Source organism: Chaetodon auriga, chromosome 9 (assembly GCF_051107435.1).
Source record: "Chaetodon auriga isolate fChaAug3 chromosome 9, fChaAug3.hap1, whole genome shotgun sequence".
NCBI classification, from domain to species: Eukaryota; Metazoa; Chordata; class Actinopteri; order Chaetodontiformes; family Chaetodontidae; genus Chaetodon; species Chaetodon auriga.
Genome location: NC_135082.1, coordinates 10,024,447 through 10,168,625, shown reverse-complemented (window position 1 = coordinate 10,168,625; position 144,179 = coordinate 10,024,447). Strand labels below are relative to the sequence as shown.

The 144,179-nt window shown below is 41.9% G+C and overlaps 4 protein-coding genes across 5 annotated transcripts; 2 read left to right on the top strand and 2 right to left on the bottom strand.

The window, feature by feature from the left end:
* Positions 1 to 33,277: 33,277 nt before the first annotated feature.
* On the top strand, positions 33,278 to 100,209 carry gria1a (glutamate receptor, ionotropic, AMPA 1a). Its single transcript, XM_076739543.1, is given in 20 exon segments — positions 33,278 to 33,598; positions 33,749 to 33,883; positions 49,767 to 50,006; positions 53,828 to 54,012; positions 57,491 to 57,544; positions 60,433 to 60,591; positions 61,152 to 61,319; positions 62,319 to 62,423; positions 63,220 to 63,330; positions 67,480 to 67,686; positions 67,906 to 68,351; positions 84,390 to 84,588; positions 85,145 to 85,392; positions 89,265 to 89,379; positions 95,318 to 95,452; positions 97,443 to 97,496; positions 97,498 to 97,534; positions 97,537 to 97,604; positions 97,606 to 97,686; positions 97,688 to 100,209. Coding segments are annotated over 20 exon segments (2,907 nt in total). The 5' UTR covers positions 33,278 to 33,510; the 3' UTR covers positions 97,760 to 100,209.
* An 18,294-nt stretch (positions 100,210 to 118,503) lies between these two features.
* Positions 118,504 to 130,890, bottom strand: lonrf4 (LON peptidase N-terminal domain and ring finger 4). Its single transcript, XM_076738974.1, has 12 exons — positions 130,051 to 130,890; positions 128,295 to 128,413; positions 127,525 to 127,647; positions 126,576 to 126,764; positions 126,330 to 126,447; positions 126,076 to 126,151; positions 125,717 to 125,831; positions 125,084 to 125,205; positions 124,804 to 124,962; positions 123,696 to 123,858; positions 123,412 to 123,561; positions 118,504 to 121,785 (listed from the first exon to the last, which is right to left on the bottom strand). The coding sequence occupies exons 1-12, from the start codon at positions 130,346 to 130,348 to the stop codon at positions 121,636 to 121,638; spliced, it is 1,782 nt and encodes a 593-aa protein (XP_076595089.1). The 5' UTR covers positions 130,349 to 130,890; the 3' UTR covers positions 118,504 to 121,635.
* Positions 130,891 to 132,082: 1,192 nt separating this feature from the next.
* On the bottom strand, positions 132,083 to 134,385 carry med7 (mediator complex subunit 7). Its single transcript, XM_076739597.1, has 2 exons — positions 134,244 to 134,385; positions 132,083 to 133,136 (listed from the first exon to the last, which is right to left on the bottom strand). Exon 2 carries the CDS (start codon positions 133,125 to 133,127, stop codon positions 132,363 to 132,365), a length of 765 nt encoding a protein of 254 aa, XP_076595712.1. The 5' UTR covers positions 133,128 to 133,136; positions 134,244 to 134,385; the 3' UTR covers positions 132,083 to 132,362.
* Positions 134,386 to 134,400: 15 nt separating this feature from the next.
* On the top strand, positions 134,401 to 143,496 carry itk (IL2 inducible T cell kinase). 2 transcript variants are annotated; one of them, XM_076739595.1, is made up of 18 exons: positions 134,577 to 134,590; positions 136,691 to 136,850; positions 136,988 to 137,092; positions 137,194 to 137,275; positions 137,394 to 137,519; positions 137,729 to 137,766; positions 138,649 to 138,800; positions 138,930 to 138,995; positions 139,113 to 139,167; positions 139,632 to 139,711; positions 139,937 to 140,079; positions 140,249 to 140,323; positions 140,648 to 140,816; positions 140,901 to 141,117; positions 141,198 to 141,262; positions 141,386 to 141,504; positions 142,352 to 142,509; positions 142,609 to 143,496. In XM_076739595.1, exons 2-18 carry the CDS (start codon positions 136,713 to 136,715, stop codon positions 142,672 to 142,674), a joined length of 1,854 nt encoding a protein of 617 aa, XP_076595710.1. In that variant the 5' UTR covers positions 134,577 to 134,590; positions 136,691 to 136,712; the 3' UTR covers positions 142,675 to 143,496. The 2 variants fall into 2 exon arrangements, with proteins under 2 accessions (XP_076595711.1, XP_076595710.1); XM_076739596.1 differs by lacking the exon at positions 136,691 to 136,850 and having other exon boundaries at positions 134,401 to 134,590.
* The last annotated feature ends 683 nt before the right edge of the window (positions 143,497 to 144,179 follow it).

The following is a 144,179-nucleotide window of genomic DNA, read 5'->3' as shown; positions in this document are numbered from 1 at the left end:
TGTATCTGTGTGCTGGAGGAGCCCTGGCTGATCCAACAGACCCCGGGGCCAACAGAAGTGTCCCCAGATGGGTTGCCTGGGGCTGGGAATGGAAAGAGACACAGCCTTGGCCAGGCTCACGCTTATCAACATGATAAGTGTGGCAAAGTGACAACGCCCCCGCCCCCCCTCCCAAAAAAGGGAAAAAAGTCACAGAGGGGTGACTCTATTCAGCAACATAAGTTGCTGTTTTATTAGTCACTGGTTGCTTCTCTGGGAGTAAATCTTATATAGATGAATGTTCACATATTTTATTTTGGCCACTGTATTCAGCAGGAGTGGGGAGCAGAAGTCACATTGCTCAATGATGCAAATACCTGAAAGTCTTGAGTTTTATGTATTTGAACAGAAAGGTAACCTTCGATGTAAATCTTACGCAGGTTAGTGTGTGTTCAAAAGCATGTTGAGGCAAAGGGAAATGTGAGAGAGGAGATAGTTATGAAGCATATGAAGGGGATATTAAAGAGAGATATGATGACAGAAATCAATCAGATGCAGACATGATTTATTTTAAGTAATGCTAAATAACAGATAATTAGTCACATCTATATTAAAGGTATAAGGCTATAGAGAGGAAGATAGATATGAAAAGAGAGGAAGACTAAAAATACTGACTAAACAACAGGACATCACAATAAAAGCAGAATCAGCAGGCTGAAATTGCCCGTCAAGAGGCAACAGTGTGATAATATTAAGATGGGGGCATCTTTCACTCCCTTAGCACCCTAAGTTATGGGATAAATCATGTTAATGCATGCCATCAGTATTCACTCAAGTTAAACAGGCCTCTAGTGAGGAGGCTTATTCCATGGTGGAATTGTATTAATATTCATACAAGTGCACTTCTCTGGATAGAGCCATATGTTTATACGTGTGGGGAGAAGCGCAGAGCATCTGCTGACACTCTGGCTCGCCAGATAAGATGCTACCCAGGAAATGAGCTTTTGTTAAAAAATCTGTGAAGTTTCGAACTGAGAAAAACTTGGGAAAGAAAGACAAATGAAAACATGTCTTGCGCACGTATGACGTTAGATCGTTTTGTTGTTTGATTGTGTTTTCAGTCAAATTACTTGAAAAATGTAATCTGTTACTCATTCAGAAAGTCACTGTATTGCTTTCATTAATCAACAGAGCTTTGTCCAAGGTGTTCCCACTGAAGTCACATATTCTGTACTTAATAAGTGTAAAAATAGGCGGTAGTTTAACATTTTAGAGATATTCACTGACCATCAACAGCTCCCTTAATGCTAAATTAGTCCCAGTGACTCCACATTCCAAAGTCCTTTCATCACAGAGAAGCTGAGGGGTTCACACACTATCCAACTAAACCAGCTAAATGTTGAGTTCAGGTTTGCTAGTAGATAATATTAGCAATCTATTGTAATCATGCTCAGCTACACTTCAGTATAACTGGCTGGTTCAGCCAACCCCCCACCTCTGCTTTGTGTTTGCTATGATGAGCGGGAGGCTTGTTTCTCTGTTCAAGCTGCTGTTTATTATCTGAATAGGACCAGAATATGTACTGGACAGTCATAGAGTTGGCTCGCTGCTGGCAGCCCACACACTGCACACTACAAATGAACAGTAAGCTATTTTAGCACAAAGGCTGGCTGGCTAGCTAGCTTAGACAATACACTGTGTCGTTATTTGAGCATTTCACCCCCTAAAAAGTACAGCAACCCACCCAAAACTCTCCACATTAACATTTCCATAGATCACAGTACATGTATGTTCAAATAGCGGATAGACATTAATGCATAATATTTGTACACAGACTTCTCAAATTTAACAGGTTCTAAAAAAGTTGTTAGATGGGCATGTGTACCCATGCTACCTTTTTCTTTTAACAACACAGTAAGCATGCAGAATGTGGCTTGACCTTGTCCTGCTGAAATAAGAAGGGACATTGCTGAAAAAGACATCGTCTGGATGGCAGCATGTGTTGCTCCAAAACCTGTGTGTACCTTTCAACTTCAGTGGTGCCAGGTGTGAAAGGTTCTTTTGCTCTGGGCACTGACACACCTCCATACCATCACAGACACTGGCTTTTGAACTTTGTAACACTGACTCTGGTAACAGTCTGGATGGTCTTTTTTTCTCTCTCTCGACCACAGGACACTTTTCCAATTTGATTCAGTCCATCTCAGATGAGCCCAGAAGAGTCAGATGAGCCTGGAAAAGTCAGCAGCATTTCTGGATGTTGTTGATGTGTGACTTTCACTTTGCATGGTAGAGACTTGACTTGCATTTGTAGATCCAGTGACGAACATATCATAACGTAGAAATACAAGAACTTCCCGGAGTCACGTTTGTCATTTTTTGACAGAGGCTAGCTGAGCTAACATTTACCTGACCAGCTTGTCACACAGAGATAATAAACTGTTATTAACAATTTATCAGAATTCTTCTAAGAGATTGAACAAGCCGACTCTCACTGTTAAAGTACCAGAACTTAACGGGGATCAATCACAGGAAAGTTACCACTGAATTTCAAACTTGACTCCCTTAAGCTTCATTTATACATATGCATTGAAGAGTTAGGTTGTACCTATGGCAGCTACTTGTATAGGCTCTGAAGCTGCGCTGTAGGCTACATGATAACATACGGTTAGTACAGAGTTACCATGTATAGACTGCAAAACCTGTGACTGACTGCTTTCCCTTCAAGTCTTTGATGCTGATAGTGAAGACGACATTAACAAAGTTGAAGAAAGACTCACTGCAAACCTTCTGTTCACTACAATCTCCACTCTCAAAGTGAATTGAATAAAATAAACAGAGATTGTGCTGCAGTAGGGTCCTAATTAACCCCCATCAATCTATGTGACAAAGTAAAGGCAAACTGTGGGGAATATAGAATATAATGAAAGCAATATGGCCTGATCACGTGTGATACATCCATCTAATGTTGTGTGGATGCAGTCATTTCCTGTAACTATAAATCAAAACCTACGCTGTACGTATCCACTAAGGGACCTACATTATGCATTACTCATTACACACAAAAAAGTAATCACATTACTGTACACATTACTAAGTGATTCATCAGTACTCAACACTGATTGCTTTTCAGTTTTTTTGTTTTTTTTTTTTGATTTCATCATCTACATTCCTATGTGGAAAATTGGGTATTTTTATCTCTCTGTCCTTGCCTTTCACTGCCCTTCTCTCCTGGTATTCTTTGTTCTGCCATTTCTATCTCATGGTGTTTGCTATTTTTCTCCTGTAATCAGACACACAGATCCATCTCTGTCGCCCTCAGACACCACCTAAATCAATTTCCCAGCACTCTCCCATCTTGGAGGGCCGCTGTCAGGGTTGGCACCTTGCAACTTGGGACACACCTATACGCGTACGCGCACACACTTTCTCTTTCATTCACCCACACAGTCACTAAAGCACACAGACAGGCACATATAAAACACACACAGGCTCACATATACACACACACATACCGGTGATTCACCACATCACTGTTCTCTAATGTCTTACTTGCTTCATCTTTGCAACATCCATTTGTCACTGCTGACAGGTCCTGGCAGCAGCATCTATCCATCCTACCTTTATCCTCACTCCGTCAGCCCACACTCTGTTTCCCTCAACCCCGACCTCCTCCCCCCAGCTCAGTCTCTTTCTAGGAGGAAGGGAGGAAGGTACACAAATGGAAGCTATATTGATGCAGGGGCATGTCTTCATGTGGTGCTCAGCTTTGATGCCGGCGTGTTCAATCCCAACATGGGGCTTTGGGTTGAGCAGTCAGCCAACCAGCCAGTAAGCTGTCATCGGTGGTGTCGAGGGTGCACGTGATGCATTCGCAAGGAGGACTTAGCTCAGGCTGGCATCTGGTGGAGAATCCTTTAGACATGGTGCCATGGCTTGGGTGTGTGCGTGTGTGTGTTTGTGTGTAGCTGAAATGTGGCTGTTGCAGACGTTACTTTTATAAAGAGAAAACTTGTAAAAAGTACTCGTAGTACTAGTACTAAACTCTCTGTATAGTGCAAATGTTAGCATGCTAACACACTAAACTCAAATAGTGAATTTGGAAAAATGTGCAACATTTTCATTCTGCAGGCTGATGTTAGCCCCAGTGGTGCTTTGAGCTATATGCTAAGTGCAGTCTCACACACGTTATCCGAGTGGTATTTCTGTTTGTGTGCTTGTGGTCACGGTTTTGTGTGTGCTAACTGAAACAAACGCAATACTTACGAGTAGAGAACCCCCCTCCTGTGCTGACCACACTATCTATTTTTGTAGCACCTTGGTGAATAAATATGCATTTTAATGAGTATCAAATGATTTTCTTGAAATTACTTTCAGTGCTTGACAACACAGAATTTAAGTTAATATAGCAAATGTATTCTGTGAAGTCATGAAATAATTTATTAATTAATGCATTGTATCGCTTAATGAATGACCTTATTAGTATGGCTGGCTCGGTGCAATATATCATGTTGATCATATCCATGCATTAGCTGGTTCAGTGCTCCTTGTTAAGTGTGTTTACAGGAGGTGCTTGGTGCTGGAGTAAATACTCAGAAAATACACAGGGAATCTGTAAAAGGGTCACTTTAAGGGAAAGAAATACAAAAACAGTGGATAATGAAAGAGTTAGCTACAGTCCTGACCTCAAGAGTAGTCCTGCTCTGCCAGCTCATCCATCTCTTCATGTTCCTACACTGTTTGCCCGACTCTGCCGCACGCTGTGTGTGTGTGTGTGTGTGTGTGTGTGTGTGTGTGTGTGTGTGTGTGTGTGTGTGAAAATCATTGAATTTTATGATGTAAACAAGGGTAAATGTTAGAGTAAGGTTTGGTTTAGGCAAGTAGTAGTTGTAGTTATGGTTAGGGTTAGTCTCCAGAATGAATGTATGTCTGTGTGTGTGTGTGTGTGTGTGTGTGTGTGTGTGTGTGTGTGTGTTTGTTTGTTTCTGTGTCCAATGATACAGCTGCCTTCTCCAAATCAAATAGTGATCTACAGATCAAAGAGAGGGATAATCAGACACAGCTCTAAATTCATAAGCAACATCACGGGCAAATAATTGTTTACAGGCTTTTGTTTGCATTCTTATTTTTATGCCGACCAGGAATGCCTCCAAGTCTTAATTCCATGTCCAGGTTCACTGTGTCTTATTGCCCTCTGGGTCTTTTCTTATCTAAAGCCTTTTGCAAAGCTGATGGCAGCTGTTTCGGCGAGTACCATGCCAAGGTCCTTCGAAGATAATGAATACATGCAGGCAGTGTTGTATTTATGTTTGCTGTTGCTTTGAACTGTTTCGGGTGTGTGGCATCAGAAGCCACTTCACCGAGGCTGTGAGTCATCAGTGTGTGCTGAATGAAATCTGTCTACTTGGCTTTTCAATTCTGCTCACGGTCATAATACTTGTCAACACTGAGGCATTTAACAAAGGAGCCTTGCCTCTTCTTGACAGTAGGAGCAACAACAGGATAGCGTCTAGTCTTTCACAACACACTGCTGGCTCACTATACAAATTAAATATATCACTTTTTTGGGGTGGATGCGGCTGTTTTTGAAACATATAACCTGAGTTTAAATGAATCAAATTCTATACCGCGAAGAAAACCGAACATAGATTTGACCTGAGGTGGGAGAAGCCACATGCAATGCAAAGCCATGGCCAGTAATTGTGCTGACAGTGATTAATAGTGATGTGTTGAGGCAAAAACAATCATAAATCACATGTGACAGCAGTCATGGAGCGTGGCTAGAAAACATGCAAGCATGAAGGCATCTTACGACGTGAGATTTTGTTGTTGGACAATGCTTTGTTGGTTACCTTTCTTTTTAATGAAGTAATTTTTTTTGCTAAATTGATTTTTTGCAAGATTTTTTTTCTTTTCATTAGACCGAAAAATGATCTCGCCATTCCACCCAGCTTTATGAATTGGGTAAAGTCAAAGGAAAGTTTTTGAAGTCTGTCAATGCAACACTCATATGGTCATGTGACCACTGTGAGAAATCGGGAGACAAGGTCTGTAGGCCTTGTTCTGTGCTAAAAATTAATTTTAATTTCATTCGTAGCTAAAGGCTGTAGCAGTCTGATGAAGCCAAACTGGGGGTGTATTTTCCAAAGCTGCAGGCTTTATAATGTAAAATTACCTCGAGTACCAGGTTTGTTGCCAGCCTTGTGTCAAAATCTGTTTCCCCTGCTAAAAATATGTCAGTGTGCCTCCATGGTTGGGGTTAGGTTATGGTTATGTTTCACATGCAGTATGTCATTTGAAGTGAGGTTATCACTTGATGTTATTTTAAGAATCACGAATAACACTAAGGTTGGATTTAGGTGAAGGTATGGGGAAACACTATTCAATGAGGAAACAGATTCTAACAACATCATGACAAAACAACAGCTTTAAATCTACCTGACGACTAAAATCAAGTCTAACATTACCTTCAGTTGAACTTTGCGTAGGCAAGAACTGTGGACTGTGTTCCCCATTTTTTGCAGTGCACCTGCTTCACAAAGTTAGTGCTCCACAGCCAAGAGGAATGATTACAATGACCCGAAACTTTTTCAGCATGCATATGTCATGACAGTCTTCTATTCAAAACTTGAAAAAAAATCAAACTGAAACTGGTGATTTGAGAAGAAAAAAAGTCAAACTGTAGACTTGGAGACTGGAGAATTCTGTCTCCATGATAGAAATGTATCTGTACTGTGTGTCAGCCCTGCTCTGTGAAGCAAAGTGATTCTAGTATCTCTACACTTGGCTTGCTTCTCTGGCAAAGTGATGGAAAATTCAAGTAAGCATATATTTGTCCTTGTTGTTTATGTTTACAAGCCTAAGATGGTTGGCAGATATTTCTCTCTCTCTGTGTGTGTGTGTGTGTGTGTGTGTGTGTGTGTGTGTGTGTGTGTAGGGTCTCTTGTGTGGGAGAAGGATACACTTTTATCCTTCGTCTTAATGTAGCAACACGATTATGGAAGAGCATTTTACAGTCTATCGCCCCACATATGCCTTTAAGACAAAAACCCTAACCAAACTCCATTCTGGCTCGCGATCCTCTCATCCCCTGTAAAGCTGGGCTCTGGAACAGTGATCAAGATAAGTTTGGCAATTATACACAGCAACACACTGGCAGAGACACAGCGAATGCATTTGTACATGTGGTTCAGGCAATGCTCTCCAAGGATTGAAGGCTGTGGAAATAAAGACATCAGTAAAAGCAGAGTTTTATGAAAAACTCTTCATTCATTATCAGGAGTGCTGGTCTAAGCAGTTTTATGTAAGTTCGTCAACTCTTGTAGTTTTACACCCAGGAAAAGGACACAGTGGAGGGACATGAAGTTACACTGGATTTATTGGCACTGTAAAGACATAAAAACTCACAGTCAGCTTTTGTGGTGTGACTAGCAACTTTTGGAGCTTATTATAAATGTCTAGAGGTGACCTTAATGTAAGACTGATGGTTACGTGTTGTGACCAGCGTCTTTTAAAAGGCCACAAAAGTTTTTACTGCCTTCACCTGCAACTGACTCCTGAGACCTCTCTCTTCAAAACCGGATGATGTGGAAAAGCTGCCTCTTTATTCTCAGCTTCTCTTTTCACGGAATGGGTCTTGTGTGCCTCATTGTATTGCGGGGCAATAGACGTTCATGGGTAATTTCACACACTCATAAAAATGTTAATCTGCAATGATAATACTGCAAATGGGGTTCAATAATTTGATCTGGCATGGTAAAACATCTTTGTATGCTCAGGCTTCCCGTCCCTCAGTCTGTCTCCACTCTGTTGCTGCTCCTGTCTTTCTCTTGCCTTTTCACATGTGGCAGCTAGTAGCTGCAGAGACCACTGTCGTGCATGAAATTGCATTAGACATAGCTTTGCCTTCCTGGCTGCCGCCATGCTTCATAGACATCTAATGGAGGCTTTTAGGTAGGGTAACTTTCAGATGGCCCGTTCAGGTCATGGGGTCTGTTGGACTGACTGTAGAGTGAAGCCCCTCTCTCCAATCAGAGCCACTACAAGCCACTGCCTCGGAGCCACCCAGCATCCACCACCAATATGTTCTCTTAGGCTGGGTTGTATGCAGGTTAGCCAGGGTTTAACAAGGTGGAAGACTATAAGGCCATCATACAAATGCTGAGCACAAGGGCAATTGCCCTGCCCCACACTTTTGAGTTCTTTTAGCAGTGTTTTAGCAGCTCCTAGCGGTGGTTTTGCTTGAACAGAAAGTAACCTGTCCGTACAGGAAGTAGCTCATATATAACCTGAAAGCAGCCTTTTCTCCACAGGACTCTATTAACTTGGTATTTCACCCGGCATATCTCTATAACTGTTTGAGAGACTGTTGTGATATTCTATAGGATAAAAAGACATTCATGGTTTCCAGACAATGAGTGATGTGGTGCCCCCACAAGGTTCACATTTGTGGCTCTTAGAGAAATAAGTCAAAACTGTGGGTTGAATTGCCATAAAATTTAGTTCACACATTTGTGCTCCCCACATTTGTGCTTAACAAATGGCATCCCCATCAGCCTCAGCTCTACGTTTGTTGTTGTTGTTGTTGTTGTTGTTGTTGTTGTTTTTGGTAATTAGGCAGCATTAGGCTCTTGCTCACATACTAAACCAGAATCTGGTTTTGTGCTAAGCATGCCATTCAGGTTTATAGTTAAGTTATCTTCACATATTAAACTGGAAAAGAAATTTTCCCATGGATTTCTCTGTTATTTTTAACTGGTATGTGGTGTTTTATCATATGGTGATTTATGCCCACAGTTTACATTTGTTGAACTTTGAGCCCAAGATGCTGTGACCTTTGTGAGTGCTAGTGGCTGTTGGCTGCTGCTATTTCTGTGGTTTGAAATGTTGCTTATGTCTCTAGTGATCTAACTACTGCTACTGCTTTGTGTGTGAGAATTTGCACTGTTTTGACTAATAATGACATCACTGTATTAGGCATTGGAGGTAACAGGATTTGGTCAAAATATATGGTATAATTATGAATGACTGGTTCCTGTACTGAGCTGATTAATTTTAAGTATCAGGCAAAGGCATCTAAGTGACTAAACTGAACAGCTCCTGTATTGATTTACTTCCACAGGACAGCTTGACAAGACCGAGTTATTTAAGAGAATCAGTCTTCCCACAGCTCGGTACTAGAGAGCACATTGGTTTATGTTTAGCACAAGAACAAGGCAGCAGCACATGATGTTTCCTCATAGTCACTGAACTGGATCACCAGCCACACTAATTATCAGCCCTGTGTGTGTGTGTGTGTGTGTGTGTGTGTGTGTGTGTGTGTGTGTGTGTGTGGATGTGTATTACTCACACATAAATCATTACATTTTTGGGTGAAGACTAGGGTTAAGGTTAGGGTTAGAGGTAGGCAAGTAGTGGTTATGGTAAGTCCCCAATAAATTAATATAAGTCTATGTAATGTTCCCAAAAGTGATACAAGCATGAAATCAGGTTGTGTGTGTGTGTGTGTAGGGGGGTCAACGAAACACACAAAGTGCTGGAGGGAGGGAGAATAGAGGAAGATGTCCACACAGAACACCCAATTAATATCACATTGTTTCTACTCGCTGAACAAGAGAGGTAAATAGTGTTTCTTTGGGTAGCACAGAGAGCATTAAACTCAGCTTTCCTCTGAATTCAGATTTATATTATATTTCTTAGTTTAATTTCTTCAGTGATGAGCAGAGATTCATTCTGATGACATCTCTACCACAGTCAGCTGTTCACTTGAACATTGCTCCATGGTCCATACATGATAAATGAGCACACAAACGTAGTGTACATTCAGAGCTACCCTCGAGATAAAAAGGAAAGGATGCATCATGGGTGGTTTTGACTGGTGCATTAGATCATTGATTCATGCTCAGCTTGAGGAATGGTTGCAAGTCAAATGCATTATCTCACTGATATGTTACGAGCTCTATATGTCCAATAATAAAATGCCTAAAGCAGAAAGAACAATGTTGATCAGAGAGAAAAGAAAAGGATCATGTCACTATTATGGTTTCCTAATGTGGGACATTTGTTAGCCGGTTGACTAACCTTGAACTCTTGCTAAACGTGCTTTTTCACTAGAAACAAAGATGGGAGACAGTTCGGTTGTAAATTCGACTCAAGCTACAGTTAAAGGTATTTCAAATAAGACTCAGTGCTGCACTATCAGGCTTTATAGATTTGCTATTCTTAGATCACAGATAGCAAGAAACAGACATGGAAGAAACACATGGAGGTGTCTGTCAATGACGACCTTTGGGCAAGACGATTTCGTTGGACAAAAGGTCAGGGAATCACCAAAATCAGAATTCATCCTGTTGGGTCCATTGCTCTCAATACCAGACTTCATTGTGGCCCCTAAGGCCCCACCACAAAAAGATGGCAGACAGGCAGCATGCAGCTTTTCATAGTTCTCTGTTTTACTGTCGGTGAGCCCTCATGTCTGAGAGGGACTGAATTGAAACTTTGTTGACTGTCCAAATACTGTATGACAGACGTAGATTGGCTATGAGTCACCAAGCTGTCTTTCTTCCTCAGAGGTTGCTTGTGGTCGCTTAATGAAAGCTTCTCCAGACCTCCGGTGGTTTGAGCACCAGCATGACTTTGACTTGTGGGAGTGAGACACGGCAGTGTACAATGGAGTACACCTGCCTAATAACTTTGGCCTTCAAATGGAAATAATTCAGTCTTATTCTGTTAATGCAAACCAGGATGAGAATGAACAGGAAAGCACTGGAAATGTTATGACTGATATGATTGATGAGGGGCCGGATGATGGCAGGTGAGGACAGAAAATATGAATTTTACCTCCTACAACTAAATGCCAGCAGCTTGCAGACGAGTAGTGGAGCTGCAGGGTTAAAGAGGTGAGAAGTGTCCCAGCGTGACAGGAGTGCGGCCATTATCACGCAACAGCCATGGGTATTAAATTGAGTTATTTCAGCAATGTCCAGCTGCCAGCTGGAGATAAGCGCCGTTTGGCTGAACCTGTGAACTTACCAGCATCTCTTGGAACCTGTCCTCACCACGTTAATTGATGCATGCACCTTCAGCACTATTGCCTCATATTAACGCAGCAAAAATACTGTAGCTGGGATAAGTGGATTGGCAGAATTTGATTTCAAGTCAAAATGAATCATTGTACTGCCATTGTGCTTCCGAGCCCCTTGTGCACATGTTGTTTTTTATTGCCATTAAAATTCAAGATAATTGAGAGTTGTTGTTTTTTTTATGACATTGAGAAAATACACAACATGTATATTTACTCAGGCATAAATATGACAGGTCCCAGGTGGGAGGACTGTGTACAGTTTGTGTACCTGCAGAAATAGCATAACTAAAGAAGATGAAAAGGGAATCTGAGTTTGTAGGTGTTGGGCATGTGTTTAGGGATTTTACCTGATCTCAAGCAGATAAAACATAATCTGATAATGTGAATAATTTACTGTAAAATTACACTCACATGACATTCACATTTACTTCTCAGTTAATATATGCCAATGAAAAATGAGTGTTCACCATATAAAACACTGAAACCATGTCAGATTGACAAAGACCAAAAGTCAGATGTTAGAGGACAGATAAACTGAATCTCATAAAGTTTTTAATCAAGAATGGAAGTGTGAAGGCAGAGCAACAGTTAAATAGAGGACTCTTTGAATGTAATTTAAAAAAATAAATAAAATCACCCTCCACCACCAATGTCATAATAAAGCAATGAAGCAAAGCCAATACAGCAGTTACAAAAGACTGACCATCTCCAAATCTTGCTGGCTTCAACCTTGATAGCTCTGCTAGCATCAGCGCACTCTTGTTTTTTATCAATGCCAAATTAATCAGATTCTCACATCTTTTCAGAGCAGACATTTTGACTGGTTATAGCAGAAAAGCTACTACACCTGTGTTTGATGAGTACAAATGTCTAAATGTCTGCTGTGAAAATGGTCCATCCAGCTTTAGTTTCACTGTACATTGTGCCCTCGTGTCATGTGTGGCCCCTTTTTAGTCATTCTGACACCATCAACTTAAAGGTGAGTCTAACAAGCTGAAAGCATTAAAGGTGTACAACTCCAAGCCACTTTCAAGAAGATAAACCTTTTTGATAACAGTAACAACATCGCCTTTTCTCTGACACCAATCCCAGACGTCAACATTAAGGATGAAACAGTTGTCCCATCAAACAATCTCTGTTTTCCGGTGAGTAACGAGCCTTACAGCTCCCTTCACCTGGATCTATTAAGTACAGTCTATGCAGTGCGGCCTTCCTTTAATTTTTGTCATCGTGTTGTGTAACTGTCAGTCATGCTTCCAATCCTCATGGCCAGTGACCCATGGCAAGCAATTTGGACTGACTCAACCCTGACACTTTACAGATCCTCTGTAGACTCACCACACTTAGGCCATGCTAGTATCCAGGGTTGCTGCTGATGCAGAGGACACAGCCTCAGGCTACTAATTGAAAGCTGGGGATATACAGTGGAGTCATTAAGTAGTAGTTATTAAGCATGTAGCTGAGAGTATTAATTAGAATGACGACAGCAGTGATGATGATAATGATGATAATAATGATCATTTTATTGACGCCTATAACATAGAAATCATCATGTGACACAGTAAAAGCATTGTATTTTTAAAATCACCCCAGACTCAGACTTCCAGCTGAACAAAATACTTTATTTCTTATGCTGTTGTGCTGTTTTTTTTTTTTTTTTTTTTTAAATGTAATGAGACATTTATGCCTTTTATCCTGATTGGTGTTATATTTTCCATGTTGCACTTGATTTTTAAAGAGCCTCTTGTTAAAAGACTGCACTCATTGGGCTTTAACCTTCACTCCCTGTTGTCAGGCTTAGAAGACAGACATCAAAGAAACAGTTTTGCTTTTAATTTCCATTACATTAACCACCGTGTTGATTGGCTCTGTAAAACCAGCAATTACAGCCATGGTTTCGTACCATTAACTGTTTCATGCTCAGCTCAACCACATGGACTGGGAGGTAGTAAATACACTTGGTAAGTCAAATGATTGGAGTCTCACACTGGCGTTGTGTGTTTGTCTGCATTTGAACTGTTTTCCACTACAAGATGGAGAAAGGAAGAATGTTTCTTTTGATGTCTTAAGCCCAGGCCAAGGCTAAGCCATGGGATAGGCTCTTGTAAAAACAGACGAAGCCAAGCCAAGGTTGAGGATTTGCTTGGGAGCAGGCATAGCTACAAGGTTAGCTAGCGAGGTCAGTCCGCTCTAGAATGGGGATTAGGAGCTAAAGATTAGACTCTAATGATCCTCAGGTCTGTGTGGAGCTTCGGTGCAAGGAACATTAAATTTACTCATGGCCTGTCATCAAAAACAGTAAAGGGCTTAATAAGCTTCACCAGGGAATTCTAGCCCACAGGCTTGTTTCCTTGTCTTCCTCTGCACTCGGATAATATGCCGATAAAATGCTGTAAGTGTTGCAAAGCACTCTCTTGACCTTGATACGGCAACCAGCCATGATGAGGGGTTGGGAGGAATTTATACATCAGCTTATCTAAACAGCTGACTGCTGGCGGTTGACACACAGAGAAAGGAAGCAAAGAGGGGAAGGAAGACAAAGAGAGGAGGGAAGACAAAGAGAAAGAAAGAAAGAAAGAAAGAAAGAAAGAAAGAAAGAAAGAAAGAAAGAAAGAAAGAAAGCACATTTCTGTGTTGGAAAACATGTTCAGTAAATAAACCTGTATCTTTGAAAGAGGTTCTCTTCCCCTCAACAAATACTACATTCCTGTATGCTGGACGCGAGTACATAAAAAATAAGTGCCTCTGAGGAATGCACACATTTTAATTTCCCCAAGTGGAACACATTTAGAGGGCAGTATCAGTCTTTTGAAAACAACCACACCACAGACATTGATCAGAATAAACAGGATGCACAACTGACCTTTCCCGAGGAGAAACTGCAAGAACAAGAATACAGAACCAACAGAGTAGTCTACTGGAACCACTTGTCTCTCCTTGCATCACTTGTGGAATCCCAACCAGTTTGTCCTTCAAATTGTGGGCATCACCCACTTACCTTGAAGAGGTTGTACCTTGGCTCTTCAAGTAAAAAAAACTTTACTCTTCATGATCCAAGCCTTGAAAAACTGTTCAGTCTGGGTACTGTACCATTGCTCTGTGACAACACTGCTGAATCTTTGCAACGTACCTTGCGTAACGTGCTGCTGAGAACAATGGCACGCGGGACCACTAGTTGTTACCAGGACAACACTTTCTCCTGTCAGACTTTCTCCAGGGATTTGGACATAAGATCAAGAGGAGGAAAAGGCATAGAGCAAATATTCAAACATGTCTACGCCCAGTGCTGGAGTAGCACAGGAAGCAACAGTTGAAAATGCCTATTCTGCTTTGAGCTGAAAGGATCCAGCTACACTTATCTGTACAAATTCAATCTGCAATGTCAGGGGATGTTCTTTTGATGTGGGCCGCAAAGATGCACTTCCATCGGGGAGGTGTCAACGAATGCAAACAGGTTTTGCTGCCACCAAGATTTGGCGGTTCCCCCAAGTAGCCAGTGTTGCTAATCTATAAAATATCAAGCAGCACCACAGGATAAGCTTCCAACATCAGTTTGCAAGGACGAATGACAGTCAGAGAAGTTACTGAGTTGTACCCAAATCCTCAGCCTGTAAGTTTATTGAACTTGGCTCGTTCTTTTAACCTAGCCATGATAAAGAGGGCACCTAGGTGGAGGAGGACAGGTATTACCTAGCTTGGTTTGGCTTGAGCACTGTGTCCATGCACTTTGGTGAAATCAACAGGGAGTAGCCAGATAGAAAATTGCTTTACTCCTTGAAACCTCAAGATGAAGAAACCTGCTGTGCCTGCGTTCCACTGATACATGATGAAAGTTTCTTTCAAGTGTATCTCTGTAAAGCAGTCAGCCAGTGGTGGAATATTTGTGAAAAGCATCCATCCTGTGGATCAAATCGAAGTATCCCCATCTTCTGTTTTCTTGGATGCGAGAAAATGAGTAGAATAATGCTGCAGTGCTCTTATTCAAGTTAATTAATTACATAATCATCATCTTATCTTCCAGAGAAACATTGCATCAGCATGGAAACTAGGAATTCCTGTCATTCAGTCTACTATGGGGAGATGAGTCGAGAAAGCCCTCATATTTCCTCCATTATAATCAGTCCCAGTGGCTTAGTTCAGCACAAGGGGCAATGGAAATACTGTAAATGAAGTGCTCTTGTACAGCAACCAATGACCCTCTCAGTCTAGAGTGGCCAACAGGAGGGAGGGCTGCAAGAATGAGGGATTACCTTCTGCTTCTGTGATGCTCGTCTTGAAGGCATGTACGTAGGGCTGTAGAGGAAGAGAACACTATGGGGGAGAGAGGAAGCCCCTATGGCTTTTCTTTTTCAAGTCACAACATGCACTGTTCAGAATCTGGTGGCTTATCTACACAAGGACGGAACAGTCAACTGATTTACCTTCAGGCACTGCTATCACTAAAAGTTGTTGCATTTGACTGACACTTGGTGGTTGACACAACTCAAAGTACTAATGCAGCAAAAAAAAACAGTGACATGAATCCCATTAAGAAATTCATAATGCAGCTAAGTATCAGCCTCATTACTCTCTGTTAACCAACAAATGATTTAGAGAGTCATCCATAATTCATAGGGTGGGAATCTTAAGCCAGTAGAGCTACAGAAGCAGGATACAGATACAATCACTGTTTACTCAAAAACCCACCAAGGATCTTCTTCACCTCTCTTTCGACCATAACCTATTAGATGGCCATAAGCCCTTGTTGGAAATCTTACAGATCGAGACAAACAGAAAAGCTATGCCCATTACATACCTTTAACAAAATATTGTGCTATTGTATAGAAAATGAACTGAATACATTTGGTAATGAGTCTCCAATGCTGTGTATTACAGCAATTTGCCTACCACCCTGAAGTTTTACACCCCACTAGGCATATTCATTTGAAAAAAAAAAAAAAAAAACTTCAGTGCTTCGGGGGGGAATATCGCAATTAAACTGCATTACTCACTATGAATTTGTCACTTCTGAAGATGAACGAGGGTAAGAGTGTACTGTATATGGCTTACGGAAATAAGCAGAAGAAATATTTGACATTCTTGCACCAAAGCAAGAAACAAAACTCTGAGGCATTGTGAAGTAAAACAAAATGTGGAGCATAAATGCTTCTTTGTGTTTTCTTCTCCTAAAAGGAAGCATGTTTTTTTTTTTTTTTTTTTTTCATCAATCATGTCCAAATTACCAGTAAACAGTCATCCATCACTTCAGGGGGAGGCTGCATAACCACAAATGCTTATGGTAAGAGAATGAAAGAAACACATAAAAGAATGGGCTTACAGAGAGGCGAAGGCACAACAATCTACATCATCTGCCCCAACAAACGCACTAAAATAGCACCTCATGACTATTATCACATAACATGCAATGAGGCAAACAGTTTTATTGCAGTGGTAGTGTCATTTTGTGGCTTCAAGATACAACCAATGTATGTTATTGTGCTGTGTGCCAGCAGCTGAATATTTTAGCCAATCAGTGGGGCTGGCTGTTGTGCCTTGTGTGTGTTCATCATATATATGCTTGCAGTATGTTTGTCCGCATGCAAAGTCACTCTTTTTTAATTTGCTGTTGTCTCATGTGACAACAAGTTAGGCATAAAATATTTCCACATGATGCCTTTATCCCACTCTCTGTTCTCATATCGTCTCCAGGTTTGTGATGCCTGTCCTCTGAGGCCCAGTGAGCTTATCCCTCTGTCGTGTAGAGTATTCATCCACACCATACATGTAGCAGTGGCACCAACCCCCAAGAGAAAAGGTGATGAAACATCCCCCCTCAGCAGCTTAGAAGAGAACTGCAGTTTCCATAGGAACAGATCTAAAAGCAATTAGATATGACGCGCAGAATGAAGCTTGATGAGCCATCGTTCAGGAATGGCCCTCGAAATTCCATCTGAGAGATGCCGAATCCTCTCCACAACTCCCCTTTTTCATTTCTTTCTTTCAATGCTTGTGTTTCCCTTGTTTCTCCCATCCTCTCCACACTAGATGCTAGTTTAAAGCACACTTTCTGCAATGAATTTCATCTTTACATCATGAGGGCCTATTCATCTTCTGATCAGCCACATTGTCTGAAGTGGAGATCGATGACACAGGCTCGCTTTCTGAAAAGGAGGATGGGGTGTTGAGGATGGGTCTGTGACGCAAACACACGGATGAGTTTAGAGGATATTAGGAAGCAAGCAAAGGCATTATGGAGAAAATTAAAAAGAAGAAGGGGAAGAAAAGGACACAGACAAATTGGACGATGACGAGGACAGAGAAAGAGGGCGGGTGGATGGGGAGAAGAAGAGGAGGAAGAGGGAGACGCCATAGTCGGTGACCCTGCTTTGGGGCTAGTCAACGATCCATTAAGACTCATCTGCATAATGTTCTGCGTGGCCTCATTAAAGATGAGCAGAGGTACTGCCAACATTCTGCCAGGTAACACATGTGATAGAATCTCCCCTTCCTTTCCCTCATTGTGCCCCCTCCCCTTATTCCATCACCGCCTTCCATCTTCGCTCCTCAATCCCTCCCACCCTCCCCCCATCCGACCTTCCCTCACTCTGCGTATCAAAAACGCATAAGAGAGATAAAGGGAACATCTGACAGTCTGCAACCCTCTCCACCTCTCATCCATCATACATAAATGCTTCCCTCCCCTCCCTTTCATCGCTGAGCTGCCACCACCCCTACTCATTTGTTGGTATATGTTCTACCTCCCTTTCTCTCCCCTCCGGCATATCTCTGCTTGCCCTGGGCTAAAGCATGACTGCACGTCAGCTGCAGTTTAGCGAAGTACACATCTTTCCAGGAAGAAATGAATGGATTTCATCTTTATTTGTGCCTTGCTCTCCTCCTTCTTTCTATTACACTTAACTGACAGGGACAATGGCTGTGGTGCTGTTGGTGCCATGGTGTTAAAGGCCACTGGTAAATGCATGTGGAACATGTGGAAAGATGTATGCTGTTCTCCTGTAAAACTGAATATTAACCACCACATGTTAACACCAACCAATACAAACTAACGGCCCCAAGGAGGAGAAATTCAAAATCACATCAAATGCCATTCATCACATCCCCCTCCTTTACTTGCTTTAGTCTCTTGACTTAGAGAATAATGCCTGCTGTGGCAATCAATAGATTTCCTCACAACTAATGTCACTCCCTGTTCTGCTCTCTCCCACACACCTCCTCACTTGTTGAGAGGCTAGATGGCACAGCTCAGATTTTTTCTCATTTTCTGCTCACACACTCCATTTGTTTTTACATCTTTGTACTTCTATCCAGCTCTGGTCCCTTTTTGCTCTCTCGTCTTCTGTTGCCACCCCCCAGTCTCTCTCTCCCTCTCTCTCTCTCTCTCTCTCTCTCTCTCTCTGCCTCCCTCTCTATCTCTGACAGCTGTTGTTGCTTTGCTGTGTTTGCAGCCTACGCCTTATCTGGGCATGAATTCATTTAGCTGCCATTAGATGCCTCTCCACAGACCCTGCCCAGAGCTCTTCTAAAGGAGGGGACCCATTTAAACGCATAATTCATAACACAGAGAACTGCAGTACAGATGGAGGAGTAATGTGCTTTAATGCTGTCAACTGTGAGCAGACAAATAGCTGGTCATTAACATCCATATCAACGCATGGCTAAAAAAGTAGATGCTCCAGTGTTGTTATCATTTACATAGAATATGTTACAGTAAGCGCTGCATTTTTGACATCAAAGTATTCCCTCAGCAAAACTACACATTCCATGGGATTTATGCTGAAATGTAGGGTCTTATTTTGCTCCCACTGCCTACGTATGCAAATTCTGCTCAACTTTTAAACCTTTTATCCAACTTCCCTGGATTCTCTGGCTCTCATGCTTTCCATCAGCATATTTCAGCAGTCACCTATCCAGCTTTGTGTACCATATGTCCTGAGACCATATGAGCGTGCCTGCTTTTAGACACAATCCCTCCTTCTCTTCCATCCTTTCTTGCCCTTCTCTTACTGTTCCTCCTTTCCCAAAACACCAGATTAGACAGAGCTGGTTTGAATTCTGTTTGAAAGACAGGGACATCTTTTTGTGGATCAGTTATTGCACATAAAAATGATACAGTGTAGTTCCTCAAAGCTCCATTCCTGGGCCTCTTCTGTTCAACATCTACATGCTCCCACTAGCTCAGATAATGGAAAACAACAAAATATTTTACCTTAATTATGCAGGTTACACAGATTTCTATCGTAATATCAGTGTATAGTCCCATGCAAGCACTGATGAAGTGCACTGAACCCTTACAGTGTACTGGATGTCGCAGCATTTTCTCCAGTTACACAAAGAATAACAATTAAAAGTTAGGTTCAGTTAGTTTGTTACTAATATTAAAGACCCCAAACTAACTTGGTGTAGTCATTGGCTGATACCCAAATTACAATAGCCATATTAAGACAATTACAAAATCCACCCGGTGTCACCTTAAGAATTAGAATTTAAGGACTTATGTCTCAGCAGGATTTAGATGAACTTGTCCATCCGTTTATCTTCAGTAGGCTCGGCTGCTGTAGCCTTGTCTTGACAGGTCTTTATAAAAAAGCCGATCAGATAGTGGCAGCAGATTCAAAACGCTGCTGCCAGACCAGGAAGACTCACTAAGATCGGGAACGTGGATCCCATCCCTACAGCTCTCAGATCTTTTACTACCTCCCTGTTTGTCCAAGGACTGACTATAAAATACTACTGTTGGTTTATAAAGCACTTTATGGTTTATGGCTAAAATACATTTCTGATCTTCTGCTATCATTAGGAACCACTAGACCTCTTTCTTTCATTTTACTAATTTTTAGATCCTATTTGTATATGTATTTGTATACTGCCTTATGTTTCTTCTATGTCTTAATGTCTTACATAAAGCACTTTGAATTCTCTTGTCTTTCACAGGTGCTATTCAAATAAACTTGCCATTGTCCATGCTCTGCTGTTTCAATGGTGAGACCATTAATAGTGTGGTCACTTCCTCTTTAAGCCAAGTCATCAGATAGCTTTGTCACCTCCGCTCAGCTCCGATAATGTGTCTTCACATCATCTCTCTCATACAGGTCTACTCATACATATTAATTGGAAATCAAATTGTAAAAGCCCGTCCATCTTCCAATCACTTCTGCAGAGCTATTAATGGAAGCCATTAACCTGTTAATGACCAGCACACTGTAACAGTCAATTAACTGGCATTATACATGTATTTATTCGGTTTGCGTTGCAGAGTTCAAACATCAGAGTAAAACACAGAATTAGAGGCCTCAAACATGCATGTTAATGGTGCTTATAGTCTATTGTTTTTCAGACCTTAACCGAGTGTGTCTGTACTCGAGAGTGTGTGATGTACTGTATTTGTCTAGTGCTTCCCCAAACCAAACACTACACTTTTCCTTCCTGCAGGGAGGAAGAAAATGAAGCCACTCTCCACTGAGATTTGTCCCTTGTTGCTGTTGTCATCGCTTCAAACTGCTGGGTCATTACTGCACCACAAGCAGCTTGGCTTAATGTCTTTTGACTTAACACTAATGACTGACTCTGCATCTGTCCCTGAGGGGAGGAGAGCGGACGAGAGCGCAATGAAAAGTCACGCTAACTCTTATTTGCAACAATTAAGGAGGCGATTCTCATTTCATCAGTTTTCTTAAAGTACTTCGACGAGCATGTTTTGGGTTTTCATATGGCCCTTGACAAAGATATTATGATCCATTAGAGGAGAGGAGAGGATGGGGAAAGAGAAGAGAGGATGGGGAAGGAGAGGAGTGGAGAGGAGATGAGAGGAGTGGAGAGGGATGAAAGCAATGGAAAGAGGAGGAGAGGAGAGAAAAGGGGCAGGGAGAGGACAGCAGAGGAGACAGGATTTCCTGATCTCTTCTCTCCTTTTCCTTCTTTTCTCTCCTCCACCTCCCTTGCCACCCTTCCATCTTTATCGCTCCTCTCCCTTCCTCTTTCACCCTTTTTTCCCCACTCTATGCAGTGTTGGATAACCCATGCATATTTAACATAGCTGCATCTTCAAAGCTATGAACTTATTCATTAGCATTTAGAGTGCTAATGAAAGCACACAGAGTGCTAGCACCCTCGCTGTTTCCCTACACCTCCTCTCGACTCAACTCGTCCAGCCCCACATCACCCGCTGCATATTACACAATCTACAACACCTCTTCCCCAACCTGTCCAAGCCCCCTCTGTCTTTCTATCACTTTCCCTTTTGAGCACAGAATTCAATTACAGAATTTAAAACAGAGAAATGTGTGGGAGAGATAGCAGAGCCCCACAGGGTTTTCTTTCACCACTACTTTCACCCAAGGATGCTCTATTCTTATTTCACCCTTCTCTTTCTTTCTTTAATCATTTTTTCCTTCCTCTCTCCTTGTTCTAGCCTGGTTAGGGGGGCATGTGACGAGTCCCCAGGGGTCATGAAGGTGTGTTGTTCATTCCTTCACATGCCCTCATTCTCCCTCTGTCTCTGCCTTGCTGTAAACACTCTCTCTTAGCCTCTTGATACATGCTCATAGAACAGACAGGAAGCGGCTGGATGCCCAGCTGATTGGACAGGAAACAATGTTCTTCTCTCCCATTCACTTCCATTCAGTAAATGAAGTGAAAAGTGGTCGCCTTTTCTCGCAGAGGAACAAACACAGTGGAGGGCTTCATCTTCTCTCAGCCTGGGGCCTCTGTTTTGGTCTGTCCCCTCGCTGTCTCTCTTATGTTGCCCCTTTCTGAAGAGAGGAGCTTTTGAAGCCAGGGATACACACTTAAAATGGGGGTGGATCTCTACACCGCCTCCACGGCTACAGATTCTTCGCTCTCCCACACAAACACACAGGAGTCCATGCAGGTAGCCTGATTGACAGAGAGACAGAGAGTATGCGGAAGCAATAAGGGAGAATTTGGAGGGAGCGATGAGGGAGGAGAAAGACAGACGCTGGAGATAGTGGGTGTTTTGGAGAAGAGAAGGGTCTGGAATGAGAGAGTTAATCTGCAGAGGAACAGATTGGCTTCCCATCCCTCCTTCCCTGTCCTTCAAAGCAAAGCACAAATTCAGCACTCTGAGACTCTCTCTCTCTCTCTCTCTCTCTCTCTCTCTCTCTCTCTCTCTCTCTCTCTCTCTCACGTGCACGTGCACACACACACACACACACACACACACACACACACACACGGACATCTGCATGCAAAAGAAAAAAATCCACATGGCGAACATTCATGCACGCAGCTCATTCTGTGAATGTGCACACACGCAAATTGTACATAGACTGTAGCAAAAGAAGGGAAACCAATTCCTTCACATACATGAACAGGAACGGATGTATAGGCTACACACTGCTCCATCTCAAACAGCGGTCCACTGCCGCTCTCCATTTTTGGCACTACGACACTTCGGGTGACCAGAGAATGGGGTTGGCGACTCAAAAGATATGGGTCAATAAAACACAAGGGACGTTTTAGTTCAAAAGGAAATTGATTTCTCAGCAGCCAGAATGTGCTGTGACCTTCACAAACCTTCGCAGATCCTTTTCTTGCGACTTTATGAGGATTGAGCTACATTTTGTCCGTTGTTTGTTCCAAACAAGTCCCACAGCTGGCCCCTCAGCATTTCACAGTATATCAGTCAATATTCTGGAGTCATCAGCTCAATTGTCTCTACTACAGTTTAAAGCGTGGTGTGAGCAGCCACAGATATTCAGGCTCGGTTACTTTATTTTTTCCCATATCACAACAGTAACGATTGAATTGCAAAGTGATACCTCCGTACCGTAAATCCATGATTATTTAGGTATCAAAAATTTTGCAGATAAAGTGTTATTTTAACAGAGTATCTTTAGGGCGTATTCATTTTCTTGTTAAGAATTAGACGAAAACCTCAATTCCACTTTAATATCTGTCCATCTAAGCTTTAATACAGAAGATTTTCATGAACTCAAACCCCAGTTTTGATACTATTTACCATCTGCATCAGGAATTGCCATTTAATGCATTTACATTCAACAATGGCCTCTCCATATAGTTGTGTTCAGTGGAGTCCGCTGCTCCTGCGCTGGATTCAGATTGCCTTCACACTCACGAGGGATTCACAGGAAACGATGCAGCATAAATTACTCCAAATGCAAAGTGAGCATTCTGCTGCTGCTTCACTCAGATGCATTTATTGTGAAGCAGTTGCAGGAAACTCTATGTCAAGACACAGCGTCAACACAAGATACTGCGTTTTTTTTCCCATCAGTGGATCATTTTTAATCTGTTGCAATGGAACAGTAGAACAAGAAGGAGCAGCCATGTTTTTAGCTTCTTTATCAAACAGATATCAGTTTGTTCAGCTGCACTGTAAATAGACATACTCGTGGCTCCTCCATTGTGTTTCTGATGAAGCAACTGCTCATGGAGTGTTTGCTGTAGTATTAAACCACACTTGCCAACAGTAGCTACAGGTCTTAAGGATTATAATTTTAAATATGAAGCTGGAGCCAGCAGGCGGTTATCTTAGCATAGCATAAAGACTGGGAAGTGGTGGAAACAGCTAGTCTGGCTCTGTTGAAAGGTAACAAAATACAAGTAGTGGAACTTTGGAGAAGATGTTTTCTTTCTTTTTTTTGGTCTATTTTCATGTATTTTCTTGCAATTGCAGTGTGTTAGGCTCTAGTTAAAGACAGATAGAAAATAAAGGAAATGCAATTAACACGCTACAGTAACATGTATTGCGTAGTTGTGACCAGAAAGCGGACATTCCAGCGTGTTTGTTGTGTGTGTGACCCTATTTGCTGACCCAGTAGCGGTGTTCACCTGTATTACTCACAGTTGCTCTGCACAGCTCAAGCAGCCCAACTGCAGACCGCTATCTATCAAGCTCACGACTGAATCATAACTCCAACCAAACCACAGGACACCTGGAGGGGGGAACGCTGTTTGAGTGTTGCTGTAAACAGTTTTGCCATGTGATCAAAGCAGAGAGGTGTGCGCTGCAGAAGAGAAGCTCCAGTGTTCAACAGGCGACCAGCAAGTGTGATTTTTCCATATGGTTTCACTGGGAGTCATGTTTCAGGGAATGATGAAGTGTTAGCTCTGCTTGCTAGCGATTTTTGTTGTGAATGAGCTCGAGCGCTGAGAGTGTGTGAGAGAGTTTAGACTCCCTACCTGCTGAAATGTCTCAAATTCTGCTGTTTTTATTGAGAACGCTCACTCGTCCTTTGTCTCTCCTCCTTCTCACTGACCTTTGCACCTCTCTGTGCGTCAGTCAGTCAGACTGCATCAGATGACGATTGAGATCATCAGATCTGCTGATTTAATGAGCTCATAGCACCCTGTGCCGCTGTAGCAGTAAAGGTTTGCGCTGCTGACAAACACACACACACGCACAAACATTCAAATTGATTGGACCAGTGCTGATTTCCCTGGGCAAATGTATGTGATGCATGGTTGCTTTCATGGAAGGAGCTGTCAGCTCCATCGCCTGCAACGTATACGGCAACACATGAGCCATGATATTGGACCCTGTATATGTGTGTGTGTGTGTGTGTGTGTGTGTGTAATAGAGAGAGGAATAAAGAGGAAGAGAGTGGTTATTCAAACCAGCCTCAAAGGTTTCAGAGGGATTTCATGATTAGAAAATTAATTACTTTGCATCCAAATTTTTCTTATATTTCTTTAATGAAGGATTGAAGGGCATGAGTGCACGCTTCTCCTTCTTCACTCTCACACCACGGACACAAGCTGGGTGTAATAATTAGAGTGCACTGTCTGAAATAGTAATGTCAACATTTTCAAAATTCTGTATTTTTTTCTGCCTCCGGCTAAATGGCCAAGACAACTATTATCACAGTGCAGCCACCTCCACTTTCAGACTCAAACAGTTCTAATGAAAGCAGTTCATTTGCAAACACTGGCCAGTAAGAGTGACAGCTTGAGGTCCCGTTAATCATTTATTTTCCTTTGGCCATCCCTGTAAGCATGTCTGATCTCATTTGGGCTGACCCTGTTAGCCGCACAGGACGTTAATTTGTTTTGATTGATCCTAAATGCTTGTTAGCAGAGGCAGAACATTCATACAGATACGGCAGGCTTGATATTCAGAATGAGTCGATAGTGAGACAGCGAGGTAACATATCAATTTATACCCCTCCACTTTACTGATGAAGCTCATTCATCTGAAATGCATCCCTGCCAACGTTAAGATGCAATAAACAAATCTAAAGAAACAGATACTGTACTTAAGCAAACAACATGATTTTCCCCAATTGTTTATTGCATGTTCCTTGCGATAGCAGATGGCGGAGGGACTAAAAGGTTTTATGTAAATAACAAGACGTGTTTATCCTCCTCAGTAAAGCAATTAAGAAACAACAAGCAGTCTCATTTGTTTATTCTAATTAAAACAAGGTGTCATAATTAATTTGACCATCATATATTCAGATGCTCGAAACAGCTACGCACAGGACATGCAGTGGTTGTCATACATAGTCTGATATAGGTGTCAGCACACCAGCAACAGTAGGCAATGTGTCTGTGACGTGCAGGCTCAGCGAAGTTACTGTTTGGTGTTTTTCACAGGAGAGTTTTGAACGTGTCCCAGTAGGGAAAGCACAGGTGTAAATAAAGATAGTAGTTCGGTGCCTCAGTTTCAGGGCTCTGCTTTTGTTCAGGGCGGCTCACTGCTGCTCTGTCATGGTTTACTGGAACACTTGAATAGAGCAGAACCTTTGTTAATGTTTTTAGTAACACCTGTGCTTTTCATACTATGACAAGTCTGAATATTTGCTGTGGAAATGCTTTTTTCCTTAAAGCAGCTTTCTTGGTGTTAGTGCTCTAACTTAATTTTGAGGCCTCTGTATGTGTGATTTTCGGGTGATCAACAACAAGAAGGAACTGAAATCTAAACTTGTACTCAGAGATAGAACATTAGAAAAAAAAACAAGATTTATTCAAGTGCTTATTTTGAGATACTTGTATTTTACTTGTGTGTCTCCTTTTAATACGCTCATGAAATATGATTACATAAATATATACAGTTGAAGATATTAGCCTTGCAAACCACATATAGACACACTACTAATAAGGTCTCACTTTGAAGTGTGCAGTTTTTCTCTGTAAGCGTTCATTTTTCTGTTTGGTAGCATGTTAGTGAAAGTGCTTTGGCACTTTTATTTCAGTTCATCTGAACTACAGGGATATTTTTACATCCTGGCTTTGTAAATTTTACATGAATATTTTACCCCCACTGTTAATGTAAAATAAATGTTTCATCACTGCAATACTTTAATAATTAACTATACATAGACTCAGTTACAGGTCCCTTCCTCCTTACAGGTGTTTTAACAAAACATTACTGTCTCTCTGTCTTTTTCTGTCATTATTTGATGCAATTGACTGAATAAGGTTAGTTTAACATGTGTCTACAACAGCTTGACAATGATTTATAGATACAAAGTTATTGCTTATTGCTAATTTAGACTATAGATGCTCAATATCTTTTTCTTAGAAGATGGTTTCAAAGTGTTGCACATGCTTCCCAGTGTTTTGAGTTATTACTATAAAAATAGAAATGCATGTAACGACCTCTATTTCTCATTTTAGCTTCTTTACCAGTAAACAAACCAGCAATAATTAGATGAAGAAGACACCAAGTATATGGGTTTTTAAAGCTTGATGCATTCATCCATGCTCTCTGAATGCACGATAAACATCAGGCCAGTGAACCATAATAACAGTAAATCATCAGGCTGGAAAGTGACAGATTACAGGTTACAGATACCTTTAACATAATCTCCGTCTTTACACTGAATTACTGGCAACCACATGCCTATTCTACCGCAGTGAGTTCCTCCTAATCAGGCAGAGGATATTTAGTTATTACTAAGGATTTGGATACTGATGAATTCCCAATCATGTCACAAAAGATCTACATTTGAAATTTAGCTGATTTATCGGTTCCTCCCCTGTCATGCATTGTTAGGCAGCCCTTGCTAGATTATGAATTTCCTCTTCAGCATCCTTTGCTTGTCTCTGTGCAGCGAAACAATGGACATAAAAGTCCCCTGAGCCTTGTCCTACTGTGCAGCTCTATGTCCTCTATGAGTTTATAGGTATTCACAATATTTCCATTTCCCCAAAGGGGATTAATCAGGCCATTATAATTTGTTCCCTGAAATTTGTCATGTCTGTGTGTGGCGATGCTCGATGTTCTGGAACCGCACAAGTATCGACTCCATCAATCAGTATTACCACGGTAACGTTGGGAGAGCTGCACTTCCCCCGCGGCCAGTGGAGGGGAAAGGCAATTATGCAGGTAGCACATGAGAGCGAGGGAGCTAGAGACAGAGCCAGAGAAAGAGAGAGTCAAAGAACAGCCGAATAACAATAAAAGGATAGACACGAAGAGAGTGTGTTTATTTCCCACACCACTTAATGTTTTTCCTCTTTGTGCCGTATGCCTGTTTGATCATTGCCATTATCTGATTGACTGAGCTCTCTGTGCATAAACAGCCTCTGTGGGTATATGAGCCTGATTGATTCAAATATTAAGTGTGACCATCTGCAATGCTGTTCCGTAATTTGGTTAGTGAAAACTGCCCTCAGGTAGAGTGCCTTAAAGGACTATGCCACTGTTTTTTTTAATAATGTAGCTCACTGACTATAATACAGTTCTGCTGCTGTGCATTTTGGGATGTTTTCCTCTACCTGCAGACATTGATTGATTTCCACTCAATCCATGATGGTGTATCAAACAAGAGGGAAAAGCGATCGGTCTCTCCGGTTCTTTTTCCTTTTTCTTTGGAGGATGAAAATCAAGTTGGAGATACTTGAAATTTGCAGTAAACCATAGTAAACATAATGTTTGCTTTTATTTTTCTAAAGTTATGTTATGGTTGTGTAGAAATGCATTTTAGGCATCAGTTTGATCAATCAGCAATCCTGCTGCTGGAAAAACTCACTAATCTGTGGCTGAAAACAGACCCTGTCAAATACACTGTTGACTCTCATTAACTGTATATACCCTTTAAAGAATCCCCTGCTGTTTCAGGAGACCTTTTTTTTTAATGAAAGTATTTCAGAAAGCCTTGAGGAATGGTCTGAGACATTGATGGTTTTGGTCTTTCCGTGGAATTTGTCAAGAGTAAGAAAACGGATAATCACCACGCTTATTCTTCAGTAAAAAGAATAAGATATGTGTATGTCACATGGGGAAATATGACATTCAATGAGTGAAATGCTCAAAAACATCTCTCTAAATGAAGTGATTAACTACATGGCGACCAGGTAAATTCACACGACGGTCATGTAAAACATTATGATATGATCCAGAGCGTTGTGAAAATGAACTGCCCTTCAAGGACTAAAACAAATGGCATGTGAATTCTCACATTTGTAAGATTGGCAGTATTTTCAAAAGTCCTGATCCTCACCTGCTTCCAAAAGGCAAGCTGCCTCTCTGAGCAGACCTGCTAAATCAATTATGGGGGCATCTAATTAAGCCACATGTCAATAACTCATCCCAATTAAGGTGCAGAGCAGAAATCAAGCATGCACTGAGTCCAGGCTGGTCTGCTTCCTATCGATTCTGGGATAATGCCAGGCATTTGTCCAAAGCTTCTGTACTTCCACATTGTCTGTCAATCACTCAACAAGTGCTGTAATCAAGTGTGAAGACAAAGCGAGTAACAAGCCAAAAGCATCAGAATCCATTACTGACTTCCCTGTGACATGAAGATTGATCATTGCTCCACAACTGAGAGATCACATTGACAGAGATGGGAGGACAATTCTCACTATCGCTTTATGAATTGTGTTATGCTGTGCCTCTTTTCTGTTGTTAATAAAGGATAGGAAACAATAGCATGCTCAATTGATCTATTCTGCCTTTTTTGGTACAGTTTAAAGGCAAATGGACTGGAAAATCTCACAGGATTGGTGAAATTTCTAATAAAAATCTGGGAGGCTCTCGCTTTAAATTTCATTCTTTTTGCTTTCTTTACTTAGAGATCAAAAGGCCCACCAGAATAACAAACTCAGTTTTATTTTGTTGTGCTTACAAAGATGAATATGTCACACTTTGTACAGCTGAAACATTTATAGTAAGCTACATATTGCAAGCCATTGTTACTTCAGATCAAGTCCTCACAATGACTCAGCCAAACAGGGTTAGGGTTAGTGGTTCGTACTGTTAGTGGTTGAAGACACAAAGGTCTTATCTTTTAAAAGGATAATCTAAAACCTAATTTATTTTTTGACTTTTGGAGTTTGGCCTATTTTCCTATGAAGCCAAGAAAAATAAGAAATACATAATACATTCATCGATTGGCTGATTTGCCTGAAGAATATGACAAAGATTCACAGACCTTCTTTAGTATAAAAGTTTAAATTTTTTTCATTTTTTTCAGTGAACAACTGAAATTACACTGATTTTCTTTGTCATAGCCTGTAAATGAATTAAAGGTGGGTTGGGTCATACTGGAGACAGATTGTTGATATTTGCTAAATGCCTCCTCCCAATTGGCTAACAAGCTGTTCCGTGTGTGCGCTTAAAAAAAAAAAAAAAAAACTCGGACCAAGCCACATGACACTATTCCAATCAGCAACGGGTGGCGTTCATACACAGGACAAAGGGGGTGGGAGATGATAAATCTGGCATGCTAATCACAATGTGAAGAAGGAGTGAAGGCATTATCAACAATCTTTCTCCAGAGTGACTCGCCCCACTTTTATGGCTTCGATTAGCCACTAGGAGGCGTGTGAATACACCGCCATACTCCTTGCTTATGAAAGGTTACTGTGGCTAATGTGTTAGCAAAGAGTTGACAGCTTCCACATCAAGCAGACACAAAACAACTTTCATTTGGAGTCACGTCTGTGTCCACCTGACAAATATAAGTCCAGTATTAAGTGACCTTTTAGCTCTTTAGCGAGCTAAAACTTTGACTGTGGTCACAGCTAGCCAGTTGCTTACTTTGCTTCCTGTTTGGTGCTCGGGCTGATTGCAATGAGCTTCAGGTGTGTGATCAGGTGAGTGGACTGGTGGGCGTGGCTGAGTGTGGAAGCCTACTGGCAGAGCAGGTGAGCAGATGAGACGATAATGGCAGCAGGTAAGGGACCGAGTTAATGTGACATCTAGCTGGTTAATCGGAACTTGGTTGTTGTGAATAACTGCTGCTTGTGGATGATGAAAGCAGTGAGGTCTTAGATGAATTCGGGTGCAGCAGTAGTTAATGTGTTCCACCACATCTGGATAAATTGTGGTAACATGAAATTTTGGCAGCCATTTTCAACACCATCTCTGCCAGCATGTTCCTGTTGTCAATGGTATCTGTGGTCCTGGGAGCTGTCTATGGCAGCATGACATTATTTTGCTATTCTACATCCACTCCTCGGCCTGTTTGACATATTTTGTTCCTTTGTCACCTCTGCAGCAACATACTTTTTATAGTTTTGCCTCCAGCAGCATGACGTACACAAGTACTTGACAGCACAAGTGCAGTGGCTCAATTACAGGAATAACACGCTGGGGAGTTTTTCTTTTTTCTCCTTTTCTTTTTCCCCCCTCTTCAGTCAAACTGAAGTGGAACCAGCAGATTTTGACGGATTAGCCTCATTATGCTCTTCATATTGACTTCTATTAAAAACTCCCTGACAGACACATTATGATCTATGATGAAGACATCTTTAGGAACATGGGCACATCTTTCTGTTAAATATCTGTCTGATGGTGATGATATTTTTACAACAAGTTCTACTTAGCGCCATAGACTATTTTAGCCATCTTTACTAACGCTATTCTAAGATGTGTTTGCCTGTGTAAGTTTAAAAAGGACTGCATGGCACTCATTACACATGGGGCACTGTGGGCAAACAGACAACACGGTGCACACTTAAACACTGTCATAAACACTGAAACAGGATGGGGAAATGTACATTGATCCAATGTCTTTTTGCACACAGAGAATAAAATGCCAAAGGATGTGAGGAAAAAAGTGAACTTTTGTAATGATAGCCTAGCCATTTATGTTTGAGCTAAACCCTCATCATTTTGAACAAAGGCGAGGAAAATTGACCGTTCTCCCTGTATTTATGGGACATCCATCATTCATAAATTAGATAACCTTTTACTTCCTGCGTTTCTATTGCTTGAGTGTGTAAAGCGCTGTGGCCAGAGTCATAGTTTTTATCAGAAATGTTTCTGCCTAATTGGAAACACTGGAAATCTAATTCAGCATAAGCTTCTAATCTTCTAAATTTCATTGTATGGGAGAAACAATAAGTGGGGAAAGTGATTTTAACTAAAAAATAAAGTACCCTGCCTTAGTCCGATAAGTGAGCTCATCCCTAATCCTAATTGTGTCAAAGGCAGGATTTACCACTTCATTTTCTAAACAAGCACCGGGGCGTTGCACCGTATTGTGGTTTGCAATCAATCTCGTGAATATCGCAAGTGTTGGTTAATTTTGCCCTGTGCACAAAAGCATAGGGGCATGCACCTTTTCTTCAGGAATAATTGGCTGTAGCTCTCTGTAAATACATGGTTTAAATCATAACCCTGCTTATCAGCAGCTCGCCAGTTGTGCACTGTGAGAAGGAGGGGGAGCACGCAAAGCAAAAGCCCTCTTTCACGTTCAGAATTCAAAAATTTTATTTTAAACCAAACCAGTTTAAAGCATAAATCCTGGCAATATTAAGCCCATTTCCCAGCGTGTACTTTCCCGGTCTGACACTTCTAAAACTCTGAAAATATTACTTGCATTTCAAACGGACATGCTGCTCCCAGTGGCATCAAAAACACGTTTCCCAGGTGGCAAACAAAGAGCAATAATCCCTGGTGCAGATATTTTCATTCATGTATTGTTTCTGTTTTCTAATCCTGTATGGCCGACCAAGCGAAGGCAAAAATGAACCATTCTGACTCCAGACCTCTAACTGTTCTCTCAACCATGACCAAGATTTTAAATACAGGAAAATTAAATTTAGCCTACCACTGACTACATCTGCATTGTAAGAGTTATAATGGTGTAAACTAACCCGTCAATCAATGATGAGAACACTGAGATAAGGTTCTGGTAGAGCTACTAATATGTTCCTATAAGTTTTCATGATGCCACCACAGCTTTAGGCCCATTCGGATGTAAATACTTACATTAACGTTCCTGCTAGAAAAACCACATCAAAGCCGTCCTTTTGAAAATTAAACATACAACAATGTTATGGACATTTAAATCACAAAACCATTTGTATTAAATTGCAATGGGAGATGAAATTGAGGTTCAGAGTTCTCTCTTGATTTTGGAAACCATGAGAAAACAGCTTCACCAGAAGGTCCACGTAGCAGCTGTGCTGAAGCTTTAGTGATCTTCATCACCAGATAGAGTTTGGCCAGTTGTTCAAATTTCCATTGTTTGAGGGACTACATCAAATAAAGATGCACTTTAAACACATCCCATTAGAAGACCTTTTTACACTTTACAGAGAGCGTCCTCTGAGGGGTTTTAAACGTGTTTGAATTGTGTCCATATAATTGAATCACATCTGGATGATTGTGATACTCTTACAAGAAATTCAAGATGTTAAATATAGGAAAGATTTGGGACCCGTTTCTCTCTCTTCTATCGTTTTGAAAGATGCAATCAGTGTTTACTCCAAAATAAAAGCATGTTCTATGCATGGCGTGGATAGTAACGAGGATACTTTTTGCAGTGCATGGAAGTGAATGGACATCCATGACATCCCGTGCGTCTCCCGAGGGACCTGTGGGTGCGCACTAAGGCTGCACACTGCAAAAAATATTCTCCCCGCAAGCCATTTATTCAAGTAGCTTATTGAGTGTGAATTGTTCTCTTTGTTATGTTGAGGTGAAGACATCATTCCGTGAGGTGAGATAATACCACTTGTTTTCTGTGCAAAGCACATCTTTTTCTTTTTCTTTTTTAGGTTTGTCATTTGTCGATGTGTTATTTCCTCTGAGGTGAGCGATCTGTTCTATCATACCTTGTTGCAGTGACAATTGATTTGCGGACATTTCTTGAAAGAATCGAAATTTCCCTGCAAACAAGAAGCAAGAGAAATCATCTCCTCGTATTGTGGAGAAAAAAAATCAGCTGCTTTTAAGAGGAAAATTAAATAAATCGACATCGAGACTCAACAGCTTCTGAAGACGGGCATATTTTTTGCAGTGCGGCTAATGCTGAAGTCATTCTCCGTGTCTCATACAACAGCAGCCAAGGACACCAGAGCATCAGCAGAGAGAGGGAAAAGAGGAGAGAGGAAGGTGCCTCCTCTCGCCATTGCAATAACTGTCTCGCTGTTGTCTCGATGTTGGTGTAAATGCTGCTCTAACAGGAGGCGGCAGGGAGCGGAGGAGAAGCGGAGGATTTAACTTCACATACGGACAAACCTATGTTTGGATTTCGGCTCTTTTTCCCTTCGCCAATGCAAAAGGAAATATGCAGCGAAGCTTCACCATCCTCTACACCAGTTTACTGGGGATGTGCTTGGGTTCAAGCTCAAGTTTTCCAAGTAACATCAATATAGGTGAGAATGGCGCACACGCGTCAGACCTTTTGTTTCAGCGTTAAAACCTCTATTTTAACTTTGCTTCGTGTCTCTTTACTATGTGCGTCTTTTCCACCTTGCTTGTCCAGTGTGTCCAACATTAACTCCTGATTCTTTGCCGCTCAACAGGAGGATTGTTCCCAACCGAATCGCACGAATATGAGGTGTTTCGTTTCGCCCTCTCTCACCACCAGGACATCCCCAAACTGGTGCCGCAGGTGGATATGGTCAAGATGGGGAATAGCTTCTCCATGACATATGCCTGTAAGTATTATGTGACTGGAAGCAGATTACATTTGCTGACATTTGCCGTATTGTGTTTGTTCAGACCGTTCTTCCATCCCCTCAATGTGTTTATCCACTTCGTAAAGAGCTAAGAACTCCGTGAGTGTCAGACGTGCGCAGGCTATCATCGCATTTATCGTAGGCCTACTGCAAAGACTCGCCTCTGGTCGGTTGTCTTAACTGTTGCGTGGGACCGCGAAAGACTTCTTTTCTCTGTTTTCCACGGCATGATTGCAGCCTGATTTTGCGCTGCGGGGAAGCCTCGAGGATTTCAAATCAACCTCTGCAGCGGTATCAGAGACCCTACATATAATATTCGCTTCATATAACATCGGTCTTACAGCTATATGCATTTTAAAACGGCTCCCACTGATCTCTGTGCATCCTTCCTTGGCGACGCGAAGAAAGAGGAAAAACGGCTCTACATGCATGTGTAATTAGCCACGGATCACAATCCGATCATCTTTTCCTGGCAGAACACACACTATCAACCCCCTCTCTCTAAAACATTTACAAAGACATGCGCACACGCACGCACGCACAGCGCATATTTCAACTTTCAGGACTTAAAGATTACCTGCCTGAGCTTTCTGATCTGATCTTTATGGGTTTTGAACAGACAGAGCTGATAGTGCCTTTCATTCATTCACGTGAATGATTGTGGCATTGGAACTTAAAATAATGGGCATGTTGGCAGGCGGATGTTAAGGTCAACAAGGAAGTTTAAAAATCATTATTCTGAGTCCTTGGTCAGAGCAGTGGGGACACCGTTCTCCTGTGGGTGATAATGTGTGACATTGTGCCAGCCAAACAATTACTCCATGTCTGAGCTGTATAAAAGAAATGGCAGTATAATTTGTTTCTTCTTTGTTAGCCCTGCATTTATCCCTCCTTTGTATTCTGGCAACATTTTGTCGCCCTTGAGACTTTTCTGATGTGTTTTTCTCATTACACCCTCGACTCCTCCGTATGCGCCTGTGGCTCACTCACATTCACTGTCGTGAAGTCGTACACTTCCAGGTGATACCCTTTGACAACTATGCCTTCCCGTCTCTCTGCCGGGTGTGTGTCATTGCCTCAGTGACAGACATTTGATTACTTCTTTCAGACACCGAATGTTGCATTTCCAGTTTGAAACCTGTCTGGAATTTTAAAAACTGGTCTTTATTCCATTTTCACGGGCTCAGAGGCAGTCACTGATATCACTTATACCTCACGGAATAAGCAAGGAAATGAAAAATAAAGTGATACAGTTTAATAAATACACTAAAATACACGCATAATGGCATCCTGACTCAGATCTTAGGGACTGACTCTCTGTAACCTTTAAATGTTCTGGTTTGTTATGCTGAATAGCCACAGACGACTCATCAGGAACGAGGCTTTAAATTGTTTTTTGAGATATTTATTGAATATTGTCAACACACTCCACTAGCCTATTTGTTGATTAGTGTATGGTTCGATGCAAAGGAATAGATAAGCAATGCTATAAAGCAAGTATAATTAGCCTACAGTAAATAAACCTGAATAACAAGCAAATTTCTGTATCTACACGATGGTTAGATAAACCTAATCAGTGGAAAATCAATTGACTTAAAATTTTCACTTAAAAATTCGACAGCTTCTACACTCATACATACACTATAGCACTGCACTATGGCTGTATAATGTATAGTCTGCTTGCCGCCTGAAGGGGATCTTTGGTTTGGTATCTGCTGACATCAGGTGAAGTGGAGCTTGGAACCTGCAAAGTGACACTACAGAAGGTAGGTTGCTTGAGTTCCTCTTCAACAGCAGCAGGGAAGGATATAGGCACCCCTGACCACTTGCCTGTTGGGTGCTAGAGAAAGTGAGGCCCATGTGACCACCAACTTGGTGTTGACAGGACAAGTCTCTTGTTTCAAGTGGGGTTGTTCTCTCTGTCCAAGCATCGCCAGTCCTCATGATTCATCAGCTTATGGATTTCAGCCACGTGGGTGCCAACAAACACCTGATAGTAGCATGACTCTGACAGAAGCCAAGTTAAGACAGTGGTGGAGTCATGCCACAGCTTAACCTGGTGGATGGGAAGACTGAGCCCTGGCTTCAGTAGCTGAGCTAATTGGGTGCCAGCTGAAATGGCACACGAGCCATGTGTGCCTTCTAGCCATGGAATTAACTGCTACTGTTTTGGTGCAACCCTGCTTGCTGCACCCTCAATCCTTCCATCAGGACTGTCTTCGATAGGGTAAGCAACTAATGGGCTGCCAAAGACATGAGTGTCTCTCTTGTTCTCTGACATGTTTGGTCTTACTCTCATGCTCTCTTCCTGTATGACAGGCAATGGATCAAGACCTTAGCTTAGGTGGTTAAGAGGACAGTATACATTAAGGGGTCATACTGGCTTGTTGAAATCTTGTAGATACTCTGCATGATGACCATGGTGACATCATTGGGGTCCTGCTTGTAAGATAACATGTCCGTTGGACAATGCCAGCGCAAGCCGAATGTGGATTCATTGGTGTCTGGTTTGTCCACGATTCATACAAAGGTTACTGCTGGAAGTTCTGGCATCTGCAGGAAAGTATTTGAGGACAGATGAGTTTTTTGTTGCCAGTCAAAGCCTCCAGTGGTCCAGGGATTGCAAGGATTCGCCACCACCCACTACCCTAAACCAAAACTGTAGAGACAGTTGTCCACACAAAAGGATTAAAGAAGCGCTTCATGCAGGGAGGTTCCTTTCCCGGTGCTTGAATCAGCAGTTGAATACTTCCCTTCTTGTTATTGTGTTGCACCACATGGTGCCATATATACCAGGCTTCCATGGACTGCTCCACCTCTTCAAGGTGCAATTTAATGATATAACCAGAGTCTTACAGCTTCTGAATCTCTGTCCTGTATGCCTAAGCTTGGATTTGACTTATGTCCTCTCCACACTCTGAAGAAGTGGCAGAATTGTGTTCGTAGGGGCTTGTAAGGGAACAGTACCACCAACTCGCAGGAGCGGTGTGCTGTAACGGGATACTCCATCAACGTCCGCGCATAGTTGTGTGGCATAGTCCAATAATGTCTCTCATTTTTGTACCTTTACAAGTCATCTCTGTTGCTAGTCAACTGTTGGCTTAATGATGACAATTCTCTCGGCTTAGAGTAATTTTCTCATTGAACTTCTTCAGTGGAATCTTACTGATCCACCACTGTCCAGCATAGAGAGCTCGAATGCAGGTTGATGGGTGTATTGGAAACTCAGTGGTCCTCATTATCTGATTCAGTAGCTTTATGATGGGGAGTGCTGAACTGGTGGAGGACAAACATCTTCATTCTCCCTCTCTGAGGTCATAGTCTTTTAAGTTACCGGGTCTATGAATATTGTGTCTTGGACAGACTGTAGGCTCCCCTTTAGGCTCATCTTGATTACACTGATTACTAGAAAACATCTTCGCTATGGCTATACTCAATATTCAGCTCGAAGAACCAGTTGAAATAAAGTATTATGGACTGACTGTGTAACCTTTACCTCTTCTGGTTGAGTATCTTGAATAGACACAAATGTCTGGTAAGGGAGGAGGCATTAAATTGTTTTCCAGGATATTTATTGAATACTGTTTTCACACCAGTCAACACACACTTGTCCACTTGTTAAGTAGTGTATATTTCTATAGAAAACAGTGAAGAAAAGCTGTATATCAAGCAGATACAGCCTATAGTAAATAAACAAATATGAAGCAATTCTCCATATCTACTACAGAGGTTAAATGTAATGTGGTTGTAGCAGTTCTTATGAGATTCAGTTACAAGCTTAGAATTGGATTTGGAATAAAGCATTATGTGCAACCACACTTTGCAGATTTATAGACATTCAGTGCTGGCTCCTGCCGAATGTTGAACACTATCACTTTACTCTAGAATAGCACAGATATCCTTACATGTTCCTATTATTTTGTATAATTCTCCTACTCGTCCCTAAAAACCCCGACTTTATCCTGTCCAGAGTTGTGTTTATAGTGTGTAGAATTTTTCAAAATACAATAAGAGCTGCAGAAAATATTTGGAAACCTGAACAATCACCAGGCGACACAACAACCCTCCCCCCGTCCCCCAACCGTAAGCCAGGCAGCCAGGCAGAGCTGTGTAATGAAATGTAAACACACCCAAGATGCCCTCATTAATGAGATGGTCCTATGCTCAGAAGGGAATGTGATGTGAATATGAGGGTCAGGCTGCTGCTGAACATTTCCCAAGTCAAACATTGGGCCTATAGCAGATGAGATGGACTCAGAGGGGGGGTTGCTATAATAATGTCTTTGTAGTGTAGAGAGAGCACCATATAGCTTACATGCCATTACAAAAACAAAACAAAAAAGTAGGTGAAAGTATAAAAGCAGATCTTTTGCAAACGGAATACTTAACTTCACTGATTGCCACTAAGATCAAAAATCCTGGTTTGAAAGATTGTCAGTAAGCTGCTTGAAACTAACTAGACTCAGTCACTGTCAGCACGACAGGATATGTATGTATTTTCCCTCCATCCAGTCTCCCCTCTCAGTGTTCCGCGCGGTGCCATCAAATATGACGTCTTTTCTTCTTTGTGTCATGCATATCGCTGCAGTTCATAGGTATGATGGTGGGCTGTGGTACAAGCATGTCAGAAAGATTCACGGCAGAAGGAGACGGCATAAATGAAAATGACACCTCTTCCTGCTGTGTGTCACTCGGTCTAAAAGAGTATTTGGATGTGAAGGCTATAGAGACATGTTTGTAAGGAGAAAGAAGGGCTCCAGGGCCTGTTTACAATGAGTCAGATGAGAAAAGCGGCCTATTCCTGGGTTTCAATTTAATATGCCTATGTGGAGGAGTGTGTGTGTGTGTTTGTGCATGCATCTGGGTGCACATTCTTGCATCTGTGTAGGATGTCTTGAGTGAGTGACAGTTCACCTCTGTAAGTGTGTGCGAGTGTGGGAACGTGCCCGGGGCCCTTGGGGACTAAAAGTGTGAAAAGCAGTGGGTGAATGGACCCTTGTGCACGGGGATGAATGGAGCTCCGGATGAGGTTGATACTAGTCAGCTGGCTCTTATGACTGCCGACTTCCTCCACAAGCAAGCCATCTTACCCCACACACATAAAACACACATGCTCACACACACACACTCACTGGCACCTGCCTAAAGAGCAGGAGGAGAGGCGTGGGAGGTCGGGCAGTTGGGTGGACTAGGGCAAAGTTGAAAGAGAAAGCAAAGAGGAGGAGGAAGAAAAAAAATGGAATAGCAACATTGAATGTTGATGGCAAAGCGATTCCCGCCTGGGGAGTCATCAGGATGGTAATGACAATGGCAACACTGTCGGCATAATGTGAGACAATGGAGCTAATTTGCATCTCTGTCTTCATTCTTACTTCCCATACACATACCAAACCATAAAGTGATACACCTGTATTGTTGGCACTTTTTATTATGGATCATGGCTCTTTTTCTATAAGTACCTTTGTTTTCACATTTTCAGTGAAAGCACTTGCTTGACTGACTCATTTTACATGTTTCCAGTGGTTAAAAATAACTGCCAGGGATGCTGTGTGTACATGGAGAACATTAGTCACAGTTCCCCTCAGTTAGATATCACATTACCATAATCTGCTATTGACTTGGTTTATAATAAGGACGTCACTGAATCGCTAGCTTCATGTCAAATCCCCTGCAGGCTCACGCCTATATTATCTACTTTTCTCTTTGATATCCTGCATGTGTGTGGTGAGATTTAGGCTAAGCTTTGGCTATTTTTGGTTAAAAATCTGTCTTGAAGATATTGCACCTAGCAACAAAATGTAACATTTCCAACTGGAATCTTGAATTAGACATACATGTAGGTTTGTGAGTCACTACTTGCGTTTGATTTTGTGTCCAGTTCAGCCATCCTGATAATAAACCTTTCATCAAGACTAATTAGTGTTCATGGGAAAGACAATTTGGGTTGTCACTGCAATATAGGCAGCACTATTTCCCTTGGTCTCTGAAGGTCGGTTAAAGAGGACTAGAAGAGGATCTATGAGGTAGCCATGATCAATGAACTGAGTACAGAGGCCTGCCCAACGGATCAATATGGCAGAGATGAGAGGGGGAGGGTTGTTTCCCTCTGTGCAGACCTAGAAGATAGATATGAATTATCATTGGCTGATGGGATATATGTAGGTCTATGTCACAGTGAGAGTGTACAGGTAGAGGTCAAGTCCACAGGTGGACAAATGTTGGTGGTAAATCAAAGTCCTGCAGTGTTGGAAACAGGCTGTAATATCAGTGATGCCAGTGATATGCACTGTCAATAATGAACAACATTATAGTTATGACTATATTTTTATGGTGTCTGATGTATGAAGCTATTGATCAAAGAGGATGGTGTAGGGCTGTAAGTTTTATTTCCACAAGACAAATTGCCCAACTCAAAGAAATAGGATGTGATGTCACAGGTGTGATGTAGATAATCAGGAAATAGTCAGAAAAAACAGTGCTGCAGCTTTTAGTTTGATAGTGTAATGCTGTATACAACTATGGACACCAGTAGGATTGATCCTCCTCAAAAAGAAACATCAGGACATTCAGCTTTCTCTCTGCTTGACTTCATTTTAGCAATGTAGCGTCATTCTAGATCTCAGCGATTGCTTCAGTAAGTTGAGAAAGATGTTATCGCAACCAAAAAGATGGCCAAAACTGTAAAAAGAAGTCCCAAATAAACCAAACTATTCTTTAACATGCATGAAAAAAAAACAGCTGTCCCCACATTATGCTTTCTGATGTGTCTCTCGTCTGCTGCATTCACCTGTCTTGAGTTTTCCTCATCAGAGCAGTTTCTTGCTCCGACTGCTAAATAGAAAAGTGTTCGGGCATGTGAGACTCTGTGGTCACACACTTGCACACACGCACAATAGCTAACAAGAGGCAGAGCTCGAGCAGATGCATTTAATGTATTATTCAATGCAACACATCCAAAGCTATCACTCCATGGAGTTATAAGCATAAATATGTAATAATAACCATGTAGAGAAAAAAAAGCAATTCAACTGACTCTCTTAAGCACTGCTTAAAAATACTCAGCTCAGTATACGATCTGCTTGGAGGAGCTAAAAAAGAAACATGTCTCTCAGACACCTTTATTTCTGTATTTCTTATATAGACCCCCTTTACGCCACCATTCCGTACATCCCAGCTGAGACAGGATACAGTTTGTGTTAAGAAGAAGAGGGTGGGGGTGGATGTTAAGCTACAATCCCGGACCCATTGGCTTGTGTCAGTGAGGCTCTGGGGTTTTGTATTTTATTGTGTAGCGACTGTGTCAGTCATTGAGGTACAGCTGTGGTGACTGACTTCCACAGTGCATGCATGTTCAGACGGATTGCAGAGTGTTCAGTGTGTTATTGAAAAAGGCGGACAAAAAACAGATCACCCCTCCCTCCTGACTCTTTGGGACATGACAGTTATTTGTTGAGGAGAAAACAAAGAGAATGGCGGAGAAAAAAAAAAAAAAAAACAAGAAAAGAAACTGACGTTTGTTCTCTTGGGCTGTAGTCTGGCAGGTGCTGGTTTGATGAATGAGAAGGCTTGGATTTTTTTTGCTCCAGAGCGCCAGGGATAGAGAATGGCCCATAGCAATCAATGTAGATCAGCCAAAACTGCTCCCCAAGCAGCGGAGTGATAGAGTGAGGAGCAGAAGGGGGATAGATATTGTTTCTGTGCGTTGTGTGTGCCTGTGTTGCTTTCCAAAAGGAAAAAAAAAAGAAAAGAAAAGAAAAAAGGAAGAGGGGACGTGCACATGGGGCAGGGGTGAAGGAAGAGACAAATGGTCGGGAAGGAGGAAATAAGCAACCTGTGATTTAATCTCATCACTTTCTGACCATTTTCTGAGAAGCGCTTGCCACATAAAGGTAATCCCAATCGCCATCCAGCCCCTTGAGGTTTGAGAATCCTGCGTTGACAAGAAACCAGTCTTTATCACACAGACGCTTCTCATCCACCATACAAACACACACACACATCACTAATGGTGGCGTCCACTCTGTTTCTATTTGTTCTCCTCATTGTCTTTCTAAGCCTGCTCCGAATCCTTCTCTGCATTCATGCAAGCTCACCAAGTATTTAAAACAAATCTGTCGTCTCTGGAGGTAATGGCAGCTGGGACGTGGAGGTCTGAGCTGAGACATGTGGGGCTGGCAATTAGAAAACAATGTGTTAGGGGATGAGGACCAGGATTTGTGCTGCGGGGTGGAGGGACGAGCGCCGGATGATGGCAGCTGTCATGGTTTTGCAGCAAAGACAGAAGCCCTCTTTTGTCATGCAGCACATCTCAGGAGCTTCTGTGTACTTTAATGAGGAACAAAGCCTACAAGCGTATTAACAGTGTGACATAGTGTAACTGCTCTTACATTGACGGCACAAAACTGCTGCTGTCATCTGCACTGCCGGGCAGATGCTAAATCACTGCCTTGCCATGACACCAGACCTGCAACAGTTGCTGAAAGTTGAAGAGGTAAACAAAACAAAAACACACACAAATAGTAATAATTAATAATTAGTAATTATGGGTGGACAATAAGACAGTATACATTAACTATCAATATGGCATTATTCACTTTATAATGATTTGCCTTATTCTACTTTATTTTTACCTATATTTTAATATTTTATTGTGTGGTTTTATGGAGTGTCTTTATTCTTATCTCAGTGTTATTTTATATAATTTTTTTTATCTGTTTTTAGGTCCATTCTGTTTTGTTTTCCTGTGCGCTCACTCGGTGCCTGTGGTTTCTTTCTTGTAAAGCATTTTGAGCTGCAATTCCTCTATGAATGGTGCTTAACAAATAAAGTTTGTTATATTATTATTAGTATTGTAATGATAACAGTTGCAGATTTACAACTTTGAATGCAAATTTTTGAATCAAAGGATTTTTGACTTGAGGCGAATGTGACTGTGGAAAAAGCTGGTTTCTAAATACTATCTGGTGATGTCGTTGATGTGGCATGCTTCTTGGCTTTGGAAGTAACCCTACATTATGTTATTAGGTAGTTAGCCAGTTAGCCATACATGCATTTAATACATGCAAAAAACATTCTGTTTAATTTCTTATACTTTGTGCTCTTGGTTTTGGAAAAGCTGGAAAAAGAGAACACCCTCCAAATGATTTAGATACTGCTCTTAAGATAGGCCCCATGCATATCACTTCAACACAGACAGAAATACAAAGATCGACAGGGCTGGTTATGTTATGCTATGACTGTGCATTTGATTTTGGGGTGAACATGTTTAGCAAAGGATGGAATGAGGTTATTTTATCAAGGAAATTACAACAAGGGCTCAGGAAAAATGTTGTCAGTAAATGCAGTTTGTTTGGAAATGAATGTGTTCTGTTTTTATTTATGTTTTACTCAATGTCCTGGCTTTTTTGCAGGGACAGGGTTATATACTGTTTATTTGGAATTGGGGGTTGTATGTTATCCATAATCAATTATTCATTTAAATCAATGTTCAAGCAGTGGTGCCAAATGTTAGCCTCTCAAATGAAGAAATTGTTGCTTTTATTTGAAGATGTCACTGTGGGGGATCAGGAATTATTGGTAATTTTTCAGTATTGCAATACTCTGGATAGATTTTTGGATTGACAGATGAATCACGCAAATAATCAACAGATTATCCGCAGTAACAGTAATCGTTACTTGCACCTCTAGTTGGTCGTTGGTCGAAAATAAAGGTTCTGCTCAGGGCTATAATGAACACTTCCTTTCCTTTCCCAGTGGCTCGGCTGGAATTTGTCAAAGACAATTGCTTATTTATACAATACTTCCTAATGAATTAGCATGCAGGTTGTGTGCTCGCCTCTTCGTGCTCCACATATCCACCTCCATCACTTCTTCTGGAAGGGAAATGAAAGTGTGTGAGCAGGACTGTCCCTCTGCACCTGTCGACACTGATACGCAGATGGGGAGATAATTGCGAAGGGATGATTGTTAAGGAGATAATTGGAGTTTCCATACCCCCTGACAGGAGTGGGTCTGGGTTGGGTTTCTGACCCGCTGCCCAGGTAAGCATTTATTCAGCAGGCGGCAGGGCTCCACAGCAAACCAGATTGGAAATGTGGCGAGAAACAGCGAGGAGGAGAGACAATGGCCTAGCGTGAAAGGGTTAGAGGGTGAGGCGCAGGAAGGGGGAGATATGTTCGGAGCTGAGGGGAGTGCTCTCACACCCTCGATTACCCATTTAATGAGGCGATGCGGTGCCATTGTTTTATTACTTTGAGAAAATAGGAGAAATCTAGATTTCGCCGTGTGGTCCCTGTGTTTCCCACTGCTAGGCTGGCATCTGTTCTCTTTGTTCGCAGCAGTCTCCCTATCATCTCCTCTCACAGACACTAATGCTTCTGTTTCTTCTCCTCTCCAGCAACCAGCTTTGCCTTCTGTCCGCCCTCACCTACATTTTCAAGACACACTTGCTTTTTGGCTCATCCTTATTAACCTTCAATTACCCCTGTTTCAACTAATGTAATCTCTCAAGAGTATCCAGCACTCCCCGACATTAATCTAAGATCTGTTTGGCTGGTCAGCTGCTCTGATCACTGCTGTCCCTGGCGGTGGAAGCTCAAGAGAATAGTATCTTCCTGTCTGGCTTCTTTCGCTGTTTTCTCCTTTCTACCTTATACCCCAACTTTTGCATCGACTCCCTGTCTTTCTTTTTCTCCCTTTTCTCTATTATTGTCTCTCTTTCTTGCCACACACACCACTAACAGCACTGACATAAACACAGTTTTATTGCTTTTGCACAGGTAGTAAATCTCCCTTAAGCTTGAGGAGCTAAAGCTCAGTGCAACACTCCATGGGGCATGTGGGTACTCTAGAGAGGTAGAAAGGCAGTGAGGCAAAGCCAACCCCCACCTAAAAACCTCTAAAACCTGTTTTGCGTATCTTGACTCAGTATTACACAGTAAGCTTGGATGAAATTATCTCTTGCACTACTTTGATGCATTATCACTGAATGAATAATCTCCTCCAGGATAGATTTCAAGTCGTTTGCAGGAGATCACAGAGAAAACTGTTCTCACAGTAAAACCCTCCTACTCAGTCATGTCTGGAGACATTCATGCAGATCCACGTTGTGCTGCGTTTCGGTCCCCTGGGTCCCTGTCCTCTGAATGGTAGGGGATTGATTGCACTGTGTGAGTCATGCTGTGTTGGAGGGCTCATGTAGTAGGCCACCCCCACCCGTCACCTGAGGGATTGTTCACAAGCACAAGCTGTCTGCAAGATGCTGTCTTGTCAAAACCAGTGAGACATTTTTTTTTATTGAGATGGGTTATTGAGGGGGCTGCTTGGAGTGTGCCCACCCTTAGAAAGTTCTGAATGTGCCCATGTATGAATCAGACTTCTTTTCCTCTGCCTCTCATTAACAAAGCTGATTAGCTCTCTGGAAGATGGATGGGACCAGAGGGACCACAACATGCTCTCTGTTTTTTATTACACACATCATCTGACAGTTATTAGCCATGGGTGGCTGAGTGGAGGATGATTGTGTGCGTCTTCCAGTGTCTGGTGTCAGATGTGTTTATCTCCCCTCAAAGGGCTCTGTGGTTGATTGAGTGACCCCTCACCCTTGTGGAGGTGGTGTATATTACTGCCTGATGTGACAGGAACCTTCCTGCTCTTGTCATCCCTCTCATCTTTCAAAAGGATACCTTAAAGTCCATATGGGAAAACTACTATAGCATACCTTGTGAATATGAGCCAGCTCAATAAAGAAACTGTATGCCGGCCAAAATTTAAAGCCTGCTTTCATAAATGCTCTAGTTTTTTTCACTTCTATATAATTACTTTGAAGGAACATGTTATGCCTTTATTAGAAAGCTGACAGTAGAGAGATAACAGTAAATGAGGGGAGAGAGAGAGAGATGGGCAAAGACATACCTTTAGAAAACAGATTTCTTTAGAGTTTCACAGTAAAAATACACAGAGAACTGCGTATAATTGACCAGTGGATAAGATGAGTACCTTAATCGGATGTCTTATTTTGCGTCACCTGACATGTCATTCCTCAGTAGTTTGGCTCTATTAAAAAAGGACCTTTATGGATGGCTGAACAAGAACCCTCCAATCAGTACACTCCCTGCAGCTGAACCCGGCTTCCTGCTGTTGTGAAACTCCCTCTGTAATGCTGACCTTAATGTTGCACAAGATAATGGCATGCAAGTCCCAGGGGAGGAAAATAGTAGAAACTCGGTGTTCCTTCCGTGTGTGTGTTTGTGGAGGCATTTAATGTATATAACATCCCTGTCAGAGTTTGTGGTTTGCACGCCGTCACAGTAAACCCATGAGTCCAGACTACCTGTGTTTACTGAGCCAACACTCCCAAAATACTGTCCTTAGATTGATTCTTGGAAACCTGGTTATGGTTTGGCTTTCCCAAAAATGCATGAAAAAATTGTTTTGTGACTCTATTCGATACAATTCAGTTCAGCTGTATTGATTTTTATTTTAGTTTTATTGTATTTATTTATTTATTGTTTGACATATCAAGTAATGCAGAGCAATTGAAAAAAGAATCACACACACCCGCACGAAGGAGCTGCTCTGTACCACAGGCCTGTACACGGGTTAGTGAGCAGCTCCAGTGGAGCAGCTGAGAGGCAGGTACCAGGCACAAGGGCACCTTGACTGATGCAGTTGGCCAATACATCTAGCAAAAATTGACCTGTATTTACATACTGGCCAGTCAAATGGTCTCATTTTAATATCAGGATATTCTTCCTTGTGCACAAGTGAAAAACACGGTCTATATTTTATGGATTCTGTTCATTTTGATTCATAACTCGTGTCAAATAAGGTGCAGACTGAAAACTAATCTTTTAAAATCCATCATTGTTATAACTGTAGGGCTGCTGGTGTGTTATTCTCTACAGCTTCATTATGAATGTATTCATCAAGTCAAACTCAGGCTTTATTTGTAAGCATGAACCAGTGATGTTACATTGGCACTGTGTGGTTTTGTACTGGGCTCCAAACATTCATGGCCAGTATGAAGGATGCAGCATTGCCCACCGACCCCGAGCAGCCCTCCCATCATCCACAACTTCAGATGCAGGAGCAACTGTCAAAAACACGCCCTCTTTGTGCAGCCGGCACAGACACGTCTGTCATTTGATATTTGGCTCATGCTAAGCAGAGGAACAGCTGCAAGGCACAGGAAACAGAGAACAGGGAAGACAGTAGCTGCATGAGTTGTTTCTGACAGCTCCTCCTGTTGTGCGAGTATCAGTCCCTTTAGGATTTGAGTTTTCCTCTTTTCCTGTGGCCCACAATTCTGGCCACGCCAAATGCAAATCAAGTTGTTGTTCATTCATAGGAAAAGTTTCAAAAGAGTGCAAATATAAAGTCAAGAGACAGTGAGCGTTCGCGCATCATCTGTATGCATACACTGAAGAATTGTGTTGACGTTTGGAAATGATTAAGGTTTGTTTTGAGTGTAAATAAAATGCAGCGCAGTGGAAATGTCCTGCAAATCGTCCATTATTTCAGACATTGTCTAAGGATTTTGCGGAGCCAAGTCAGTTTTACAAATTTGCTAATTCCTTGAGGGGAAACCTAATTATGACAAAATGTCCAAACACTCACAATTCCCACTTCGTCTTCCAAAAGTCCTTTCGCAGCTCTGAGCTACTGTAATCCCTGCCAGAGAAGCAGACCGTTGCCCAGGCAACCTCAGTCCTGCCACCATGGCAGCTGTAACTGTGGCGAGGAGACACGGAGTGCCAGGGTGGACAGGTGTTGCTGGGTCTTTAAGATCACTTTAGGTCTCTCAACCCTACCTCAAATGTCGTTACACATGTGGAGCAGCGCTAACAAGCCGCTCACACACACAAACACACTCAGTATGCCGCTCCTCCATACCGCTATCCAAACGAGACCTGAGACCGCTGAGTTGCACTAATGTTCTGTGTCATGCTCGTGTCGAATTAGACGAGCACATGGTTCTCTTTGCCAGCTCGGAGCAGGAGGTCCGTGCCACATGGCTGCATTTGTCAGACAGACATACTGTAGGTATGAGAAATGACTCATATTCAGTGAAACATGGTAACCTGCTGCAGGGCAGAGTAATGGGACGCTGCACAAAAAGTCAAACAAGCTCTCATTACCTTTTATCCAGGCAGAACAGGGAGGCCGACGCCGAAATTGGTCCTAGAAAATTGTAACGGGAAATATAATGTGTGCGAAAGGAAAGCAATAGCTGAGAGAGTGTCGATTTAATAGCAAGAGCGTGTGCAGACCATGAAGGAAAGATAGTTCTGTTACTGAGTCAGTGTGGCGAGGCTCAAAATGTCTATTTCAGGGCTTGCTTTAAGTAGGGTGAGTCACCAGGCTTTTGGAGCACTAGAGGCTGCATATGTGTGTGTGCATTCATGTGTGTGCACATGTATTTTTATGTGATACCGCTGAATTTCTCTCTCTCTCTCCCTTTCACACTCTCCCTCTATCTCCGTCACACACACGCAAACACACACACGTGCCTGCCCGGAGGGTGCAGGTCTGTGACAGGTTAGGCGTTTTGGGTGCGGGCCATCCTCTCTCTGTCTTTCCCTCAGCTCCTAGCAGTGAGTTGGCCCTCGCGCGGGGACAGGCAGCGGCTTCAATCTGTTTGGTAAATACTGAGATAAGTAAGGCCCACCCATTGCCACAGCAGAAAATAGCCCAGGCCAGACTTGCGAGTGCAAAGATAGCATGCTATGCTGAAAGCACGGAGAGGATACGCCTTCCAAAGAGAAGACCGTAGACGTAAATGAGCTATTTTAAGATATTAGAGAGTGTGAAGGAAGTCAGAGTGATGGACAGACAATGGAAGAATGGGGAGACCGAGGGAGAAAGCAAATGAGAGATGGAAACCGCCTCCTGCTGCCAGTAAAATGTCAATGGAACCCCGGGGATGCATTGATTAACCTCTTTACTCCTAATCTGCCTTCACCTCCTCCTCAGACACAGACTGGTTGTACACAGATGGACAAACTGACCAGCTTTGCATAAACATGCCACAGAGTAGCAGAATGGACAAAGGCTATTTGAGCTGTTTCTAACTGAAAATTCAAAAGCACCGTGCGATGACTCAGTTTTTAATGAGAGGGTTAAGAAACTGTGATTAATGTTGCTTTCATCAGAGACAGCTTCTCTTTATACATTTGCGTGTTTGGGTGATAGACAGCAATAGAAATGAAAGCATAATGAAAACTTTAACTTTATCTAGAATTCAATTTCACTCAGTTCAGTTCAATTTAATTCAATATGGGGCTGCAGCTTATGACTTTTTCCACGATCAATTCATCTGATTCATTGATCCAGATTCATTAATTTCACTATTTCATCAAAAATAGTGAAACTGAACATCATTAGCCCAGGGGCCCTGTCCTCTAATAGCTTATTATGAATAAATAGCTAAATATTCAATTTAATATAATACAAGGTGGGTACAGGCAGCAGATCTTCACATTGGAGAGGCTGGAGTTGACGGATTATTTGACTAATCATTTTAGTTTTAATTCAATACATCTTTGTCTCACCTACATGAGCAAGTCTATAACAGATAGTAGATCATTACAATCCTTTTTAGAGTGTAGAAGACGTGTTATTACATTGTACAAAGTGAACTGTTTTTTGCAGTTATTGTATGAAGCTTACGTTTTCCAGTGCTTAAAATCCAACAGTTGTTACTTAATTTTACTTATTTTTTTTGCGAATTTTACGAATTTTACTTTACTTACAACAGGAGTTTTTCCTCAGTTGAACAGAAATATTCCATTATCCTCTAATTAGTTCAGAGTCTAACTGTCTTCATGTGCCCTCTCCCTGTGTTCTCTTTTCTGTCTGGCAGTTTGCTCCCAGTTCTCCAAGGGCGTGTACGCCATCATTGGCCTGTATGACCGGAAGACAGTCAACATGCTCATGTCCTTCTGTGGAGCGCTGCACGTCTGCTTCGTCACCCCGTCCTTCCCCATAGAGACGGCCAACCAGTTTGTCATCCAGCTGAGGCCTGAGCTCCAGGACGCTCTGGTGGGAGTGATCGACCACTATGGATGGACCAAGTTTGTCTACATGTACAGTTCTGACTCAGGTAGGAAACGTACTCACCCTTTATTTAATTTCACGTCACACTGTATATCAGACATCATCATCTTTAGTGTGTGATAAACACATGCCATAGGAGCATATGTGTAGGTTTTTCTCAATTTTCAACTGATTATTCTTCATAAAAGATATCTTAGAGGCATTATCAGCCTCATTCACCTTTGAATATCAACATTTAGAGTTTCATAAATTAAAATGTCTTTACGGGAAACAGCAGTTCCTCTGCACTGCATGGACATGATGACGGTTAGAGGCAGAACCAGTTGTTAAACCAACCACCATTAGCCGTCCTCATATTGCCATGGCGACAGCAACAGGGTCAATCTTACCCATTGTGCAGCAATGAGCAGTCAGAGCATTTATTTTGGACCGCCGTCTTTGTGCAGACAGAGAACACAGAAAAGAAACACTGACCTGCACTGACTAGCAGATAAATCACACAATAGAACAAAAGATTAAGCTTTTCATTGAGTCGTCCTCAGCAGTAACCCGTGTTGCAACTGTCTCTTTTGGCTGTGGCATGCCAACAATGGGGGGGGGGGGGGGCAGACACAAAAAGTGATGTAGCATTCAATTTAAACATTTTAATAAGAGTCCCACAGAGGCAGGCAGAAAGAAAGCTGCATACCTGTCAGCTTCCTGCTTCCTTCTCTCCCTCTTCTCTTCCTCTCCTCTGTAGCCAGTCAACTATACCATTCCCATAATGCCATGCCATCTGGCCCAGGTGTGGTGGGTTTTGGAGCATGACCATGAAGGGTATAGTTTGTGTGTGTGTTCCCAAAAGCATGCACACTTAATTCATGTGTGCCCTCTTTGCACATGCAACTTTTGCAGGCATGCAGTATGAAAGCTGACTGCAATTTTTATCTGCTCATGTTTTTGACTTGCGTGAGAGACGCAAACAGGCTTAAGTCAGCTTTAAAAGACAGATGCCATCATGTCACTCTGCAAAGCTCACTATTGAGCGGTGACAGGGGAGATTTCACAGCAGTCTCTGGCCCAGTTGATGCGTGATGGCCATAGCGCCACACGTCTCACAGATTTTTTTTATCTTCTTTGATCCCTTCATTAGCCACTCAGACTTTTGGGTGCGTGTGTGCACATGTGTGTGTGCAGGGTCAGCCCTGTGTGATTGAGGGGTGGGAAATAGCCAGTGGAATATTTATCAGGAATCCTCTGTTGTCCAGATACTCTGCTATATCAACCTTCCTACAGGGTTATTTTAAGCCTGTAAAAATCGTAAAAATTTTCCTGGTGTGTGTGTGTGTGTGTGTGTGTGTGTGTGTATACTTCATTCAAATATATTGTTATTCTTCTTTGTTATTCTTATTCTAAGATTATTATCTTTTAAAACACTTTGACATATTATTGGCTATGAAAAGTTCAAAAGTTCTGATATATTTGTCTTTGGCATATATTTATATTTCAGTTTTTTTTTTTTTTTTCAAAAGTGTCTTAATCCATTATCTGAAGTGGACAAGGACATACAAATATACCGTATGCATTGTCACTCTCTTAGCATCTCACGAATTTCTAGATTACTTCTATCAACATTGTGTCTTGCTGTCTTGCCATGTGCCCCTCATTTTTATTTTCTAAAACCAAGAAAAGGAAAACAAATTTGATAGCCCATTAAACCCATCATAAACAATATTCAGGAAATGGTTTCCTCAAAGTGTCATTTTCTCTCCTCTCGATTGCCTCATGCCCAGGTCTCCATGTATTGCCTCTGGCCAGAAGGGTGTTTATGACAGCCAGATTCCATTATGATGTTACTCTCTTCCAGGATGCCTTTGGAAGACCATTTTTACCTTGGCCAGTCTCACGAGCCTCCCTGTCAGGCCGGCTCTGATTTATAGCGGTGCATCAGCCACACAGTTAAAAAAAGCGAAAGGATATTCAATGTAAACAGAGTGAGACAAAAAAAAAGATGGAAGAAAGCAGGGAAGGAATGAAGAACAGATGCCATATTTGAAAAGATAAGAAATGTTATAGTTCAGCCACACTGATAGCATTGAGGGGAAACTCCAGATCTCTCTTTAATACATTACAGGACAGAACGTTCTCTACACTAAGTGTTAATGGGATTCAAGCACTAATTTTAGCCCCTGTTGACTGCTGCCCAGCTGTATGCTGAAATGCTGGAACATAATGTACATAACACAGAATTAACAAATAAATATACAAGCACATGATGAAGTGAGGAAAGATGTAAGATATTTAAAAAAGATCGAAAGAACTGCACAGCCTGAGTGAGACGCAGCGTCCTTTTCAGACTGCTGGACCAGATTGCGCTGCATGCTGCTGTCCATGGTGCTGAAACCTCTGCTGACACCGGGACTCGACTCCATGCACAGACAGTTGTCCGTTCTCCTCAGGACCACTGGCCTTACTCGCGGCCATGATTAACCGCCTCCTGTGTTCCCATGCCTATCATCAGTCTCACAGCCTCTATTAAATCTGTCAACACCAAGGACTACAATTATTCACTCATGAGCAGCAGAGAATGGAAAGGACATGGACACCATGAAAGGCGCCAACGTCCCCATCTACCTTTCCAGTGATGCCTTTACCACCTTGCCATTTTTGTCTGTGTCTAATTTATTTACATATACTGTATTGTGGTCAGATGTGGAGGTGAGACACCATCCATCTTTTTATTTCCTGATGACCTGATGTCAAATAGGCAGCATGAATTGCCTGGAGAGCAGCTGGTGTGCGTTGTAATAGGGCCAGGCAATCATCCATCAGAGGCTGTCACTGCATTTCTCATCCTTCTTTTGACAGGCTCTGTGTTGTTCTTGCAGATAAGCCATTTGTACATTTGCTCAGTGTGCATGAAATATGTGAACATGAAAACACATCATGTGCAGGCACACAGTGGCTTTAACAGTGTTTGTCATCTTTAGTGGAAGAAAAACAAATGCAGCTACATCATGTATTAGTTTACATTTCTAAGTTCTGTAATTGCTATAATTCATTTGGGTAATGGCTGCCAGTCTGCTGCGGGTGAAATTGCTTTATTTACTCTGTGGAACCACTGTGGCTGCCAGCTCAAGAGGAATCTGATTGGTCTACGGCCAGCAGCAAATGAGTACAACAGTGAGTCAGATTGTAAATCAGAGCTCAAGATCAATGTGTTCTTTAATCGCCTTTTATTTCCTGTCTTAGCATGAGCCTTTAGCACACTGGCTGTTCTACCTTCTTCCTCCATGATGCTCAAGTGTCTCAGCAGCATATCGGTGACAGCGTAATTGAGTAGCGCCACCTGTAATTGGCGCTCAGAGGACGTAAAGCTGGCTGTGAGCGTGTCATCCGCGATGATGCACGGCCTGATTATTTGTTAGCGTGAAAGTGGTGATTATTTAGCCTGGCGCTGTACGAGCTGGAAAAGCACACCTGTACGCGTCAGTGTGCTTAATGAACTGTCCCGCTCATTGTGCTTTATCACTGAAGATACAGGGGAGATTCTGATGGATACGCTTGTGAAGAGCAGCTTGGTTTGCTGCATGGCTTTTGTTTTGTTCTCAAGTTGTTTCAATTTATCTTTCAGCTCATAATGTAACTACACTCAGTATAAGATTAACCTGCACACAATTTGTCTCATGTTGCCTGATAAAATATAGACACTTAAGGATCGCTCGCAGTGGTCTACCAACTAATCATTTATTACTTCATTCATCTTAAACTTCTTTGTGGAACTTTTTAAATGTCCACACATTTAGCTCTCAGAGTTTCTCTTTTCTTACTTTCTGCAATTCCCCCCAAAAAAACCTGAGTTTTACCTTTCTCCACACTTCTGCCCAGGCCTGTCAGTGCTGCAGAAGGTTCTGGACACGGCGGCGGAGAGGAACTGGCTGGTGACATCAGTCAATGTGGAGACCATGACGGAGGCCTCTTTCTTGAAAGTGTTCCAGGATTTGGACAAGAGGAAGGAGGGCCAGATTATCATCGATTGTGAGACTGAGAGGCTCACTGGCATCCTTAAAAAGGTAAAGAGCTTTTCACTGTTTTTGCAGTGATAGAGGATTATGTAATGATTTTGTGCAATTTCAGCTTTAAGACTGCAACCTCACAACAGAATACAACCACACTGTCTGTCGCACATTGGCACCAAATTTTACAAGTTAATCAGTGAATTTACCCTCATTAATATCAAACTCATTGTGAAATTAGCCGGCATATTAAGTTTAAAGGACTTCTCCTGAGAAATATGTTATAAAAACACACACTTCAGAACAAGGTTGTGCATGTTTTAGACAGATGAACAAAGGAGAGAGGCGGAAAGAGAAAGGAGGGGATTTGAGTGGAAAGTGGGGGTTGATTGGTGATCTGTGTTTTGACTCCTGGGGCATCAAGGACAGCAGAGATAAATAACGCGCCATTAACATTCGGAGTCGGAAGTTCTTCTGTGATAGGATCATCGCTTACTCACCTCTGTGCTGCTGAAAGGAAAAGGATGTGGCATTGTAATTGACTGTTCGCTACACCAAACAGAGGTCATCCAATCATTGCTTAGCAACCTTAACCAAGCATGGAAGGTCAAGCTTTGGATTTTACTGTGCACTGAAGCGCTGTATGTGGAGCTTTAGTGTTTGTCTGCTCTGACGTCAGCTGCAATCATTAAAATGTTGGGGGGTTTTTTTATTTTTTGGTCTCGCCTCGGGACCCAAACTTACAAAAATACCTCATGATTTACCATCTACAACTATAAACTACTGATGAAGAATACAACAAACCATGAATTCAAAATGTATTGGACACAGAGGATAATATCATTAAACCTCACCACGTGAGACATTTGTCATTACTGACTCTTCCACTGTCAAAACAAAGTCGAATAAATTCACTTTGCTCCCTAATCCACATCAGTCGGGGACGGATTGTCACAATGTCAATCGCGGCTGGCAAGATAACGTCAGCAATCATGACGAGCACTGACAAGAAATGTTAGATAGCGACACACGAGTCACCAACCCAGTGTCAAAATTCGTTTGACTTGCTTGCTTTGTCACTGGTCGCTGTCGCTGGTATTAAAGACCCTTTTCACAGCAGGTATTTTGGGACGTCTAAGCAGGAAAAGCACAGGTGTTACTAATAGCATTAAAGCTGAGTGCGTTCCATTTAGATGAGCCAGTTTCAGCATCCAGGTGCTCACTGGTTTACAGGGACACTTCATAGAATTTGGCCATCATTAACAACATTTATTTCACCTGTGCTTTCCCTGCTATGACAAGTCAACATGTCTGCCACGAAAGTTGCATATGTGCAACCATAACTAACGGGGGGGGGTCAGTTAACGACGCACGTATACACACCTGGAACCAGTTTAGTCCTTCGAGCAGTTTTATCTCCAGAACTATCCACACATTTGTATTGTTTTCCTTCTTGATGTCACTTGTGTGATTTATTGGTTTTCTGTCAGATTTTTTTCTTTTCTAGGATGCTGTTTATAAGAAAACACACACACACACACACACACACACACACTTTAATGATGTTAACACACACACACACACACACACAGTCCCCATCTGTATGTGTAGGCCGTGGCTGCTCTGTGTGAATGTTATTGATGGCCCTGTGTCTTCACTTAAGGTTATTGCATCAGTTCTCACCAGTTTACAGGAGCTGAGCCTGAGAAGTTCTCCATGCAGACGGCCACCATCAATCACCCACATCTGCTCCCTGCCTCCACACTGCCATGCCTGTGCACCCAAACAATGGCAAACACACACACACACACACACACACGCACCTCTTTTGCCCTTTAAACTCGCTCCTGTGTTCATCTCACTCATCTGATACAGTACACAGATTTTCTCAGGATAATGTCACTGACAGTATGCTGAGGGTGACTTCTCATATAAGCTGAGCGTCGATGCGGTTTCCTCAGAGCACATTCATCGTGACAGACGAGCTACCTCAGAAACGGTTCAGAGTGTGTTTTCCAACAGAGACACAAAAACTGACCTGTTCTCTTGGGGCTGAACTCTGAATGACTCTTCAGATTTGCATGTATAATTAAAAAGCTACTCACATCCAAAACATTTCCATTTGACGGCCCACTGTGGCAGTAATGTGTGTTTTCCCCCATGTCGGGTGTATTGGTGTCAGCGCCAGTGTGCGTCTCTCCTCCTTCCCTCTAGTTTTTCCTTGCCCGCGGCTCGGCTACAGGGCCCGCCTTGTGCTGGGGTCACCATTAATAACAAATGCCACCTTCTGTCATGACCTACAGCGTCTCCAGACACACACACATAACACATGAACAAATGAGTACACTCTCCGAAGTATATAGGAGGGAAAAAGCTCACCAAGAGGTAGAGGAGTGTAAAATGTGTGAGGGCATGCTTAGGGCCTGAACAGACTCTTATCCGCTGTGCAAAGGCCATTAATTGGATGCATGGCTTTGAATATGAGCATCCCACTCAGCCTTTTTTTATGTGACTGCACAGTATGCTGTGATGACACATATACACACACATATTTGTTGTACAGTGCAGCAGGCTCTTTATTTAGGCATAAACTAGGCAGTTTGCCTTGAGTGCCATCGGCGTGACCGGGATTTTTCTTGTCATCCTACAATACATTCAAATGTCAGTTAAAGAGGTGTCCAGTTTGCCCATTTCTTTTATAAATAAACCAGTTCTGGCACTGCACTACACCTCTCACCATGATGTTCAAACTGTCCTGGCCCTCGGTGGTCCAATGACCTGCGACACCTGCAGTTAGAAGAGACATAGAGTTTGGGCGAGGGACAGGGGCTCGTGGCACAGCTCAGCGCTGACAGACTTCGTTATTTGATTTGATATTGTTCGACCATGTTGGAGTTCCAGAGAACCAGATCATTGTTTTATAAGTTATTTAAATATTTGATCAAAGATCAAACCAGAGCTCTTGAGGGAACAGAGGACAGAGGAGGAGGAGGGAAGCAAGTATAGTACAGTATGGAGTAATGTATGTGCAAATAGATGGCTGAATGCAATATTCATGACAGATCAAAGTCATTTTTGATTTTGTAATAATACATTTCTTGCATTTTTAAGTGAATTCATCAATTTCGCTGCTGCTCTTTAACATATGAATAATATCAGTGGTGGGCTTGTGTGTGATAGACAGTATGTGGTTGTTTTCATGGGAGTGGGTGTCTAGCCAGCCCTGAAGTACATAATGTCTGCCACAGTAATACCATTCATCACTGGGGATGCAGGGCAGGAAAGGAAAGGATATGTGGAGTAGGTTATCTGTTTCTATGTTGTCTTTCTACTCATGTATTAAATGATCTTTGTGAAGACGCTCACGTTGTGTTATATTGAATGTTCAGTGTTCAGTCACCTTTCTCCGATTCTGTCTGTTCTGCACAAGGTCAAGTACTGTATTCTGTACCAGGTATACTGCTGAGACACTGTCAAAACCTTTCCCTCTCTCAGGTGTGCACACACATATCTCCCCTCTGACCTTGTCTTCCAGATTGTTGAACAAGGCAAGAATGCAAAGAGCTACCACTACATTCTGGCTAACCTGGTAAGGTCTCATCATTACATCATAGCATTTTCATCTTTTTAGATTTCATTGAGAAGTTTCCACATACTTGCCTACATACTTTCATACCTCATTCATATTGCATTACTGTCAAATGTGGCTTTTAACAGGATTCCAGGCTTTCATGACTTTATTGCCAGTTTAATAGACTTGCATGTGTTGAACATTTTTGCCTAAAACTATCTGGTTTCATGTCTTTTATGTTCTCTCATCCCATTTTCCTCTTCAGCCGCTTCATATATTTGTTCTCTGAATTGTCAAACCCACAGACACAGAGCAGCACAGTAGTAGACTAACAGTAAAGCACGAGCAGGAAACTTGTGACAGTCAGAAAAGGAAATCTTTGCAGACTCACAGAGACCGAAAAAGGTCAAGCAGCCAATGTGTGCAAGCTTACATCCATTAGATCTCCTTGTCTGCTGCCATTTTCTTAGCGCAAACGGTATGTAGACCCTACAGCGCTGTTCGACTCACTAAATGCAACCAAATGAAGAGAAAATTGACATCAGCAGAAGCCGTAGTAATAACAGCATTAATATGCAGCTGCTGGCTTGAACAATTTCTCACTGCTAGACTTTTAGATTGGCTCAATCTCCCTTGTCTGGCCCGTTTGCCAGATTTAATTTTAAATGATAAGGCTTGGACATTAATAACAGCTGATATGCAAAGTGGCCACAGTAATTTATAATTGGTCCATCAAAAGGTTTACCCAAAAATTGGCTTTTTTTTCTTTGTCCTTGCACCTTTTCTGAAATGTCCCTGATATATTACTTTTGTGTACATCTGCAGCTGTGTGTGTGAATCTGAAAAAGGGAGCATGGTGCGATACAGAAAAGAAAAGAGAATTTGAGTTAATACTTAATACTTCTGTCAGAAATACCCCCCTCCATGTCCACGGCTAGTTTCTATAGTAACCTCCTCAGCTCACTGCACTGCATTAGCTCATACATGGAGCAGAAAAAAGACACAACTCGGCCTGTTCAGCTGAGAAATACGGCCATTTGTCTTTATGAAGATCAGAGAGAGTAAACCAGTGAGAGTTTGAGAGCAACATATGGCCAAGAGAGGAGAGAGCCGCAGCTTCAAATGACATGAAACAAACATCAGAGCAGAGACGAAAGGAAAGGTGTACGCTGTCAGACAGATGCCTGGCGAACAGAAGACAATCCAGAGGGCACCTTTCAAAAGTTTGCTTGTAAATCACAGACAAATCTGCTCTCCCTGTCTCCTGCTCTGTCTCTGCTTCCACCCATTCCCACTTGTCTGCCTCTTCTTCTCCCCACGCTGACAGGCAGCCTGCGGAGGGACCGAATCTGCCTCTCCTACTCTCTGCCTTTCTCCCTCTCTGACAAAAAAAGCCGTCTCCACAAAATAGTTCTGGGAAAAAAAAAAATACAAGTAGGAGATACCATTACAGTAAATCGCTTCTTTCTCCATTCTACTCTGCCTGAGGCATCCCTTGAATTGTTCACAGTAGCCAATAAGGTTTTGATCCTGCCATTGTTAACAGTAGCCTATGAGGACTCAGTCTATCAGAGATTAGCTCTGGACTGCTCCTGCCATGAAATGAGTTTTCTTTTTTTTTCTTTCTTTCTCGTCATTCTTGCCCCTCAGGAAAGACAGAGATGAATTCTGCTCAATGGGATAACCTCTCTAAGTGAAAAAGAAGGATTTGTTATTTTCATTATGCTATTAACCCTTTCACTTTTGATGATAGAGTTAAAAATAGTCACTACAATGCAGTGGATTCTGCAGATTTAACCTCTAATGCCAGGTGCCAACTAGACCCCAGCTTGTGGCTTCCTGAAACTCGTCGCCGTTTAGCACTAATTCAACCAAAAAAAAAAAAGGTGTTTTCTTTCTTTAATATGAATCATTTTTAGTGTAAAATGATTTTTCAATTTGCAATCAGAGAAAGAAAGAACTCACAGATCTAGAAGCTTTTTGCAGGGAAGAACGGGTGAAAATCCCCCAAACAAGAATTCAAAGACTCGTAGCTAAAAAGTGTTTACAAGCTGTGATACTTGCCAAAGGGGCTGTTACTAAGCAGGGTGCCTGAACTTTTGCTTCTGGCCCTTTTCCTTTTTTGCTATTATGAAACTGCAAAGGACAGAAATAAAAAAATATGCTTGCATGAAATATTAAAGGAATATGTCATCTTTCACTTTATGCTCTTTGGAAATCAGGTCATCTGTTACTCGCTTTGCTGTTCACAGTAGCACGTTTTGACCAAGGATACCCAAACGCACATGCCATTGTATATATGATTTATATATAATGAACCACTGCTCACAGCTGAAGTCCACTCTGAGGAGTCACCTGTGACAAGGGGTTTCAAGCATTCATTGATTTGTTTAAAGGGGTCAAAGACCAGAAAGATGTGGAACCACTGATCCCTCAGATTTGTCTTGTGATGCCTGCACTGCACTAGACAACCGAACTGCCTGTCACAAATGAGTTTTCATGCCAACAGGGTCTTTGTGTAGCCTCACTGGGACCGTCTCCCATGCTCATGACCTTATTCTGAATCACTGTCATTATCATTGATATTTTCAATGGTGGGTTTATAGTGTGAGCAGTCGAAGAAGTGGGATTGTAACTCTGGTTAACATCACGATAGAAATCATGGTAATACAAGACTTGCTCCGTTTCTCTCTCTTTTCTTTTTCTCTTTGTGGCAAATCTGGTACAATGTCCACTGCAAGGAATGTCTGTGAAGTCCCCTCAGGACTCTGGTTTGCATGCAGTCTGTGTAATCATGCACTGTGCACGTGAATTAAATCCTAACTTTATTCCTGCCTATGTACATATATCTCTTTCCTACCTGTATTTCTCAGTTCACCTCTGTCTCTGTCCACTTCCTGTCTCAGGGTTTCCTGGACATTGACCTGACAGACCTGAGGAAAGGAGGGGCGAACATCACCGGTTTCCAGCTCGTCAACAACTCTGAGCCCAGCGTCAGCCGTGTCGTCCAGCAGTGGATGGAGTTTGACAACAAAGACTCCAAAATGCCAAAGAGTGGACTCAAAGTACTGCTGCTTTGCTGTCTGATCTGTCCTGTTTCTCTTCCTCTTCTTTTCCTTCATCTGTCTAAGCATTAATACAGGAGGTCATACAGTTTCTCTGTCATGTTTAAAGTAACATGAACTAAATCATGATTTCTGGTGAAGTTGTGATGACAGATTATCTGTTTCAGGTTATGGATACCAACCAAGAGGGTTGTTATTTCCCATGTCAGTTAGATTGTTTGTGACTGTCAGCAGCATACTGCGAAAAGTTATGAAAGGTTTTGTATTAAATTCGGTGGACAGATACCCCTTGATCCTACCTGAGACTGGTGATTTAAATCTAGGATTTCTACCGTTAAATGATTATTGATTTTTCGCCATAACAATTGTTCAACCAGCTGAGATGGAGACTTATTTCAAATCCAAACATTTCTGTGCTTTAGAGGGCCAAGAAATTATTTGGTTTCTAGACATTATGTCATTGGGTGTAATTTTTTTTTCGTTGCTCTCCTCAGTCAAGACCTTTTCAGTTTTCATTACTGTGTTTGCTTCTGTTTGAATTGTCTGCTCTCTCATTACAGTACACCGGCGCGCTAACATATGACGGGGTGAAAGTCATGTCGACCGCCTTCCAGAATTTAAGGAGACAGAGGATAGACATCTCTCGCAGGGGCAACGCTGGAGAGTGTCTTGCCAACCCACCAGCTCCCTGGGGACAGGGCATAGACATCCAGAGAGCCTTGCAGCAGGTCTGCGTGCAGCATATTTAGCAACACGCTAATGTGTGCGCACGCATGCACGTCCATAGACCCGCACACACACTTGCACAAATTCTTGAGTGGCACATTGGCTAACAGCTCCTGATTTGGGGCTGGCTGAACAGATTAGGTCTCATTCTGTCGTGTAAAGTTCACATTAAGTCGTAGGAGAGCGCTCCAGTATCAAATGTGACATCATGGCTAGTAAACAAAACCTGCAGGCAATAGCACTCAGCCGTGATCATCATGGAATATGACATCAGCAATTGAGTCTAGAAATGTAATATTTGGCAATGGAAAGAGAAATGTTGGACTGACCGTGAGACTTGCGGAGACAAACAGACACTCGGAAATGCGTGTATGTCGAGGAACAAGGACAATTACTGTCTTATATTTAGAATTATGTTTGCATAAATACAGCTAATCAAAACAATCAATGTGTCAAATATCAGAGTCAAATACGTTATTTATTTATGCTGGAATTTACATATATATGCATATGGATATATGGAGGTACAATAAATACACTGTACTCTATTTGTGAGGACATACATGTAATTGCGTGTGTGTGTGTAGTGTGTGTGTGCAGCCTGAGGCTCTGTCTGCAGAGTGGCTGTGCAGAGGCCTGCTCAGAGTCAATCTAGCCATCTGCCTGCGGATAGACTGGAGATTGAAGCCGTGTTCGCTCAATTAACTCCATCGCACAGCCAAGACAAACACACTGTACACATACACGCACACCGTCTGTCATTCACTTCTGTAGGAACCCAGGCACAGTGGACATTCACAAATGAGCACTATACAAACACGTGCAACCTATGCTTAACATGCACCGCATGTAAACCTGACATGCAAGTGCCTGCTGCCATCACAGACGTGAAGAAAATGGACTGTGTGAATAACATGCCTCATAGCAGCCATTATTTATCCATCTGCCGAGCAAGTCGATGGCTGTGAGTTACTAATTCAATATCTGTGACTCCATTACAGGTCCGTATAGATGGATTGACTGGTCACATTCAATTCAATGAGAAGGGCCGCAGAACCAACTACACAGTTAGCGTCATGGAACTGGCGCCCTCTGGACCGAAGAAGGTAAGCCCACAGCCTGAGGCACCAATTTAAGATATTTATTCTTGCTCAAATACCCTGTTGAGAAAGTGTGCTTGCCAGCTTATTATTGGAATATTCCTGTGAAAGGTCTGCGCCTGTGAGTTACATTGAAGAATGCGCTAAACAAACAATTTGGGAGTAAAAAAAGTTCTTCGTCGTGTTTGTGTGAAATCCTGAATATCTCTGGTTGTCTCAACTTAACATGTGAAATGAACAGCAATGTGATATTTTTATGATATACTGTGTCGGTATACAAGTCTGAATGAAGGAAACTGTCTGACACAGAAACAAATAGAAAAACTGGTGCTGGTAGACGAGACACTGAAGAGAAATCTTATAGTAAGAAGAATTTAGTACCATATTGTGTTGTTTGCACTCCTGATTAAAGAAAAACATCCTATCACATGTTAAACTCAACGCAAATAGTGGTTAAAATTACTCTATTCTGAATTATATGTACAGTACAGTCTTGCTTCAGGTAACATTCATCACGTCCGATGATATTTTCTACAGTCACTCCCAAACATGTCTCATATATATATATATATATATATATATACACACATATATATATATACACACACATATATATATACACATATATATACATATACATACATATGGGCGGTTGTGGCTCAGGTGGTAGAGCGCTCGTATGAATGTGTGTGCAAATGGGTGAATGCAGACTTGTGTTGTAAAAGCACTTTGAGTGATCACCAGACTAGAAAAGTTCTGTAAACACAGTCCATTTACCATTCACATATCCTCCACGTCTTAGGTTGGCTATTGGAATGAAGATGAAAAGTACGTCACGACCGCCAGCTTCATGAGAGGCAGCAACGAGACTTACGGCCTGCAGAACAGAACTTACATCGTCACCACTATCTTGGTAAGCCAGTGTAAAATAGAGAGGTTGAGGGATTTGTGGTCCTGGTGAGATGGGAGAGACAGAGAAAGGTTGGGTAACATTTTTCATTTTCTTTTATGATAGAGTTGCTAAAAGTTCAGGCCCCAGAAAAAAAAATTCAGCAGACATCTGTGATTCTATCTCCCTCCCGTCCCTCACTTCCCAACTCTATTCTGCTAACTTCTGTCTGTCTGACTAGTGCCTGCCCAGAATCAGAATCACTGTGTTAGTGCAATACAAGTGCAGAATTTTGTCTTGAGGACACTGAATGGCAGCCTTCCAATGTACATATTCATCATATGTAGAAAAGGTAGCTCAAGGACGGCACAACCCCATGTGCAATGTGACATTAACAAAAGTCTTGAAGTGTTACATGGAACCAAATAGCACTGGAGACCACTAATTTCTGTGAAGTGTCAGTGTGTCCTTCCTTTCTCTGTCCTCCCATACTCTTTATTTGGCTCAGATGTCAAGGTCCTGGTATTCAACGCGACTTGGCCAGGTTGTTATTGAGTGTCCTGTCCTACATAACAGACACAGAGCTGCCGGACTCTGTGAAGATTGAAGAATATGGCAGCAAAGATTCAGTCTGTTCAGCTCACACGGCAGCTAGGTTATCATGACATTTTCTCAAAAGAAAGGACCATGGCTGGTAATACCTGCCTGACATACAGCAGAGGGTAATAAAGATGGTAGTTTATCTTTGCAGGTACAGGATGTTCTCACCGTCTGAATCTTGTTGAAAATTTAATATCAGAGCATACTGGGATGTCTGTAGATGCCTGGAGCCCAACACTGGTTCCTTTTGTACTCATGGTATATTTTTTCAAGTGGGAATGTATTTTACCTCAGGGAATTACTGCCACGTTGTAATTTTGTTGGACTTGTCGCTGATATAGCTATCCAATATATAGATGAAATGTGTTTAAAAAAAAAAAGATAAACTAGCTGAGGTCTCAGGTCTAGCAGGGCAGTGTGTGCTGTTGAGCTCCACTTTGAGGGGTAATGGGGTAAAAGATCTCAACCATGTATTAAGAGAAACTTACCATTCACCAGATAAAGGCTTGGGTCGAGGGGATGGAGCTGAGAGACAGTGCAGAATAGTAAAAAAAAAAAAAAGCATTGGCACTCTAAAATCTGTGCGATCTTTTTAAGCTTTCAGTCAGGGACCTTGAAGCATCAGCAAGAAACAGCTAAACAATATATATGATATGATATGATATGACCAATGTGAATCATCAGGTAACACTGCCTTCATGCCATGCAGACCGTAAATACAAACACCCGAGTGTGAAAAGCCATTCACATTAGCCTTCGTCTTAGTTGTAATTAAGATATGGGGAATTTCTGATGGCGACTGCATTATCCACCTGGGTGAAAGAATTGCTTAAGTGTAAACAAATTGGTGCTAAAATGAAGCAATAGTGAGTGGTTCAATCTAGAAAAACCCCACCATTAGAGCTCATACAATCGATTCAGCTAATTATAAAGGGGCTATGCAGTTTACGCGGCTGTTTATACCTGATTTAACTCAATAACGGAGGGTTAAAAAAAATGTCCTCCAATAAAACTGACTAACTTAGGCTCCTTCTGCCTTTATCCTGTGTGTTTACAGGGCTAACAGTGTGAGTAACCTGGTTTGATTAATGCATTAATGCATGCAAATAATTAGGTAAATGTAGTGGATAAATGGTTGAAATAGCTAAAAAGTAAGGGATGAATGGCAGCTGCTGTCAGTCAAAGTGGTACATTTGCAAACTAATCTTAACACTGGCAGTTCGATTGTGTGAAAAAAAAATTGTTTGTAACAATATCTGCTTTCATATAATAAGAACACACAGGATATAGCTATTTATGCAATAATCAAAAAACATCGAGTTTAAAATGAATCAACATGAATTCAAATGAACACATTGTACAGAACGACAGGTGGTGCTGATAAAGGGCTACTTCACAGGACGTGCAGGCACATTAGACAAAAAAGGTTGGGAGCTATGAGTACACTATAGAAAACTTAATGTGTAGTCTATTGGCATCTAATTAAATTTGAAAAAAAAAAAAAGTGAAAATCCTCATTTAAACCCGAAGGTTGGAGCCTCCCAAGAGTGTGGACCTAAAATAACTCTCTCTGACATAATCTCCTATCAGTGTCCCCTTTTCTTGGAAGATAAATTGGTTCTCTGTCTTGGAACCTAAGAGAAGAGATAAGGTGTGAACAGTTATTGGGCTCTGGGCTAGAAGTAGAGTTTTTACACCTTATAACTTCTGTGCTCACTGATTCGTTGCTCGAGGGAGCGTGTTGTTTTGCCAACACAAAGGTATCACTTGGTGCTCTCCTACAATCCCTGCTGTCCCAACCTGTGCATGCAGACCAGGCCTGGGTTAACAGGAGATCCGGAGGAGTGAGGCAGAACATGTTTAATGAAGCGCTCGGGCTCGCTGTCTTCACCATTATGGCTTTACACTAAAACCAGGCCATGACTGGAATTTTAAGATTTAGTTTTACCATGCTAGCTGCTGTGTGCAACTATTAAAATAAGTACAGATATTTTAAGAGGCTTTCAGCAAGAAACGTAGAGCTTGTTATGTAATTGTCAAAATTTCCGTGAGGTCCGTTAAATTGGTCTTACTGGAATGAAATAAATGGTAAAACTACTCAAACATACTAATTCGCATACATTGTTTTATTTTGCATGTTTATGTGTGTGTTTGCATTCGTGCACATGTGTTTGAAATGTGTCGCTGCCCGTGTGTTTGTGTGTGTCTGTATTATATTTAACATGGCTGAGTGACAGCGGATCTCAGCGGAACTGTTCGAGGTCAATGAGACCGGAGTCCTGGAGGACGTTCTGTATGCCATGCCATGTCTCTGTGTGCACGCCTCTGCCTGTGTTCAAGTGTGTCTGTGTGTGAGGGCGCACGTGCATACTCGCACGTGTGTGTGTGTATCCGTCTTTGACTGTGACTGCAAGTGCAACCCTGCCAAAGCGCAGCACACCAGACCTCTCTCTGCTGTTTCCCTGGGGTGCCGTCTCTCTACCAGTGGGCCTCGGGGTTCCATGTGTAACAATGATTACCTTCACCTCAACCATAAAGAGCAGGAGAACCCAGATAACTGTAACACACAGAGGAAACCCCCAACCCCCCCATCTGTAGACCCTGTTGAAATATGATGGCAGGATTTGCTCAGCTCAGCACAGCCTTAGCTAAAAGCAGGCACACATAACAACTTGTGGGAATTGAGGCCCTCCAAGTGCTGGTGGACAATTCAGACTGAGTGGACTGGAATTCTGTATGAAAACATTTTTCTCAAAGTGTAGCGGGAGCACAGGTGTCATGTCAGTTGTAATTTCTCAGGACACCCAATCAATGTGCGATGTACAAATGTCTGTATGATATAACAAGAAGAACAGCCTGGCCCTGGAGCAGAGGTCAGCAATGTCTGCTTCCTCATCCGAACATAGACACACACACACACACACACACACACACACACACACACACGGATACCTCTTCATCTCAAATTCGATGTCTTCTCAGCTCTAATAATGTTATCAGTGCTCCTTTCAGTATGACAATGCTGTCATAATGATCATACTTAGGAACCTTTTGTGTTTGAATTACACAGCACACCTTCATGGAACAAAGGCAAAATAATACCTTGTAATTTCACGTAATTATCTTTTCTTCAAAACCTTTCATGGCAACAATTGTATTTTTCCTTTGTTTTGTTTTTTTTGTTCCCGAGGCCTCAGCTATGAACTCGAGGTTAAAATATATGTGATGAATTGCATGGAATCATAAAAGGCATCCATAACACCCCTTCCCAAACTTAAATAGTACTATAAAACTTAACTACATGCTAAAGCTTTATTATCTGCCATAATGCTGTCTTTGACTTAATGAGCTTAACAAACTGTCCTGCTCTAAATATAATGCTACTTACATTCACAACAGCTTTCATCAAGAAATGATGCATATCAGTGATACATTTTGCTTGCGAAGCAGTAAAATCTGTAATTACTTAATAAACTGAAATAAACTTATTTCTGACACCTGATGTAACTGAAATAAGACTGATGATTGCAGAAGAAAATCTGTTTTTACTCATGGTTGCCCTACACCTAACAGGAGTCTCCATATGTGATGCTGAAGAAGAACCACGAGCAGCTTGTGGGAAATGATAAATATGAGGGCTACATCGTCGAGCTGGCTGCAGAGATAGCCAAACACGTGGGCTACCAGTACAAACTCAAGATTGTTTCAGACGGCAAATATGGAGCCAGAGACCCTGAAACCAAGATGTGGAACGGCATGGTGGGAGAGCTGGTGTACGGGGTGAGTGGGCAAAGTCATGATTATTCCCTGTTTAAAGTTGGATATATATATAAACAGACATTAACTACTTAAAGTCGAATTCAAATGCTGTTAATACTGCTGTCTTAGTGTGCTGATGGGCACTTTTCTCCATTAATAAACTTGCTGTAGATCATAAATGATAGATTAACAACCCTGTGCACGTCTGTTTACATGCCTGCCTGCCTCTGCGCCCCTCAGAAAGCGGATGTGGCCGTGGCTCCTCTGACCATCACCCTGGTCCGTGAAGAAGTGATCGACTTCTCTAAGCCCTTCATGTCTCTCGGTATCTCCATTATGATCAAGAAACCCACCAAATCCAAACCAGGCGTGTTTTCATTCCTGGACCCGCTGGCTTACGAGATCTGGATGTGCATCGTGTTTGCCTACATTGGCGTCAGCGTCGTCCTGTTCCTCGTCAGTCGATTCAGCCCATACGAGTGGCACGCTGAGGACTACGAGGAGGGAGGTGAGCCACAGACTCCGACTCAAGCGTCCGCCTCCAATGGGGTGCAGCAGGGCCAGACGCCGGCGCAGCAGAACCCCAACCAGCAGAGTCCTGAGCAGACCAATGAGTTTGGCATCTTCAACTCCCTTTGGTTCTCACTGGGCGCCTTCATGCAGCAGGGCTGTGACATCTCACCACGGTAAGAGATTTGAAGCGTGGCATCCACAGTGCTTTGAGTCTATGCTTTTTGTTTGTTGGTACACAAAGAGCCACTAAGCGCCACCTACGTACAATATATTTCTGTCTGCCACACCAACGCCTCAACATGCTGTGTTGCTTTCTTGTTTAACTCAGTTGGGCTTTTGTTTATTGAGATTTTGTTCTTTGCCAGTCACTTGTCATACAGAGCAACGATAAAAGTTTGATGAAGAGCAGCAGGGGGAGTTTATGATGTGGTCATGTTGCAGAGTGTTGCATTCTCATTCTCCCGTCTCCAGATACTTGCTGTGGTGGTATAAACATGCACCAAACTCGAAGGACTATAAAAAAGTGTTGTTAGTAGTTTCCTCCAATGTTTTTAAAATTTCAAATCTGTCCCATAAGTCTGTCGATCAGTGTCCATGTCGATCAATCTGTGGGTAAAGATAAATACAGGACCCTAGGCAGACTGTTAAGAGGGATCCTGGTGTGAGTATGGAGTGGTACATGTTGTCTCCCCTCGAGTGCTCTCATGAGCTGTGGCATGAAACCATTCTCAAAAGGTCACCAATTAAAAATCTCATTAAGTGTCTGAAATTAGAGACACCGAGGTCGACTTTCTGAGCTTTCCAGAGGGACTAGCAGGAGGAGATGAGAAGATAATGTCAGTATTACCACTGTAAGAGCTGAACCAGCAGATACAGGTTAGGTCATGGACAGACATAGAGCTTTCTTGTTTCCTTAAACATTAAGCTACCTATCCATTATGTATGGGTGCAGTGTGGTGGTGCATGTATGCATAATGAATCCATACTGCAGTCACCATACTGTGAGGATGCAGAGACTGATGCTGTCACTTCAGGGAATATTTGTGAGCAGGTTTGGATGAGAAACTGAAAAGTTGCTTGTGTCACCATTCCCTCGTAAATACAGACATGCACCCAAACATACCATTTAAAGAACTTGCTGGAAGTTAGATGAGAAGATTGATACCACTGTCAGGACTGTGTGGTAAATATTAAAAACACAGACAGAAAACACTCACTAGCACTTCTAAAGCTCACTAATAAACCCATTACATCCTATCTAAATCAAAGCATGAAAACAGCAAGTTGTGGTTTTTTTTTTCCATTTTTTACAGATTAAAAGATGCAGCTAAACAGTATCTAGGGATAATGTCGCAGAGATGATTCACTAAAAATACAAAAAAGGAAGAAAGAAAGAAAAGCAAGACAGCCTTTCTCACTTATCTCGGTTTTGATTCACCAAGGTTTTGAGATATCATCCACCCCAGCACAATGGAAATACATTTTGTGTCTGGTGCTCACATGATTAAAGGTGATAATTAAAAATCTGTTTCCAGAAACAATATCTGGGTATTCTGGATAATCAAATAGACTCTAAAGTGTTTTTCACGAGGATCATAACTATTACTTCATATCCGGAGTATTTGGGACATTGTGTTATGTGACTGTTGAATTTTTTAATGGAACTTTTCAGTGCTGAGAGCACCACAAATCAAGTGTCACTTAGCTCCGTTGTACAGCGGAATATCTCAGACATGGATCCCTCAAAGCCTTAGATACCACGAGAGGTAGGTTAGAAAACATTTTTCCCAGTAATTTGGGCGAACAAACCCCAGCGTCCTCCACAGTAAGCCGATCAGAGACCAACAATAGGAGACATGTTGTGCTGCAGAGCTCCCAGGTCTGAATGTGATTATTTGTTTCGAGAGGTGTTACTGAGAAATAGCGGCAGTGCTCAGTCAGCCTTCCCTGATTGAGTTGCTGAAGGTTAAAGAAATTATTGTGATGCGCGACATTCCATTTTTATCTTGGGTTCCATCTTGTGACATTTACAAAATGTATTTTCATTTTGCTGTTACCTCGTACAAATATCAGAAGGGAGAAAATCTCTGCACCTACAAGCCTGCGTGCTCCACGTAGACGCTCGGCAGTACATGATGTAGGTACTGGATCCTTACTCCCACGGGCCTTCACCTGACATTTACCATTTTCTGCCTGGAGACTCCGCTGTGCTTCATGCAGGATGAAGCCCATTGTCCCGAGTGGTCTTCTTTTACAGCCAGCAAATACATCTGCAATAACTATTGATTTCCTTTTTACGCCTTACAGAGACCGAGAGAATGTCACCATGAATCCGCATATTGTTCATTCCCTGTGGTGAATCTTTGTGTGCCTGTGTGTATGGATTTATGTGTATGTCTCTGCATGAGGGCTTGACCACACATGGGTTCAAGCGTATTTGCACAGTATTTGCATTTGTTTTGCCTGGGGTAAAGCAGCCTCTGCTGATGTAAGACCTTTCAGTGACAGATTAAGAGGACAAAACAGATTGTCCCTGTACTTGCAGAGGTTCTGTTCATATCACCTTTGAGTACAAAGCAGTCAGTTGTAAGATGTATTTTATTTCATCATCAGTTGTAAAAACTGTAACAATTCTACTGGCCTGAAGTTCCATTTATCTACAGATAAAACGTACGTAAAATGTGACATAGTAGCAATAAAATAGGGTTTTATTCGCCTGGTAACAAGAACAATTTTCTCCTCAGGCATTTTGGGATACGTAACCCACATTGAAGTGCACACAGACATGTGTTGGTGCTTTAGTATGTTCTCATTTAAATTGGTTTCAGGTAGAACAGCTGATTTCCTTAGTGTCATCGCTGAGGGTGGCAGCTTTAAGGGCTCATATCCTCCAAGGGCCTGAGTTAAATATCTTGCAATGTCCCTCCAAGGTGACTCTCGATGTCTCCTTTTGTGTCACTGGTGAAATGCTGTTTGGGGTCAGTATGGCAGCCTTCAAAATCCACCATAAGTCGGTCGGCGTGTGCAGCAGTCCACGGGGCAGCGATCAGCATGGTTGATTCTGCTTGGTGTCTTGAAAACCAACACAGTGAATGTTTCACCCCACTGAATGCTGCCCTGAAGGAAACATCTTCCCCTTGAAAATTTGGGTGACCTAGTTGCTGTAGTTAGCACAGCATGTATTAACACACGGAGGTGCATGTTGATGTATCTCCTAAAGCGTTTCGAGTTCCTCTGCTGGATTTAAAAGATGTAACAATGCTGCTTGTGTTTTGTCAGATGCAGGCAATAATCCTCGTAACCTCACATATTCTGTTGTTGGGCTTTCTTATGAAGCAGCGTATCATTTCATTTTGACTACTTGGATTTAAACAAATGGTTTTTTTTTTTTGTTTTTTATCCAGAAAGGCTTTTGTGAGAACATTCTTGTTCTTGAATGCATGTGAGCGTGGGCTCATTTCGTCAGGTTTTTTTGGCCTAAGCTCATTTACAGCTTGTATTTATCCTCATTCTCTTAACCAATTTCCAAGTGTGTAATTACACCTTTTTAGAATTTAGTGTCATGCTATCATTTAGTTGTAATATCACAACAGTTTTCAGAAAATGAATATTAAGCACCATCAGGGAAGTATAATCAAATCAACATAAGTTGTCTCAGGTGAGTGTTTATAAAGTAGGATACTATGTAAAACTGAAATACATGAAAGTACACCATAACACATGGTGGCCGACAAAGGCAAACGCACTGCAAAAGCCCAAAACATTTTCACAGGGAGAAATGTGCTGCAGTTTCAGAAACAATGCCAATTCCTAAAAGTGAAAATCCAAAATGAACACGACATTAAAAGCAAAGAGTTTGTGTGTTTTCCACATCGCATCATTTCTGTATTTGCAGTGTGGTTGCTTTTAATGTGTTGGTTTTAGCTTTCTGCAGTATGTTGTATGGTTTTTTTTTTTGGTTTTTTTTTTTTTCATTTGCAGCACGTTTCAGTTGTTGTATTTGTTTCTGGGCTCTTGCAGTACGTTTGTCCTTGTCGGCCATCGTATGAACAGCCTTCAAATAAATATTCTTGAGTGAAAGGTCCAACATTTCCCTCTGAAATGTAACATACTGAATACAAGTACTTCAGAAGTGTATGTAAGTTTAGCATTTGGTTAAATATTATTGGTGCAATCAAATCAAAGGTTGGTTTCTGTGTTTTTCAAATAAAACGTCTCCATAAAAAAGAGCAGATGTCTAAAAATTATGAATTAAAAAAGTCTGTATTGGAACAAAATTAAACCCAAATAAAACGTATTATTATTATTATTATTAAAATGAGAAGCATTTCTGAAACTATTTCACAAATTCTTGATTCATTTATACATTTTACACACATCAGGCACGTGATTGTTTCATATATTCTTAGTTTTTCATTCACATTTTTCAAGCAGCTGCTTCTAAACCAATCATTGCTGTGCCTTCATAGCTAACAGGTGAGAACAGAATGTTCTGGAGGTGCGTTCAGTGCAGTGGTAGGCAGCTCAAAGCGCTCTTTATGCTTCTTCATTTAATCAGACACAAAAAGCCAAGGAGCAGCGCTGACGATCCGCTCTGTCCTGGATTAATCAGTAGGCGTGTTTAATTTCCCTGTCTGCCTGTATGCGTTATAGACTGATTCTATTAAAAGCAAGCACTTATTGCCATTTTCTGTCTTCTGCCTAACAGTATCTCTGCGTCAAGGGTGACAGGCAGCTCTGTGTGTGCGTGGGTGTGCGCGGGTGCATGTGTTCATATAGTGTGTGTATGCATGTATAGTCGGCATGTATTCATATGTTGATGTGATGCATTAATGTGTACAGTCAGTGTGTGTGTGTGTGTGTGTGTCTGTACGTGCATGCATGTGTGTGTATTAGCCACCCTGCTCCCCCTGCTATTTATTCTCTGTGAAACCTTGTTTACTGTGCTCTTTCTAAATGTCAGCACTGTCAGTCAGGCCCTCCCATAAGCCCCCAATTCGTGCTGTTGGGCCCTCCCTGTGTTTATCTCTGCAGACAGGTGGACTCTCAGAGTCATCCTCCCCCATCCCCAGACTTCTCCGTCCATCCATCCATCCATCCATCCATCCATCCATCCATCCATCCATTGACTTCCTCTCAATTCTCCTCCTTTCAGTCTTTCTCTTTTCTCATCTGCTCTGTTCTCCGTCCTTCTCTCTGCATCTTCTGGTGGTTTTGTTTGATAAAGAATTTATCCTGTGTGGCATGTCCCCTCTCATCTCATGGCTTCTCATGCTTCCTGTTTCACCTGGCACACCTATCTGTACCAAACAGCTGCACACACAAAAACACACTCTGCGGGAGTGTGATTTTATCCTTTTTCACAGTGATAACAATATGTGCTTTTGCTTCGGTATGTTGTACAGTAGTGGCTGCATGCAGCTTCTGGGATCAAAATCAAAAATGCTGATCACATCCAGACAGATTTTAAGGCATGTTCTGAAGCCTTGAGCTTGGATTTGAAGAGCTTGTGCAATATTTAAAGATGTTTTTGTCCCAATTAACGAGGGACTTGTGGTGCAAGGAACCTACTGTATTTGTAGAGATTATTACTTTTCTGCAGCTACCTTTTCAATGCAATTTTGCAAGGCTTTGGGGTGCTCAAAAGTCATAAAAATTGGAACACACTTCATAGCTGGCAAAAAAGTTGAGCAGTGATTGGGCCGTGATTGGGCTCCAACGTGGCCAGCAGGCTCCACAGCTCCGCAAACGCACCGAGGCTTGTGCTTTGATGTTCATGAGATTTGGTGGGATCATTGCTGTCATCATTTAGAACCTATTCACTTTCTTTTAAAAGAGTTTTCCCAACAGGAAGTCAGCCATTTTGGATTTCCTGCATTCCCAGCTAGCACTAAAGGTTCCAATAATATTCCGGGAACATTTCTTACAGGGGTAATTTTAACAACGTTCCCCTGAGATTCCCTTCTCGTAGCCTTTTTTTGCTCTTTGCTCTCTTTTTGCTTTTGTTATTTCAGTTGTTAGGAAAGTTAGAGCACACATTGGAACTTGTTAATATTGCAACAACATACAGCGACTGGGTTCATGCATGTTTAGCGAGCTCTGTAGCCCCCCCCCCCATGTGTGGCAGGCTTTAGTCAGGCACAGAAGTGGCTCTGCTATTCACCAAGTTTGGTACAGAAATTGCCCTTATCATTTCAGACATACTGTATTTCACATTGGCTTTCATTAACTCCTCCCTATCGGATGTCAGCAATTTTGAATTTTGTGCATTTCCTGTATTTTATGCAACTTTCTTGTAACTCCTTCTAGAGGATTCAACAGATTATCTTCAAGTTGGGTTGGTTTAACATTAAGACATATGTGATGCTACATGTTGAAGCTTGAATTTTCATGGATCTCTATTGCCCTGGCGGATAATTTGCATGTTTCGCTGTGAAACAGGAAGCCCTTTTTGATGGGCAAAGGCTGCTCTAAAACTCCTGAAATTTAACAAACACATCAGGAGTGCTGAATTTTTTTTTTTTATCTGATGTTGGTCTCGGGCTTGGATGTGGCAATATGGCTCAAAAACACCCCCTGCAAACTTTTAACATAGTAGCCCTCATGGCACATTTCACCTGGATGTGCAAATATTGTGAGGCACATGCCCAAACCTACAAAAACATCTGTTGGTGCCATACTCTACTCCCAACAAAATCTACTGAGTTTTCATGCAATCTCCATAGTGACGGTGTAAATTTGCATGCTTTCCCCATAAAACAGCAAGTTGTTGCAACTTGGGTGTACATTGTCCAATATGCAGCAAACTTGACATTAATAGACGTTGTCTGGTTTACACTTCATATACAGCAACATCTGTTGATTTTCGAATGGGGTGACCAATGCAAATGTATGATGTAATGGCAAAGAGAAAGTGGGAAGTAATCATTGATTTACTTGAATTTTACATTGTGTGGTCTTCACTTTAGACATGACACCATTATGTATAGTTAGCAAAACTAATGGGACCATCGCGAGTGCAGGCACCAGTGGAATACTTTTACTGTGAGGCAGCTGCAGGGCGAAAAGCACTGAAATCCAGGTTTTAATGTTTGCAACACATTGCAAGTGAGGAATTCAGCTTCCTTGCCAGTGGTCAACCAATACTGTTTTTTTCAATGGTCAATGCCATTATGTTATTTGAATAATTAGAGGGCAGGATGTGATATATAATACCGATGTCGTGCTGTTGTTTTTTTTGCATCTAATAAAATAAAACAAATTAATGTTGCTTGCTCTGCTGCTTTAGATCTGCACTCTGCAGAAAAAACAAATGGAAGACAAATGAAATAAAGTTTTAGAGCACTTAACAACAGCATTTATCTTACAGCATCTAACATACATAAATAAAAAAAAAAAAAAACTTAACAGTAATGTATCATTCACTTGAACACAGAAAAATATTTGAAAATAAAAAATGTGCATTGTCTCTGACTTTCGAGCTCAGGCATCGGCCGATACAGATTGTTTCGAAATGCCGGATATCGGCCCAGTTAATTGGCCGACCCGCAAAGGGGAGCAAATCAGAAAACCGGCTCCTGTCTGACAGCTGAAGGTAGAAAGCATGAAAGTACAGGAAAAGCAGCAGCATCAACATTGAGCAGCACCTGTATCAATCGTGACCTTGTGGATTTGAACTTGTCTCTCAATTTCGATATTGCCTGAGTAAAGAGGTGTGGGTTCGTGATGTTCCTCCAGTGAAAGTCTTGAGATTTTTATGTCTGTGTCTGATGTCTGTATGTAGGCGTGCTTTGGTGTGTATGTGTGTGTGTGTCCGATGGCCCCATGGAGTTGTCTCCTCTCCGCAGCGCTTGTGTTGCTCCTGTTACATGATTGTAGCCTGAAATAAATCAGTTCTGCCACTCACACTCTGCCTGCCACAACAGCAATTTCTCAGCCTGGCGGTCAGAATCATTCAATAATGGATGGAGTGTGTGGTGTATTATGGTAACCCGGGGAGGGTCAGTATTTCTCAAACTGAGTTTTTTGTCATAAAGTGATGCTTGTTTTCCTCTCTGAAACTCTAAACAGGAAAGGGCAAAATGCAGGCCTGTCACGCTTTGGATTTTTCCACATTTCGAAGCGGTTTGTCGGAACCCTGTATGTTCTCCAAATGTTTGCGTGTCTGGCGAACTAGCTTAACTTAAGCATTAACTTAAAAGGTTTTAGTTTGGGGTTAAAGATTATGTTAAAAATAATAAATAAGGCCCTTTTCATATAATTAGCCCATCCGCCATGCAGTATTTCTCAAATGTGTTCTATCAGAATGTTAGTTGCTCTGTCAACCTCTTTATTGGATTTAGGGAAGTTTAGACTCCAGTAACTCCAGCCAATGTTACTATAGCATTGCTAGACACATCATAATTATTAAACGGTCAATTAACAGACAAAGATACAGTATGAAATTGTTTAATAGAACTTAAAGGACCATATCAGTGTGTTGCAATAGTACTGGTGACAATTATATTTTTCTAAATTTCATTTTTATACTGATATTTCACCATCTTTTGTCAAAGTTACAATATTGGCTTGTAGTAATACTGTTCTGAACATTCTGTTTCAAAAACTGAGATATTTTAGATGTCTGAGTGTCCTTGAACACCATGTAGAGCTTACAAAACGGTCCCTGTTTGCAGCTGCATTAGCCCTGGGTGATAATGGAACTTTGAGAAATACAGAAAGACAACAAAATGTTCGCTGTTGGAGAGTATCTACCTCAGCCAAGTTTTCACTTCTCTTCAACTTGATATTCATGGTGTACTCAGTGGGAATAGACACCAGTGGCAGTCTGAAGAGTATCAAATTTGAAACTTGTTACAGTCAAACGTACACAATATGTAGCTAAGATATGCAAAATCATGCACGTCTGGTCAGACTTAAATTGGCACTGCCATAGCTGGTACTATTTTGATTAATTTTATTTCTTCAGGTTTCTCTTGTTGGTGTCGGATGTGTGTTTGTGTTTATTTTAAGACGCTCACCTTATTGCGCGGGAGATGTTTTTCTTCCTTTTACCCACATTTTACACAGCACACTGTTCTTTACATATCTCTGGAAAATGCTCCCATACCTGCGTCTGTAGTGCAGCCAAGCCCTGCATTACAAACCTAATGAAATCAAAGTGGGATGCTGTATGGTATGTTGTATGATTTAATGTAAGTGGTTGTTCTGTTGCTAATCAAGCCCTTAGGGACGAGCCAAGTGTTTTTGTGATCAAGGGAGTTATTGATCTTGCAAAGGGATCAATTACGTATCTCTTTGCGTTATTGTTGTCGTTATTATCATTAACAACAAGAAATTAAATTGTGTTACACACCACTGAGTTACATAATTGTGGTGTTAGTGAGTTACTGTCAAAGCAGTTGGGGAAGACTTGGTAGGAAAGAATAATTTATTCATAAAGAGACGGTTCAGTTTAGTTCACAGCAGTGCTTATGTTTTATTTATCTGGAAATTGCATGGAAGCAACTTTTGATCATACATGCACGCTCGCTCGCAGAAGCTAATGTGACACACACACCCCTGGAGGATCTCACTGGGGTATCACACTTTGTACACAGGCAAAGACACCATCCCCTCAGAGGCGTATGCTCTGTCAAATCTGCATATAAAACACAGTCACACAGAGGCACACATATGTCTCCAGCAGCAGAGAGGAGTTTTGCTGTAATCAAGCTGTGACAGTATGTGAATGTCTTTCCAGTAACTATGAATTATACACCAGGCTGGAAGCCACATGGGAAATCTACCTGGACCAAAGTAAACATTGCCAATAGTTTGACTGGAACAATGTGCGGCATGAAAAATTGAATTGATGCTTAGAGGCTTATCAGTCAGGCCCGCCTGTGCTAGCCAGGATGCTAAAAGAAGCCTTAATGAGAGCTTTAACTCTGTAATGGCAATTCTATCCTACTATAGGGGTGGTTGCCCTTATAGAGCGAAAGATGGAGAGGAGGAGGAGGAGTGAGATGACTAAAGTCTCTCTCAGCTCAGCTGTACTGTTTGGAGTGCAGTGTGCTACCATGGCAACCGTAAAGAGACACAGATTTTTCTATCAGAGAAATGCAGCTTCACATCACAAGTGTCTGTGGTCTGTGAAACTGCATGTGAGTGCACATGCATGTCATCTCCTTGTATTATCATACAGCCAGGATTAACGCACTTTAAGTGGGTTTGTATGTGTGCCGATGGTATCGATTTTTAGACAACAGCTGTGATGTATCTGTGATTGGATTGCTGTTTTGGAGCTGGAGTGACTAAGAGGCTGTGCGTACGTGTGTGGGCGCGTAGCGAGCGCTCTCACAGCTCGCCAGCACTGACTTATCTTAGGTTACATGAGGCAAAGACAGCACCCGTGATACCATTCACTCAAACTTGTGTACAGCCGCTCCCGGAACAACAGGGTGCTAAATTTTTGTGTTTTCATGCAGCATCACTCAAACGAGCCATATGTCGCACAGCAGCCGCTTAATGAAGCAAACATGCATTAAACAATTTCACAGCATTTTGAATCATAATGCTTTTTGTCAAATTTTCCATAGCGTACTTGAATGAGTGTAATAACCCGCTTTTGTGTGGTTGCTGCAGGCTGGTAACAACATTATCATAATGTTCTCTTTTCAATTCAATGGCATGTTAATACTGACCTTTAGTGGGAAAGAGAGGGGGAGAGAGAGATGCTTTAATAAATCATTATTTCTTGCTCCCTGCATTAAGCTTGCATGTTATTTTGGCCTTGAAGATGAAAGCGCTCTGGAAATATACAATCTAACAATTGTGAGCCTATCAAAACAAAAGCACAAGCAAACAGAATCAGATGTAAACCCACCACTTTGCAACAATATTGGCCATAACAGATTCTCATCCCCCAGAGCCTCATTTAGTAATATCGAGTCAGAGAGAGACAAAATGAAGTGGTGGAAAGCTACAAACACACTCTAAGCATCAGATAAGTGCAGTGTCAAAAAGTGTTGTTTTCAGTGGCCAGGTGTGCACTAAAAGCTTTGTGTGTTGCATATCAAACCAATTTGGCGCGTGTGCTCCGAGCTTAGTTCAGTTTGTCGAAGCCACAGCGGAGGACCAAAAGTGCCCTTTTGCGTGTGGTTTAAGGAACCACACTGACCTATATGGCGGCTGAATTACATAAAAAGGTAATCACGTTTATGAATACTTTATCCTGGTTAATTATCCTGACATGGCCACATTGTTATGCATGTTTGAAACAGCCTTGTTTTTCGCTGAGGAGGCTGTGGGGAATCGAGAGCTTAATAAAACTTTTATCAACTCGTAACATTTAGCTAAGGCATAGCTGAGGAAACAGTAATTAACAGAAGCCCGGTGATATAAGCTGTTAAACCGGTGGAACACAGCTGAGATGTATGGGCAAAATACGAGTACGGTAATTAAGGTTTTGTTGATACACATGAGAAGAGAATAAATAATGAAAGATTTCTGCTGTAATTTCATCCAAACATGCTGAAGCAGCAGTAACACATTAAATTAGATCATTCAAAGGGTCCGCCTCAATCATCGCAGCCCGTTTTCTGTCCTTTGGATACTCTTATAATAAGTACAGACACTGTTTACACACACAGCCACTATAGAGCTGTGTATGGTGTGTCCTACCAGACATAATGAATGGAGCAGTAGCCTTTGACTCGGTTGTTATTATATTTTTTCGAAAATTACTTTTGGAGAAGTAACTAATGCGCCCAGCAATACAGAATATGTTTTTCCTTTCATAGCTATGTGATCATTTTCAGATGTAGCGCGCTGTGGTTGCTCAGGATGTTTCCTGCCGTTCACCGTAGCAGCGGCCAATTAGTCAGCACATACTCACTAACACGTAAGACTCTGTTATTACACCGAGTTTCTAGGTGCGTGTGCGCGTGTGTGCCTCTTTGTCTGCTGTATCTGGAGGTCGTCCTGCTTCTACGCATGCCTTCTTGCTTGCAGGCTCCGCTTTGCCAGCCTCTGCCTCTCTCATGTTGTCTTTTGTACTGACTTGCACGAAACAAGTCTTGTTCTTCCAGACGTATCGGGAGTGGCTTTGCCCAGTCACAAAGAACGTACAGCAGTCTCGCCCATTTTTAAGAAGCAAAAAAAGCAGTGTAGCAGAAAACTCCTTTTCCATCCCTGATTTGTCTTAGAATCACACCATAATTAGAGACCATTTTCTTTCTCATTTAAACCTCTGTAATTCCTAATCCATTGTAATGTGGCCATTACTGGCTCATTTTTTACACTTGCTAAAGTCATTAGTCATTGCTAATTACCATATCGAATAGAGGAGGCCAGCCAGGGGAATTCTAATGAGAGTTTAGTGCTACAGCAGATTCTCAGGGAGCTGTGGGTGGAGATCATATAGCAACAGATGAAGGTGTGGATCTGACAGAGATGAGAGAGAGAGATGGGCCAATTCATCATCCTGTCCATCATAACTACCCGCCAAACAGACGCACCTGAAGGAGCGTCGGCCTCTGTTTTGTGTGAGCACACAAGCGCGCACTGCTTATAATGGTTGTAAACTACTGTACATACAGTGTACGACGTGATGCACTTTTTGCCGGGGTTGACTCTTTAGCGATTGGGTTCAGTCTTTCTTTTCTCAGCAGTGGCTGTCTTCTTTCATAGCGCTCCTTTCGATGAGTCACTGTTGGATACGCCCCCTCATCTCGAGAGCCCGGGTCACACAAATAACCTAAAGTTTTCAGCAAAACAACAACCCACCGTGCGCTTCCTGCCCTACACCAAACAGCTGACAGACAGCGTCAGTGACCAGCAGGTGAACATAGTGGAGCATTTAGCAGCTAAAGAGCCAGATTTTTCCCTCAGGAAGGAGCACGAGGATAAAACACAGATGGACGGGGAGTGAAACTTCCATTCAGGGTGGCTCCATTGCTTCCTATTTGCTTGATGTGTAAATAAGCTAACTCTTGCACCATATCATCGTCATGACGTGACGATATGTCAGCACAGCTTGTTTCTCTGCCCCTAAATGTCCAAAAAGTAAATGAATGCAGGTTCAAGGACTGAGGTTTCCATCTCTCTCTTTCCTATTACCAAAGATCGATGTTCAATATTTCTTAGATTGTCACTATTTGAGATCCACATCTTAAATATGTAGTTATTTCTAACGAAATGAACCTAAATGGATTCAGTGAGCGATTTGAAAGCTCTCACCCTTTGATAAGCAGATTTGCTCCTGAATTCAAATTTGACAAAATGCTATCAAGCCCAATCCACGACTATAAACTTCTTTTTCATAATCCATTAAACAACAGATGCTCTAACATTACTATTCCTTTCCTTCGTAATGCATTGAAAGAGGCAGAGTGAATAATTGATTAATCATTGCCTTAACAAGACTATGAAATTACACTGCTACTTGGACGATTTCCCTTACTGTAATAAGACAGCTTAGTTAATGTTTTACCGAGGCACCGAGGTTGGCTGCTGTGCAATAATGTATGAGGAGCGGAAAGGAGGCTCAAAGGAAGCGAGTTCAAAAGGAAACAAACAGAGACAAACAGGTCTGTGTTTGCCAGTCGCTCTGCTCATCTAGGGAGGAGGACTGCTGTAGGAGAACCAACACACACCCACACACCCGTACAAACATCTCTCTCTCACACACACAGCGAATGGTGACCGGGTTCTTCTCTAGACAAACTCACACACACGCACACATTGTCCTCGGGAAGGAAAAGTATGCATGTTTGTATCTGTGTGTGTGTGTGTGTGTGTGTGCATGCATACTTGAATGTGTCAGTGTCAGTGCCAAGGTATAGGCCATTGTTGTCTTGGCCCGAAACAAGCCACTGTCAGCCCCCTGCCCCCAGCACACGAGGAGACGGGCAGGGAGCACAGCGGAGACGAAGGGTGGATGGAAGGGGAGAAAAGAAAGAAGAGGCAGAAAAGAGAGAGGGAGGGAGAGGAAAAAAAGGGCGAATGAAGGAGAAGGATTAGACAGCTGTTTACTGCCATCTCTGGAGGCCAGCAGCAGTCAAAGCTAAGGAGTTTGTCAGCCTCTGGTGGTACTATCCAGTTTACTTTACATCTCTGCCATTTCTCCCTCTCACTCCGTCTTTCACCCTCTCTCACTTGCGCTGTTGTTTCAGCCTACTTTGTCTGTCATCACCCAATCTTTAGGTAGTTCTTTGTTTGTCACATTGTTCCTCTTTTTACGCTAAACAAGAGGATTGAGAAGTAATTTCGACACAATTTAAACAGTAATGTTTAGTATTGTAGTTATGACAGAGCTAACAATTCCAGCTTCTTGCACTCAGAAAGGTGACGATAAGTGTGAAAGAATCAGATCCGGCTCACTGTCGATCACTTGTACTCATTTCAATTACAACGCTTCAGTCCTCAAACCTCCCACAGGTGAAAATCAGATTTGATCTTCTTCTGAAAAGATGAGAAGCAATCAGAGGCGGCCTCTGTCATGTATGAAAGTGAAGTGTGGGGGATTTCGACTTTTGTTCAGGCAAAACAAGGAATCTGAAGACATGTAAAGGAAGCTGTTACTGAGAACATAACTGTCAGATAATTGTTAGTTGCAGTTAGTTGTTCTTTTGGTTATTAAATGTAGTATTTGTAGACAAATACTAATTCTAACTAGTTTGACAATATTATTAGACTTTTGATCTTTTAAGTAGGCTTCATAAAACATCCATACATGTGATCCAACCTTTGACATTTCAGTTCCTCGTTGGCTGACATGCACCCATTTGGTTCAACCCTTGACCTTGTATTTTCTGTCTTCTCATTATCTATTTGGCACTGAGATTGATTTGACTCTCTCTTTTTATATGGTATTAATCTGATGTTACTTCATGTACATCTGCAGTTTTTCTCTTTATATTTCTAAGCACACTCTTGAGAGCTCTTGACCATAATTTGTTTGGGTGCTGGGAGGTGATGCCGGTGCCTCATGACTGGTGGCCTTGCATAGATATGTGTCCTCTGCCTGTATGAATGAGAACAGAGATGTTGTGAATGTACTACGTGGAATCTTACAGAAGTAAAATGGAAGAGTTTTGACGCAGGAGAATCAACCACTTGCTTGTGACTTATGTGCTGCAGCACTAAATATGCACTGAGGTATTTAGAGGAGCATGTTGCTTTTCTGGCTGCACAGAAAAAGCTTAACCTTACCCACGCCCCTTTTGAACAGTGATCAGTGAACAAGTCAAAATGCACACACACACACACACACACACACACACCCTGCAGACAGCTCTGCATTCTCCAAACTGATTTTCAAAGGCTCGGCATCCATTCTGTGTTTGCTCTCCACTCGCTCCCCGGCTCCTCTTTCATCATCCACCCGTCATCTGAAAAGCATCTTAAATGATTATGTTTTAGCTTCTCCCTTTTTTTTTTTTTTTCATACTTAATCTTGCCTTCATGTTCACGCTCCATTTGGCTTGACGGCACAAAGGTGAATCATGAAAGCCTTTTTTGTTTCAGATTTGTGTCATTTTCATTGCGTAAGCCCCGCCGCTCCGTGCCTCCGCGCTTGTCGGGGACCCGATATGTAACGCAACATGATTTCTGCTGTTGCTGTTCAAGCTGGCTTCTCTTGAGGTGAAGAGAGGCGCAGAGAGATAGAGAGAGAGGAAAAACAGGGATTTGACTCCAGGGATTTTGTTCACAAATCATCCAGCTTTTGTTTTTTTTTTTTGTTTTTTTTTTTGAAAGTGCAATTAGAGCAGTGGCTAAGTGTTCTCCTCTGCCTATTAATCCCCAACAATTAATGTGCGTGGTTCCTTGAAACATATTGGCAACTTTCTTAAAGTGAGATTAATTTGGCAGGCAGGCAGCTGAGTGGGCCTTTGTGGAACTGGTTATCTTTCCTTGGCACATTGGACTAAGCTCTCCAAGCATGGTGGAACGAAGTGTGTGACTGCAGAGGGAGTGTGATGCAATGTAGGTCATTTAGATGGTGTGAACATCACGGGGTCTTTAGATTGCTGTTCTTGATTGTGGGCAAAATTGGCCAGGAGGAAAAAGAATGATGCTATTTATTCTCCAAGTCACTATGTTAACATCTAATTGATTCTGCTTGTAAAAATATAACATGGAATCAACCATCATGGAATGAAAATACACATGGACATCAAAACACGCTGTGTCTTTTGACCAACCAAATGTTCTGCCTTGTCTTTAAGCTCTCTGTCTGGCCGCATCGTTGGAGGCGTCTGGTGGTTCTTCACCCTCATCATCATCTCTTCCTACACTGCCAACTTGGCAGCCTTCCTGACAGTGGAGAGGATGGTGTCTCCTATAGAGAGTGCTGAGGATTTGGCCAAGCAGACAGAGATCGCCTATGGAACACTGGATGCCGGCTCCACCAAAGAATTCTTCCGGGTGAGAAACCTTTGCTTCAAAACTTTGTTCGATCACCGTACACGCTAACCTCTGTGACAAATGCATTGCATTTCCTGCAACTGCTTCACAAGAAAATCCCTGTGTTTGAGTTGGGTGCTTTTAATGTGAAGCAGCAAGTGAAGTGAAGTGTTGGGGTTACAGTATCAGTAACTAACTTATCAGTAACACAAAACCCATACGAAAGAAACCCAACCTGGATGGTACTGCACTCACCATCATCTGCTGTTGGTTTATTGGAGGTTTCCATCACCAGCTGAAAGAAAATCTGCCATGCAGCCTTTGTCAATTACGCCCCAACACCCTGGAATGCACTACCGATATATATATCAGGGAAGCAGCTCGCTGAATATTTTTAAAAGAATGATAAAAACGGATCTCTTCACTTTAGCCTTTAAGTAGCTATGACTTTCTGATAAAGGCCTGATACTTTTGCACTTAGATAGATAGATAGATAGATAGATAGATAGATAGATAGAAAGTATTTACACTGACAGTGTCTCTCTCTCTCTCCCTGTTTAACAATTCTGGCTGTCAGAGGTCTAAGATCGCTGTGTTTGAGAAGATGTGGTCCTACATGAAGGCAGCTGACCCGTCAGTGTTTGTCAAGACCACAGACGAGGGCGTAATGAGAGTCAGGAAGTCCAAGGGCAAGTATGCCTACCTGCTGGAGTCCACAATGAACGAATACATAGAGCAGAGGAAACCGTGCGACACTATGAAGGTGGGAGGAAACCTGGACTCTAAAGGTTATGGCATCGCCACACCAAAGGGCTCCCCTCTCAGGTAAACCCCTGCCACTGCAGCGTGGCTGGATAAAAGCCTCCATGTGCTTTTATTGGAGCTCGTGCATGTGCATCATCTTTCACCTGTTGATTTGTCCATTGAGTTCAGTTCTTGCACCATTCACTCATGTTTGAGCACGTACATGAGCTTGAATTGATCAGTTTCTAATTTCTGTGAAATTTCATGGATTTTGATTCATTTATGCATCTCTAATCAAAATAAAACATGTCACGTATGTTGTGTTCAGCATAGTTTGAATGCATCCTATCAGACATAGAAGGCATGGCATTACTTTTACAGTACTTCATCAAACTTTTTCCTTTTTTTGTTCATAGTTTGCACAATGTCACAAAGACATTTACGTCTTCATCATGCCCATCTTCACCATTGAAGGCCCTCTTTGTGTCTGCATATGTATGTATGCAGCTAGCCTGTTTACAGCTGACTTGTGAGCACTAGCAGAAGTGTAAAGTAGCTCTATGATTTTTTTTTCATCCTTCTTAAGCAACATGTGTTCCTGTTGCTGTTAAATTACATACTAAACCTGCGTCACGAGCATTTGTGGTGGCCGGTCTTTGTGCGCTCTGCTTTCAGACTGAAGCATCTGCTCAAATGCACAGAAACGTGCATAAAATACGTAAATGTGCCTCCCACAAACCAACACGGTCCTTGAAGTAGGATTACAGCTTTAAGGACCAAATCCAAATGGCTACTTTTCCACTTACGCCAGAGCTCACACCTCAAATGTGAAGTCAGCAGAGTTGAAATGATCTGTGCCACATTAAATGTGATAATTGACGTAATGAATGATTATTCATACTGCATGTACTTTTCTGCCACTGATGTCTAAGAGCAGCAGCTGTCTTTTCACATTACATTAACACCTTAAACAACTTCCTATTCGTATTACTCTTGTAACTACAGAGAGAGAGAGAGAGCACAGGAGCTGGTGGCATCTGAAGCTTTTAATCTATCTCTAATAGGCCTCATTCATTTGAACTGAAGGAGCCATATGGGAAGATTTTATTCAAACTCGCTGAGGACTCATTCAGGGTTCCACCTTGGTTGACAGCCAAAGGTCAGAACACACTAGAAATGCTGTCTATGTCTTTCTCAGAGGCTCCATTTAAATTTCTTACAAATTGCGTTTCATAAGTGCTGCATTATTGACAAGTGGTGAATGAATCTGCTCCTAAGTCATAAAGTCAGATTGGTCCAAATGTAAAACATAGCAGCGGGATGCAGTGATGAATTGCTGAGGATGGCCCCATTATCCCTCTCTCTTTGTGTTATTAGCAGAGTGATGTATGTTATTCTCAGACTGCCATTCACACATGTCTGATGCTGAGTTTCGCTAACGAACATTCATGACAGGACATGTATTAAAAGATGGATTTTTGAATGATTCAAATAATTTTATGGCTGAAGCAGAAGTTGACTAATTGCGCTACTTGCCTGGAATCAGGCATGAGTGAATGCCCAATTAATTCAGAGCGCTGAATTCAGTCATACCTGCAGTGCAAGTTAATGCATCAATTTGCACAGAGTACTGAATATTAGTTTTGCACTGACTCAACTTTTTCTCTATATATTTTTGAAACTTATTACCTAAACTCAGAGGATCTGCTGATACCAATTACAGATCTGCTCTCTTTTTTGAGATTTGAAATATTTCTTTGCTGCATGGAAATCATTGGAGTCATTCTTATAGAAGTTAACATGAGGCTGTAACTGTAAAACACGATTCTTCACTGTCAACGCTCATACACCAACATCCCTTTTTATACTGAATTATATTACAGTTTTATGAGATTATGTTATTACAATGATCATTCCCTGATCTTCCCTCTTGTGCTACCAGCAGGTCAAACTGTCACTTGTCTTATGAAATATCTCAACACCTTCATGCTACATGGATTGGCACTACATTTTGTGCAGACATTCATGTTACACTCAGGATGATTTATGATGACTTTGGTTGTCCTCTGATTTTTCCTACAGTGCTGTCATTGGGTCAAAAAGGCACAAAGCCCTAGTTGTACTTTGTGTTTATTGCTAATTAGCATGTAAGCTTGCTGGCAAGCAAAACTATAACTATGAACATGTAAACGTTATTCATTTTTCTAATACATGCACCAGGCACATTTGTTACTATAAGATTACTGGTGATGTGTAGAGATGCAGACAATGAAAGTATCATAGCGTTCAATCCATTTAGGAACGCACATGACATGTCAAGACTTCCTCAAGGTTGTGATGTCACAACTATACAGTCACTGACCTCAGCCACTACCCCAACACAGCCGTTGGTTGCAAAAACACCTGCAGCGCTGATGCAGAAACACAGCGCCTGATCAGGCCTGTGAGTGCTGACCAGAGAGTTAAGTGCTGCAGTAATGGACAGTGTGAGAAAAATAATATGTGTTTTGAACATTAAAGCATGTAAACATTTTCTAGTAGACAAGTATGAAACTGAAAATGAGCTCTCTGCAGCAAATGAACAGAGCAGAGTAGAAAATGTTTTAGTGAGAGTCCAGATCTACTCAGTATCAGGGTCGATGCCAATCCAACAAGTGTGTACGTCCTTTCTGGATATATGCACATTCAGTGTATATATATGTATTTCCCTAACATCTTTTGCAGTGCAGGCCTAATTGAAAGCACTTTGAAAAAAAAAAATTACAAAAATGACTAACTTTTCATTTTACAGGATGTACAGAGTGCCTGTCTTCAAACCACACTTTGTGCTATGATGTTCTGGATATATTCTGTTCCTGCTTCATTTCTTACATGTACGATGTCCAGCCACCTCCATGCCTGACTATTTACCCCATCCCACCTCACATACAGTACTGTACAGTAGCCTCCCTGACATCTGCTCGCCTCCAACCAACTGACCAAACTAACCAATGACCTGCAGGTCTCCGGATCATCCATGTCCACACACTTTGTCTTCTTTCTTTGTGCCTGAATCCACTGGGCTAAGAAAGAATTCAGAGGTTTTACCAGTGCTGAGGATACCTGTGTTCCCTACAGCTGTGTTGTTCACTTAAGGTTGTGGAGAAAGACTCTCCTGCTCTGCTGGTGAGAAAGACAGAATAATGCCAAACTAAATTGTTGCAGCACAGAAGAACTGACACTGATTTGAGGGAAAAGACAATCTGGCAAAGGCTGTAATCTTGACTTCTTTTATGCAAATTCTGATTGCAGTTCCTGCCTTTCTGTGATTTGTGGATGAGAGAGTCTTTGTCCATGATCAGTCAGCTATAGGAAATACACACACACACACTCACCAGAGAGAGAAGGAGCAACCCTTGGGTAGATGCTTTGGATGAGGTGGCTCATGTAGATTCATCGCTCACATGGTTTCCTTTCAGCCTGTCTAAGAAATAAACCTGAAGTGAGATTGAAGTTAAAACATTGAACTCCTCTGTCTGCATTTGTCTCTGCTGGGAGTTGAAAATTAATCAACACAGGCGTCTATTCACCAGGATGCCGTTATGGGTTGAATACTGATATGTTAGGTACCACAAGAATCTGTCTGCTGGTGCCACTGAAAGGCAATGACCATCTATAGACAGACTTCCGCATCCAAGGCATCTCCATTTATAGTGTCTGCTCTGTCTGCTTCTGAGGCCCCTGCTTGGTAAAACCTGACTCTGCTACTGTATGGGCGCTCAGCATTTCAGCCCATTACAGTTATACAACTAACATGTGCATCTAAAGCCAGCACTCCCGTCTCATATCAATAGTTATATGTGGGAGTTTCTAATCGTAAGTCAATGTTGTCATCACCACCACCATGCGACCAATCTCTTTATATCTGTCCCATAGAGTCTCTCCTAATGGTATCATTTTATATTATTTTCAAGAAACCCAGTAAACCTGGCAGTGTTAAAACTGAACGAGCAGGGCCTCTTGGACAAATTGAAAAACAAGTGGTGGTACGACAAGGGAGAGTGCGGCAGCGGGGGCGGGGACTCCAAGGTCAGAGCCAGTTTGATAAACCCTGCGGGTAACCCACCACCACTGGGAGTGGGTGGGGTGTGTGGGGAGGGGGGTAACCGGCAGGCCCACGCTGCACTACCACTCGAGCAACGCTTAATCTCTCTGTGGTATGGCGAAGGGCAAAGGAAAAGTGCCAAGGAGGGGTGCATATTTGACGAGCAGTAGGTGAATTTGAAAACTGCAGAGGGGTAAATTTGTATCATGTCCCCTGCTTTCAAAAGCAAAGATGATTTAAAATTGATTAATGCGTGATGATTAAACCAGCTGGGCCCCTAGTGCTCAGAGGTGTTTTAAGGTCACATGCAACCACTGTGTGCCTTTAGAATTTGTTCAGTTTTATTTGCTGACTTTGGCCATTTACTTTTGACAAAAGATACAGTCGAGACATCCGTGTTGCAGTGAGGGTGAGCAGTGTGCCGGTTACCCAAAGTGATATAGTAATACACATCTACTGCCTTAGGGAGCAAGCCAACTGAGCTAGATGGAGTATTAATGCATATCACTTTGACTCTGATGTGTCTAACAATGTTTATGCTATATATTTGCGTGCGTGTATGTGTGTGTGTGTGGTGTGTGTGATTTTTTTTTTAATTTCATTTTGTTTTTGACCTGTAAGCAAGCCCAAGCATTAACGTGTGTATGTATTTGCTGCTCTGTGTTTCTGACTGAATAACATAAAATAACATGGTATAATATGTTATTTATGTTATTTCCTTATGGTTGGAAGAATCCCAGTAAACCTAGCGGTGTTGAAACTCAATGAGCAAGCCGTCTTAGACAAACTGAAAAACAAATGGTGGTACGATAAAGGGGAGTGTGGCAGCAAGGACTCCGGAAGAAAGGTTAGTCTCCAAACCAAACCTGTCACCTCACAGCACCTCCCAGCACAACCCTGCCCTGATCCTAGACCAGCCCCAAGTCCAGCCCTCAGCCTCTATTTCACTGAGTAATACTCCCCATGTGGCTCTAACTCTAGTACTGCGGTATTGGCCCGAACATAAGACAACTCCGCACTTTTAAAGATGAGAAACTAAACTAAATGTATTGTTGCATGCAGTAAATTATTAGAAGACAAAATCGTCCAAAAAAAAAAAAATCAGTTATTTATGAAAACTACAATAAACTCCAGCTAGGGGTTTATTGATTCATTCATTGAAAATTAGTGAAAGTCAATGTATCAGTCTACTAAAGCAAATAGTTTGATTAAATCACTCAGGCTTCAGCTTTAATCAGCAAGATTATTTTTAGACTGTTACATTTCTGTGGAAATTTTTACTGTTTTTCTGGGCATGCTAAAAAAATGACTCCACTGATCCATTGCTGCCATAACATTAACATGAGGCAACAGAAAACATCTGCAGATTAAAGTGAGCCTATGTAACTTTTGTTGAACAGCAGCAAGTCAAATAAATTAAAAGACCACAGTAAATGCGAGAGCATAGCGTAACAGAAGTACAAATAGAGGAAGGTCGTACAGTGATATCTAACTGGCTTTGCTAACGGAAGCTAACATTAGCCACCAAAAGCTGCTGGTCATACCAGACCAAGTCAGGCTGTAGCAGGAATCCCTCAGTGCATTGAATTAAGAAAAAAAAAAGAAAAGAAAAGAAAAGAAAAGAAAAAAAGCTTTTTATTTCTTACAAATCCAACTTTTGGTTGGCATTTGGACAAAAGTGTTTTTTGTTTCTTTCAAAAGTTACATAGTCTGGCTTTAAACTGGGTTTACTGGAGACTTGACCTGTGCTAGCAGATATATACTGAGAGGTAGTGAGAAAATAGCTTGCCCAGCAACAATAAAACAAGCCACTTAGCTTAACGTAGCAACAAGCACAGGTCGTAGCAATTCAATCTGCTGCTGTGAAGATAAAATAAAAATAAAAAGTGAGACAATTTCCAGAAGAAACATTGTCTTATATTTGGGCCAGTACTCTGGTGGTACTCTGGTGTCTATTTGTTCCCAATAATGAGCTTGTGTTGTCAGAGATTTAATGTTCATTACCAGCGTGTACATAAATATTGTGTGGTGGATTACTTAGGATTGCTACAATGGTTTGCCATACATATAGTGACTGCAGTTACCATCTAGGTGATATAAATCCTCTTAAAATAGACTGTCCAAACCCTCAAACACACACAGACACATACACACAGATCAAGTGTGATGATAACCTTGAATTTGTACTGGAGATCGAATATGAATCTGAAAGCAATTTGTTAGAATACCACTGCTTTCCAAGAGAGAAAGAGTAGGAAAAAGGGACAGAGACGGAGGTGAGGGAGACAGACGATGACATCAGACCACCGGACTTTGGTGAACCCTTTGAAGAGTCGTAACCTTTGCATTCTGGCCCTTACAATAATCCTGGCCGTGCATGTATAGATGCAAACACCAGTCAAACAGCCTTTTTCTGAGAGCTCTCAAATGAACTGAAAAATCATGCGTTGTAGAATGGATCCTGTTTAAGGAGAGATTTAGTGGAATACATTCATAGGTCAGTCAAGAACATCTTTGCAGTACAGTCACATAAATCTATAGTTAAGTGTGGTTTACTGTGAAATTTGAAATCCCTCCATAGGAGCTTAATAAAGGCATAATTTGATCGTTTGGAAAATTTGCTTTGACCGGTTCAGGGTGTACCCCACCTCTCGTCTGTTGACAGCTGGGATAGGCTCCTGAGTACTCAACCTGAGTATATAATACTTTATATTTGCAGCAATTCTCTCATCTGCTTTAAAAACTCCCCAGCTCCCTAAAACAACTCCAGCTAATTACTCTGAACAGTTATTAGCTGTGTGAAGGGCGAAGACACTTCATTAGTAGCTTTTCTCTTTGGGTGGCTTTAATTATATTTTTATGGAGAAAGTTTTGACACATACACGCATTTATTCTGAAACATTTTTGAAAAAAATTGGCCACTAGGATTTTTGGGAAGTTTTGTGGATACAGCTGCAGGGGATACACATAAAATCACCTGATGCCGTCCTTGTTTAGAGCAGACACCTGCAAACTATCAGCCAACCGTGGCACACGTGCCCTGGTATAAACACCTCATTTACATTATGTAATGCTTCGTGATAGGTACATCTGGATAAAATACAGACTAAAAGAATTCAAATGCAAATTTGCCCTTTAGGTTAAAAATATTTATTAAAGTGATTCAAACAAACAAAAGTCTGAATCCCATTGGGGCTTATATACTGAGTTAAATGTAAGCTCAAATGCAAATAGAGGCCTAATAAAGTATAAACCATCATAATAGAACCATAGCTTTCCGTGTGGCATTTATCTCTCCTAGGTATTCCCCAAATAGATTTACATGGAATAACATGCCCGTTCAAACACATTGTTCCATGAGAGCCATTTAGGCATAATTATAAGTAGGTGCCACAGCGATAGAGAATAATGACCCACAATATGGGGCAATGTTAAACTAAAGACTTTGTGACTTTGTGCTGTTGCTGCATGAATGCATGTGTTGTGGGGTGTTAATGCACTTTACCTGTACCTCTTCCCTCACAAAATGTAATTTTGAGATGTGTATGAGTATTTAAAGGGTTAATGTAGGCGTTGTGTAAATGTTTAGAATTACATAAATGAGTCAAAAGTTCTAGATCAGTGTTGGTTTTCAACACCTGGGGCCTGTCTCACAAAGCGAAATCAAATGCAGTCACACTCTCCTTGAATTAGTATTTGCATTTACTCGTTTAATTTAACAGTGGTGGTGCTGGATAACAGATCTCAGAAAGCTGGTCACCAACTAACTTCAACACTAAGAGTGCGTGCACATGCAAGAGTTGGGGTGTCAAACAGACAGCCAATTACATTAGAGTTTAAGATTTAATATGAGAAAGATTAAACTGTTAATCCCCGCTGAAAAATCTGACTTGACGCCAACACAAAGTAAGCAGAAGTGAAGGTTAAGACACACAACTAGAGTATAAAAAGCTATAAACAAATATGGTAAAGAGTTACAAAATAGCAGCATACACACAATTAGTGTTATAGAATCATCCTCGATAATATGGCTGACATTTTCATATGCAAAGCAGCCCAGGTTTGTCTTTCTCCATTATACAGAGAACATTACAGGATGAATAAATATAAGAAAAAAATGAACATTCAGATATTTCATTAATGCGGCTTCTGTTGATGTAGAGAGGAGCACCGCAGGAGTATGATTTGTTAAATTAAAAAAGGCTTGATAAAGGCCTGTGACCGAAATGCAGCTTGAATAAATCACTGGGAGCTAATTTTCAGCGTGCAGACATTTCTTCCTTTTTTAAATTAAAACGTCTGATCACCGCTCGTCATTAGGGCGCAGTCAGAATACATCTTATTTAGATGACAGTGTCATCATGGAGTGGCCTCGTGTTCTCTGTTCCCGTAGTGATGGAATACGAGTCCAACAGTCTACATTTAACCAGGCGCTGAGAGGATTTCAGTGCAATTAATATGCAACAGTAGATGTTATTAACGGTCTTTCCAACCACCCACTGTACTCTGTTTTGTGAAATGTTGTGGTTTATAGTCAGACAAGAAGACCAGTTGTACTACGAATCATTTATGACATAACTGTTTTCAATACATATCGGAAAATGTGTCAAAAGTTGAGCGAGCGATCCTACGGAGGCTGTTGTTTTGACCTATCATCAGCGGGTATCAGGCTGTGCCATCGTACATTTACTGAACCCTGTGATAGGGAACACAGTTCTCTAACCCTGACCAAATGTACCTTTACGCTGCCTCTGAGTCCGACTTGAGTGATCGTATAACCCCAATTCCAAAAAAGTTGGGACGCTGTGTAAAATGTATATAAAGACAGAATGCAATCATTTACAAACTGTTTTATGAACTGTTCCTGTGCCAGTGTAGTAACATCCTTTATACAGTGATGTGAACCTCGCTCCATCCTTGCTTCTGAACGACTGAGCCTTTATAGGATGCCCCTTTCATACCCAACCATGACACCATCACCTGATACCATTGAGCCTGTTTACCTGTGGAATGTTCCAAACAGGTGTTTTTGGAGTCTTCTGTCCCAACTTGTTTGAAACATGTTGCTGCATCAAATTCAGAATAAGCAGATATTTACAAAAATCAGTGAGGTCGATGAGATAAAGCATTAAATGTATTGTCTTTGGAGTGTTTTCAAATGAGTAAATGTCAAATAGGGTTAACAAATTATCCCATTCCCTTTTATTCGTGTTTTACACAGCGTTGCAGTTCTTTGCAATCAGGGTTGTACCAGATTAACTCAGTCATTTTAACATGGATGCAGTATATTGTCCCTACTTCGTGTAGGGACCTATAGGGACATTTCTCGTCACAGCTGACATGTTCTCAGTCATAAGCCCGAATGAAAGATTATCAAAAGTGATCCAGCTAACTTATGAAATCCTTCTTTGTGAGGCAGGCCTCTAAAATATGTTTTTTGTTGTTAATGTTTGGTGTTTGTGTGGAGTTATATGTTTGTGTATGGTCTTCTTGTCTGGTACTATACATGTGCATGACATGACTGTACGTTGTCTCTATGTGTGCCTAATTAGTCAGATTCATCTGTACACCTTATATGTGTGTCTGAGTGTGTGTGTGTGTGTGTGTGTGTGTGTGTGTGTGTGTGTGTGTGTATACGCACGCGCTCTTAAGTGTGTATGACTTTGAGTGTGTGTGTGTGTGTGTGTGTGTGTGTGTGTGTGTGTGTGTGTGTGATTTTGTTGTAATGTATTTGAGTCCTTGCACTTCCCATTTGTAAACTGATGTTTGTCTTTATGTATGTGTGTGTGAATCGGTGTGTCTGTCTTCAGTGTTTGGTCATAGAGATGTAAAGCTCTAGAGTTTTGTTTTGTTGCCACTATTGCTCCTCACCCCTTGGCTCTGCCCCACTTCCTTCCTCCCCCTCCACCCCCCTCCCTCCAGGACAAGACAAGCGCTCTGAGTCTGAGCAATGTGGCGGGAGTCTTCTACATCCTGATTGGCGGCCTGGGCCTGGCCATGCTGGTGGCACTGGTGGAGTTCTGCTACAAGTCCAGGACTGAGTCGCGCCGAATGAAGGTGTCCACCGCGCGAGCCGCTGCCGCCTCAGCCGCTCAGGCCTTTCACTGCTCAGCCTTAGACAGTGGTGCTAGCGCCCCCTACACAGAGCTGCAGAGCTACGGCCTGTACGCCAACAACACTGTTAAGATATAAGGGCAGAGCACAGCCACGGGGTAGGAAACGCTGTGATCAAGCCATGATGATGATGATGATGATGATGATGATGATGATGATGCTGCTGATGACATCCGCCTCCTCACCCCCCGCCCATCTAACCGTGATCACAGTAGGGCCTCTCACGGCTTCCACCGCAGTGCAAATGCTCTCCTGTACCTCTCTCTACCTCTGCCGCTCAGTCTTTACGTCACTTATCTCCTGCAGTGTTGTTGAATCACTTGATTTTAAAATTGTCCTTATGCCTGTTTCTTCATGTTCTAAAGTTTACATTTTTAGGACAGTAGTGGATTCGGCAGCACAAGAAATACTAATTTTCCCTGTGTTAGTATTGCAGGGTTGTTAGCATATAGCATTTCCCATTAGTTTGTCTTTAAAGTTACCTTTTCACACTCTATTATATTGACTACATATTGACATAAATATGTACCTAATATCAGATACTTTTAATGATGAATAACTCAGTAGCTTTGTTATTTCAGCTTACAAAAATGTTCCTTTCAGTCTTCCACTTCAGTCCCATTAATGCACTCATGGCAAAAATCTGTTCACACACAGATGAAGAAATTTCACTTTGCAGCGCAGGTATTAAGGCAATTTGAATCACAGTGGTACATCTATCTACTTCTGTCGCTCTGAGCAAATCTCTCCCCTGTTCCTTCTTCTCTGTTTGCTGACTGTCTCGCAAATGCAGGGCCCATTGTGGTGAACATCCTTTATATGTGTACCATGAGGCAGGCTTGGTGCGGCTCACATGTCTTCCATCACTGCTACAGTCTAACTCAAGTTGTTGTATGTGGAGAAATCTTAAAGGGCTTGTTGCTTCTAATACTTCGCTGGGAGATGCGAGGATTCTGAGATGTTACTCATCTGCTTCGTTGATCAATTTACAACAAACAACCTTCGATTTTTTCTTCCAACATCAAAGCCCCTCCCTGGTATACTCTTCATTTAAACAGCAGAAAAAAGTAAGGCAGGGCTAAGACAAGGAGTGATCTTCTACATGAATCTCTTATGTTTTAATCAGCCCGCGAAGAGGCACCTGATCAGTATGCTGATGAGATTGGCAAGGAGCCTATTAGTTCAGCGGCGCCTTTATGCTGTTTGGCTTGAAAGAAACAACAACGCCGTTCCAATTAGAGGCCGGTGTAAATCTCCAATCCCCATGCAGCATTCACCGGTTGCTCCAGAGCGCGCTCGCTTTGCCCAATTTAATCAGCTATAGAATTGGGGATGCAGACAGACACCAAAGAGGCACAAACACACACGCGCACGCACACACACACACACATGCATCACACATCATTAGGTCAGCTTTCGAGCCCAGTGGCTTTTATTGCGCTAGACTGGAGAATGGAGCTATTAAACCAATGAGTGAAGCCTCAGCTCCCGTCTTACTGCCCACACTTCGCTCTGCTCCTCCTGCTACAAATTAGGACACTGATGCACGCTGGCCAGCACCACGGTTTACCACCCGCGAATATCACTCAGGCCCAGATAAAGAGGATGAAAACCAGCACTCTAGGACTCCTAACAGCTAATTCTGCTCCTGGATTTCTTGGCGTGCCAGCACCACATTCACATAGTGACAGAGACGGCTGCTTATGTGCATATATTCATGTAATGAATACCAGAGAAGTTGCATAACATTCTGCAGACTTATCTTTATTCTTGTATAGCTTAAAGACCTTTAAAAATACATAATTGTGTGCGCTGCTAGTTCTAACTGTTGCATAAGCTTTCTCTGTTCTGATGAGGATAGAATGCATGTCTGTGTGTCAGATTGAAATCTGCTCTGTAGACTAACTGCCATCTGTGTGTTTGCTCCTGACAGCAATCCATCAACGACGCCATGCGCTGCTCCACCCTGACCAGGATGAGTGGCAACGGGAGCGGCGGAGAGAACGGTCGAATCCTCACCCACGACTTCCCCAAGACCGTTCAGACGCTGCCCTGCATGAGCCACACCGCCAGCATGGGACTGGGTGCCTCCGGCATGTGATCATCACGTGACTGTGCTGGTGGCGAGGAATAGGCAGGGTGGGGCAGAAGAGGAGCACAAGACTCTAATGACCTCAAAAAATCATGGCTGTCCGGTTTGACCCATCTATTCTTCTGGCTGTCAACACGCCCAACTTGAACAAGACTTAACTTACTGCCAAAATGCACTCTCGAAACGCTCCTTACAAACCACGGACAGAGACTCGCAACTTTTTTTTAATAAATGGATGTTCGAAAAAGAGAAGAAATGTGCTGCAATAAAGAAGCTGTCAGCGGGGCGTGTTTTTGAATTTTTTACAGTGTTCATTTATGTGGAGAAAAAAAAAAAAAGAAACTTTATTCCTCAGTGTGACGCCTGCGCTGTGCCATTTCGATGGAGCTGTTGACGTTAGTCTGCGTGTGCAATATCTTCACCTCCACTGCTGACCTTGTACTACCTAGATGCTTTCTGATGGCTGACGGAAGGAGTCTTTGCACAGATGTGGCAGAGGAGGACAGACACTTGGAACTGCTACGATGATTCGATATTGTTTTGGGACGTTCCCGCTCTCTTTCACTCCCACATTTACACGTCATTTTGGAAGGACAGAGTGCTCTGTGTAGCATAGCCAGTTTTTATGATACAGTATATGGTTTACATTGTTGTAATAGCGCAAAGAGCTTCATCAAAAGTAGTTTGATTTGATTTATGCTCGAGTGACGGTGAACGCTGTTTACACCAGCGGTCGACCAGGCAACATGCATTGCTGCTACAGCTCATTTAACACATCATGCCTTGTCTTTGTGCCATATGACCATTCTCACAAATGCACGCACACACACGCATACACTTGTTGCTACTGGGTCATTTGTTTGGCCAACAGATATGGAGACTTTTAGTATTTACTGATCACAAAAACAGACAGAGGGCAGATTCAGAGATGCTCATTTTGACCTGCGTGGGAAGGGTTATAGAACAGAAAACACACACACACACACACACACACACACACATTATGTACAGTACTGAGTGACCTTACACTGTATTCTACTGTTGTGACATTCATAGCATATCCATTGATATACTAAGGAGTCTATTCGCAGCACATGTTAAAGAACGAAGATTGACAAATCAGATATAATGTGGAGAAAACATCCCTCAAACTATTGTTAGAGCTGCATAATTCACTGACTCCTGTGATGTATTTTCAGCTGTAATCAGTTTAATGAAATGGGCAGTGCAGCTATTTGCTCTCAATTTATTGAGAGCCGGCATATCCCCTGCAGATCGCGCGTGGCCTATAAAAGTTGGCCTCCTCTCGCTGTTGCTGGATAGCTCAGGAAGGAGGTGGGATTGGAACAGTTGGCGTGACTGACAGATTCACAGTCATTATTATCTGTGTTTATTGGAGGTCGAGGTTACAGAGGCCACAGCACTGCTGGGCTGCAGAGCTCTCCCTTCAGATCATGTCATGTAAACAGAAATCAGAGTGGCAGGCCCTGGACAGTAGAGGGCAGAGATGACAAAGGGTTTCGCAGTAAAGGCCTTAAAGTAAGATTCCACCTGAACACGCTGCAGTACAGGTAACACAAAACAACCGTGGGTGATGTGCTTTGCATTTCTTGGCCGGTTTTGTCGATAGTGGTGTTTCTCGTGCTGCGACTTTGAATCAAAGGACAATTTAAAGGACAGGAGAAGGATAAGACTGGCATCATGGTTCATTTTCTTATTGTCAACAAGTCATCATGAAATCAACGAGTCACCTCTCAAAGGCCCAGAAAACCTTTTTTCTCAGTTCACTTCTTAGAATGAGCAGCGAGGTGTTACATGAACACACAAGTTTCTGCCAAAGTTCAAACAGTTTTCCTTATTTCGCATGAGACATTTCAGTGCTTTTGGTCTCGTCTGCGCTCTTCTCACTTCTCTGTTGTGGGCGAGACTGGGTTGGAATAAGATGATAATTTCCACCAAGCACATTTGACTCAAACTGCGATCACAGATGTCGGGTTGTTTGCAGATGCTGTGCAACGTCAATCAAATCAGATCAAACCACGCCCATGCAGTCCTGGTAGATGAGTTTTTGAGTGTTAAACTCTAGATGGAATCTTTTGAGGGGCTTTGATTCTTTCTGTTTGTGACTCTCATCCACATCCCCTTTAATCCTACTGAACACGTACATATTTAAAGCAGTTCATGAATAATAGTTTCATTTTTACAATACAGACAGTATTTTACTAAAACCGCTGGGCACTGTAGTTTTTCTAAAATGTTACTCAAACAGGAGGAAATACTGCATTTCTTGGGAGCTATTTTCAGCAGTGGATGAATACACATTTGGTTTGCTTGTGACTGTACATGGCAGACTGTGTGGGATTTATTCAAAATGAGCTACTGTGCACATGTTCATGGTTGTGAAGGAAAATACCAGCCTATTTACTTCAAGTATGAGTTAAAAGAAGCTTAAAAAGAAGTGACAGTATATCAGGCTTTGACTTCACAGGTGACACCTGTTTTATTAGATCAGCTGATTGTTGGCTTTGGTCTTTTCATGGGATTTGTTGACAATAAGGAATACATCAACTTTTAAACGCAGCAGTCATACAGGTGAAAATTGTCAAAGCAGGAAAGAAAATACAGTTCTTCACGATGTATCACAGCCAGACGCAATGGAAAGGTACATTCTGTGCCAACGCAAACATCTCTTCCTCATACCTACCTATCACTTTACCTCTCTCCGCCTACACAACTGTTCCCCTGCAGCGTGCAACTATTTCGGCTACCTGGATAATCAGACATAATTCAAAAACATATAGGAAACCCTCAGGTTGAGTCTAAGCAGCTTGAGGGACCAGCGGGCGCATCAAAATGGCAAATTACAGTCGTGAAATGCGCTGAGCATCAGCACACGGTTGATACCGAAGAGCCCCACAGTGTCCGAAGGTGTGATTTCACTTTGAGGTGACTGGAAGGTTGTTGTTTAAAACGGGATGCTCACTGCTGTCAGATGCCAGAGGTCGGCTTTAGATTATGTACCGCACACTCTCGCTGACCTCTCACTTCACAGCGGAGGCCGAGCGTCTGTACAAAGGCAGCGCTGCTTCCACACCTGGTTGTGGATTATTTTTCTTCTCCTCTGAGTTTCTGCTTTAAAACGTACAGAACCAAATCTAATGTATGACCTCTCTCTCTCTCTCTCTCTCTCTCTCTCTCTCTCTCTCTCTCTCTCTCTCTCTCTCTCTCTCCATCGTCATATGAGCGAGAAAAATGGGCAGTCAGAGTTTACTGAAATCATACATATCTCCACCTATTATGTATATAAAAGGCTTTTTTCTCGTCCCCAGTGAAAGTTCGTTCTCCCAATCATGCCTCTCAGTGTACCTGAATTAGTTACCTGCCGCGTGAGTACTTTTCCTTTCTTCCCTCATCTATGCGTCTTCTTTTGCTGATGTTGTATTAATTAGGACACAGCACAGCACCCTTCAGTGGAGGCTTTACCTTCGCAAAGATGTTTTATATGCCATAACAGATTTGTAAAAAAAAAAAAAGAAAAAAAAAGACACTCGATGTTTGTATCATAAAGGAGAGTTGGGGTGCCGGTAAAGTGTTGAAGAGTGTAAAAACACTCTCTCTCACACACACACACACACACACACACACAGACATACACTGATGTTGAATAATCCGTAGACGCTAATGTTGTTTAAAGCCTGTTTTGAGTTAATTTCATTGAATTTTGTTGGAGTTTCAATAAGGATTTCCTGTTGGTGTTTTTTAAGTGCTTGAAATTTAACACCATTTGAATATTTCTTTGTCGCTTCCTTTTTTCACAGTATTTTACTACTGGAATCTAATCACCAGAGTTTGTTCACCAGAGACATCATTATTGTTGGTTTTTTTTTTAAGTATGGAAAGGGTGTCGCTGAGTTTTCAAATTAAAGCGATGAAAGGGTTCAAAGTTTAAAAAAAAAAAAAATGTAAAAGAATACGACCATTAGGAATCAGACTTTTGAGAAATAAACTTTTTTTTCTAACCAAAGTGTCCTGGAAGGAAGTCATCATGCTTTTGTAACCGAATAAAGGAATAAACTACATATATTTGCTCAGTTTTATTTCCATGGGAGTCGTATATCTCACTCGGTGCGTTGGGCGAATGGGATGAGACTTTAGATATTACAAGCAGAGAGGAATAAAGTGCTGCCTGGGTCACAAAGGAGCGCAGTGATCCAAAAAATAATCTCAGGCAGTCTGTCTTGCGTGGAATAAAAGAGGAAGAAAAAGCCTCTGTAACATGAGCTGCAAGGCAATTAAAAAGAAGCAACGCGTGTCGATTCAGTGGTCCTCATCAGGGTCACATAGATTAGGGAGTACAGACTGCAGCTAATGAAGGAGTACGTTCACATGTACACATCATCTGCATGTATAAACACAGTAAATGGACCTGCACAGTTCAGATGACCTAAGAAAAACAGATGTATTATTTGACATTAACCATAGACCTCATAGAAATTCACGTTTGGAGACAAAAAACTATCTAGGCTGTCCACATTAGTCTAAATTCACATCTTTTTCTTTCTTTTTCTTGACACCTGATGAATTGAAGTCTAATATTCATTCTTCTTTCAGCTCTGTTTTAGTCTCCACCACCAGCAAACAGCAAAATTCTGCTCTGTGTCCACCTTCTTCCCCTGTAATGTTTGACCCATCTTCACCGACCTTGACTTGAATGTCTGTCATGCCTTTATATTTCTGTCCAACACAATATTCTAAATGCATTTATTTAATTCATTCAAGCAACTCATTTGCAGTCGATCATTATGTAGATGTAGAATATACAGCGGTGCTGTTTGGCGGGCACTCTTCCTCATCACTCCCCACAGGGAACAGCAAGCTCAGCACAGCAGGGAGTGGGGAGAGATGATGATAATAAGCCCCCACCACTGCAGCAGTAGTAGCAAGTATTAGCATACCTGTAGCTTTCAGGTAGGGTGGTGTTGCACAGCAGGCACGCAGCAAAAGAGCGAGCAGAGCGCTGACGGCTTCAGCACGCTGCAGCCATCCAGAGGGTGAAAAGAGTGTGCCGTGTGAGAGCAGCAGGCCCCTTCGAGTTGCCTGAACTAGCTCCACTCCATTGACGCAGAAGCTGGAAATGAGCTGTAGCTTTGTGTGTTTTGTGCTCAGGATTGTACTTCAGAATCAGAAGTCCCCGGTGTGCTTTTGTGCACATTTTGGAACATTGATGAAGACAAGCCCAAGGAATATATCCTTGTCAGTTTCATCCAGCTGTATCGACATCCATTTTGAGTTTCATCAAAACCGCACCTGTGCAAAGTTGATCCAATCATCGGCTTGTTTGTTGTGAAAATTCTTTTTTTCTGTATCGATTCCCTCGACTTTTATTACTCCAAACACAAACTGACTGTGACGTGTCGATGAAGCTGCTGGCGGCGGTAGACAAATCCTACCTGGGCTGCACACACTCTGCTTGATGATTCATTTATTTGTTTGTTTAGTTGGTTATTTATTTCCTTGTCTGTATTACATATATTCAGCTTTGGGAATTTCATCTGTGTGCATAAGGGGTGAAACAAAGAAATAACCTCCATTAACTGGAGGAAACATTTCATGCAACAGTCGTTTCTCATTTTATTGTTCAGCCTGGAAGAATTATTATTATTATTATGAGGATGCAAATATAGAATGTGTTATTGTGTGCTGTAGTGCTCATTGTGTACATTGGTGTGTGTGTGCCTGTGTGTTGCATAGAGATAGCAGGGTGTCATGCTGTGTCACACCCCATGATTAGTGACATCAACTACCGGAGAGGCTCCACTCTTTCTCACTCTGACAGCCAAAGGCCTACTGTATAATTAACATCTCTCTCCTCTTCCTCTCTGTCACCCTCTCTCCTTCTCTTTTCCAAGCTAGGTGTTCCAACAGTGTTTTTCTGTTTGTGTTTGCCTCTTCTCACCCAATTCTTCTTGTTTATGACTTTGAAACAAGGTGTTTGAAGAGATTTCTCATCCACTTAAATGGGATTTCCAGCATGTCTTATTTATGCGACATCAGACGCACAGTGCTGCACTGAGACCAGGACGGCCCACTGGACTTCAGGAGTCGCCACACACCTGCGCTCTGAGCTCGCACCTGATGAATTTTATCTTGGGAGAATGAAATCATGTCCCTGGGTTTTAGGAGCTCAAGTAATCAGTCTTTATCTAAAATTAAATCTGGATGCGTCACCTGTCCTGGATCTTTCAGGACCAGTAAATCACATCCCAAAATTACGATGTCCTTTGAAAGTGTAATGTCTTCAGGACTACAATAAAAAAAATCTTCAACAGCGAAATAATGAAGATTCTCTGCAACGCCTGCAGGTGAGCTATTGAGGGTGCGGAAATATTATGCAAGGGAGACGAAGACATTTTGATGAGAAAATAGAAAGCATGAAAACAAAGAGATGGAAAGAAAGCGACGAACAGGGGGAGGATCTGGCTCCAGCCTGGAGAGTCACTGACAGTGAATGCTGGTTAATGTCGTTCAGGTGCAGATTTCTCACATGCTCTCTGCCTCTCATTCAAAAACTGTTGATGAGCAGCGGCATCACACCTACATGAGTGGACACACGCGTACTGACATGAAACATGTTGACAGATTCTCCAACAGGGACAGCTGATTAGCAACAGGGCCGAAGACACCGAGACAAACACAGGTGGATTAGACATTTAGCCTGGATCTGTCACAGACAGACCAAGTCTTCTAAAAAAAAAAAAAAAAAAAAAATTCTAAGCTCCCTCATTACTGTTGCTTCAACACGTCAAGCTGTCCACATAATGCAATTTACAATGATATTTAACCCTCAAAATTCTTTGCAATTCTCAAGACAATTGGGTCTTAATTTCAGACAGGTGTAGAAAAACGCAGGCTTTATATTTCTAGCTAGCTAGATAATTTTCTGATTGAGAGCAGCTGTGCTCAGAGAGGGGGAGGCTGAGCCCAACCTGTCGGCCACAGCCTGCAGGCACACAGACACACACACGACAGACAAGAGACAGGAGATGGAGGGAGAGGGAAACACAAAGACACAATGGGAAAAAGGTGGGGAAACTGCAGATCCCCACATAAATATGAACTTCATGGCTACAAACATGAAATAATTTTAAAAGAGTGAGGCTAAAGCTGAAGGTTTCCAGGAATAAAGTCAACATCCTCACCTGCTGATCACTCATGTAGAAGACACAGAAAAGAAGAAACAGCATTGTGTATTGCAATGTACAGATAGTCCTGTATGTTGAGTTTGATAAGGAAAAAGAGTCTTTTTCATTCTAATATAACCGTTTGGCTGCTAACATGCTTGGACATGCAAGCCAGATGTTAATATTCTTACACCGTTGATCTTGGGTGTTTGGTTTTGTCAAGCCTAAAAAAAGATACCAGCCTCAAACCTCCCTTTGTTGGACTATCACTCGTACTACAGACAGCTGAGGTACACTTGCTAAGCTTGAACTGGACCAATTGCTGTGTGGGGGATGGGTTTTATGAGCGGTCAATTACAGCAGTAGCCTGAAATCTGCACTGCAGAGGCGGCATACTCATGATACTGATTCATGATTTAGTGATATTTATGAGGAAACAAGATTAGCAACACATTTGTAAATGTTGGGCTTTAGGATGCAGGGGGCACAGTGGATACCTGGGGTGTGATTAAGCTGCAAAAGGCTGATTTGATGTTGTAGTAATGTGTGTTTGAGCCCAGGGTCTAGTGCTTGCGAGAATATTCTGGTCATAACTTTGGTTGGTTTTACTTGAGTTGAAAGTACTGTTTGTGTGTGTCATGGTGGTGTTTGCTATTGATTTTCGCTGTGGGCATTTTGTTCTCTAAATTAGGTCTGATCTCAAACTCTCTTCTTGTTTTCCTTTGCATTTCAATAATGCTGTTATGAAGAGAGGTAGTCTAACTTTGTTGCAGTGTCTCCTCCTGGCATGTGAGCCATGTTTTTCCAAATAGAGGAGGAAAGGAAATCAATAGCGGTGAAGATGCTGCTGCCAGCTCGTATTGGAGGGACGAAGCAAAGTCTCGCAGCCATCAGGGAGGTAATGCTCGCTTCTCTTTGGAACACCTTGAGTAAACCACCTCAGCCTGTAGGCCAGAGTCAGACATGTCCTCATGGATGTTGACTCTCTCTCATTATTTTTATCTTAGAAGTGACTTGTAATTCACCTGTCTCTCTTTCTGTCCTGTCTTACACCTGCCCCTTGTTGCTCCGTGTTGCATACACCCACAAGCAGCTGCAGGCGGTGGCTGCACACATTTCTACGTGGGAGTTTTCTTCCGCTCACATATGAACGAAGCCATACACACAGACACGGACATGGGTGCACATAAGCCTCAGCACACACTCTCCGCCCACAGAGATGTTGCAAGACAGAAGCCCCGTTCAATAGTATGTAGCACCTCTTGTCACTCATCCATCCAGCCCTCAGGCCGACTATCTCGGTAGGAGTGACTGGCACTCACCACAGGATGAGATTTGCAGAGTCCACAACACACTGACAATACACAGAAAGTGCCTCAGGACAGTCTTAGTGCTTGCTTGATTTCCAAACACATACTGACATAGACAGATGCATGTCTTTTTAACCACACACACACACACACACATACACATATGGCATGGTCAAAAAATATTTGGAAAGAAAGGAAATTAAGCATCTTAATTCTGTGACCACTGGCCAAAGAATGTCATTGATTGGCCAAGTCACTCCCCTGACTTCAGTCTAACTGAGCATGTGTTTCTGTTCGACAACTGTCGGCTGTCGGCTCGTGGTTTTACCTTTCGTGGATATTTCAACTCAGTCTGTCGTTTCAAAGTTGTTGCGGACATTTGCACTTGTGTTTTCAGACCTGGCAGGCACAATTTGCTTAAATTGAGAGATATTTTTTTTCTGTTAGAATAAAAAAAATAAAAAAATAAAAAAAATCCCAAGATGGCACAACCATGACCCGATACTCTGACTGAATAGTATGAGTTGCCTGTGTTGGTTGGGTTGGTTCGGTTTAGCCACGAGGAGTGACATTGGTCACAGTGAGGATAAGAATATCAGGGTAAGCCAATCAGAGGCAGGGGCAGGCAGGTCATGCCTTCACCATCCATCATAAACAAACAGATCCATTCAGTTCACAAAACATGAGCACGTTCAATGAATGCGCTGGCCACAGAGTCTTTCTTGTGTTTCCACTGTGGCCTCAAGTTGTGAAATTTTAAATCCTGCACGTAGTGACTCTAAATTCTGTTAACTTCTTTAAATATTTTCTAATCTCTTAAATCGATGTAAAGAAAGGGCAACAGTTCTCACATTGTTCATCTGATGTGCATGTAAACGGTCTCAAATTAAAGGTAAAAGTCAGAACTTTAACCCAGTTGACATCGTTTTGTCTAAAATTCATTTTGCTGCACTAGAGAGCCAATAAAACAAAGAAAGTACAGTACAGGCGGACAGACGCAGATACTGCGGCCTGAGGCAGGACATCTTAAATACGGCTGCAGCACTTCAGTGGTCAGTACACACATCACGGCTCACAATTTGAAGCTTCACTTATCCCATTAGCTGTTGATTTATAACTGGTAATGCAGTTATATTGCTCTGTAAATGAAAACGTATGAGGGTATGATGAGTTATTATCACACTGGAGCTTTATTGGAGCTTCCACATCTCTGTGGTGTTGAGGGTCACCCAGGGATCGAGCAAACAGGACAGTCAATCATGAGACAGAGCGTGTTAGCCCGATGCTCTCAAGATTAACTGTCCCTGTTTGAGATATGTGCTTCCTCATTGTTGTGGGAACAGAAAAGTTGCTCTGCTGCCAGACCTCCTGAAGTTAAGGGAAAGCTGGCGCCCTGAACCCTTCTTCCCTTCCTCTGTTTCCCATCTGTCCATCCTGGTGGACGGAGTCGGACGACTGCCTTGAGGGGAAGATGGATGGAGGTAGTAAACAGGCGCTAGAGACAGAAAGAACAGAGGAGAGAGTGAGGGGGAGATGTATGGCAGTCCACATCGTCTCAGACAGAATGACAGATGAGGGGATTATGGAGCTGGGCTACTTTCCACAGTGATCAAAGTTAGGGAGCCTCCCTGCACAATCCAGGTAGACTCCCAGCCAATCACTGTGGTGGAGGGTTAAAATCCAAGGAACAGGAAATACCCTCCATTTCAATGCAATGTTTCACTCAATAGGTCAAAATTCCCTTCTCATACCTCTTCACTGCAAAGCAGTGCCTCAATTGTCATTTCCATTCGTTGAAAAGGAGCTGCTTTTTGACAATAGGAGACATTTTTCATCCCACCAGTCAGCGCATGGTGGTGTATTAGCTGGGAGCTGTGAGTGGGCAGTCTCTTCAGTTTCAGCAGACAGTTTTTCTGTTCTCATTCGTGGTGTCAGAGTTCACTTGAAAGACACTCACATCACTACAGAAATATTCCAAACTTTAAATTCCATCCCTCTCCTTCCCGCAGGCCCAATGCATTTAGTAGGCACACAAATCAAATTTGCCAAGACAGTCACATTACCTAAAATGCATTACTGCAGTAATGGCGCACTCAGGTCTGAATTCATGCTCTGTGTCTGAGCCCCTGAAAAGAGCATGCATATATGCATTTTATGCATATATGAGTACATGTGCAGGTGTACATGCATCAGTGTTTGAAGCGTGCAGGTGTGATTTCAGTAAACACACGGTGAGAAGTAAACCCTGCATAATGGATTCAGCCCCAGTAAGAGTAATCAGTGAACCCTGAGCTCAGCCTATTGAAGTTTAATAACATTCTGAATGTCAGAAAACATGACAGCAGAGAAACATAATCCCCTCTCCCTGTAGAGAGAGGCCGCAAACCAACTCCCCCTCTCTCTCTCTTTCTATCCCTCCCGCTCTCTCCCTCTCTCTCTGTCACACACAGTGACACAGTGTATACACACACATCAGTGCTGGTAAAGCCTTTCAGATAAGCTGGTGTGATTTAAACAGCATTTAAAGAGCAGTAAATAAGGGAGAGATCCAGTTGAACAGAGCTCACATGTGCGATCACCTGCAGGGTTTTGCCACCTTATCACAACCAGGTTCCCTCTGTTTGATAATTGGAGCGAAAGTCCCGCAGCCTCCATGGTATGTTTGTGTTCTGTTCTGAGCTACCAAACACACACTGTTTGATTCACGCACCTTTCCTCTGTGAAATCACAACCTGCTCATAACTGCAGCCTTGAAATCCAGATCTTAATGACTGAAGCTAAGCTAACGTGCAGCTTTGTTAATGTCAAGTCCTAATAATTCTCTGTGTGGATGCAAAGTGGGATCAGACTAGGAAAAGGACACTTGCACAGTGATGGAGATGTCGCTGCTCTCAGACACCTCTTGAACTATCTCTCACAAGGTAACCACATAATAATATTCACACGTCATCCCACTCAAACTCTTGAATTACAGTGGTCAAGTGGGTTTTTGGAAGATCTCCAGCACAGGTCTATCTTATCTTGGGGATTATTTATCAGCGTCAGTGGCCAGTAGGGTGTCCACAGATGTACAACTTCACCTCCAGTCCAGCTTGACTTTTTTTTTTACCATCAAGCCAAAGACATCATTGTTATTTTCCTCTCTTTGCCTCTACCCTTATGTCAATCTAAGAAATAAATCATCAGAATTGTGAGAAGTTGCCATGCACACATTCAGTCAGCCTCTATTGAGGACGACTCAGCCCACGCTCATTCTCAGAGATGATTAAAAAACGGAAGGAATGATGTGAAATTCTCGGTACAGATCACATTTTTAGGCACGCTACAATCTGCAGCAACACAGCCAATAAATTGATTTCATTCTTACCTCATTCCCTTCTCAGATATTGGGCGAATTTGAAATATTTGTAATAGAATTAGGCTCAAGATGTACTTGCATTAAAACTGCTATAATCAATATTTTGTCAACAATGGATCAAGTGATGACATGGATGGAAAAGAAGTTGATCAAACCCATAGAGAATTATTACTTGTTTCTGCAGAGCATTCTTTTTTTCAGCTCATTGTTTTGGTTTCACAGCCTGCAGTTTTCTCTGATGGCTCTCATCAAGCTAGTTTCAACTGGAAAAAGTTCTGACAAACCAACTGCACTCCCTGTCCAACATCAAATGGCAGAAAGACAAAGTTAGCAGCTATAGCTGGTGAACATAGTGGAGTATTTAGCCCTTAAAGAGCTGCATACAGGAGTTGTTGGAGAGAAAAACAGAGTTGAAAGGGACTGTGTGGGACTTCTGTTCATCGGGTGGCCAGAAACACAACTTCACATGGATGCTAACATTGTTCCACATCAGCTGGATGTGCTGGATGTAACATGGCGAGAAAGTGTCAGTGTTGCCTTTATGGCTCATTTCTGCTGCCCCTAGTGGCCAAAGAAAGCTACTTCATTCAAGTTTGTTGCCATGAATGTCACTATGTTCACTTCTGTTTACCTGCAAAAAAGTTATGTAGTATGCAGCTAAGTATATAAACAAAACTTCATCACAGTCCTTGAGTATGCATATGCATTGCTAAAAAACATTATATCACAAGTCTTAATGTCGCATTAACATGTGACTTTTATAGGAAAGCTAAATGAAAAGCACAATGATATTTATCCCGCTCACACTGCTGATTTCCATAATGCAACTCAAAGCCAGCAGTTGATTGCTGACATTAAATAGGAAACACAGGAGGACAGGAAATCATGATGGCTAATGATGCCGCTTGTATCTGAATGCTTCATTATCATGGGTTTGCATTAATTTGGTACGTGAATGCTTTTTTATCGCTCTCCATCGCCCTCCCTCTCCGTCTGTGCCCCGTCACTCTCACACATCCATCTCATCTTCTCTCCACACTACCCCCATCTTCACGTTTTCTCACTGTCCCTCTCTAATCGGTAAAACCGCACATTTGGCTCTGTACAGAGAGTGATGAGAGGAAATGTCACATTCCACTGCAAGCAGCCGACCATCACACTGGAATGTCAATTGGCCGACTGGTGTCGGAGTGGAGGGATGGAGAGATGGAGGGATGAATGGGCGGAGGAGTGGAAGATGACAGGAGTGGCTCTGTTCCATTGTGTCTTTTTTAAAGACATGGCGTTTTTTTGATGATTATTCTAATCCCACCAAGGACCTCTCAGCCTGAACTGGGTGCCTTATCTCCCCTCCGCAGTCTTTCTCTCATTAAAACACAATCACAGGCCACCAACTCTAATAAACCTTCAACTTCCTCTTTGAAAGAGGGTGGGGGAGGGAGTGCAAATACAGATTACAGTAGGTTTGTCTGCTGGCCCCTCTGTACGTGACACAGGGAACAGGAATGCTGTTTCTAATCACTTCTAGTGCAAAAAGGCCATTTAAAAATCATTGGATTTGGTGATTTTTTTAAATCCACGTTGAAAAGGTCACTCTTTAATAAAGGCTATGGGGATTAGAGAGTGCCGAGTGGGATTTAGGCTGTATGTACCTTGATTGTTTTTGGTTGCCTTGGAGAAGTGACTTAGAATGCACTTCTGAAGTCACTGCTCTTGGGGCAAGTTGTCCAAAGTTAACATCAAGCCGAACCCTGGCAGGCATTGACGCTGCAGCCTGCAATCCCTTTAGACTACCATATTGCACCCTCTCTTCCCGTGACACACACACACACACACACACACACACACACACACACACAAACACACATTCTAGACAGGGTTTTAAACCCTCTTTAATCATGAGCTCAAGTGAATATATCAACCCCTGCAGCTCGGTTTAAATTCAAACATGGTGCAGTGAAGTGGGCCAGTTTGTCGCCCGCCAAACAACTTCAACATCTGAGTTTATGTTATGTGTGTGTGTACAAGGACTGGGCAATAAAGCAAACTTACTGGCACTATGGATCTCTAACAGATCGAAATTTACTCTAATAACAGATAACAGCTTCCAATAAATATTTAGTCTGCAGCCCTTTTAATCAATTGGAGAATGGCTCAGCTAATGATATCTCCCTGGACATTCAGCCAGTCAGAATTACAGTCCAGAATTATAAAGTTCCATTAAATGGACACATTTGCATTACTGGTGTAGCTACATGCAGCATTGTAATAAAGACAGAAGAATGAGGCACAGAGAAAGTTCTGCTCAGTCGTCTCACATTGTGAAGTTCCTCTGCTGGCCAAAAAAAAAAAAAAAAAAAAACATGACATGACATGACATGACAAACAAAGCTATTGTTCCCGGGTTGTGATGATTATGCAAATGTGAATAATGATTCTGCTTAACGACAGTACCAAGCTTTTTTTCTCACCATTGATGACAGTGATGGGGAGCGCCGAGATGGTAAATTAGTAAAACATCTGGAGTGGAGACTGCTGCTGTTTTAAAAGATTCAACAAACCGCTGATGTGTAGCTTGTTTTGGGCTGCTGCTGGACCTCTGCAATGCACCAACCAGTTTTTAAGCATTTTCCTCCAGCTTTCACTTCCATTTTGTTCCGTCTCTCCTCCAGCCCTCCCCTCCGTCTGAAATCAACAAGTCCACTAATCACCATCCCCCAATTATATCTGACAGAAAACTGCTAATCAATAACGACTGTCTGCTACCCTTTACAGAAAGCCAATGATCTAAGTGTGAATCTCTTAGAAATCATTTCGTAATGTCCCATTTATCATCCACAGTAGCTTTGTAAAGATATTTATCTCCAGTCGAGCTCCTCTACATGTCTGCCCAATAAATAAATGTAACCAAAGAGGTGAGCCACTTTGACTTTAATTGCCTCAAGTAAGACTACGCGTGAAACCTTCAGCAGTGCTGTTGCTTCTGTTATTTTCTAAAAGTCATTTCACCTGGTCCCTCAGCGGAGCCGCAGCCCCGGCTTGCATGTCAGAGATTCAGCACTATGCTCTGTGCGTCCGGACACAGCTTGAAGATGTAAGGAGAGGAATTTATGGAAATAATATGCATTAAAAAAGATGAGAGAGGAGCCAAAGTCAGAGCAGGCAGCTGTCATTGGTAGTGATTCAGAGGTCTATGAGGCCTCTCACTTTGTTCCTAAATTATTCATGCAATCTGTCAATGCTGCTGTCTAGGCAGACTCCTCTCCCCATGTGTTCAGTGACGACAGAAATCCTGCGCCGTGTTCACTGCTATCTTCTGCAAATCCCTCACGGGAGACACGCACCAAACTCACAAAGCTCCAGCACATGCTTTGGTGTGTGAGTGTGTGTGCCAGAGTGCATACTCCCACTCCTATACACTAATGATATACATGACCACATCGTGCTTGAATGTCGGCTCTTGACTTTTTTTTTCACTCACTTTAGAGCCATTTCACATCTTTGTTTTCTGCTTTTAAGCCTTACGAGTGCTGTCATATGTCTCTATAAGTGTTCCCTCATGCAAATCAGATAGCAAACACACAGTGGCATATGAATATTCAGACACAAACGTGCAAACACGCACACACCATGCTTACAACCGCACAGACGCTCACTGAAAGACACACAAAGAAAGGCGGACAGAGTGCTTCCTCTTTCTGTCTCATCCCAGTGAGAAGAAGCTTTGCTGCAGTTCCTCTTCTCTTTGTGGGGGACTATAAAAGACAGATATTCCTCAGAAGTTGGAAAGCATGTATTATTAAAGCTCTTCCTTAAATAGCCCCCTAAAGTTCCCTCCACCACATGATAAAACTCTTAATATTTAAAAAAAAAAAAAAAAAAAAAGATAAACTTCTTCAAATGAATATTCACACTGAGTGCACTGCGGTCACCTGCCGGGACGTGCTGGTCTAATGAAGCATATCGAGCCCTCTCACTGGGTGCCGGCTGTGTTTTGAGTGGGACCGAACAGCTCAAACTGAGACAGATGTGACCGTGCGTCACGGTGATCCAGGCCACTGTCACTCAGCATTAGGATGGATTGTGTCTCATCTATGCTGGATGACCACATTTTTTTTATTTTTAAGTGGAGTCTCGAGTCTTAAAAACTTAATATGAACTCATGAATTAAATAAAGTAGCTTTGGCGTCACACTGGAGCATTTTCAGCCTTTTAAAGTCAGAGTTTTGATAAATGAGTCTCATTGTGAGCCCTAAGTGCCTGTTTATGAAAGGGGAGGACTGTTGGTTTCTGTGGACATCAGGTGTTTGTACAGCAGCCTCATGGAGGCTCAGGAAAGATACAGGCTGCACACACATTCACATGCACCGAAACGCACCCTCATAGAATCAGAGACAGACATTCATATATTTTCACGCACAACTTTGAATATTGTCTCTGAGTATACAGGATGTCTGCATCCAACAGTGATCTAATTAAGAAATGCCCAGTGAGCATATCATCGCCTCCATGACAACCAAACATCAAAATCTGAGAGTCCCTGTGCTCAGTGATGCTGAGATGCTTCAAATCAAAGCAGTGAGTCACGGTGCTGATGGTGTCCATACAGTATTTCATCTCTTTCTTTCTTTCTTTCTTTCTTTCTTTCTCTCATCCACATCACATCGAACCCTTCACTCCTCCCTGTTGCCGTACACTGTTCCTTTGTTACAGGACTTACTGTAATGGTAAGACCCGCAGGCTGAATGGTAAATATGATCCCATCCACAGCTTTGGCTTCTGCTGTTTCTATTCAGTCTTGGCCTTATCTTGCAGACACACCTTTGCTTCACGACAAACTTAAATCCCAAACTCACCCGAGGTGAGGCACGCTCTCCTGTGAGCACGCTATGATGACATGCCGCTGGGAAAATCATGACCACTTGGTGATGAGATGAAATGGACTGATATCACTGTATTTACTGAAATGTGCGCATTTGTCAAATTGAACTGGCCCCTGAATCACTCCGTCCTCTTATCTCGTTTTCCTCCCTGAATCCCTTCTCTGCACTTCATCTGCACCGGCTCCCCTTTCTTCAACCACCTATTTCCTTCTTTCATCATCTTTATCGTGATCATTATCCTCGCCATTGTCTTGGAACTTGTAGATATGATCTTTCACACAGTTTTTCATTATTCAGACGGTCGTTATTCAAAAGTTATCTCTCCCATATGTCTCCTAACTTCCTGTCATCCTTTCATTTAAACAAAATATCTGTCTTTTTCCTTCTCTACTATAGGCTGAACTTTCAGAGCACAGTCTGACTTGTTCTCTGCTGTCACAGGAAGTTAAAAGCTCTTCCACCAAAGAATTCAAACACTTTTGAAAACAGCACAATTAGCCAATGTAAAAATAGTTACTCCCACTTGTGGCTTAATTTAACTCCTTCACATAGCCTTCAGCAAACTGCCACATCAGGAAACAACGTTGATGTTCAGTAAGACTGAACAAAGGCACCAAGTTGCGAGTTTTAATATAAAAATAATCTCATCATCCGGCAGCATCGCATATATATTCTGTAGCAGCTTGTTCCAAGACTTCATTGAACTTATATGATGTTTATATTGAGTGAAATATTCAAAGATGTTTTTATAGCCACACTAGTCCATCAAGAGGAAATATTCTGGATGTGCATGATTTTCATTTAAATTCAGCTGGACGTGTTTAGTATCTCTGGAATCTTTTGCTTCCTCACTAGAATCTAAAGTAAACTTCTGTGAGTTTGAACCGTGTTGGGCTGCAGGGCATGAGTTTGAAATGATGTGCATGGCAGATTGAGGAGTTGCAACTTCAGGATGCAATGGAAAGATATAAATCATGGATCAATAAAAATAGAGAGGCTGAATCAATCGGATGGCACTGTTGACAAGCAGGTTGTGAAACTTTGCCCCAGAGCAATGAACCAAATCATGCAAAATTCTGTCTGGCTTGCACACACTGCTGCAGGTGATGCCAAACGTGGCGCTCGGTCACACAGCGAATCACATTTAGCGTGGAGCGTGCAGCCAGCCCTGGACGCACATGAAGACACACCGTCAAACATGTGTTGCTTGCACAGCTACAACATATAGATGGAGAATCAAGCGTGCACATGTCACACAAGCCCAGGTTGCTTTTTAAGACTGGCTCTGGGTATGACCTAACATCATTGACTCTCCTTCTCCCTGTCCTTCACATACACACACCATGCACACAGGCTCCATTATAGAACAGTGAGGACAATACGAAAGCAGTCCCACAGCCAGGTGTGTGTCTCAGCAGGCGCTAACTCTACGAATCAGTGAACCAATAGCATGGCATCACGTCTCCTGCAGTGCCCCCCTCCCTGTTTCCTGCTTCTCCTGTCCTTCATCTCCCAGCAGGCGATTCTGCTTCATTTGATTTTTGTGTTTTTTCTATAAGAAATCACTACAATATTAAAGGACATTTGTGTTTTGTGTGTGTGTGTGTTTGTGTGTGTGTGTGTGTGTGTGTGTGTGTGTGTGTGGGTGTGTGTGTGTGCTCCAGTGTCGCCTCAGAGAATTCATAGTGGAGCAAAGGGGCATCTCATCCATCTTTTTTTGACATGTTTAACTGTCAGTCATGCAGCATGGAGGGTCAAATTCTTTTGTTCGCCTCACAAATCATAAGTTTAAGACTTGAATCATTCAAGTAAAGGAAGAAGAAAAGAAAACCTGTTGTCGTCTAATCCTGCAACACAAGGCTCCTTCCTGGGCTGGGTCTCTTTATCTTTTTGTTGTTCTTTTTTTTTCCTTGTTTAGGCCTGTTTCAGAGTATTTATGATGTGTCCATATGGTGCTAACAGAGGCAGGTGGCCAACATGACTCTCAGAGGCACTGTCACACAAGAGCGTACTCATGGGTTTATCATCGTGTTGACACTCAGGGGGATTATACAAAGACAGAAGCAAGCGAGGTTTATCAGCTTCAAACCCACGGGAGCACATACACACACACACACACACACACACACACACACACGCAACAGATATTCACACACACACACACACACACACACACACACACACACACACACACACACCCTGAAAAACTCCTTTCCTCTAAAGAAGAGGGGCATTGCACACTGCAGAAAACACACACACACACACACACACACACACACACACACACACACACACACACACACACATTTGAGCTCTTTGCCTCTATCTTCCTCTCCCCTTCACTCTGCCTCAATTCACCACACTTATATCTGCAGGAATTAGCTCCCTGCGTCTTCTCTTTCATGCTGTAAGGTAAACAAAATGCCTTTCACTTCAAAGACAAAAGTTTCTCAGTTTCCTAATTGATAATCCGACTCTTGACATTGAGCTTCGCCAGGCTGGGTTTTGTTCCTATGACAACAGAGCGGGATCCATCCTCTGATGCTCTCTGTGGCCCTGTTGCTGTTCTATATTGCACAGAGAGCAGGATAGTCTATTTAAGCCAAGACCCTGGTGAGTCCGGGCCGTAATTATGGAGGATAATTATTAGAGATTCACACACATGCACAAACTCATTTGCATTAATGCACTTTTCAGGACTGAAGCACTCACATTAATTCTGAATCTGTCTGTTGCACCTCTCACCTTGACCCCAACCTAACATGAATTCCAACTTTAATCCCAAACCCAAAAGTCGAAACTAGCCAAAATATCCTCTCTGGAGAGGATTTTCTTCATCTTTCTATCCCTGTGAGGGAATTTGGTCCTCTTAGCAGCAGAAATACAAGAGCACACACACACACACACACACATGCACACTCACACACATACACACACACACACACAGAGACACAGCCACAGCCGGTTCCCCCTTTGCGATAACTCCTACAAAACGCCTGTCATCCTTACTCAGTCATACACAAGCAGGGAGTCAGCGCAAGCCGATGGATCAATTTAGTACAGAAAAGCTGTGGCATTCTTCAAATGTAATGGGCTTTGATGTAGACGCTGAGCTGCATTAGAGAACCCCGCTGAAGCCAGTGAAACCTCTTTTCATCTGCCTGCTTCCTATGCAGAGGACGTTGGCAGGAAACGTGCCTCACTTCTGCTACGCTGTTCATTCTTCTCGTGCACAGAGTGCTGCTCGTGGCATGCACACCTACACTCACATCCTCTTTTACTTTTGCTAATTTACGGTCTTTTCAGCTGCATGGGAAATAGCTACTTCCTCCCAGCTTGTTTCATGTGATTGGTTCTCCCTGGCACCCAGAAGCTCACTTTTGACCCCATTCATGACACTGGCATGCTCATTTGTAGCCTTTATGAAACGGAAAAGCCGTGCTCTTCTGAGATCTCTCCTTATTTGTTGAAGTATGATTCCATCTGTGTGTGCACTCTCCTGTCCTTGCACAGCTACAGACTGCCCCCTGGTGGAATGATTCTTAACAGCAGGTGTTTCAACTGTATTCTTTCCCTCTATGGAAAGATTTGTGCACATTTTGTGATTTGTGCTACACTGAAAAAAAAAAAAAACTCTTTTCAGTCACTTGCGTTGGTCTGGACTGTATAAAATGTGTTTAAATCTCAACAATTATACATCAGAAAGATAATATTTCATGTCAGAACATTACAAACATTTCGATTAGAAAATAGGTGACATCTCAACCCATGCCATTTCCTCTGCTGGTGTAAAGTCAAAGTTCTAATCTAAACTAAATTTATCATCTGATTGGACATTCACAGGGAATGCCCATTCTATCTAATTTTAATTTCCAGCCAGAGCAAACCCACAGCTTCCTTCACTCTGCTGCAGCTGCAGCACGTCATAGTTCTCTTAGTAATTATAACTGTTTCCATTTCCATGCCAAAGTGTCTTGCTATCAGCATGTGTGGCACGTTTCACTCCCATCACCCCTCCTCCCGACCAATTTCTGTCATGCTGTGAATTGCAACAGATCCCGCCACTTCCATTTGGCTTGTAATGTCACCTTAATGACCAAAAAATTGGTGGCATAACATTCAAATCATTCAAGACACAAAACAGCCACATTAAATGAAGATGATGCAGAATTTGCTTTCAAAAGCTTTATTTATAATAACATTTAAAAAGTCATTCAGGGAGCAAGCAAATAAACAATAATCAGATCAAGATAATTTACTGCTCTTGGCTCGGAGGTGGAGGAATGAATACAAATCATTTGGACAGAAATTGCTTTTGTTTCAGTGGGTCTAAATGTGACTTGCTACTCACATGGAGGCTTTTGAGCACAGAGTGTAGATGATAATGCACGTGTGTAGCACATACAGCCCGCAGACCGCTGACCATCAGACCACATCAGCCAACATTTCCTGCAAGCTGCAGCACATCGCAAGAACACGACACCACGCTGCCTTTCACAGCCTTTCCCAGCTACACAAGTGTTAAGACTCGCTCTCACAGGCAATCGCTGCCAAGAACGGATCACTTGTTATGCTCCGTGTTCTGTGTAAGAGACAATGTGGATTCAGTGCAAATTCTTTTAACTGTGTTAGAGAGCATTTTCTGATAGGCTAATTGTATTGCAGCTATGGCTAATGGACATCTGCCAGGGTATGCAGGGGCAAGAGCTGCAGGCTAAATTAGATGAAAAATCATGACTGCGCTGTGGTGCATTAGCAGCGCTGAAGGTGAACCTATTAAAAGTTTATAGGCAAATTAAACCCATGGTTGGATCAAAAATATGATGGCGCGTTTAGCGTTTGTTCTTCAAATATATTTAGTATTTAATCACACACTGGTGCAGACATCAAGTTCTGTTTTAAATTTTCTTGGCATCGGAAAACAAGAAATGATTTCGCTGTGAAAAAACAGGAAGCAGGAGAGATCAGTGGAATTCACCTTTCTGCCGCCGTATGTACCAAAAAGTCTTATGAGGAAGGTCGTACAGAAATCGTCTAAGAATCTTAGTCCCTTTTTGTTTTGAGTAAGCTTTAATCGTGTGTGGTAGCAAGAAACTGACCCTTATGATGCATGTCGTCCTTCAGTGAATTTAACACTACTAGCTTTGGAGACATGTTGTGATAACTGGCACATTCAAGCCTTTGAGTCCAAACTTAATCCCAGATGGCTTCAAAAGACTTCACAATATTCACTGAGGTCGATGAGCCCATTTTCAGAAATGGATAAAATCTGTGTTTTTTGCCCTCAAGTAAAGCGTTGCACCCCAGGTCAGAGTTCAGTGCCTGTTGATCAGGTAACCAATGCTGCCCCAGTGTCCACCAGTCCATCTGTCCATCCATCGATTCGTCCTTTAGTGGGACTTTTTTTGTGCGTATCAAGTTTCATGATTACCCCTTTTATTCTAAGCTGTATCTACAATATCACACGTGCAGGCTACAGGTCTGTAACGTACAAACCATTTCTATAAGAGTGTCTACTTAAAGTGATATGTTGGCCATGAAGAAATGGTAGTTCCCCGTCCACCATTCAAAAGGCATGAGGGCTGAAGACCCATTTCAGAGTCTGTGATGCGAACAAACATAAACACAGCTGCTATAGCTAACTATTCCCTTAAAACACAGAACATAGAAATATCTATGGCACATTTATCAAAGTAGAAAAACAAAACATAAGCTCTCGTTTCACCCAGTCAAGCCCGTATTCGTTAGTAAATTAACTATCCGCAACATTGCAGCTTCAACATTCCATGGAATGTAGCACTGTATCAATACAAATCAATAGCCAAAATCACACAGTCCATCCTCTGTGTGGTGCAGAGAGACTCTAAGACTTGCAGGTCTCCTGATGAGCTGGCCCAGGCACTCAAAGGCACCAAGACTGGTGGTAGAGGGGCCAGACAGACAGAGAGACACATTGGGGCCAGACGCAGGTGATAAGGCCTACACAGAGGTACCGCAGGGGACACTTAGCCCTGGTCAGACCGAAGCTAAATGACTGTACAGCTTATCCCCGCTCAAGAGATGTTAAACACTGTCGCCTGGGACTGATGCTTCACTGCACCTCGAGGGAGCGGACATGACCACACCACACCACACCTATGTAATAAAAATAAAATCAGCTAATTAAGATGGCGAATGACAAAAATGACTATTTACAGCTGGCTTCCATACATACAGTGCTGCATCCACACTTGACCATCAACAAATATAATCACACAGGTTCATACTGTAATACAAAGCTGGCACGCCTCTGCCTCCCATTCACCGACAGCAGCTCCTCCTTGTCATAATTTCACTGTTTTCTGCTAGATGATAACAAAAAGCATCCAGAGACAGCAGAAACATCAGCAGCTTCATTCAATAAAAAAAAAAAAATCCTCCAGCTGCTGCCATTCCGTGTGACACTATAAAGTATTATTGCAATATTTATTAATACTAAATAGGTATCTTTAAAGATTTTTTCATAGTATAAAATGAGCCATAGTTAATGGCTGCTAAGGCCAATAGATGCAACTGAAACGTAAGCATTGCAAGAAGTGCCATTCAGCTATATCCAAACTCCAAAGTGATTTCCTGTAACACACGAAGCTTAATCCTCTGATGTGCATAGTCCTAAACAATTCCATACAAATTGTGTGTGCTATTAATGTTTATTGTCACTGCAAACCTATTAGCTATACTGATGCAGAGTCTCATTTGAGTAGGCAATTGATGACAGTACAGTATACTGTACTAACTTGGCTGATTCTGTGGCATGGTCTACAGATTTCTAATAATTGTAATAATTGGAGAGGAAATAGTGACACCTAGTGCCTATTTGCAGCAATATTACTAGGAACATTAACTGATTTTGTTTATCCACAAATAATTATTCACCACTTCTGATGGACCTAAATCAGAAGCATCTTTGGTCAACTCTGTAGTTCTCAGTGTTGTACAACATGTGTACTGGAACTACTGTGAAACCTTGAATTCCCAGGGAGGAAAACGGTGTAAGAAAGATAACCTATGCAAACTCAAGCAAAACAAAACCAACTCTGTGCAAATGCACTGTGTTTCATAACAAAACCACCGTCTTTCTGCTATTGGCCAGATAATTTGGCCCTGAGCTGTGATTTTTAAGACAGTCCCTCCATGTTTCAGAAGCCAAAAACCAGCCTCTGCGGTGTGAGGGCATTCTTTCATTTCACTCCATTTGTATGTGTGTGCAACATTATTTTACTCTCAACTGGTTGTGGCCACAATTCCACTGTGCTGTGGTGTCTAGCTCTGAGAGAAATACTCAAGGACGAGGCGGAGGTGTCCCAAGCGGTCTTTGAGTGAGCTCAGGGACAGGACGGTGGTTTGATAGGCCGGGTCCAGCTGGAGGACAGAGAGCAGCCACCAGCACCAGGCTGGACCATTGGACGAGGCCTGGAGGACAGTAACAAAGGATTAGAATAGAAACATACAACCTTGATTGTGCGGTAATGGAGTCTCCTGCATTAGCATAAAACAATGACTGACTTTAAAAACAAAAGCAGACATTATCTTCTATGTAAAAAATGACTTTTTAAAAGCTAGTTTGAAATGCCCGCAAGTTCCTTTTTTAATCTGTGGAGACTTGCACCGAACTGAAAAAAAACAAAAAAACAATGCTCAGCTTTGGTTTGAAGGAATATTTAATAACCGATAACAGTAACTCTAACCGATTAATACTAACGGTCAATTTTGTTTTTAAGCTACGTAATTCAATCAACTCATGGGGGCGTGTCGACAGGTGCAACACATGCCATCACGTGCTTTCCATCACAGCCCACTTTACAGCGAAGATGAAGAGAGCAAAAAGGAGTTCTGTGTGGGACAATTTCGACCGGAAAGGGGAGGAGGTCATTTGCAAATTATGCGGTACAGCACTGAAATACTCCAGCAGTACGAGTACAATGCAGTACCACTTAAGAAACAAGCATCCAGCATCAGATGATGGAGGACCATTGCAGCGAACTTTGCCCTCCATGATGGCCGGGAGAAAGTGTGACGCGTGGCGCGCGTGTCTCCATGCACGCTGGCATCATATGCAGCATTAATATTACAGATATCAATGACGGCTCTGCAGATGACACCTGAAGTCACTGACTAATTCCAGTCTCCTTCGTGTTGTACAGTAGGGGAGGGTGTGTATCCTTGTATGCAATTACGCACAAAACACACATTACATTGAATATTATTTTTTTTATCTCCAGACACGTCGCGGGTCGTCCAGGTTTACAGTAAAATTGTTCGGAATGAAGCCGCATCATCCAGATAAACATTGAGCTCCATCAGAACTGTTTAAAAATCAGATTTCAGAAGCTCAAACTTTATTTTGGAAATGAAGCAGAACACACAATTAAAGAAATCACCAGCGCGCTCGCTCTCGACATAATTTAAAAAGCAATAGCAGACGATTGAAGCCTACAGTACTGTTAATTATATCTAAAGCTTGTAGCTTTTTTTTTTTACATTTTAGATGAGTAATCTAACTATTTGCCGTCATTGTAAATCTGCAGTTCAACACCAGACAGCGCCGAGTCAGTGACTCTCTGATTCCAACCTTTCCTTAAATGGAATGCCTTGTCGGAATGGTGAGACGTTTGTGTGTCGGAATAGCGGTATTTCGGGATGGTGATATGTCTAAATGGTGGTATGTCGGAATGACGGAATGTCGGAACAGCAGCATGGAAGGGCATTTAAATCTTATCGGTTAACGGTTATTAATCGTTAAAGGGCGTCGGTTAACGATCATAAAAAAAATCCAAAATGTGCATATCTAGTAGGAAGTGGACTAAAACATGCTAATTTGTGTGTGAAACATGTAAAAATGTGTGAAACTCTTGAATACTTTAACCTTTCACTTCCAAAGGCTTAAATAAATGGAAAAAACACTAAACCAATGAAATGGTCCCCATTTTTACAATGGGCAGGAAGTAAATATGATCACTTCACTGGTGAACAACATGACTGAGAGACATGTTGTGATAAAGTTTAAGAACTCAAAAACATTTCCGCAAAGCCTCCAACCTGAATGTTTTCCTCCTTATCTGGCATGGTGCCGTACTGCCTGTTGATCTGCTCGCGAATGCGGTTGCCAAGGCGCTGGTACCAGTCCTGAGCCTGCTGGTACACACTGTCATGGAGATGCTGCAAAAGCTCCAGCTCACTACCCTCAACCTGGGAGAGAGAGGACGTGAGCAGCAGCGTATAAAGAGAAAGAGAGAGGCAGTCAGGTGATCGAGTTGTCGTAATGTTTTCAGTGTAGATCTTCTTGAAGTGTTGCTATAGTTTGTGATCTCTGCGACCCTGACCTTCAGGTCCTCCAGGTACTCTATGTCAGCCGTGTGGTAGCCATCCCTCTGCCCTCTCTTCAGCACCCTGAATCTGCTGCCGCCCACTGTGTCCACGTACGAGCGTCCATCAGGCAGCAGCTCCAGAGTGAGGATCTCCAGCATGCAGCCATAGTCTGCAAAACTGAGGCACATGAGGCAAAACCACGAGAGTTTTAAATTTACACCCCTTAACTCATGTCTTAATGGGATTTTTGAGGCATTAGTCAACAGTAAAATTGCGAGGAAGGTTGTCTATTCATTGTGGTGAAAAGAAGGATGAAAAAAATCTAGTTCTTTTTAAGCCAAAAATGTATTCAAGCTTTTGATACTTCCATCATCCTCAATTTGAAAGAATACAAGCACACAGATTTCGAGTCTAATTACAAGCAAAAATCAGATAGAAAAAGACTTTCAAACTTTTAAATACAGTTTAGAAACCAGACAGAGATACCTCCGCTTGAAAATCAAACTCTGCCACACCAAACACAGAGATCTTGGCAGGGGAGGAAAGTGTCTTGTCATTGCCATTTATGTTACAGTGTTTTAAGTTTTAATGAGACATTTTAAAAAGGGGTCAACTGCAATGTTGTAAATGAGGCAGCTTTAGACAAAAGGTTTATAAACTTGGATTATCAACAAAATGAGCTGCAGAAAAAAAATCAATATAACATTATTTTGCACGTAATGTTCATATTTTAATATTCTTCTGCTGGGGGGATGAAAATGCACAGCAGATCTCACACCAGATTGGTGACCATGCTGCTATTTCACACCCACTCAGGGTCACATATGACTGATTTAAACTTTGCCCCCTCTGCTGCCTGCTTGTGTTGCATCACCATCAGTCTCATCGGGCTCCATCTAGCCTACTGTGAGCTTCAAATGTCAAATATGGTCTCCCCATGCCCAGACAGTCTGGTCAAAATAAATATAAAGCCCTGTGTACAATAGCCTTAACCTCACCTGGTTCAAAACTGACCATATTTTCAGACCGCTCAAGTTAGCACATTTTTATCAACCCAAATGTACTAGATTCAAGTCAACAGGTAGCTCTGGATAATTGAAAAAGAACTAATAAATCACATACCCCTTCCCATGCTCATAGCTACACATGCCAAACTTCTTGGTGCCAGTCTCCATGCAGCGACGCATCATCAACCGATATCGAGGCTCGAAGATGTGCAGAGGGCAGGGCACTCCAGGGTAGGCCACCGTGCAAACGAATATAGGGATGTCCTTAGTAAGACTACGCAGTTAGAGACAAAAGGAGACAAAGATAAAAAGAAATAAGGGAATTGTGAGGATAAAGCAGGATTCAAGTTTCTGCTGTGAAACCCAAGTGTACATAGTGTGAGACAGGTCCCTACTTGGACAGTTCAGCCATCTCTGCATCGTGGACCTGTTTCCTCTCAGTCAACTGTGATGGGAAAAGTCGGCTCATGATGTCCTGAAGTAAAACTGTGGGGTTGTACTTCCTGTTTTTAAAGTACTGGAAGAGAAAAGTGAGAGCAATCAGTTATAAAAGCAACATTATGATGCTCATAAGAAAATATACACAATGGCATAAATACTCCAAACATATTACAGCAGAACAATTGACTGAATTGAAACAAAGACACACGGCCATTCAAATTTGTACTCTGCAATTTGGTACAACAGAGAGTAGTCTGGAACAGTCCCACAGTGCATTTGTTGACATAAAGTAAAGATTTATTCATTTAGTATTTTACTGTTGCATACACACAGCTGATAAAACAGTGTCATTCATCACAGATGGGATCACTTATCACCAGAAAAATACAGCACTGAGGAACCAGGAAGTTCTCTTGTCTCATAACTGTACATGAATTTGTTAGCAGGTGATAGAGGTGTGATAAAGCAGTTATGAGCAGTAGAATATAAACTAGAGTGATGCATGTCGAGCGATTCCTGTGCTGAAAACAGGACCTAGCATCCTTTTTTTTTCCCCTGAGGATTTAAACAGATCTGTTGCTGGTTACCTCTTGTAGTGGTTGTTTGCAGAGTGGACAGCGGAGGTTGTGGTCCAGACTCCTCTCTATACAGTTTTTACAGAAGGTGTGACCACAGGGGGTGGTGACTGGCTCAAAAAACAACCTTCAGAGGACAGAGAAGAGACACAGGCTTTCGTTAAACCAGCCTAGATGAGCAGGGGTAGCCATGCTATGTGTACAGTTGCTGTGCATCTGGTGCATGTTTGTTTACATGCTACATGTGTGCTCGACATTAACCTGAGAGAGAGGATAGTGAGAATAGAATCGGTCTGTTATATGACTCTACAGCAGACAAGCTAGAGGCAGCAATGCATTATTGATTAGATCAAGTACTCCAGCACACTGACCTAATGCAGAGAGGACACTCAAAGTCTGACACAGTGAGAACAGCCAGAGTTTTCTCTCTGCAGTGACTACTTTCACCTAAGAGAGGGAGAGAAAGGAGACAAAGCACTCTCAAGCTTTATGATGAAAAAAGAAGAAGAAGATGCAATTATTATGCAATTTCAAACCATCTGGTGAGTGTTATGGTAAAGCTGTTTGCGGTGACTGTGACAAACATGATTCATAATGAGGACAATGATGATGAAGGCGCGCGTACCCCTGCCATGCACATCGTCCTTCCTCATCATCATCTCCTCGTCCTCTTCGGCAACGGGCAGGAAGGAAACAGCTTGGCAGAGGCTGAGGCAGCACTCGGTGCCCGAGTCATGCTTCACCTTAGAGCCGTAAAGACAGCTTTCTCAGTTAGGATGACAGTGTATTTGTCTTCAAACACCCACAATCCAAGCATTAAAGCGCACGCAAGAACAGTTAAGATTCTCCTCGCCCATTGTGAACAGCTTACCTGGTGTGCCTCTCTCCTCCCTTTTCCCTCTCCCTCACCCCCATGTGGATGTTTGAGGCCCTCGGGGGGATTTGGCCCCTGGGAGCTGCTGAGGCTGGTAATGGGGCATGGCTCTCTCAGGTACTCGGACACCACTTGCAAGATGCAGGACACCTCGTCTGGCACTGCCATGCCCTCTGCCTCCAGGATCTGCAATTTGAATTCATGTCATGATACAAATAAATGTGTTTGTTTTCACCAGGACTGTTTGAATTGCACAACTTTGTAGCTAATTTGAAGAAGTTAAGAAGTATCAATACTTCTACTTTTCCTACCACAACTACTAGTACCACTACTGCTATAATGACAAAAATAACAACAATCACTGATTAATAAAATAAGTAGGCAGGAAGACGAAATTCACTCTGCCAAAAGCCCACACGAACCTAAACTAAACTGGAAAAAAATAATTAATGAATAATCCAAAACATTTAGAGCAAATGAAAATGAAAAACTAATGGAAACTCTATCATTGCACCAACACATACTGGAAACAGTCTTTAATCAGAGCAGACGATTATGCATGATCACATGAATGCGACCTATAATGACAAATCACACATTCATGATACCGTTCAGATGTTTTAATCAGCTCAAATCTTCATTTATGTAACTCAGTTAATTCACCACCCTAAAGATGTGTGGGCTGGTGTGCAAGTCTGTTTAGAATGCTGCAGGCCAATCTGGTTAGACTCAGCTTTAACTCTGCAAGACATCTTGCTAAAACTTGTTATTTCAGTCTGCAGCTCGCTGTGCTGCTACTTTTGCAGAAGGACAAAATAAAACATCCTGGCAATTGTATAATTTTATATAAATGCATCCCCTGAGGTTCTCTATATTACATCCCACATATTCTAGTTCAGTTTCAGTTAAACAGCCCTGTGATGAGTAGTCAGTCAGATAAACAAACCTTCTTGATCTGGCTCTTTGCAGGAACAAAGTCAGCTTGTAGATTTAGGCAACGGTGGAACTGCATGAGGGCTTCTGTCTGCTGACCCATTTCCAGCAGCACATTCCCTTTGCGGAAGAAGCCCTGCAACAGTGAAATCAGCACATCACTGCCTGTGTATGTGAATGACACGTCTTAAGCATCTCACTGCAGAGAGCGTAAAAATTCTACTCTGTGTCATCAGTGAGTCTATCTGAAGTAAGACATTTCTCTGCTTCGGCACTGATTGTCCTTTGCATTATACATCGCTGGCAGCTGAATGCCCCAGTAGTGAACTTGGTCAGTGATATAACACATCTCTTAAAAAAAAAGATTACATATAGTGGGCATTTCTGCCACAGCAGTGAGCCACCCACCAGCATAAAGTGATTTAATGACATTATGACATAAGTAGCTGTTTGCATAACATCAATAAAAGAAGAGAAAATTCAACTTTGCACTCCATTGTGGTGAAATATAAAAGGATAAATCAAAAACAGCACAATTTCTTTGTGCTTACATGTGTGCCATTGCATGTGTGTTACAAAACCAACCAATGCAGTGCATGTTGGGTTACATTCAGCAGAGACTCGCACAGAGGTGAACTGCCACCTAAATGGAAGCTCTAAATTTCGCATTGTTGATGGATGACTTCGACAGATTTGTTCATGCTGTGCAGAAAAAAAGAATCACAATAAAAGGGATCTATAATGTGTTTTGCCAACACTATCAACACTGTACATGTCTCTCACCTCAGTCCAGTTAGGACGAAGGCAGCAGAGGTAGTCGAGGTCGGTCAGAGCATCAGAGAAACGCATCAGTCCCCAGTTAGCTTCGGCTCTGTACAGCTTCAAACTCTGATCACCTGGAACTAAGGATGCAAAAACAAAACTTGAATTACGCCTCCAACAACAAGTCAAGTTGCATTTTCAGTATTTTCAGTTTTTTTGAAGAAATGAAAGATATCACTATATCAATTCCAGTGAATAATTTGCAGTGAGAAACATGCTGTCGTCACTCAGAGACTATTTTTCCAGAGGAGCACAGAGGACTGATAGAGAGCTTTGTCACAAGGTGCAATGACAACCACTTGAAGCTCATTATCAGCAAAACCAATGAGCTTATGATGGACTACAATGTCTTCAACCCAGCAGCACTGGGTCTAGACAATCAGCACAGTTTCAAGGTGGACACACAAGTTTAGTGTCACCCATTCAGCATCTGACCTTCTGATAACATGAGACATTTGAGCGAAAAAAAAAAAAATCATAATTAACATATAAATTGATGTTATGGCAAAAAAAATGTGTTGTGTGTAGTCACACTGACCTTTGACCACCAAAATCTAATCAATTCATCCTTGATGTTGAACTACGCTTATGTGTCAAGGAAAAGTAATGCTTCAGTCCGCCTGCTACGCAAATATGTGCATGTGTGTACTCTAGGCTCAAAGAGTTGCTATTACCTAAAGCTGTTGCTTAAGTCATGTTTATTGACAGTCTAAAGGCCTTAATTACAGACTGAGTGCTTGACACTGTCCACATTATGAGATAATAAATAAAGCTGTAGAGGCACAACCACAAACCTCCAATGAAGAAAAGACAAAGCGACAAACATAAATCTGCCAGGAAATCATTACACAAGAAAGGGTGGGGGGTGGGGGGGAGCATAGCACTAGGACTGGCAGAGATGGCAAACATGTAGATAATTCAACGGTACACTGATTCACTTCAGCATGAAACCCTCCTACGATCCCAAGGACGCCTACTGACTAGATAAACTAATCTAGGGCAGAAGTTGTCCCTTTAACTTCCTCGCTGCAGAAAATAAGGTCAATTGCACATGGAAAGGTAAGTGCAGAGGATCAGTAACAGTACAGATAAGGCAGTAGATCTGTTTGCAAGGGTGTTTCTGGGAACCCAAGGTATTAGCTGTGAAAATATTACTGCACATCCTCTTAACCATTCCCTGCTTTTTCATCTGTGATTAGACAGCAGAACTATAAAGCAGGCTTGCTCTAAAAACAGAAATCCCCTCAGCCTGTGTCCATTTTTTCAAACAACAGCTGTTATATCTGCTATCACCGCTTCCTTCGTGTTTTGCCAAAATGTTTCAATATGCAGACACGTGGACAACAACACCCAGGAAGGAAGAAGGAGCATCTGGAGAGTGTTTACTGACCCAGTTATACATTCAGGTCATCAACGGCCTTAGACAGTGGGCATAATGTATGCTACCATGTTTGCCTGACACAACAAGTTTCCTCTCCTTTCTGTCATAACACCTCCTGTATCTCACTGCTGCAGAATGGGATGCACCACCAGACACCATCGCTGGGCACCAGCCAAAAACTGTGAGCAGTGCGTAAGAGTGACTCCAAAACTGTCTCCTAAGAAGTGCGATCCTATGTTTTTTTAAATACAGATACAAGCAGATCAGCGGACATCCTTTACGCAACACACCATATAAACTTCTATGTTGTGTCTGCAGCTGTGACGCGCCCCTTACCTAAGTTTAGCCCCTCATTTGCGATGCGTAAAGCTTCTGTGAACTCGGTGGCTTTGAGCTTCTCCAGTATATGGCACTTCATCTTCGTCTCGTCGGGGCAGCACTTTTCAACGACACTGATGAGTAAAACGTTGTTCTTCATGCTCCTCACCTCTCTTTGCTTGAACTTCTCTTTGCATAACGGGCATTTGGACGGGAGGTAACCCCCCACGCATCTCCGGCAGAACGTGTGACCGCACGACATGGTCACCGGCTCGCACATCAGGAAGAGACAGAGCGGACACTCCAGCAGATCCATGGTGGAGGGCTTATGTCACCACAATAACGTCCCACGGGAACAATTGCTGCTTTTTTTCGTCACAGCAACACGGACGGAGGGGCTTTTTTAAAAATTAGTGTTTCATGGAACATTTAAATAACACCCTGACAGCTCGCGATACATTAAACGTGCCCCGTCTTTAATCACATCTGCTCGTGCCGGTTTCTGCCTAGCTAGGCTAATGTAGCTCTCGAACGCTCACCTCACAAATAATCCTTTTGGCATGAAATTCACCCATTGACATTATCAATTTTTAGCCCTAACTTAGTCTTCGCTTTGGGACACATGACGTCTCCCCTTTACGCTGAATAATAAAACAAAACTCCGCTTCCACTTCAATGCGACGCTTTCCTCGCCGCTCCAAACTCCGCAAACCGCCGCACGAACCGCACCAGGATATTCACACATTAATATTCTTTCTGTTAAGTAGTCCGTGTCCGTTTTTAACCCCTGTAACGACGTCTCTACAGTCACAATGCTGGGTTACTGTGTAACACCACTACGTTACATAAATAAAGACCACGTGACGCAGCAGCGCGCAATCCGATTGGATAAAAGAATGGCTTTCCGCCCTGTTGTGAAACCCAAGGATGCCGAGTTTCATAACATAATTCCTGCGACAAAAGTTCTTGGGCTTTTAAAAAAAAAATCGGTTTGATTAAAACACCTGAGTGTAATGAACTGATGGTCTCGCACATGTAGTCCCTTCAGTTAGAATAATTCAAGAGTGCAGGGAGAGGAAATCACCTTGCCACAGCGTAGGGAATCCCAGCAGAGGATAATAATAGCGAGGGGGCGGGGTGGCAGGATCATGACATAAACCCACTTATGTTCATCCTCAGTTTTTACATACATACCCTAAAAGCTAAGCCACGTGTAAAATGTGCGTTTCATAATGCTGCAAAGAACAAACAAGTTTCTGTAGGTGTGGAAAGTGCACAAGGAGACTTCAGTTGCTGTTGTTGCTCGTGTTATCTGTTGTTTTAGGGACAAAGCATCGGAGCAGATGAGCCACTGCAACAGAATCTGTGCGCATCTGTTACACAAGTGGAACCTGTGTCACAGAAGCCATTCTGGGTCAATTAAATAAGGCTGGAGCCTGCAGCACTGAGATTCACATTATCAGCCCCTGATGCTAGACATACGCAAAATGACAAAGTTCCTTGCACCTATTATGCAAAAGACTTTGGAACAGGTTTTACTTGCAAACACAAAGTTGTTCTATACATTTAAATTGGATTAACACCCACATACACAGGTGAAATTACCTCTGGTCACAGAAGTAAAACTGCTATATTTTAATATAGATATTTACTCCTAAGGATCTGGCTTTGTGTTACAAAAAGGATATTTGGATCCTTCTGCAGAGATATATGGTGGTAGCTGACTTAATTTAACAAGTGCTGGTTCTAAAAGAAACTGTTACACAAAAAAAGCAACAAAACACTAGCTATATTGTTAAGTGCTGTCACGAAAAGTGGAAAGGGCCTGAGGGAGGGAGGCAGTGACTCTGCAACTGTGGTCTTTACATACTGGCCTTTCCCTAACCACACTAACTAGATTAGTCAGGATGCATTTCACAGTGACAGACTTTGTACATAACAAATGTCAACACATATAATGGATTCAAATCAATGAAATACCCTGTGATTTGATGCACTTTCTCTGCAAACAGTGATCAGTTTAATGAAAACTATGCTATTGTGACAACACTGCACTCCTACTGCAACTGGAAAGTTCTTTATTGGTTTTATTACAAAAACTGAAAGCTGGCACCCCAGTTGGTCTGCGCAATATTTACATTCTTCAAATATCCCCACAGGAACTATTAATAATATCCACATGATAGCCTTTAAATAAAAACACTATTTGACTCCAGACAGAATTTCAGGCCACGAGAAAACAGCAGACGTCTTCATACTATCTAATTACAGCATACAAAAAAACATATTTTAGGTATAGAAACAAGGAACAGAACTACTCAACTGAAAACTTATGCAATTTCATCAATAATACTGCACATGGCAGCGTCTTTGTCCCATATTTTGTCCCTCTTTGAAGTAGGGCCACTCTTGTCCTGGTGACCTGCTGCCATACAGCTGGCACCTGCTTCCTCTACATCCATTGGTTCAGTTTTCAACCTAGGGGCCTGCCCAGAGGAACAAGCAACACCAGCTACCACTGACACACTCCTTGTCCCATCACCAGCACTATCTGAACATTCCATCTGTGGCAAGTCATCAGGTAAGGAGGCGAGGCACCCCTGGATCATCTCCACCACCCTCTCCAGATGTTTCTGGAACCTCTCCGCTGTCTCCAGCCTCTGTCTCTTCTGCACCTCCATCATAACCCTCAGTGTCTCCCTGGCTTGATGTGGTCTGTATTCATTTATCAGGTGGTGCAAATGAACAAACAGAAGCTTTAAATCCTCCAGCTTCTCTTCTCGCTTTATGCTGCCAGGGCTCTTGATGAGGATGTCCAGCAGGTCTAGAAAGTTCACAAGAATGGACATGTTGAGCTTCTTAAGCTCCCGTTTGTGGTCAAACTGCACAGGATGGAGCCTCTCAATGCCTTGGCTCTCCAGAGGTCGGATGATGAGGTCATCACACTGGAACTGGTTGCCAAACATCATGTAGCTGTCTCTAATCGGTGGAGGTGGCTTAGGAGCCAGACCCTTGCGGATGTTCTCATCTGTGTACTCTTTGATGTACTGCATAGGTGGGGGAGGCAAGGCACTAACCTGCTGTGGTTCACCCATGATGCTGACCTGAAACAGGTTCAAAAATGTTAATAAGTTAGTCTGCAAAGTAAAATGAAATCTTCCTTTTTTAAAATAAGAAATGTTACATTTTGAACAGGCTGCAAGTTTAAATGCCACATAAGGTGTCCTCTGTAGAATTTTAACAGTAGAATACGTAGTAATAAATTATCATGTGATTGAAAACAGCGATAAAAGAAACGTAAAAAAAAAAAACTATTTACACTAGATCAAAATACTGCCATAGAAAAGTACTTTATTGTAGATATTTAAAACATTACATATCTAAAAAAGAATAAATGTCCCAAACACAAGTGCACACACGTTGTGTAACAGTCCTGTGCTGTAAGACAAGTAAGAACAGCAAAATCCAAGTATCAAGAGTACAAGAGTTCAAGACAAAGGAGTGCTCATGCAGCAATGTTTAAGTAAGCTTTGCTTTTACTGTTTTGGCCAATGTCCAGTCGTTAGCTTTATGATATGATCCATGAGCTTCTCTTATGGAATGCATACATATCAATGTGCAAACCATCATGTAAGTGCAGCTCTCATAAAAGAATAATGGAGTAAAAAGCACAATATTTGACACTTAACGTTAAATGCAGTGGAGGGAAATCAGCAAGTGGCACAGTGGGATTACGTTATTAAACTAATGCACCGGTTATCTGAAAACTGCTTTTAAATGCAATAGTTAATGTTCAGTAGAAATAGTTTCGTAGTTATTTGTTCAGTATCTGTGCCTTTGTGAACAATCGAGGCAACATCTTAAAGTGTGCAAGAACAAAGTTAGCCTGCTTGTTGTCAACACGGGTGATGGCTAACGTTAACTTTAACAAGCGAGCGACGCTTATGTCTTTAGCGGTTGCCTGCCAGAATTCATGAATAGATATTTTCATTTGCGATCTAAAACCGATACTCACGCTCTGGAAAGCGTAGCTCTTCAACCTACAACCAGAAGCCGACGTTTTAGACAAACGTAGCAAACTAAATTAGCTGTGCCTAGCGTTGGGCTAGCAATATAGCTGCTAACATCCGCTAACTAGTTACGTCGGTATCAAAAACTGGCTAACTAACAAAATACGGGAATGAAAAGACAGCGACTATACTTCTACACACCTCTTAAATGACTCCTCGGTTGTTGAATGTAGACCCTCTGTATGAAATGTTGCAGATGTACGCTATCAAACCGCTCAATTCATGCTAGCTCATGACTAACTTAGCTCGTTCTATACGCCTACATGACATACCGTTCTCTCCCAAATCCATTGGCTGAACTGTCCTCGTAACAATTTTAGGTTGTGCGGATTGGACCGTACAAATGAACAAACTAAATGCTGATTGGTCGTAATATTTTAGTGAGTATGACGGCTGGTTGATTCATTAAATCAAGGTTGTTTTTGTGGTATTTGATAAAAGATGGCTTGATTCTTAAAACAGTGGTGGTAGAAATGCAACGTAAAAAGGTAAGGTTTTGTCGTGGTATTAATGCATGTAGCATTTAACTACTAACTACTACATTGATGTTAACTTCCTTCGCTTATTTTCTATATTTTATTTTTATGCATTTTCTTGCTAAAGCCTCCTCGTTGTCAACAAATATCTCAAATGATGATCATAACAACAACAATAATAGTTCATTTATAGAACAATAATAAAGAAAATTAGCTTTAGAAATTGACAACAGGAAATAAAAATATGAAAATGCATTAGCTGTTAAGAAAGGATATTCTGCAATAAGTCTAACATTTTGCATAACAGTCCTGGTCCCAGACAGTGTGCAGGTATATGATGGCCATTTTCAATTCATCTTGAGCGTTATATTTTACTTTTACAATTTTTAAAGTCAGTCAGAAGTGCTTTAAAAACTTCACCAAAATATACATGCAGCACAGGAGAATTTTTCAGCCACCATTAGACATTACTGTATAAAGCACATCACTCTGATTCATGAGATCTTCAAAACAAAAAGTAAAATTTTAGATCAACACATTTTTATTGTTTGCACCTGAACAAGTAATTATCCAATTGAATTTGAAATATTATCTTTTGTTGTTAGAGTTTGATAAGTTTCTATCCTTCATGTTTGTTACTACAGACATACTGATACACTTAGACCCTTATTTCTGGGGTTTTCCCACTTGGTAGTTATCTTTGTGTATTATATTGTTGTTGTACACTTCGAATGTTAACACCACACACACACACACACACACACACACACACACACACACCAGACCACCAGACCACAATTTCTTTTGTAAATGCTCAAATTGGACACAGTTCATTTACCTAAATCCACAGCACTCCATGACATAACTCACTGAGTGTGTGAGTTAAAATCTTTACGCAGTTCAAAATCTTGACACAAATAGTAGAAATAAACATATTGCTGTGTTAAATGGAAACGTCTTTACTCATACTAAATATAAACATGCTTTTTCAACCTCGACCCTGATTTTTAAATTATTTTTTGTGTATTTCTTTCTTTTTCTTTCTTTCTTTCTTCTTTTTTTTTTTTTTTTTTTTACATTGTTTTAATTTTCTACCTATTCCTTTTGACAAGAAGTGCCCCCCCTCCTCAGTGAAAATTGATCGAGACCAGATGGCAGACGACATTGTAGGAAGAGATTTCCTGATGGTGGTGCTAAAGCATTTCATGTTTGGTGAGGGTGAATTGTTTCAGTTTTCACCCTCAAACTACTTCTCCACTTTACTCTTTCTCTGAAAGTCTCTTTTCCTCCTCATGGTTCACAACTCTATTGTTGCTTGAAACTACGATCAGCATTGATTTTCTAACATAGCCCAAACAAACCCAGAGTCAATAGGATCTGTCTTTCTTTGAGATTATTATATACATATATATATAGCATGAGTGGTGAAACCATCTCACAAGTGCTGTATAAACAGACAGGCAAAGCAAAGTACAATCACAAAACATGCCTCCAAAAATCTTCATTAAGGCAGCAAGAAATGTGAAAATGACCTTGCATGGCCTGAAACCTTAGTTTTAATACGTAGTAGTGAAGACATTTTGTTTTCAAGTAGATTTCCATGTCCATTCGCTGTTTTTTTTTTTATAGTGAAATTTAGTTTATGTTGTCTTTGCTTTATCATTATTATTATTATGAACACTCCTGTCAAATGTAGACATTTTTTTTCCAAAATTTACCAGGATGAATTATTACCTTCAAGGTGTGTATTTTGGTGGAAAAATGTTCACAAGTGCTGAAGTGCTGTGATTAAAGAATCACCCTTCTCCTACTGCACACTCAAACACTGACTTATTGCAACATAGTCAGTGAAAGTACAAGTGAGTGCATGTACACTGTGTGTGTGTGTGTGTGTGAGAGAGAGAGAGAGAGAGAGAGAGAGCATGGGTTTGTGTTTGCGAGCGCAACCCATATTTTGCCGTAAGGATGTGGTTTATCAAGTGCAACAACTTTATGCCGGAAGCTCCACGGCTTCTTTGAAGTTGTCATCCACTGTTTTTTTTTTTTTTTTTTCTGTCGCTGCGATCGCTCAGTCTCTCTCTGTAAGCTAACAGCCACCAACGTTTCTCATAGTGTTCTTCATGCAGCTGTTACCATGTTCCCTAGAGTCATTTTGAAGGGAACTATGATTAAAAAATCTCAACAAAAGAAAAGAACATCACCATGCAACTACAAAGAGAGGTTTTTTGTACTGGACACCCAAGACCTGAAATATTCTGAACGCCGTCCAGGGGTAAGCATGCGCCTTATTAATGAAGACAGTGGCTTTAAATTTGAGATGGAATTCTACAACCTGCAGGCTGGGTTTGTACTTTTAGTGTAATTTAAATCATATCCCAGTAAATATACATAAAGATCATGTTCTTTCAGAAAAAGCCCATGATGAAAGGTTGCATTGAGCTGCACAGAATCAAGTGTGTAGAGGTTGTGTGTAGTGACGTCCCCATACCATGCAGCTATAAGTACCCTTTTCAGGTGAGCTTCACAATTTCTCAAAGAATACGAGCTTAAAAATACAAACTAATTAAATACAATGTCATAGCAGTACAGTAAGTCTAATGTGTGTTCAATTACAGGTTTTTTATGACAACCATTACCTCTACATTTTTGCTCCAGACAATGATTGCCGTCAGAGATGGGTCAGAGCTCTCAAAGAGGGTGAGCAATTTAACAACCTCGTCCTTCAGACAGTGATGGCAGTGCAGCAGGTTATTGTGAAGCCTTGATTGTAAGATCACAAGCTCGGCATTTCAAACTATATTTCTTTTATTCATAGAGACAAAGCATAACAATTTGGTAGCAAAATACCACCCAAACTTCTGGATGGATGGAAAATGGAGATGTTGCCAACAGACAGAGAAACTGGCGGCAGGCTGTCATGTATATGACCCAGTGGGTTCTGGTTTGTATTATTTCTTCTCTTTCTTTCATACATATACATATAACCATCATTACGTGAATAATGTAGAGTTAAGATTTTTCCAACACGTGATTCTTTGGTCTTTATCTAAAGTTAGCAGTGTTCTGTAACTTCGCAGTCAACAGAAATCTTTATGTAACATGGATGTGCCAAAAACAATCTCCAAATTCATTTTTGTAATTTCTCCACAGCATCTAAAAAGCCACTTCCTCAACTCCCAGATCCAGAGGTACCACTTTCTTGCATACGTAACGTGCTGATGAAATGTCATTGGTGTAGTCGTTAATACTGTTCAAGCAACAAATGGGGTAGACATTTTCAAAACTTCTCCCACTGACCTCTTTAATGATTATTATGCCTTTTCTTTTAACCAGTGCAGCTGCTGTTTAAACGCAGATGATTTTGTGTCTTGTGCAGCTCAGCGTGCTATCTATCATGGCTCATATCTTGTGACTGCTAGGCCTCCTCCATAGCTGATATTTTGATTCTTGTTGCTTAACATAATATGCTTATTATCCAAGATTCAAGATTCAAGATTGCTTTTATTGTCATTGAGCATGGACATGTCAATGAAATTTGCATTGCAACCCCCGTGTAGAAAGAAAAGATAATAAAATAAGATAAAATAAAATAAGATGAACTCACAACTAAGATAAAATAAACTCACAAATAAGATAAAATAAACTTACAGGACATAAAAAGTCAGCATTTAAAACGTATATACAATATACATAAAATGCAATAGTACTGTGTGTATACTTAAATGTTCAGTACACAGAAGGTGCAAGTGAAGGTGGTCGCAGTGTGCAAAAGGAAGTGACCCATATAGCAATGTGATGAAATCTTTTTTATGGTGTGTTTACATCTGTTTTGTGTTTTGCCTGCTGCATATAGGAAATCTATATTAATAATCTATTTTTTATCAGATCCTTTGTTTGAAGATGAGCTCCTGTAAAGCATTCTGTGTTTCCATTTTAAAAGTGTCACACAGTATTTGCTCCCTTCGCAATACATGTTGCTGAAACAGAAGAGTTTGCTGATTTGGAATACACACAGCTCAGTAATATTTCTAATCATGTTTTTCAGATGAAGTGTGTTTACTCTCTGACAGATGAGACCAGATGATGCAGCACAGATAATGGTCATTGCTCTGCAAGACTACACGCCACTCGGAGACGATGACTTGCCTCTTCAGAAAGACCAGGAGTACGTCCTGATCAACAGCTCCCACTCTGACTGGTGGGCCGTAAAGAATGACAGGGGGTAAAGCACGTAAAGTTACCATCCCAGGCTTAGTGGCAGCTTTCACTGGAAATAACAGCCCTTTTTTTTCATAGTAGGGATGATTAGAGTCTCTGATTAATGGATATTTTTTTCCCGACTCCTCATCAGGGACACAGGCTTTGTACCCAGCACTTACGTGGCTGAAAAATCTGGCAACAACTTTGAGAGATTTGAGTGAGCTTCATTTCATTTCTCCCCTCTGTGCTTCTAACTGTTAACAAGTAGATATCTGCAAATCCATCCTGCCCTCTATAGAATTCACTCATTTGTGGTTCATTTGTATTTTTACAGATGGTACAACAAAAACATCACCAGAGGGGAAGCAGAGGATTTGTTAATGAAAGAGGTAAGACCTATTCAGATTATTCATTTTCCATTTGTTTGCACACCCAGCTGTGTCTAGACAGACAGAAATGCGGCAAATAAATATTCTGATGATAATTAGCAGGATGTTGCTCCTGTGTGACGTGGCGTGCTTTTGCTGTGACTGAGCCAGCCACAGCATTCTCGCATTTGCAAAATTAACACAAATGCACCTGCACAACGAGCATCTGACATGACATGGGACATGAAAAATGGCTCACAACCACAGTGTTTCCTCCAAAGTTGAATTTCCTGCTATGAGACGCTTTGCTAGGTTTTGCAAGTGGGAGGTACAACAGCTATCCACCATGTATTTCTTAAAATGAGCGCTGGGCCGGTGCTGCTACTAGCTGCAGGTTAAACAATTACTAAACAAGTCCAACATATGTGTTACAGATGTGTTATTTCATATGGATGATTTTATGTTGTTTGAATGTCGGCTTTTAGGGGAAAGAAGGTGCATTCATGGTGCGTGACTCGAGACAAGCAGGAGTCTACACGGTGTCAGTCTTCACCAAAGCACCGGGGTAATTTTCACCCCTCTCTGCTACAAATAATTCCCCATACATCTGATTTTTGATGGCATTTGACTGAAACGTTAACTCACTTGATGCTGGCAGAATGACTAATAATAGGTTGATACATTTGGTGGGTAATTCCAATGAATCTGACTACTATTTTTGTGTCATCTTATCTTTGAAAACTTGCATGATTTGTTGCCTAAAAGGCCCTAATCTCTTTCTTTATTTTAGGTCGAACGGGGAGAAGAATCCGAGAGTGAAACATTATCAAATCAGACAGACTGAAGCAGGAGAGGCCACATTTTACTTGGCAGAGAAGTACCTGTTCAGCACCATTCCTGAGCTCATCCATTACCACCAACACAATGCTGCCGGTAAGTGTGTGGCAGCTCTCTGCATGAAACATGAATAAGATCAGACGCTAAAAGGAAATTCAGCGGATAGAGCTGCTCATGTTTCTCAAACTCTGTAACAAAAGGGATGATGAGATGCTTCATAAATGAATACATATTAATACATATATGTGTGTTTTCTGTGTGGCAGGCCTGATAACGCGTTTGAGACATCCCGTCTCTCAAGGTGGAGGCTGCTCCCAGGACATTGCTGATGCCTCAGAAGGTTAGAGGGTGCACTGCTGTATAAATGGGTCAGCTGGTTGAACTGGAGCTCTGAACAGTCACAGCTTCATGCTGAAAATCTTGTTTTTGCTGACCTCTAGTGGTGCTCATTAAACAATGCTCAGGGTGTGTTTTGACTGGTGTTGTGCAACAAACGGGACACTTTCATAATTCTTTGACTAAAATCTACAAAACTAATTTTGTGATCTCACGGCTGAAGCCATCTTTCTTAAGAATTATATGATGTTACCGTCTAAATTTGCACATTTGCTGTATTCTCTTATATGACCTGCCTCAGTGGTTATTTCATGTTTCTGCTCTGCAGATCGGTGGGAGGTGGACCCTGAGGAGCTGACCTTGGGTCAGGAGATAGGCAGCGGCCAGTTTGGCCTGGTGCTGCAAGGCAGATGGAGGGACAAGCAGGTGGCAGTGAAGATGATAAGAGAGGAGTGCATGTCGGACGAGGAATTTAAAGAAGAGGCCAGAGTCATGATGTCAGTGCTGTTCATAAAGTCGCCTCGTATTCAACGAAGTGTTCCAAAAACCACTCAGCTTACGCATGTGTGCGTGTTTAACAGGCGAATGTCTCATTGTAAGCTGGTCCAGCTCTACGGTGTGTGCACCCAGCGTTCTCCCATGTGCCTGGTGTCTGAGTTTATGGAGAAAGGCTGTCTGTCTGACTACCTGCGAGCCAAGAAAGGGCGTCTGCCTCGGAATTTGATGTTGAGGATGTGTCTGGATGTCAGTGAGGGGATGGCTTACCTGGAGAGCTCCAACTTCATCCACAGAGATCTGGTAAACTTTGGATCATGCACTTTTATCTCTTGTCTCCATTAGAATAGTTAACCCTTCCTCTGTTCCTCCGTCTTCTGCAGGCTGCCAGGAACTGTCTTGTTTCAAAGAACAATGAGGTCAAGGTATCTGACTTTGGCATGACCAGGTAATGCTTTTCACAGCCTGCGTTGAATATTTGCACTCTCCACCAGACTTTCACAATATTTGTTATGTTTTTTTGATAGTTGAACTGCTGTTTAAAGGTGTGTGTCTGCTCTCTGCACTGTAGATTTGTGCTTGATGATCAGTACACAAGCTCACAGTGCTCCAAGTTCCCTGTCAAGTGGTCGGCCCCAGAGGTCATCAAATACTGCAAATTCAGCAGCAAGTCCGACGTGTGGTCGTTCGGTATGTTCATGTGTCTGTTCACGTGTTTTGTTTGTGCGTTGGACTTGCTGTCTTGATCGTCACACAACATCCTTCCTTTGGCTTCATACATATAATTTTGTGGTTCCATGTGTAACATTCACAGGAAAGCACATTGAGTAAACATCTGGTGTTCTGTGCTACAGTGAGCTAAACTGGAAGCTAAACAAGACCACACTGATTTGTCCATAAACTCTCAGGGTCACAGGACACATTTTACATCAAACACATAAAGCAAAAGAATCTGGAAACGCAGTTACAGAAGCAATTTCAAGACACTTTTTTGTAACCCCTGAAGAAAAAAGTTGAATACATATAACTCATTCATTAAATTGCACATGTTCATGCGTGTACATGTGCCAAAGACCGTCACTATTTTCATGGTGAAATGCCAACTAGTGGATTTGCAGCAATCTCCAAGAAGTTAATGCTGTTAGGACCATTGCCAAAACAGGACTTTAAACAGGCAGTAACATATTAACTTGGCATAGACAACATTCTGTGTTCAGTCGTGTTTGCTTGTATCCAACAGATGGTCACAAAAAGTATTTTTAATTACAATTTCTATTAGCTGATTTCCACCAGGTTTGTGTGGATCAAGCAGCAATTTACTGGAAAAGCAAGGATCATGTCAGCTGAATGATAACAGGACATTGATGTTATGTGAAAAGTGTGGATATTTGAATACTTTGATACTAAATTGTAAGTGATGCCTAGGTAGGTGTGACAGCTCTGTATGGTTACACAGGATATGCAAAATGTACAACAAAAATAACCAGTACTAAGATGTCTCTTTATAGGTGTGTTTCATCTGTTCACCCCCGCTCAGGTGTGCTCATGTGGGAGGTGTATAATGAGGGCCGTCTTCCTTATGAGAACCGCACGAACGCTGAAGTTGTGGAGTCCCTCAACTCAGGCCTGAGGCTCCTGAAGCCCCGCTTGGCCCCAGACGCTGTCCACCTGCTCATGGAGTGGTGCTGGAAGGAGGTGGGCACTGGAATTTCACAGTCCGAAGAAAAGCACTGCTGACATTAAGTATAAAGACGGCGAAAGCTCTTTGTAATAATGCTTTTTTACCGTTCTCAGAAACCAGAGGATCGTCCCTCCTTCGCTCTCCTCCTGCATGAGCTGGCCTCCATCTCAGATCTGTGAATCAGGATAACAGTTGACGCTGATGACTATAAAAACAACTATATTTATTTTATTTATTGATTCCTACCAGATGTTTTTCAAATGTCCGTGAAGTTGTTTATGATTAAGATGATTACAAAACACAAGTTTCGAATCCCTCGAAGTTGCACTTTTTCCGTTTCCTCTGTGTACAGACTCACACTGTCCACTCACGCAGCCACTGCTGCTCACTGCAGGTTCATGTTGAGCTTTCACATATTCTATACATTACACATTTAACCCACTGTGAATTTAATGAATCCATGTGAAATGTGTTTTTTTCTATATATTTTCACCACTGCAATAATGGTAATATTGTTCAGTGTTAATATGACACATTCGATTTTTAGAAATAAAACAAGAAAGTTACTGAAGTTGCGATTTGAAATTTAAATGCAACTTGATCTAAAATCTGCCTTTTGACAATTGTGAGCTTGAGAGGTGGCTGTTTGTTGTTCTTTCTCAGCTTCAGCTTGAGCCCAGTTTGAGGTCAAGTTTTCATGACAGAAATGTTCTGAAAATAGAAAACACTGCTGCAACACGATCTGATTCTTTGCTGTTCTGTGTGCTTCAAATGGTCACCTCTTTGCTGACTTTTGGTCACATACAGCATTTTCTTCAAAGTTAGAAAAAAGAAATTTAAAAAGAAGAAATGCAGTTTGGATATAGTTACAGATAACTGTAATGTTAAATCTATTATTACCAGGACCAATGTTTTCAGTATCACAACACAACAGGTATGATTTCTAAAAGGTTGAGATGCAAAACAGAATTCTGTCATTTGCAAATAAACTGTTTACTGACAACAGTTTTACGAAGTGTTTATGAGTCCATGTTGTAATCTCATTTATCCAATCATGTGTTCACAAAGTGGTGAACCTCGCTCCATCCTCGCTTGTGAACCACTGAGTCTTTCCAGGATGCCCCTTTCATACCCAACCATGATGCTATCACCTGTTACCAGTGAACCTGTTTACCTGTGTTCCAGACAATGTTTCCCAGTCTTTTATTACTCCTGACCCAACATGTTTGAAATGTGCTGCTGCATCAAATTCATTCATACATTGAATGTACTGTCCTTGTACTGTTAATATAGGTTAGCACATTCAGTTTTATTTATGTTTTAGCGTCCCCAGTTTTTTGGAATCTGGGTTGGAAACAATCAGGGTCCACTGTTAACCAAGCTGGGTGCAGGTGTAGTGGCCACAGATGGAACTACAGGTCACAGAGCGCTCTCTGACCCAGAGAGTCTTTGATATGCACACTGTCACAGTAAATACGTACTAATATGATTTATATCCATTACAAGAGAAAAAAAAACCCTGTTGCACGTGAATTATAGGTGCAGGTGTATGTATTGAAGGAGCACCCAGCATTTCATCAATGTAGCCTTGGCTGTTAAGCACATCCAGTCAGACAGACATTCATCCAGCCACTTGATGATAACAGCTTAATAATGATGATAATTGAATATGTGGGCAGTCTAT

Coding starts and splice junctions, on each gene's coding strand:
- lonrf4 (XM_076738974.1), bottom strand. CDS start 130,348: ATGGATCTGCTGGAGTGTCCGCTCTGTCTCTTCCTGATGTGCGAGCCG. Junction 126,765..127,524: donor CAAAGAGCCAGATCAAGAAG/GTTTGTTTATCT, acceptor TTCAAATTGCAG/ATCCTGGAGGCAGAGGGCAT. Junction 123,562..123,695: donor AGTACCTGGAGGACCTGAAG/GTCAGGGTCGCA, acceptor TCTCTCTCCCAG/GTTGAGGGTAGTGAGCTGGA.
- med7 (XM_076739597.1), bottom strand. CDS start 133,127: ATGGGTGAACCACAGCAGGTTAGTGCCTTGCCTCCCCCACCTATGCAG.
- itk (XM_076739595.1), top strand. CDS start 136,713: ATGTTCCCTAGAGTCATTTTGAAGGGAACTATGATTAAAAAATCTCAA. Junction 136,851..136,987: donor ATTCTGAACGCCGTCCAGGG/GTAAGCATGCGC, acceptor ATGTTCTTTCAG/AAAAAGCCCATGATGAAAGG. Junction 142,510..142,608: donor TGGAGTGGTGCTGGAAGGAG/GTGGGCACTGGA, acceptor TACCGTTCTCAG/AAACCAGAGGATCGTCCCTC.